The sequence below is a fragment of the Eleutherodactylus coqui genome, chromosome 4 (genome assembly GCF_035609145.1).
Source record: "Eleutherodactylus coqui strain aEleCoq1 chromosome 4, aEleCoq1.hap1, whole genome shotgun sequence".
Taxonomy (NCBI): Eukaryota; Metazoa; Chordata; class Amphibia; order Anura; family Eleutherodactylidae; genus Eleutherodactylus; species Eleutherodactylus coqui.
Window position 1 is genome coordinate 49,580,557 of NC_089840.1, and position 127,873 is coordinate 49,708,429.

Genomic DNA, 127,873 nt, shown 5'->3' on the forward strand with positions numbered 1-127,873 from the left:
TGAGAGAAAAATCGCTCATTTGCATAAACACAATGAAATTAATGTGCTATTTTCATGCACCATTTCCAGCCATATCACTATCAGATGAAACTAACACATGAAAATCACTTATATGAATGCACCCTATGGCCAAATGCACAGGGGCGGATTTGAATTGTGGAATCTGGAGCAGGCAACCGCCTCCGGATTCCACAGCAAATGCTGCCCATAACATGCAATGCAAAAGTGATTTTTCATGAACACGAGTGGAAAATAATTGAGGTTTCTGCTCGCGAATGAAAAATCGCATTTTTCCTGAGGTGTCCGCATGGACGGCTTCCATTGAAGTCAATGGAAGCCGTTTGACCGACGTCCTTTCTGCAATTAACATTACGGATGGGCCGCGGATTTCACGGGATAAGCAGGAGTTTAAAAAAAAAATCTGTAATGCGCATGTCTGACAGAAAGCCGTGTGGACCATCCGCAGTACAGAAGAAGATGAAGTAGAGCAGGTACGCATGGACGCCGCTGCTGCCAGTGCAGGATTAAGCATGCGGAACTCAGCTCTGCCATGTGTATGTGACCTTAAATCTCTGTGTGTTAATCCCTTAGTGACCGCCCATATGTGTTTTTATGTCCTGGCTGTCTGAGCTTTAATCCCCATGGTCATAAAAACATGCTAGCCCTGAGAATTAAAGCCTGGGGTCTGTGAGCATGACAACTCCCTGCTGTCGGCTGCCAGAGGTAGCCAAGAGCTTGGAGCTGTCATGGGGGGCTGCAATATGCAACCCCTGATCATGCGATTGCCGTTATTCAATGGATAATGGCAATCGCATAAAAATAAATAAAAAGTTAAATAAAGTTAAGGTTTCAGCTCCCCTCACAGATCAGAGTCATGAGGGGAGCTGCAACTACTCACCTCTGTCCTCCGCATCGTCCCGTGGCATTCTGGTCCTTCAGGACCTGATGCCGTCTTCTGCGTATCTGCGACAGATGTAAGATGTCAGGCGTATGCGCAGAAGGCCTGGGAGCCCAGTAGATATAAAATCTCCCTGCTCCCAGCTAGCATGAGTAGCTGAGAGCAGGGAGATGTACCTAAGGCCCCCGGATTTATCCGCGGACCTTACCCTGGCTCCTGCACATGTGTCTGTTGCCAAAATGGCAGATGCATGCTTAAAAACAGAGGATTGCTGGGGTAATTTAAAATCTCCCTGCTTCTGGCTACCAAATTTAACTGAGAGCCTGTAGATATCACTGGGGTCCGCGATACGCGGTCTCTGGTCACGTGATCGCCGTTATCCAATGAATCATGTAAAAGTTAAAAAAAGTTAAAGTTTCACCTCCTGTCACGGATCCGATCCATGAGAGGGGTGAAATTACTTAACTAAGGCCTCTGGCGATGTACCCCGACGGGATCCTTAAGATCAGAGTCATGAGGGGAGCTGCAACTACTCACCTCTGTCCTCCGCATCGTCCCGTGGCATTCTGGTCCTTCAGGACCTGATGCCGTCTTCTGCGTATCTGCGACAGATGTAAGATGTCAGGCGTATGCGCAGAAGGCCTGGGAGCCCAGTAGATATAAAATCTCCCTGCTCCCAGCTAGCATGAGTAGCTGAGAGCAGGGAGATGTACCTAAGGCCCCCGGATTTATCCGCGGACCTTACCCTGGCTCCTGCACATGTGTCTGTTGCCAAAATGGCAGATGCATGCTTAAAAACAGAGGATTGCTGGGGTAATTTAAAATCTCCCTGCTTCTGGCTACCAAATTTAACTGAGAGCCTGTAGATATCACTGGGGTCCGCGATACGCGGTCTCTGGTCACGTGATCGCCGTTATCCAATGAATCATGTAAAAGTTAAAAAAAGTTAAAGTTTCACCTCCTGTCACGGATCCGATCCATGAGAGGGGTGAAATTACTTAACTAAGGCCTCTGGCGATGTACCCCGACGGGATCCTTAACCAATGACCTTTCCCCAGCTTCAGCGCATGCGCCGTCTGTAAAATGGCCGATGCAAGCGCAGAAGCTGGGGAGGGCCCGGGAAATTTAAAATCTCCTTTCTCGTTGCTAATAAAGGTAGCCGAGAGCCTGGAGCAGTGACCAAAGGCTACGGTGAGCAGTCCCCGATCGCTTAAAAGTTTTTTAAAAAGTTGAAGTTTAATGCTCCTTTCATGTTTGGGCCCCATTGTGCATAAGGATATCAGATTAGGGCCACAATGAGTATGTCTCTGAACACAGGACAAACAGGGGGATCTATTTGCTTCATTTATACGTGTGCTGTACAAAAAAAACTGTTTTTAAAATGACACAATTGGCAAAAAAGTGAAAATTGTAATTTTTTTCTTTTCCTTTTCCGAGATTCATTCAAAAACTGTGGGGTCAAAATACGCAGTACACCCATAGATGAATTCGTTAAGGGGTCTAGTTTTCAAAATGGGGTTAGTTGTGGGGGTTCTTCATTGTTTTGGCTGCTCAACGGCTCTACAGGTGGGCAATGGGGCCTACATCACCTTCAAGCTAAATTTCTGTTCTGAACGCCATTGGGTGCTGTTTTCGGTTTGGGCTCCATTGTGCATACAGACAGAAGATTAGGGACAAACAGGGGTATCCATGTTGGAGTGCAAATCCTCATTTTCACGTGCACTATAGAAAAAGAAACTGTCTTTAAAATTACATATTTGCAAATATTTTATTTTTTCTCCTCTAAATTGCAGTGACTCTTGAAAAGAAACCGGTGGGTCAAAATATTCCCAACACCCCTTAGTGAATACATTAAGATGTGTATTTGTTAAAATAGGGTCATTTATAGGGGTCACTATCATCCACCTAAGACACCTATGAGCCTTTGCAATCTTGGCTTGACATAGGAAAAGAAAGTGTTCCTCAAAATGTTAATAATTGATGTTTTTGATCATGTATATGTCTCCTAAAAAAAGTTTTTCCAGTGTGCTTCCAGAATAAAGTAAACAGATGGAAATATATATATTATCAAAAATGTGTACAGTATGTTTGCAGATATTTAACAGATTGCAGTTGAAAATGTGAAAAAATGCATTTTTTTTTACAAAATGTTCCCAATTTTGGTGCAAATTCTATCAGTCTATTTTTACCACCTAAATGAAGTACAATATCTGCCGAATAAACAATGACAGAATCACTTGGATATGCAAAACCTTTATGGAGTTATTCTATGTTAAAGTGACAGATTTCCAAAATTTGGCCTGGTCAACAAGACGCAAACAGGCTGGTCACTAAGGGGTTAAATTGTGAGATGTTAGTTATGCGGAAAGTTGGCAGTCTAGTGGAGCTGCTGTGCTTCCGCCAACAGCTCCGCGAGGGAGACTCAAGCATTCCTAAGCGACGTTCATATCAAGTGCTCACCATTTTGACTGTGAGACATGTCCCCAAAACATGGAAGACCAAGCTGTGGATGGCGAACAGTTCAAGCCAAATCCTTGGTTTGACATTTACAACCATTTTCCCAAACATTTTATGTTCATCGCCTCAATCTAGTTTAATAAAATGTTGTACAAACCTTTATTAATTTTCTAAAGAAAACATAGAAAATCACTAGAATTCATGACCGAAGTATAAGTATAACGCCTTACCTTGCTAGATATTGATTTGCTGTTGGATACTTTGTTGCCTGCCGAATGAGCGTTCATATATGGTCAGACGTGTTTGATACTTTAAATATATGCAAATATGAATAAGATGTTCTTATATGGTGCACAAAAAGGAGGTGCAAATCTACTTTTTCAGCCATTACCATAATCTGTAAGAACATGCTCCATAACTTCACAGTACAGACACTAAGTCAGGGTGGTTTCACATCTGCATGCGGGATTCCGTTTTCCTGCTCCATTCAGACGGTTACGTCTGTGGATGGAACTGAACAGCGCCGGACAGATCCCATTGTCTATAATCAGGTCCGCCCAGCTGCCCTAGCTATTGGGTGGAAGAAAAAGCATTGCATGCAGAGCTTTTTCTTGTGGTATTTTGAGCCAAATCTGTGATGGAATCAGCCGGTGGTTCCAATGCAGATGTGAAACCAGCCTTACTGCTTTTGTATTAAATCATACTTCTCTTAGCTGACCAAATGTTCTCTGTGGGGTCCAAAAAAAGTCATTATATTGGTTTTAATAGAGGACATGTTAAGATTCTGTGATTTTTGAGTCCCCCAATGGAACCTCCAATGCATATGTGAAAGCAGTCTATTCATTAGAAGCAAGACCAATTCTAGTACAAGACAGCTTGTTACCTTTTGCTGCAGCAGACTGGCCTTGAGTGCTATAATAAATTTATTATCAATCGTTACAGCTAAATCCTCCTCTAGTAAGGCTGCTTTCACATCTGCATCAGCGGTTCCGTTTTCCTGCTCCAGCATGGGAGCAGGAAAGGGGAATCCATTAGCTGAATGCATCGGTCTTACGATGAAACCAAACTGTAATAATGGAGTCCGTTTGGCTTTCGCTTAGCTGTCGGCATCTTACCAGATGCAAGAGTGTTGCATGTAGCTGAATGGAGATTGCAGCGCAGATGTGAAAGCCACCTAACCATTCAAGACATGAATGGTATATATATATATATATATATATATATATATATACACACACAAAATGTATAATGTGACACTAATCTGATTTGAACCCAGGGCCCCAGTGCTGCACTAGAGCTAAACACAGAGCCACCACACCATGCAAAGTAACTTCAAGGTGATGGAAGCTACATCCCAATCATCTCAGTCTAAACCTGTTTCTTAACCATGGTCCAGTTTTCATCCTGCTTGGCACAGCAGTAAACCAATTTAGGAAAGGACTTTGGCCAGAATGTTGACCTTCCCTACATCAAGCTTCCCTGAAGTCGGAAGCAAGGGATCCTCCGGAACAACAAAACACTGATCTAAACCCTGTTCATTGGCCACAACTACAGAGTTGTTCTGACTTTCCCACAAGCCTCTGATCATTGACAATGGCACACACTGGACATAGGGCTACATTTACCTAAGAGAAGAGTTCTATATGCCAGCCTCAGACCTGTGCTTGCTGAGTAAGATACAACAAATGTATTAAGAGTCGCACATCTCAATAAACGTGGTGCATCTGTGGCCAGTCCATGTGCCAGAAATACGAGCTACTGTAAATTTGCACTATTATGTATGCCAGTTTCTGGCATAAAATATAGTAAATTCGTCAGGTTGCTGGTATCTATGCCAAGACACCCCACTTAAAGGGGTTGTCTCGCGAAATCAAGTGGGGTTATACACTTCTGTATGGCCATATTAATGCACTTTGTAATATACATCGTGCATTAATTATGAGCCATACAGAAGTTAATCACTTACCTGCTCCGTTGCTAGTGTCCTCGTCTCCATGGTTCCGTCTAAATTCGCTGGCAGCTTGCTTTTTTAGACGCGCTTGCGCAGTCCGGTCTTCTGCTCTGAGCACGAGCCGCTTCAGTGTGCTCGCCGCTACAGCTCTTCTGCGCATGCGCAGACGAGCTGTATCTTCTCTGGAGCGCGCTGGAGCGGCCATTCTGCTACCATCCTCTCTTAGGGCGCCCACCCACTGGCGTTTTTTTTTCCCTGCGAAATTCGCAGCATTTTTTTTCTGCAGGGGTCTATGGGACTTGTAATGTTAAAATCGCGATCGCGCAAAATCGCAATTTACCGCGATTCGAGGTAAATTGCGATTTTGCGCGATCGCGATTTTAACATTACAAGTCCCATAGACCCCAGGAGAAAAAAAATGCTGCGAATTTCGCAGGGAAAAAAAAACGCCAGTGGGTGGGCGCCCTTAGAGAAAGGTGCAGAGCCGCCCAGCCGTGCCGAGAAGCCGCCCAGCCGCCCAGGTAAGTGATGGGTGATGGACTGACGGGGGTGACGCGTGACTGACTGCTGCTGTGGCCCCGGAGCCTACCGCTGTGGCCCCGGAGCCTACCGCTGGGGAGCCGGAGCCTACCGCTGGGGAGCCGGAGCCTACCGCTGGGCCCCAGGGGCTAGCGCGGGGGAGACGGGGGCCTAGCGCGGGGGAGACGGGGGCCTAGCGCGGGGGAGACGGGGGCCTAGCGCGGGGGAGACGGGGGCCTAGCGCGGGGGAGACGGGGGCCTAGCGCCGGTTACCTGCTGCCTGGCGGTGGGTGACTGCTCGGCCGCGTTCAATCCCGGGGTCCGGTCGGCGGCTGCGGGGCGTCTGGTTGTCAGGGAGACACAGCTGGTAGCGTCTCGGGAGCGCGCACGTCGGGCTACAGCAAGTGACGGGAAAAGAGCCGGCGGCCATCTTGGGGAAACTTTTTATAAGTTGCTGAAACGCTGGAACTGTAAGTACAAACCAGCTAGAAAAGTCATTTACAGGGGGGCTTAGTAATGTATGCTTAATTAGGGGGACTGGGCAAAAAAAAAATTTCACTGCTTCCTCGAGACAACCCCTTTAACTGCGCCATAAGGATGCCGCCAACCCAACTTACTTTTTTCTGGTTCATGAGTTTCCTACCATACCACTTAAAGGAACAGCACAAATATAAAAACATACTATTGATAATAATGCAAGGCAAAAGAATAAGGGGTACACCACAATACACAACGACAGTCCAAACCTGTAAGACCAATCTTCTTCCTGCAAATGTAAGACCTGTTCTTCTTTGGTTTGGGGATTTCTGGAGTTTTCACTCATTTTGAGAAGTACTGGGCTGATAGTGAAGGACTTGGCTAAATCACAACTGATTCTGAGAATTCTGATTTTAGAGAACTTGCATTACCTTCTCTTGAAATGCTTTAATATCGTTTGCTGAGTTACAGGTAAAGCAGCCACATTTTTGGAATCATCAGAAAGTTTGCCAACATCATTGTCACAGTTGTTTAATGCAGTTTTTACTTTCCGTATGGCTGCAAATTCAGTGATAGGACTAGCTAAACCTCTGGCTGCAACCATCAGGCTGATTCTGCCGCTGTTGGGTCTCTGAAAATGCTCATTATTACATACAGAACAAACTCTTTTTCTTCTAGGATTTCCATAAAATCCACATCTTGTGTTGCACAGAATCTAGATCCTGGTATCTAATTTGTCTTTTGAGCCATTTTAGGCTTGAAGCAACAGCTGGGCAGGAAGATCTGATAAATGGCTGAATAAATAATGAAACCATGCCATATAAAACATCAGAATAACCATCAAGCTTAACTATAATGTCTTAAACCTCAGCCCCATAAGTCATGTCAGTAGCATTCACATGGCCCTCCTACAGTCACAGCCTTCTTAACAATATGTTTTGGGGCCAAATTAAACCCAACAAAAGCAATTTTGGAAAAATGAACCATATGGGGCCTAGAAAAAACCCTCTAGGTCTACATCGTGAAAAGAAAAGCCCCAGTGGAGGACATAAACTTCATCAAATGTCTGTTCGACCTGCTTCTAATACTCTCAATGAACAAGAACTCAGCAGACGACCATATTAGCCTTGGTACTATTTCAGAAAATCAAGTAACCGGACTTGTAAAAATACTTCTAATCTCCCTTTTGATTTTTCACAATATATTAAGGGTGGCCAGTGTTGCAGTGCTTCTGGGATCTGTTCCTTCCTAGTAATCTGGTTCAGGTCTTGTATTTGGTTCTCTTCATCTTCTGGATCTGGTAGGGGTTGGTTTTAGGCAAGACTTGCTTAGTCTCACTTGTGGATAATTTAGGGGGACTATTTAACCTGGCCTTGCGCTTAGCTCATTGCTGTTTAATTCAGTCTCCCTCTGACTCTGGTGGAGGTTAGAGGTTGGCGCTGGATCTCCTGTTTTCCTGATTCTTCACTAAGCTAAGTACTAAAGTTACTATTGTTGATATCTTGTTCTCGTGGTTTCTCTCCTCTCCCTCGTAGGGTCTGCTAGAGGCCCAGGTATGTGGTCAGGTTCACCCTTGTTCGGGCAGGTTATCTGCGAATAGGCAAGTCCCTTTCCTGGATAAAGGGTTTATAGGGACAGTGTTTCTCTGGTGTCTATTTTCTTTACTGTTTACCACTATTTTGTGTGCACTAGTGGTCTGTTTGTTCACAGCCTGTAAGTCTTTCAGGTTTTCAGATCCAGCGTGTCCTGATTGGACATGACAGCCACTTCTCAATATAATTTACCCTAGTGTGTAGAATTAACACGTCAAGATGAAGCCATCAACACCTCCTACACCCACCTCCATCTCCAACCTAAAATCCCCCACCAAAATATTGTAACTGTGCTCAAATTAAAGGTCAAGTTCTCCATATTGGTTCGAGCAGCTGCCATTTTCCGAGGCCAGAATACATAACAGTGCCTGATAATCCAAACAGAAAGGATCAGGGAACCTAAAACAAGATTAATTATCAGTTAAATCAGGCCTACCGTATATGTTAAATCTCCCGGACTCCACTCTACCAAACCTTTTGATAACCACTTCACACAAACCCAATCAGGAAGCTTCCGTGCCGATTCGAAATGATCAAAACAATTACTTAAGATGAGATGAATTCAAAATAAATAAAGCATTTCTGTAAGACGTTATTAAATGGATATATAGATAATGCAGGATTGTGGAAAACCATCCTCATGCAGTAACAACAAATCCCGATCAAAAGGACTCTACCCCAAGTACAATCAAGATTAGAAAGAGGCAGAACTCAGAAGAGACCAACGCATTCGCTCTGATCACCTGACCTTACCCATCCTGTCAGTCATAGACCATCTTACACAAAAATAACAGAAATCTAATTTGCACCTGAAAACTGGCGAATTTTCATTAGTAAATTTGCCCCAATGGATCAATTACGTCCAAAACGTCCCGTTACGATCTATAGTTGGGGATAATCATTTATATATAATGGTTTAGTCACATAAAAGGGAGGTTTCTCACTTGTGGTTAATTCACATTTCTGTAATATTTAGATTAGAACGCTCTTATCTCTCTGATCTGCTGATAACCTATTGGGAAAGAGATGTCACACAAGTCAGTTCCTCATTTTTGCCTTTGCCTTGTCTTTTTCGTAAACCACTATTAAAATAGATGAAACACCAGTCCATTTGCACTATTAGGGCATATGGGGGGAACTTGAATCCCCCAATGTATTACAAGGATAAACATTCCCCTGTTGTTGCAGAAGGAGTTGCTGGGAGGTGGCTCCAATCTGAAAGGGGTTGTCTGTTATGAGACAACCACTTATAGGCTATGTAGATCTTTGGGGTGGAGGTGAGGGCAATTGTTTTCACTTAAAGGCCTCCTGCACACGGGCGGAAATTCTGCAGCGGGATTTCCTGCAGAATTTCTGCCCGTACCCGCCTGCATAGGATTGCATTAGATAACGCAATACTAGGCCGACGGCCGTGATTTGTCCGCGTGAAATCACATGCGGAAAGCAAATCACGGCATGTTCTATTTCTTTGCGGGTCTCGCAGAGGCCTGCACAGAAATGTCAGTGGTGACGGGCCGGCTCCTCTCTGCGCATGCGCTGGCTGGGCGGCAGCCGGCACACAGCGCAGAGAGGAGACACCCGGAGCAGGTAAGCCGCAGGGCTGTGCAGGGGCACAGGTCTGCATCCCGCAGCGAGAATGCTCGCAGCGGGATCTGACCTGGCAGTCTGCAGGCGGCCAAATGCATGTATTTTGGGTTAACAATCATTTTCGCAATAGGGTTTAATTAAAAACATTGTACTGTTTGACTTCTGCAACTTCTACACATCACTGTACATGGACACTGCAGTGTAAGCCTCAATAGGAGTAAGTGAGGCTGGACTAACACCTTGGTTTCCCTTTGCTCTCTGCTCTCCTAAATATTCTTATCAGCTAATTTATGACTACTAAAAAGTTTATCTTATCTAAAATGTATCTTAGTTGTGATAAATTAGCTGATACAAAGTGCAGGAGAAGATAAAGAAGGGCTGAAAAGCAAGCTGTCAGTCCAGCCTCACTGACGGATCTCATTGAATCTTAGACTGCAGTGTCTATATGCTGTGATGTATACAAGCTGCAGAAGACAACGGTGCAATACTTTTCATTAAAGCCTACTGCAAAAGGGATTGTCAGCCCAAAATACATGCATTTAAGTGAAAAAAATTGACCCCCAAAGGGTATCTATAGCCTATTGTTAGATTCAAAGTTGTCAGAAATAGGTCATATTGAAATTGGGCTAATGTCATAGGTGACAACCCCAGGGGAGTCTGTACTATGAGCATTTGTTTTATAAATGATGCATAATTTGGAGTTGGTAGAAATGTGTATGTTTTTTATATATTAAATGTTGTGGTTTACAAAAGGATAGAGAAGAATTTAGGTGCAATTAATGAGAATGAATTTAATTAAAGCACTCAATGCCAGATAGTTGCATCTAAAGCTAAAGGCCCATTCAGACAATGATTATCGGTCAAAAGATCTCGCTCAAGCGACTTTTGAGCGATAATCGTTGTGTCATTTACAGCGCAAGATGAGCGATCACCTTGCGCTACCAGAGGAGGATGCAGAAGACCCACAGCGGAAGATAGCGTGAAACCGCTTCACCGCCTACCGCCGCCCGTCATATGACGCGGCCGCCCCGTCATGTGACGCTGTGGACGTGTCATGTGACGTGGCTGGCGTGTCACATGACACTGCGGCGCGTCACGCGGGATCCGCAGGTAAGTATTGGGGTCTCTGGGGGGGGGGCGGAATTCCGCGGCGGAGCCCGTCACAGCCGTGTGCAGCCGGCTTAACGTTTCAAACCCATGTTGATATAGTAGAGAACGGCTTATGCAGCTGCGGAATATGTTGGCGCTATACAAATAAAGATTATTATTATTATATTAGCTCTAGTACTCAGTAGTTATTAGTTATAGCAGAGATTTACCTTTGACTTGGCGAAGATAGCTGTATATAAATGTGTAAAATACAACGGTCATAGACAGCCGCAGCGCTATAGAGGCGTATGTCATCCATGTTTTACTTGTGTCTCGAGTTACATGTTCTGATGGGAAGATAAGAAGATAGAGTTGGAATTAGAACTGGATGTATTTTATTATCTGGTTAGTATAAAGAAGCAGAGTATCAATGTAAATCATTGAGAAGTAGAGATCCAACTTGAACCTCTGATGAAACAGGAAGGGTACTTTAGACTACCTTACACTACCAATAGACAATGTAGCAATGCAGGGGTCACTCCTCATAACTGTGCCTCAATGAGCAGATACAACAGTAGCCAGGGATCTCTGGTGGCCACTGTGGCTTCAGGAACCCACCCAACCTCCCTACCAAGGCGGGTCCTTCTGACTGGGTTGTTAACATCACAACAGAACTGGTGGTTTAGTGGGTGCGAAGCTACTTTTTGTTCACTGCCCCACTGTTCACCTTGTAGACGGCAGGCCTTGCGGTCCACCAGCTGTCCTCTTCCAATGTACTGCAGGCCAGCCCTACAGGTCTACTATTCACTATCTATATGGATAGTACATTGCTCATCTCTGGGTCCCCACCTCTAGAGCAAAGCGGGGGTTCCTTGATGCCCATTTCGTCATTTACTGCAAATGAGGTGATAAGGTGGCCAGGCATTCAAGGAGTCTAAGTCTAAGGCTTACCTACACACAAGTGAGCGTGATATCGGGTCGTGAAACACACACCAATATCGCACTTGTGAACTTGCGATTTGCCCACAAATGCAATGTTTGAGGAAAAAACACCTCGCAATGTATTTGTAAAGTTTCCATCCTGTCGCGCGAGTTAAACTTGAATCGCACTTGCATGCACATTGCACCCCATGCGAGACATTAAAGGTCCCATTGAAATCAAGAGTGGTGCATTCTGAGGAACGTGAAAAGTTAGAGCATGCCACGATTTTTCTCGCACTGCACAAATCTCGCACAATTTTCTCGCTGGCGTGAAACCGGCCTAAGGAAGTCACTGGCTCAGGTAACTCTTAGAGATTTCAGTGCATGAGTATTCCAGAGTTTCTTCCATTGTTTTTAATGAGGAAACCTCGCATTGCACCGCATGCACCTGGCATGTAGTGCGATGCTGCTGCCAGCCCCATCGGAAACAATGGGCGATGCAAGGGCACACCCAAAGATAGAACATGATTAGGTTGGAAAAAATTGCTCATGCTCATATCTCACTCATTTTTCTCGGCCTTAGTGGTCAGTGTGAGAGCTGCAGGATTAGGTTTTTTCTTAAAAATATATATATTGACATCAAAAATTAAGAAAAAAATACCAAAAATGAAGAAAAAATATGTTTAGTATAAAAACTTGATTTGTACAATAGGTCATTCCGTTCGAAAGTAGCAAAAATCCCAAACGACATAAATTTGGTATTGCCGTAATCATGCTGACCTGTAGAATAAAGTTAACCTTACTTTAACCACTCTGCAAATGCCATAAAAACAAAACTCTAAAAAACAATGCTGAAATTACAACTATTTCCATCCCATCTTTCTTAAAAATGTTTTTAAAAAGTGTCTCCATACATTTTTTTTAATATATGGTAAATTAAATGGTAGCACTAAAAAGTACAAGTTATTGCAGAAACAGCAAACCCTTCTATGGCCATGTCAACAGAAAAATAAAAACAATTAGGCAAGGATGAAAAAACAAAATATGGCTGCTAAGGGTTAAAGCTGCAGAGTCATTATTGCAATCCAGTGACCTCTAGTGGTGAAAATAAAGAAGTGACTTTTCAGACCCGCCAGTAAGCAGCGTTCTCCAGAGGAACTGCAGTGCGCTTTGCATTACTCTGCAGTGTAGAAATCACATCGGCATTTAATTGCAGCAGTTTATAGCTGGATGCCATATAATGTTGGCTGAGGATCTGCTGATGGCCACGAGTACTGCAACCTACAACCAGTCTTGTATTCATATGACGTACGCCCTAACGACCTGAAAATCTCACTACCCTTCAGAATAAACCAGGCTGCCCCTATCTATATCTTACCATGTGCACCAATTACGTTGACTTTAATGAGATTCCCAGTTATCCGCTGTTCTCCATATTCTGCTGAGCATCTATAGTAACCGCTGTTGTTTCTATGTGCAGGCACCAACTGCAGAACATGAACGTTGTCTTCCCACTCGGAGAAAACTCCCCGTACAGACGTCAAAGCCTCACAGACAGCTTCCTCTTGTACCCTACACCAGGTCACGTTGGGTAATTCATTGGAGCAGGACTGGACTGGACATCTTAATATTACAGCCTGGCCTTCTGTGGTACTGGTCTGCGTGTTCGGTGGAACATTTAGAGATGGCACACAGGAAGATCCGCTTCCTAAAAAAATGTACATATACACGTATAAAAATGTGGCTACACTTTCATTGTTAAATATGATTACACCTTTGAGAGTCCAGTTATGTGTATCACCATCAACTGGAGTAATCAGAGCCAAGGAGAGTTGGCCGAACCTATGCCATTTAGTTTCACCAGTAGTCCCTTAACCTTAAAGGGAAGCTGTCATGTACTTTATGCTATTCTCACTGTGGACAGCACACAATGGTGACAGACATGCAGATTTCAGCAGTCTGTCACTTATGGGGTAATGTGCATGTTTTTAAGAACTTACTGTGTGCTTCTGCAGCTCCCAGCAAAAGATGAGTCCACTTAATTTATGAGGATCTATTAGCCATACCCATCCACCCTGACAGCCTTCTAGCTATAAAGGCCTATTTACACCAGCTGATTGTTTAAAAAAAAACAAAAAAAAAAACGCTAATCGGCGATCGTTTTAGCAATAATTGGTGCGTCTAAATGTCCACCCACCGTGCGCTTTTCGGGCACTGCTAGCTAATCATTAAATTCAGTCCAATCTAAAAATCGTAGGTCAGCCTTATCAGCAGTTCTCTATGGGGAGTGCTGATAGCACTGTTTCCCCGCAGAAGAACAAAGGATCTGAGCGCAGATAAGAGCCCTTGCACAATTAACTGTTTTCAGCTAAGGCTTAATTTGCACACTTAATTGCTCTTAGGTAGCTGAGTAGCTGCTTAGTAGTTTACGCAAAATGATCACTCAAAGCTGTCACTCAAACTATCGTTTGAGCGATCATTGGGCTATCATCTGCTGGTGTAAATGGACCATAACACTGTATGCTTAGAAAACTGCAATCAGGGTAATTCGGTGGGGCTAGTAGATGCTCATGAATAATTTGAAATCATCTTCTGCTGGGAGCTGCGGAAACATACAGAAACACACTGTAAGTTCTTAAAAAGCACTGGACATTACTGCATAAGGGAAAAACACATGGTGTATGCGCAATGACGCTTGCTGCTACAGAGCGTAGTTGCGCATGAACCAGGATTTTTACATTTTTTTCAGGCCATTCAAACTGATGCCATAGAGCGCAAGTTTGAAAAAAAACAGCAGGAAGATGGATCCTGCCCTACCTTTCCCACAGGTAGTATGAATTACGTGCGAGAAAGATAGGGCATGCACTAATAACGGGCGAGAATACCGCTAATGAAAACAAAACCATTGAAATCACAGCTGCATAACAGGACTAAGACACACTCTTCTGAAGAAGCCCTAAGAGACACGCTGCTGGAATCAGTCCTTCTGTGACCGCTTTCTGCTGCCCTCATCATCTATGTACTTACGATTTTCACGTGTGTGAAAAGATGACAAATGCTTCCAATAGATTTCAGTGATAAAAATCGCATTGCACTCTCACGCAAATCTTATGGCATGCGAGTAAAATGCGATTTTTAAAAAGATCCCATAGTAAATAATGGGCAATTCTTTACGAGGAATCGCCCAAAAATACGACATGCAGTGATTTTTCAATCTTGCAGCATCGCTGTGAACAAGAAAAAATGCTCCTATGAATAAACACACTGAAATCAATGCGTTATTAACAAGCGCACGTTCTGTCCATATCGCTATCAGATGGAACTCGCATGTGTAAGTCTACCCTGTGAATGCACACTGAATAGCATTTCCAGTAGTCCCCACCAATCTAACAATATCATGGCTTATCTACATAAAATAGGTGATTCCCTGGAATAACCCTTTAAAATCAGCCAAATTAGACATCATTAACCCTTGGACTTACGGTTTATATGACTGGTAGTAAAGGGCAGCGCCAAAAGTGCAAGAAGCCCAAAGGATTCCAACCACATGACTGGAAGGTGGCTGTCCACGATCGTTCTGTGGAGCTGATGCCAGCTCTTGCAGTTTTGTGCATCACATTGACCACAAGTTTTGTTTTTTACTGTTGTGGGTCTATGAAAATAGAATAAGCTTCTGCTTTCTCCTAGACGTGGCCTCTGGTCTATCTATAGAGGTGCTCTATGATCCAATTCCTGTTTGTACAAATAGTAACATAATATGTAAGGCCGAAAAAAGACATATGTCCATGTTCAGCCTATTACCCCCCAATGTTGATCCAGAGGAAGGCAAAAAATCCCAATGAAGTAGAAGGCAATTTCCCTATTTAAGGGGAAAAATTCCTTCTCGGCTCCAATCTGGCAATCGGAATAATCCGTGGATCACCCACCCTTCTGAAGTTATTAATGATCATAACATATAATATTGTATCCTTCAAGAAAGACATTCAGGCCCATCTTGAACTCTTTTATCAAGTTCTGTCCCTGGACAGAGAGTTCCATAGTCTCACTACTCTTACAGTAAAGAATCCCCTTTTATGTTGGTGAAGAAACCTTCTTTCCTTTAGATGTAGAGGGTGCCCCCTTGTTACAGTCACTGTCCTGGGTATATATAGATGATGGAAGAGATCTCTGTATTGTCCCTGATATATTTATGTAGAGCACCATACAAGCCTCACAGTATCATGCCTACAAATTATATTTGTAAATGGGAAAGGTATAAGTAAAGCATGTAAATTAAAACTACATTTATCAGATTCTTAGAAGATCCAGTGACTCTATAATAAAGTCTGCAAAGCTATCTGCGTAACAGTGCGCTCCACAGTACCCCATAATAATGAAATGTGGCAAGGGGGCTTACTCGCCTGCGAATCGCCGACCTCTCAGTTCAGAAATGGACACCACACGTGTAGAGAATGGCTCAGGAGACTGGATTTCTTTAACATCTGGCACCTGCCAGCATTTATTCACAGCAGACAGCATGTGTACAATGTACAATACAGTCTCAGGTTCACAAACCACATGGCCCCCGTCATGAACCCTGCCCAAGGCATCTGGATGGTGTCCTCCTCCATCAGACTGGCGTGACTGTTCCCTAAACAGGTCCACACAGGACCTCGGGTTAGAAGCCCTTCAACTTTACTGAGTTATCACTTCCCCTGAGTGTGGGAGAAACTAATCCTTTTTTCGACCTCCTGCCACACTCAGGGTGTTAACCCTCTGGTTTCTGCAGCAATAGGAACTGGAGAGGATCAAAGGTAAGGCAATATACATATATAAGCGTTAACATGACAAATCGTGAGAGAAACTAGTTATACACCTTCACCTTATCTTGGTCAATCCTTTCACTGATGCTTCTGTGTGGAGGTCATATTATGCAGTTCTGGTATTCCCACATTCAAAAAATTATAATTTTTTTTTCTGGTGACCTATTTGCATGAGTGCTTGTTTTTTTGCAAGACAAGTTGTATACTTGAATGGTACATTTGACATACCATATAATGTATTGGAAAACTTTTAATCCCTTAGGCCTCATGTCCACGGGGAAAATCAGGCCCGCTACGGATTCTCCATGTAGAATCCATAGCGGGTCCCTCCTGCCCCGCGGACATGAGCGCTGAAAATAAGAATAAACTCACCTCTCGCACGCTCCGGATCTTACCTTCGCCGCGGCTTCATCTTCTCTCCGTCGCGGCCATATCTTCTTTCTTCGGCCCGGCGGATGTGCATGGCACGTCGGTTGCGTGCCGCGCGCATGCGCCGGCCCAAAGAAAAAAGATTCGGCCGCGACGAAGAGAAGATGAAGCCGCAGCGAAGGGAAGATCCGGAGCAGGTGAGTATATTCTTATTTTAGGTCTCCCGCGGATCCGGACGGCTTCCATAGACTTCGATAGAAGCCTGCGAGAGCCGTCCCCGCAGGAGACCCGCACAAAAATGGAGCATGGTCCAGATTTTTTCATGCTCCATTTTTTTTAAAATCACTTTTATTGACCATCCGCGAGTATTTATCTACCCGCGGGTGGTCAATGCATCCCTATGGGGTGCGGATCCGCAGGCGGGAGAAGAGTTAAAATCCGCTTGCGGATTTTAATTCTTCTTTTGCCCGTGGACATGAGGTCTAAATGCTAAAGTACGTGAGTTTGTGTCCTGGCAGGTTGGTGCTTAATGCAATGGGATGTAAACTTACATCCTGTGAATGGCACAGAATCAGAAGTGAGCCCACGCTGTCCTGCAGCGAGAGTCGGCTGTGATTGATAGCCAGGCCTCCTGCTGCAACAGTGGGGATCGATAAGAACAGCAATCCCCGCTATTAACTCCCTACATGCCACAATCAATGTAGATCCTAATGCCTTTCATTGTGGGGGATTAATAATGTGATATTTTAATAAAAAGGAACTTTATGGATGCAGCAATACCAATATTTACACTTTTAAAAATGTGTAATAATTAAAAAAGTTTTTTACTTACGATTGTTATGAAAATTTGGTGTGATGTTACACTCATACCCCCATGTCCCTCTTTTCCTTCTGTACCCCCATCAAATCTATAAATAAAGAATTTATACCAAAAAAAAGTTCTTTACTATTCTTTTTTCGTCCTCATAGGAGACTTGGTCTTGAATTTGTGACCCTTTATACAGTATAATACAACACTATAGTATTGCACTCTACTGCATTTTAGAAGGCTTCCTAGTAAAGACAGGTCACAGGAAAGTCTTAATAAGTAAGCTATCATGACAGCCCTTGGGGCCTTCAGAAGGCCCTATGCTATCATGACACCCAGATGGCATTCCTGTGATCTTATCTCAGTGGGGTTATTCGGGACACTTAAATCCCAATTGATCAGAACATTTACATGCTTCACAAGAATTGACAACAGCATTTAATGGGCTAACAGTCGCAATCCAAATTATCTCCAATCGTGGCTTTTGTGGTTGGCTGTCAAACACAGTCGATACCCATCATGTATGGAGCAGGCTCAGCTCCCAAGCCTTTTCCATACACAGCATATGCTGTGGACATCTATATACGTCCTAATTGCACAGGGCATATGCAGTTAGAACATATATAGCCATATATATGCAATCCTCATAAAACCAATTCATTACAATATCGTAATGTTATGCTAGTCAAACCCGGAATTCTGTAATTCACATGACAGCCACTAGGTGGCCACAATAGACACACTAAACATAGCAATCTTTTGACAGAGTATCATGAAATCATGTTGTTTTGAGAATTGTTGGGCCGAAATGACACTTGGAGTTTGGCCGCCGTGTGTTTGAAATTTCGACCCCTCTCCAATGGTTGCCAAGTCGACTGAACACACATAAATACATACAAGCAGTCTTGGTGATGAGTACCTCTACACAGTGATCCCAGACTTCAGGACGCCTGTGCGCGTGACAACTGCAGACGCGTACATCCACCCAGCGGTCCCAGACATCAGGATGCTTGGGCGTGAACAATTGAAGGACAGAAACAGTACTTCTGCATGGGGCCTTGAGAAAGTCTTACTCACTAGATACTCACTCTCTCTTGGAGGGCTCAATCCATCTTCATCACAGAAACAAGCACTCCGTGAAACCTCTCCTCCTCCTCCATGCTTCGCTACATGAGGGCTGAAGGTGCCCCCACGTAGCTGGATCTCCTGAGTACAACTCCAGAAGACATGGACTCCTTTCCTGCTCTCAAGCACTCACATTTATACCTTCACTCACACCACGTGACAGGACAGAAATTGTTACATTTACAGACAGTCAGCTCACAATTTGTAGACATTAACCCATCACAGGCTGCAGCCGTGCAATAGACATAACAGAATGACTAGAGAGTTTTGCACAGCGCACCAACATAAGACATGACATGTATGACATTATGGAGGGGGCCAGGAAAGCATGTACTGGGCCACTATAGGAGGCGCATACTGAACAATCGCACACCTCCCTACAAAGTTGTTGGCTGGTACCTGTTTACACCAGATGGTAATTATAATTAATCAACCAGCGACTATTTTAGGTGAGGTGAAACAAAGCGACTAGTAAACAAATTCTTGCTGATTACTGGCCGTGTTTACATGGAACAATTATTGCTTACATTCACTCTATCGAGTGACTATTCAAACGATTGTTGTCCCATGTAAAGCCACCCTAGAAATACTACGAGCAGACAAGACAGGGTGCTTGATTAGGACAGTTGAGCGCCCTTACATGCTAAGGAAACAAAAAAAGCTTTTTGCAAGTTTATGGGGATAGTGATTAAATGTGAACTACTTTACTTTAGGCAATTGTGAACATAGCTGAACATAACAGAGGGGTCATGGGTTGTCCTGTTTTATTAAAGAGCTGTATGGTTTATTTGCAGGGGACTGAAAGTATCATTAAACTTTTTAAAAACTTTTGACAGGTCTTAGTGATAGGCCCCCTGCACGCGGCTGAAAATTCCACGGCAGGATTCCCCGCAGAATTTCTGCCCGCGCCCACCAGCATAGGATTGCATTAGATAACGCAATCCTAGGCAGACAGCCGTGATTTAGCGGCGTGAAAACAAAACGCAGCATTTTCTATTTCTGTGCCAGTCTCGCAGAGGCCGGCACAGAAATGTAAGTGGTGACGGGCCGGCTCCTCTCTGCACATGCCCCGGCTGGGGGGCAGCCGGCACACAGCGCAGAGAGGAGAAGCCAGGAGCGGGTAAGCTGCAGGGCTGTGCAGGTGCACGGGTCCGCATCCCGTTGCGAGAATTCTCACAGTAGGATCCGACCCAGCCGTCTGTAGGTGTGGTCCGGGTGATGAGGTCCTCACCGATCACTAAAACTGAGGGTCAGAAGCGCTCATCTGAGTGCTGTGCCCCATTTCTGCTCTCCTTGGAGCGCTTTGCAGGCTCAATGGAAAGTCTATGAATCAACAAACAGCTTGCTGATCACAGCCAATGAAGTACAGCACTCCAGACCGCATATATCTATATTAAACTCAAGTTCGGCACTATGGAGCAATTCCAGCAACCTCATTGGTTCTGATTTACAATTCCAGCAACCTCATTGGTTGTTTGGCTTGTCTGATTCAACCTCATTGGTTGTTTGGGTTCCCTGATTCAACCTGATTGGTTGTTAGTGCCAAACTTGAGTGTAATATAGATATATCCCTCCAGACCACTACCGATTAAAAGTTCTGACATGTCACTGTTAAAGTTTTTTGAAAGTTTTGTTACCCTTTAATCTAAGAACACTGAATGAGATAAATAGTGCAAACAATACAAGAATGAAAGGATGGTTATGATAATACAGAATAGACTTTCAGATAGTGCTAATCAGGTACATTGGCTTTATATCCTCATTTTACCCCAAACGGTAAGATAAAATGAACATAACAGCGTATCTTGTACACACAAAAAAAATTATCGTTTTTACTGTCTCTTTGTTTCACTTAGGTCTCCTTCACATGAGCATATGCGAATTTCATGGGACTCAGCGCAACGTATTTGCACTGTGAACGAGTGTTTTTTGTGCACTTATCGCATATTTTACTGTACTTTTTGTGCTCACAGGGCATGTTCATTTGCGCGCGGTAGACCACCGTGCACAGATTTGAATGGTTATTTAGCCAAATGAGTTCCAGATGTGTTCTTAATTTGATGTAATTGCACATAGACATCTATGGGGCCCTTTTGCAAATGCGCTCAAAAGTAGAGCATGCTTCGTTTATTTCCTCACATGCAAAATGCACATGCGAAAAAAGATGATGAGAATGAACCCATTGAAATCAATCGCGAATTAAAATTTAGCGCGCACAAATCCGCCTGTGTGATGGAGCGCTAAATATGTCAGAGATCAAGCTGGGAAAATGTAAAGATTTAGTAGGATTCATACTTGTTAAAAAGTGGTATTTGAGTCGAACTTTGCTAAAAGTTCGGTTCAGCAAGAATCCAAACCTTTCGCAGTTTGTTTTGACTGAACATGATAAAACAAGAGAAATGAAAAAGAAGGAATAAGAAGGAGAAGAATCTTTTTCTTTCTTCTTCCTTCTTTTTCTCTTTCCCTTCTATTCTTCTTTCTTCTTTTTCTTCATAAACTTTGCCTTAAAAACATCTCAGAAGTACTAGGTGACCTAAGAGTGTTATACAGGGCCTTTATGGCTCTATGGTGGAGCCTCAGGTGGAGCAGACGTAGGACTGGAGAGTAGTCAGATGGAAAGCCAGGAATCAGTAATGGGTAATCATGGCATGCAGTACAAGGGATGAGCCGGGTAATGTAGTCAGGAGAGAAATCCAGGAGTTAGCAAAGGGTAATCTTGTAGCAATGGCAGGCAGAAGCCGAGCTTGATCAAATACTCTAGAGCAGAATAATCTTGCACCGAGGGAGTGGCAGGGCCCAGCTTTTATAGGAAGTCCAATCAAGACGGAGGCAGGGTCACGACCAGGAGTCAGGAACTAGGTTAACAGGAACATAGAACCAAGGCTAGGGTTTACAGAGGACTTTGTCCAAAGGCTTCAATAGTTCAGTGGAGAAAGCTACTGACTGGTGTGCAGGAGGTCCTGGGTTTGAGCCCTGACAACAACAGTTTTAAAAGTATTGGGAAAGTTCCTGTTTGGTTCAAACTAATTCGGACTGAATCAAACTTTATGCGAAATTCGAGGAACTGGCCAAACTGAAAGCTTAAAAAGTTCGCTCATCACTAGTAAGTAGGCAGGCGGTGCACTATAATAATGCCAACCGTAATGCATCCTAAAGAAGTTTTCCAGGATTACACAATTGATGAACTATCCTCAGGACAGCTCATCAATAGTTGATCGGTGGGGTCTGCCATTTCGAAACCCCATGGATCAGCTGATTAAAATGACAGAGGTGGTTGGGTAAGTGACACTGTCATTTTAGTCGATACCATGCACAGTGCCATTCATTGTACAATTTTTGTGACTGTAATCACAGCCCAAGCCATTCACTTGAATGGGATGCAGCTGCTCTCAAACCATGTGACTGATGTATGTGAGATCGCAGGTCTGAGAAGAGGTTGTGGTGCTCACAGGTGGCCTTTTCAATCAGCTCATCAGTAGGGATCCTGAATGGTGGACCAGACCCAACCAATCAACTATAGATGACTTATCCTGAGGTTAGGTTATCAATGATATAGTCCCGGAAAACCCCTTTTAAATGGGAGAATCATAGTGCCTCATACGAGTATATATCACAGTGCAGTATAGACATGTAAACATGCCAATCATAATGCCCCATAAAGGCCCTATAAAAGTACCAGCCAAACAGTGTACATAATATCACATCTCTTAAAAGCACAGTCATAATGCCCCATAACAGTGCCAGTCCTAATGCACTGTAGCATTGCCAGCCATAATGCCCAATAAAAAGACCAGCCACAGTGCAGAGCACTATAACAATGCCACCACAGTACCCCATGATAGTTCCCATAAAGGCTAGACACAGAGCCCTATAAAAGAACTTGCCACCATACCCCTTTAACTGGATCAGCTCCCATAAATATCCAATCACAGTGGCCCCAAACAGTACCATCCTCAGCTCCCTAATAATAGTGCATTTGCAATGCCCCATAGCAGTGCCAATTACCATGTGTTGTACCAATGCCAATCATATTGCCACATAAAAAAGCCAGCCACAGGGCCCTATAAAAGTACCAGCCTAAGTACCTTAATACAGTGGCAGCATGCCCCCATAGCATCATAATGTTCCCATAAAGGTACAGTCACAATGCCTTAAAAACGTGATAGCCACAGACTCCCACATACTAGCAAACACATAACTTAAAGCTCTGGGGGCTCAAAGAGAGGTTGCCAACCATATAGTCCATTGGGCAGATACAAGGTGTTGGGTGCGACTGCAACATCTAGACTCAATGCTTTCTTATTACTGCATGGGTTGGTAGATGTACCATTTAGGACTGCAGGAAGACTGGGTAGAACCCTCCATGGAAGCCACTGATTGCAGTCCTGTGGCAGACATGTATCATGTTTATTGCCATTCAGCAATTTTTGCACTCTAAGAGACTATCTGTTAGCACTGCTTTCCGAGTTATAATCTTGATACTTGAGTATAGTCAGGTGCAAAGTCTGAAAGTACATTGTGTTCTGCTTTATCTTAATTAAAAACATAAACCACTACTTATCCTCTGTTGCTCAAGGTCTGAAATTCTCTTCTACCAATATAACCGGGAGTAACAAACTCCCATGTACATTTATAATACACTGCAACCCACAAGCGTCACAATAGACTACTAAATGGTGGAGCAACTCCTTGTGATGGTGTCCCAATTTGGGCAAACATATACCTATTTCCAGCAAAATAGAACTTAAATATATAGTGGCTGCTATATGTTCAGGTAGATATTGGCCTAACTAGACCCAGTTGCCTATGTGGAGAATGTGTCTAGCAGTGGAAAATCATATATTGAAGCTCCAGGGTAGAGAAAGCCACTGGACCTTCAGGGATTACAGATCAGGTCATCGCATTGTCTTGGAATTACAAAAAGCCATTGGACCACCAGGTACTAAATGGAATTTACCGCTAACCAGCAGAATTAGACTACAAGATTACAAATCAGGTCATTGAATTGTCAGGGGCTACAAAAGCCAATAGACCACCAGTGATTATAAGGTTCATTGGATCATGAGAGATAACATAACAACAGCTTTGACAGATTTTGCAAAAACTATTCTACTAATAAGATTACAGAGTTACTGGCTGTCCACGGGCGATAGTTCATAGCGTGATCCGCGGTGATAAATAGCACGCTGATCGTGCTTGAAATGCTTTCCATAGGAGGACTATGGAAAGCGCAGTCCGATGTACACGAGTGGGAAATCCATCGCGATTTTCCGCTCGCATCTAAAAATCGTGGCGTGCTGCAATTATCCACGATGAACCTATCATAATGATCTCATAGTGACTTTAAATGATCTCCTATAGCAGAACTCCGCTCGCGAGAATCCACCCCGTCTGTGGACAGGCGGCCTTACACAGGACCTCCAAGGAATACAGATTAGGTCAGGGATTACAAAAAACATTTGACCATTAGAGGTTACATGATCAAGACACTGGGCAAGCATTCATTGTAACGTTAATTGAACCACCAAAGATTACAAAGGTTACTGGACCACCAAGTAAAAAACAGAAGCTGTAACACTGACCACCAGGGCTCATGCTCTGTGTGCTATACACCAGTGACTGTACAGATCATAATGGAGGCATAGCCTATGCCTAGATCTTCTGCCCTCAACCCCTTGTCCCAGAATAGAGTTTTGTCCCTGTATATTACCTGGCACCCTCCTTTATTCTCGTTCAGCTGTGGATTGGCTGTGTCCTGGTCCTATACCTTCAGTATCAGTGTATCATTGTTCTGTACTCCAGTGCCATTGTGCCATTGTTCTGCATCCAAGTGTCAGTGTGTAATTAATCTGTACCCCAAATGTCACTACTTTATTGTCCTGTACCCCAAATATCAATGTGTCATCATTCTGTCCCCCATGTGCCAGTGTGTCATTGTCTTGTTCCATAGGTGCTAATGTGTCATTGTTCTGTATCTCAGGTGTCAGTACGTCATTGTCCTGTCCCTCAAGTGTTAGTGTGTCATTGTCCTGTCCCCCAAGTATCAGTTCGTCAGTACATTAGACCAGTGTTTCCTAGCCTTCAGTCCTGATGACCCCCAACAGGTCATGATTGAGGATATCCTATATAAAGAACACCTGCGGCAATGTCTGAGCCACTGACAATAATGACCTATGCAGTACTATGGAATTCCTTAAAACCTCACCTGCTGGGATTCATGAGGACTGGGGTTTGGGAAACATTGCTCCAGACAATAATAGTATATATTTTTTTATTATTGATAGGGTCCAAGCATTCGTGTGACTTTCATGGTACAATACAGTTTGCTGTAGCTCTTGTTTCCTAACTGTGCCAATACACATGGTTCCTCTGTAGCTGAATACATTGGGCCGGCTGCACACGGGCATATTTGCATTGCGGAATCTTGAGCGGGCGTCCACCTCCGGATTCCGCTGCAAATACCACCTATTAACATGCTATTGAAAAACGCCTTTTCCTGCATACAAACAGAAATCAATTGCGATTTTCCGCTCGTGGAGGAAAAATCGCAGCATGTTTGATTTTTAAGTAGATTCCATGCGGACAGCTTCCATTGAAGTCAATTAAAGATGTCCAACCCGTGGCCTTTACACAATTGACATTGCGAAAAGGTCGCGGATTCCGCATCATTGCTAGGTGATGATGCGGGAAAAGCAGGAGTTTAAAAATAAGAAATCTGTACTGTGCATGTCCGACGGCGAGCCGTGCGGACCATCAGCAGTACAGAAAAGAAAAAGAAACGACGGGTACATGCGGATTCCGGCCGGGCACAGGGTCGGATTCCACTGCGGGCTCCCATATGCGGAATGCGACCCAGTTGTGTGCAGCCGGTCTTACAGATCTGACTTGGACTATAAAGATACTTGCAAACACTTTCAACCACTTTGTATTTAACTGCCTCTTGGGGCAATTGGGGCATCGGCAACTTCACTCATCTCCAGGGCTGGTGGCAGAAGAAGACAAACCTGGAAGATGCCAGGACTCATTGGACTTGGCAGGACCCATAGCTAATAAATACACTTGCTTTATATTTGTCCCACCAGGGTGGGTTTTACTGGGGTCATATAGATCTAGAGCCAGCCTTGCTCTGCTCTTTCTCATTTTTATGTTTAATATGTTCTCTATATCTATTTTTTATATATATGTTTTATATTTTTAGCCTATTCCTTTACTATACAGAGCTGAGAGTAAAAGTCCTCATGAAAGATAACATTTCCTGGTTATCCACTAATGCAGAGTTAAATAGATCATCTTTTAATTCAACCTTTGACCAACCAAAGTCCAGCTGATTTGTGCCAACTCAAGGTAAGACTTCATCCTCGTCGAGAGGACAGCGAGCCGACCTCCCCAGCCACATCTACCAGGTAAGGCTCCCCGTGTACAGAATGTATATAGATCTTGTTGTTTACTGCCTGGAACTATTTTTGTGGAGCTTTCTAATGAAGGACGACCTTCAGAGAACAGCAGGCGTGAAGGAGAAACATGAGCAGCTCTGCATGTAAAATGTAACAGCTATGGAAACATCTCTCTCCTAATTGCAGCAGATTGTTTTCATTTGATATGAGTTTGGGAACTTTTTGGAATTGCAGGCTCCTCTCTGTTTGGGACAATGGGACTTTTTGTGATCTTCAAGTCCTTACTTAAAGGTGAACTTTAAAAAAAAAAAATTTGACTGGACTTATAGGGGAGTTTCCACTTTATTTACTGCATATCTAACTGCAACAATCTCCAGAGTAGGGTTCATCCTGACCCCTTCAAGTCCAATAAGCCAACTGCGTCCAGGGGCAGTCTGAATGGAAGGTTGGCTATGGCCCTCATCATGAACTTTGATAGGAGCTACACAGTATTTTTCCATCCATTCACCACCTGGATGTGGCGGCTATCTCACAAGGTGGGATGGAGATTAGGAGAACTCCATTCTGGAAATATGTGTGGGTCCTAGATGTGGGACCTGCTCTTATCAGACATTTATGGAGTATTCTATGGACATGCGATGTCTAAGGCTTTGTTCACATCTGTGTTGGAGCCTCTAAGCATAGGTTCAGAACAAAATCCATGACAAAATGGACATTGAGTTACTTAAAAGATGAAGATTGCCCTAAGGGCCCATTCACATAGGCATATACAAGTTGCATCTGAGATTCTTAAATGCAACTTGCATAAGACAGCACTTATGGAAGTTGACCGATACATGCGGTCAATGGACATTGAATGTCCACTACTGGTCCATGATACAGACCACAATAGGACATGTTGAGATTTTTTTCACACAGGCCATCAGTCTGTGTGAAAAAAACACCTGTGCATATTGGCTAATTGTCTATGAGTCCGTGTGCTGTCCATGAAATGCATGAACAGCACACAAATGAGAAATACACCTGTGTTAATAGACCTTAAGACTTATATTTGCCTATGTTTTGCATGCCCCAATGTATATCATGAAGCCTATACAATAAATATGTTGCTTCTTCTGCCACAGACATGGCCATGAACGCCAAGCCCCGTGATTGCCATTTAACCAAACAAGATGGAAAAGGCTATGGATTTTTCTTACGCATTGAGAAGGATGAACTCGGTCACCTCATCCGGTCGGTGGAGTCTGGAAGCTCTGCAGATAAAGCTGGGTTAAAGGATGGAGACCGAGTCCTCAAGGTCAATGGGGAATTTGTAGATGACGTAGAACATCCTAAGGTAGTGAAGACTTTTCTTGCCTTGCCATGGGACTTACACATAGGACATTACAGATGAACTTCTTTCTAGTGGTGTAGCTATGTCTGATAGCCCTGGTTGTTATGGAGATATTGCCTATTGACTATAGTCTGTTCAGTGGGGTTGTCAACAGCATGTCTCTACAAACCAATCTGTTTGAGATTACTCAAGTCTTCAGTTCATGGCAGAACTTTTTAAAGCAGTGTTTCCCAAGCTTTTGGGGCTCGCAACACTCCCTATCAAAAAGTTTTTCTCTCATGGAACCCCAGTAAAAAAAAATCCCTCTCTCCCCCCCGCCCCCATCCTTCCTACAGCACCTCTAGGAGCTTCTCAAAGCACACCAGGGTGTCCCAATGCCCCCGACTGGGAATCACTGGGGTTGTGTCGTTACAAAAAAAACCTGCTGGGCATGGGATAAAACTGAAAATGATAGCACCTGCCTCTGTCTTCGCCCCCCCCCCCCCCTCTACCACCACCACCAGGGAAGCAACTGAGTGGCTCCCGTGGCCCTGTCCCTGGCACTTGGCATGGACGTCCGCTTGAAGTCAGGTGACCACTGTGACCAATCAGAGGCCACAGCATCATTGTCTCGAATTCCTGACATCACGGTGCCTAGGATGTAAGCACTGATGCCAGCAGGTTGGATGGTGACGCTATGGCCCCTGATTGGTGCTATGGAAATCTAAAGGAGTTGCTGTTTTGGCTACATACAGAAGTATCCCAAACCTTTCAGTGGAGAGATTCACATGGCCACCTTTACTATATGGAGCTGCAATAGGTAGTCAGGTAGATACCTCTCAGCCTTCTTTTTTGCAAGCTAAACATTCCCAGATCCTTTAACCATTCCTCATAGGATATGATTTGCAGACCGCTCACCATCTTGGTAACTCTTTTCTTAACTTGCTCCAGTTTGTCTATGTCTTTTTTAAAGTGGGGTGCCCAGAACTGGACACAGTATTCCAGATGAGGTCTGACTAAAGAAGAGTAGAGGGGATAATGACCTCACCTGATCTAGACTCTATGCTTCTCTTAATACATCCCAGGATTGTCTTTGCCTTTTTGGCTGCTGCATCACATTGTTGACTAATGTTCAGTCGATGATCTATTAGTATACCCAAGTCTTTTTCACATGTGCTGCTGCTTAGCCCAATCCCTCCCATTCTGTATGTGCTTTTTTCATTTTTCTTGCCCAGATGTAGGACTTTGTATTCCTCCCTGTTCATTACTATTCTGTTAATTGCCGCCCACTGTTCAAGCTCGTCCAGATCTTTTTGAATTCTCTCTCACTCTTCTCTAATATTAGCTATCGCTGCTAACTTTGTGTCTTCAGCAAATTTGATCAGTTTCTCCTAGGCAAAACTGATCAAATTTGCAGAAGACGCAAACTTCTATCTACACCTATAGGATACAGCAATATACTTCTAATGCATGTAATTAAGATAAGGTGCACAGTTGCATTAAAAAAAATCTTTGTTATGTTTGCAAAAAGCAGTGTTTTTCATATGTGCAACTACTTTGACTTTAATGAAGGAGTCTCATCTCTAAAATAGATCCGAATAGTTCTTAAATTGAGTTTGTTCACAGTCCATGTCTGTGTGACCCAGTGTGTGTGTTGACACATAGAATAAAATGGGTCCATATGCTCTTCATATTAACGGACTACACCCAGATGAAAAAAATGCTAGTGTGTCGAAGGCCTAACAGCTTAGTTGGTGCTACTTTCATTAACCCCTTTCTGCCTTGTGCTAGACAGTAACAGTACTGGCGGATGGTCCTTAACATGAAATGCTGTAAATATACAGTACGTATCAACTGTATCAGAGCTGGCTCAGATCCTGGCAGATTAACCGCTTAGATGCCAAAGCAATAGCAAGTGCAGCATCTCAGCAGTTAGCCAGAGCAATGGGGCTTCCTCTGTCACTGACATTGGTACTCTTGTGACATAATCACGGGGTGCCAATTAGTTTGCATGGCAGTCAGGAGCCTAATGAAGGCTCTCAGTATACCATCTTCATACTCCAATTAATATGTGTTTTTTTTGTTTATTCTGACTCCCAAAAAATGGAATAAAAAGTAAACAAAAAGTCACATTTACCCTAAGATGGTACCAATAAAACCTACAAATCATCCTAAAAAAGCTAACCATCGTACAGTTACATTGACTGGAAAAGAAAAATATTATGGGTCTTGACATCATAAAAATGTAAGAAAAAAGGTTTTCCATGGTAATAATGATAAACAATGAAGTAAACTATATCAATTTAGTATCACCATAGACATAGTGAATTACAAGATAACGTTAAAGGGCCACTCCAGTGAAAACACATTTTTCCATCCGTGCCCCCCTCATCTGATTGGCTGTCACACTCTGGAGGTCTCCTCTGTGTATTGTAGCCACTTACATGCAGTGTACCCCCTACCTGATACTTATCAGGCACCACCAGGTTTTTCTTTCACTTTTAAATCAATCCCATGATGCATCAGCACTGCATTAGGTAGGGCTGTACCATCTGTGCCTGCTGGGGCCAGTTTAATTATCATCATGTTCTATACTCATATAAATAAGCTACAGACCATAAGAATGCAGTCAGGAGGTGGAGCTGTGATCTCCTCTACTATAACTGATAGGAGCTGCGTGATCATTATCAATAACTGTGATATGATCATCTATATCCCCTCTAGGCAGTTTAGGTGGTAGGATTCGTGGAGCAGCATAACACAGACTGAGAAACTGACTAGTTTCAGACAACATAACCCCAAGTGAATCTGAGCAGGTCATAATCACATGACCATCTGAGGAAAGAGAGGCGGGAGTTTTAGACAGAAAAGAATAACTAAGCAAGGTAGTCCTAGCTCACTTACATGTACTGGGGAAATAGCTACATAATGAATAAAAATAAAATCACTGGAGTGGGTATTTAACATACTTATACTTAATGGTGAATGCTGTAAAAACAAGACCCAAAAAGCAATGGTGAAATAGCTATTTTTTTCCCCTCCATCCTAAAAATGTAAGTTATTTATATACACCAAAACGGTACCAATAAAAATACAATTCATCCTGAAACTATGAGTCCTGGCTTTCAGAATGCGGAAATAAATTTTTTTTTAAATTTGGTACGTCCTTAAAGGGGTTGCCCAAATTGTCAGTGTGCTCTTTTTTTAAATTAATTTTCCCCATATCTAAGCATAATAAAAAGAGCCTATGCCCACCTATCCTGCTCCACTCTGTGCCGGGTCTATGTTTAAGGCTGCAGTTAGACAGGACGTCACAGGCAGCTGCAGCCAATCACAGACTCGGTGCTCGAATGTGGAAGTCTGTGATTGACTGCAGCAACTTGTGACGTCCAGTAAGCACAGACTGGGCATAGAGTATGGAGGTGCGGCCCTGGGCATGTGGGAAGCAGGACAGTAAGTTTAGAATCTTTTATTATGTTTAGTAATGAGGAAAATGAATCAAAAATTAAATACCTCGGACAACCCCTTTAACCGCCTTACCAATGTCTGCCGTATAGGTAGGTGCATGTCAGGTATTAGTGCATAGGGCAGGCTATATACACAGCTGGTGTCCTGCCACAATAGCCAGCCTTTGACCCATTTAGATGCTGTTGTCAATACTGACAACATCATTTAAATAGCCTGACAGCAGGGGAGCGCTCCCTCCATCTCTCCAATGGCCTACTGCTATAAAATTGCAGGGTGTAGAGATGAGCGAACCTACTCGTTTCGAGTAATTACTCGATTGAGCACCGCGATTTTCGAGTACTTCAGTACTCGGGTGCAAAGATTCGGGGGGCGCGGGGAGGCGTGACGGAGCGGGGGGTAGCAGCGGGGAACAGGGGGGAGCCCTCTCTCTCTCCTTCTCCCCTCCACTCCCCGCTGCAACCCCCCACTCACCCACGGCGCCCCCCGAATCTTTTCGCCCGAGTACGGAAGTACTCGAAAATCGCGGCGCTCGGCCGAAAAAGGGGCGTGGCCGAGTAGGCTCGCTCATCTCTAGCAGGGTGTCATTCAGTTACCCTGGTAGCCTTGGGCCTTATGAAGGTCCCCAGACCTGTCATGGATTTCCTTCTGTTAAAGGGGCTTTCCGGGCTTAGCATCCCTGCCGATCAGCCCATCCTCTGTCCCACTGTCATCCACATCAGTGGTCAGAGAAAGAAATGTAATAGTAGACTTCATTCCCATAGAAATCAATGGGAGTGATGCCTTCTATAACAGTTTTGGCTCCTCATTGCAGTCAGAGCCAGAAGTATAATAGAAGGCTGGATGATCAGCTGATCCTGAGAGGCGGGCCCTTGACAATCAACTATTGATGATCTATCCTAAGGATAGGTCATCAATAGTAAATGCCTGAAACACCATTCAAGCTCTGCAAGGGTGCGTTCACATGAACGCACCCAAACCGTATCAGTAAAATATGAACACAGTTTTGTCGGCGTTTGGCCGACACAATCTTCAGACTACCTAATCCCCAAAGTACATTGGTAGTGTTAGACTACTAATGCACTTTACTTACGGTCTCTCATGTGATCAGTGCTAGCCAATCAGAGAGCAGTGCATAGTGTACATTAAGTAGTTAGAAAATTGCTGCAGCCATAAATAGGGCCTGAAATTGGCATATTAGTGGCAGAAAAGAGCAATTGCAGGTAATATATCCTTCTCTCCTCCTGTCCCGGGACAGACTTTTATCCTGAAACTGGAGGGACACTTTAAGATTGGTGTGAATTACCAGCCCCGTAAAGACTCATTTCAAAAGCATCTTAGGCATTGATCAACACATGACATCCAGTGGTATTGCCGGTACTTTTCTTCCTTCGCTTTGTAATTTTTCTAAATTATATTCTCCAATCACATCCAAAGCTGCACTAAAAATTCTGCTTACTGCATGTCGGAATCTGTCAGCTCCCTGTTGACAAGCACATAGCTTTAGCTGAGCTGCTATAATGCACTGCTGCAAGGCATCGTGAGAGATGTTGTTTTTTTCTGGCCTACAGCACTACATCTTCAACAATGCTGCGGGGATTGTTGAGATTTAGCCAACAGCTGGATTTGGAATGAAGCTTCGGATGTGACTAGAGAATAAGTTGCCCGTTCTAGCTATATTCTATAACAACATGATGGCGCATTTGATGGCTTCATGGATGTGGGCTTGACCATTCACAGGTTGTGCAAATGATTCAGGCCAGTGGGATGGCTGTGACTCTGACGGTTCTGGATGAAGCTTCTTATTTACATTCCAAGAAACCTCAAGTGGAAACATCTGGGAATAAGACACCTTCAGAAGAAGCGAAGTCATCAAAGCCAAGACTCTGCTATTTGGTTAAAGACAAAGATTCTTTTGGATTCTCCTTAAGGACTTTTAAAGGTAAAAAAAAAGTCACAAAGTGGCCATCATACATTAACTGCTTAAGGACATGACCTGGTTTGGTATTTAAAGGGATTGTTCCACTGCTAGCTATTTTGCTGCAGGAAGTAGACAGCTCCATACATTGTGTAGGGGCCCAGGTTGGTACTGCAAGCTGAGACCCATTTACTTCAGTTAGATTCAGCCTGCAATACCAACCCGGGCCATTTTGCAATGAGCAGAGCTGTCTGCTTCCTGCAGCAAAATAGAGAGAAGTGGAACAATCCCTTTAAGGATGCAACAATTTTGGGGAATTTTTATCTCCTCTCTTCAAGTCATAACTCATTTACTTTTCTGTCAACATAGTGGTATGAGGGCTTGTTCATTGTGTGCCGAGCTGCAGTCCTTATTGGTACCATTTTACCATATAATTTTTTATTATTATTTTTTTTTGGGGGGGGGGGGGGGCGGGGCATGGTGAAAGAATATATCAAGTCTGCCACTGATTTTTTTTTAACGCCATTCAGTATCTGGTATAAATGGCATGATGATATTTTTCTACGAGTCGGTCCAATTACGACAATACCAAAATTATGTATTTTTTTTAGGATTTCCTATTTTGCAGAATTAAACTCCTTTTTGGAATTTTTTTTTGCATTACTGCATTCAAAGACCCAGAACTTTATAACCTTTTCATGGACGGAGCTCTGTAAGGCCTCTCTCACACAGCGTTTCTACTAGGGCAAAGCTGCTTCGTGCAGCATTCAGCGTGAGCACTTGCCTGGGCTGTTACTGCTCTTTTAGCGCAGCAACAACGCAGGCAGAGCAAGCCAATGACGTCACCACTTATATAGAACTCTGCGTTCAAAAATGTTGTACACAGCGTTCTATCGCGTTTTGGTCAGCATTGAAAATGCTCCCCATTGATTTCAGCAGGCGACGCATCGGGTTTAAAAACGCTTAAACGCCCCAAAATAGAATAGACAGCACTGCAAAAATGTAGCGTTAGGGATGCTACATTCGAACGCTAGTCTGAGAAGCCCCATTGAAATCAATAGAGGCGTTATACAGATAACGCCACGCTTAACACTGTGAAAGGTGGGCTGTATGAGAGCGGCCTTTCATGATGAATTGTGGTTTTTGTTAAAACCATTTGGGGGTACATGTGACTTTGTTGATCTTTCATTCGGATTTTGGGAGGCAAAATGAAGAAAAGATGACTTTTGGCTCCATTTTTATTTTTCGAAAGTCCTTGCAATGCAAGATAAAAATTGTATTCAATTTATTGTATGGGGTAATTAAAATATTTTTAACTTGATTGTTTCTTTTTAGTTTTTTTATGGCACTGTAGGGAATCTGTATCTGTGATCCTATGATCACTCAGATAATACACCGCACTACCTTTGTACTGCAGTGTATGATCTCTTATCTTTGCAATTACAAGCTATGGAGGCCACTGTTAAACATCTGTTGCGATGACAACCAACTGCCCTTATGCAATTGGATGGTCGAGGGCTGATGACATTACAGAGCTCCCTCCCTCCCTCTATTAACCTCCGACATGCTGTGATTTATGTTGATCATGCTATGTAAGGGGTTAGCGTAGGCATCGGAGTTCTCTCCAATTTCCCATTGTAGTGGGACCCTGACTGTCAGATTACAGCCAGCTTCCATTGCAGATAATGCGGGCTCAGCTCCTGAGCCCACGCACCTGCATGCCATATATGAATGGCATTTCCCACAAACCACTTTCGTCATGTGCTGCTGCTAGTACTTGCTAGATCATCACAGGTGTAATTTACAGCACGTGATCGAGGCCTGAAAATGGTCACAAGAAATGGCTGCTATTCAACCTTTACAGGGACCAAGATTTCTCACATACAAGGAGATCAGGTCATCCAGATTGGACAGTCCCTTTCCATTACACTACTCCTCCGACAATAAGCTAGTCCCCGAAGGACCCGCTATTGGGGCCATATGGGTTTCCAACCTCTGAATGTAAATTTCGAATGTTTCCATTCACTGTCAGCAAGCAGAGATCTTGAAAATAATCAGTCGTTATGTCCTCTGTTCGCAAGTTCACAGCTTCCAGTACTGTTTCAGAACTGCCAGTCAGTTGGGCATGAACAGGGTGAGTATGAGAATGTTGAGAGTAGATGAGTATGGATGAAGCATAGATGAGTATGAGAATGTTGCCATTCACTGATAGCAAGCAGAAATCTTGAAAATGGTGAGAAACTGAAACCATATCAAGTCCTGTTCCCAACAACATCGGATATTCAGTTTGGAACCTGAATTCCATTAAAATACAGGACAAAATAGCCCACGTGCCACGTTACTTCGTACCATCAAATCCTATAAGATATCGGATACATGGATGGAGACCAAATGGACCCCATTATAGTCAATGGGGTCTGTTCCGCACTATTCGATTCCGTAATATGATGGTTCCGTTCGGCCAGCGGGTTCCGTTTTTCTGTTCCCATAACAGAGCAGAAAAGCAGAACCCTGTAGTGCTGATGTGAAGGATCCCTTAGAAAGTTGTAGAACTTTAGTCACCTAATTAAACTTTACTTCTGATGTGATACTTTCTCTCGCCCATTAGGCACTAAAGGATTTTACCTGGACACGCTGACTGCTGCCGGCGCAGCGGCTAAGGCCGGTGTGAAGGAAGGTGACCGCATTATTGAAATAAATGGCCAGAACATTGAACATTACAAATATGATGGTCTTGTCAAGCTGGTAAGATCATATCCAGGTGTAGCTATAGGGTTACAGAGGTAGCAGTAACACCCAGGCCCTGCTGTCAGAGGGGCCCAATATGCCCATATGCCACAGCACAAGACACCACTATTATAAATGCCACGTGATGGTTAGGGGGCTGGATACAGTTTTTTACATCAGGGTCCTGTACCTTTAATTACGCCTCTTTGTGTAACCTCCCGTGGGTCTCTTCTGGGTACTCCCTCTTACATACGGTAGGCATTGTATTGCCATCAGCCACGATGAGGATGATTATGTCCACATTTACCATTAACATGTATTGTATGGCCAACTGATAGATCTATGGAAACGAGGTACATAAGTGATGTCAAGAAGTTTTGTTGACGCTTATCTCAAGTCAGGGACTAATTTTTTTTTCTACAATTTTATGTATATAAGGCTTAAAGTGAAAATCCGGGACCAGCGAGTATATTACCAACATATTGTTTTCTGCCATCCCTCCGATTCTGGGTTCTCTTTTCAGCTTTCCGATATGTCCGGCACAGTCTCCAGACTACCTAATCCTCACAGCTAATTGGTAGTGTTAGACGTCCAATGCACTGTACCTGCTCCCTGATTGGCCAGAGCTGCTCACGTGATCTGAACTGGCTAATCAGAGAACAGTGTACAGTGTGGCTTAGATAGAAAGTTGTGTCAGCCATCTTGGATACCTGAAAGCAGGGTCCAGAACCAGCAGGTTAGAGGAGAGATAGAGAAGAACAGCTGCAGGTCATATACACATCCCCTCATGTCCTGGGACAGAATATTGGTCCAAAACCAGAGGGTCACTTTAAAAAGAATGTCCAGGCTTTTTCTATTGATAACCTATTCCCAGGAAAGGTCATCAATAGCTGATCATTGGCTGGGTCCACTGCTCAAGATTCACGCTAATCAGTTGATCACTGGGCTCACTGTCATGTAGACCGTGCTGGAAGCAGATAGCATTGTCTATAGTCCAGTGGCCCGGTTTGGTACTGCAGGCACAACTTCCACTGAATTGAATGCAACACAAGCCCGGACTCCTGTAATGTTGACAGTGCGATCTGCTTCTAGTACTGTCTGCCTTGACAGTATTGATTGTGGGCATTGCGGGCCGCAGACCAACCAGCCGATCAACTTTTGATGACCTATCCTGAGGATAGGTCAACCATAGTAAAAGTCCCGGAGAATCCCTTTAATCATATTAGAAAAAATCGTGGTGTAAAATAAGTCACATACTTTTGCACAGGCTGAATTTGCGCAAAAAAGTGCAATTTTTTTGCCTTTTTTTACCGCCATCACCATTTTCCTAAAAAGTGTACAGTACTCTCATATTGTTAAGTCTCACTCAGACAAGTGTATTTAACCTGTGTAATATCCAGTAGGCAGCAAATATTAATGACACATGCATATTTTATGCACCACAATATGATAATGGTGCGTATTACACACCAAAATAGGATATATTGTGTTTTTTTCCAATGTATGTAATATGCGGGTTTGCGTGGCCCAATGTAAATCAATGGGCTTTTAACACTGAGTATTACATGTGCAAAAAATTACTAAAGGCTAAATACGCTCGTCTGAGTGAACCCTTATACGGGGCTTTACAGCTCTTCGACAGTGCTATTCACTAGTGTTGAATCCTGCACTGAACAGGGGGTTGGACCCGATGACTCTGGAGGTCCTTTCCAACTCTATCATTCTAGGATTCTATGAACAAGTAGACTCCTGTTTCGGGTAGAACCCTGCTGAATACTCTGTTCGAGTTTGTGCCAAACAGAACTTTTAGCAAAGTTCAACGCGAAACAGGAGTCTACTGCTTCGATTCGCTCAACACTAGTGTGGCATGTAGTAAAAAACTGGGAACCGAGAACCTACAAAAACCCTGGAAGAACCTACAGATATTGGCAGGGTTGGGTTTGATCTCATGGCTTCGGTGCAGGTGAGCAGTTATGTACAATATCTTTCTTGATTCTTGCAGGTGAAAGAGTCCGGAGATTCTGTCATGTTCCTGTTGGTCGATAAAGAAACCGACAAATATTTCCAGCAACAGATGAAAAAGATCACAGTAGACGAGGCAATGCCGCCCCTGCTGCTGCCCAACCCACCCAGGATCGTGGACCTGCACAAGGGAGCCGATGGCTACGGCTTTTATCTAAGGCAGGAGAAAAATAATAAAGGTAACGAAAAAACAAACTGGGGTCACATGGAAAAAAGCACAAGCAAAATTTCCCTTTCGGCCCAGTCATCTTTCCAAATTTGTCATCAAGCGGGTGGGGGCATTTGCCATGGGCACTTTTCTCAAGTACACCATTAAAAAAAATGAGATGAAAAATGTCAGCTGGAGTTGGGTTACACTGGTATAAGGCCTAGACTAGTGGTTTTGTAGTCTCATGGTTAACAAGACTTTCCTGTATTGGGTTTATCTGCAGTCCTGTGTAAAATGACATATAATCCACCAATAAACTACAATGAGCCATCTTTATCTTGACTGCCACACAGGGCACTTCATTGTGGAGATTGAACAGAACAGTCCAGCATATGAAGTTGGCCTCAAGGATTATGACCGAATAGTTGCAGTAAATGGAGAATCCGTGGAGAACTTCCAACATGAACAGGTGGTGGAAGCTGTCTGTAAAGGGGGAAACAAGACCACCCTACTGCTCTCAAACAAAGTGACAGATGAAATCTATGCCAAGGTAAGTGCCCGGTATGAAGAAGGTCAATGCTGTACCAGGAGGCATATATCTCTATTACTCCCCATATGCACACCATTCGCAACTTGATTGGTCGTTTGGATTTACACATTCACGGTGATTGGTTATTTGGTTTGCCTGATTCACTGTGATTGGTTGTTTAGGTGTAGAAGTGGGAAGTAAAAGGCTAATATGCTACCAGGAGATGTAGAATGTATGTTTTTACTGGGACTATAAAGAGTATTATAAGTCTTATATGATCAGCATGCTATACCTGGTGCCTATCATCATGGGTAATGCACTGAATTTGTGGTTTCAGGCTGGCATTTCTCCTTTTGCATATTTGAAAACATCAATGGCTCCAACACCAATAAAAACCGAAACTCCAAAACCAACAGAAATAACAACTACCAAGCAATCTACTGCGCCGACTCAACCTGTAGATACAACTCCAAAACCAACAGAACCACCACCTGCCAAACCATCTTCTGCACCGGCACCAAATCAACCTGCAGTCACATCTTCTCCTGACCCGAAACATAAACCTAAACTATGCCGACTGACAAAGGGCAGTTCAGGTTTTGGCTTTAACCTGAATGCTATCAAAGATGTCCCGGGACAGTATATTAAGCAGGTAAGTCAATTGCAGACAATGCTTGTGCAAGGGTAGGACTGTTGATACCATAGACCATTACCAGTAGTGGCAATGCAAAGCTAAGGCTATGGGATGGTGTTGAGCATCAGTGTTGATAAGGATAACAGGGTCAAAGGGAACTTTTTCTTCTTTCAGCTTGGTCAATGGATACAGTATTTTTACAGAATTAGTGGCCATTTGGTTTTTGACAGCGCCCCTCTAACTCCAGTTTCATGACAGATGAACAATTTGGTTATCCTGTAGCATATCTGTCCCCCAATCTAGGAAAGCTGTATGCAGTTATGTTACCAAGGTTCTCAGGACAATTGTCAATTTTGGAATGCCCAGACGGGCAACACTATCTGCACTTCTGGCTGTATAGGCTTAACTATAACTCTGGATTAATAGAAAACCATGGCTGCATTGTTCCAGAAACAGTGACACTCTTGCCCATTTATGTTTAGTGTTGCAGTTCTAGTCCCATTCACTTGGTCAATGAAGCGTTGAGCACTTGGACTTTTCCAATTTCAGAAAGGGCGTTATTACATAATTAGGTTAGGTAGTATTTGATTGAATTCTAGATGGATATCCCGTATATTCCAAATGTTACTAACCTATCTAGGTCTTATTTAAAGGTTATTAAGGGTGGCCCTGCAGATGTAGGTGGAATAAAAGATGACGACTTTTTGGTGGAAGTCAATGGTGTCAACGTGGAGAAGGAAACTTATGAAGACGTTGTGATGATGATCAAAGCAGCAGGAGAGAATGTTACATTACTGGTGGTTTCACAAGATGGTTATGAGCACTTTAAGGCGCAAAAAATCCCAATTACATCATCTATGGCTGACCCGCTACCGGAAGCAAACAGTCTTCCTTCCTCAAGCTCCAACCAGAAAACTCCACCTAGCAAAGCAAGATCAGCTCCAGAACCAGTTGAAATGGTGAGTTCAAAAAATGAACATAGTAGCTGAAGAGAAGTCGTAAATCCATCCAGTTCTGCCTAATATCATGTAACCTTGAGGAAGGCAAAGAAAACCCCATGAAGTAGAAACAAATCTTCCTCATCTAAAGGTACTTTTACATGGGACGACCGGTCAGTCGCAAGATGCTTTTACACAGGAAAGATTATCGCTAGGGAATGGAGGTGGAGCGGGCTGAGGATCGTTTCGGCCTGCCTGCTTCTATTCACACTAAGCAGGGAGTTGTTCATAAGTGAACGATTGCCTGTTTACACGGGGTAATTCATCTTTTGATGGACCATTGGCCCATCCCCTGTAATATAGTAACCATACCTGGTACTAATTTTACGCTCGTGAAAGCCATCCAGGCCCCTACTGAACAATTTTTGTCAATTCACTATCAAGACTTCACGTCTCATTGCTCTTACAGTAAAGAATCTAGGATGGTGGAGAAACTTTCTTTCTTGTACACCATTGCCCAAAACTCTACACCACATTGTGTGTGTGATCTAACCAACAATTTGTAAAGTGGAAGAACAATGCTGTCATTGTATGCACCTATTTATCTTTTGATGCACCCCATGGTCTTACTTGCCTTGGCAGCAACTGCCTGACACTGGTTTCTCCAGTTAAGTCCTTTTCCATGTCAGTTTTCCCATTTATTAAAGCCACCCTCTGCTCCAGGACAAACCGAAATGGCCACACTGCTTCTATCTACCAGATAAAAGCACACTATACATCAGGAGTGCATGGGTAGTTTAAGACACTAGCCCCTGCTACGATTTGCCATTGCTGCTCACATGAACACTGTAGGCCAGAGGCGTAACTTGAAGCTCCCGGGCCCCAATGCAAAACTTGTAACAGGGCCCCCAACTATAATGCTTTACTCATAGTACTGGGCTCCCTATATGGAGAAGAGAGGCCTTATGGGCCCCCTAAAGCTCCTGGGCCCGGGTGCAACCGCATCCCCTGCATCCTCTATAGTTACGCCCCTGCTGTAGGCCTATCAGAGCAGTGTCTAGAGTCTTAGACTATGCATACATTTCCAATGGACAGTATGCATCTGGTAGTCTGAGTATTAGTGCAGCCATGTTGGTCTGTCTTATACCAAAGGGTCGATGTACATACTTTTGGCAGGGGTGCATTAAAGGGGTTGTCCCGAGGCAGCAAGTGGGTCTATACACTTCTGCATGGCCATAATAATGCACTTTGTAATGTACATTGTGCATTAATTTTGAGCCATACAGAAGTTATAAAAAGTTTTATACTTACCTGCTCCGTTGCTGGCGTCCTCGTCTCCATGGTGCCGACTAATTTTCGCCCTCCGATGGCCAAATTAGCCGCGCTTGCGCAGTCCGGGTCTTCTCCTCTTCTCTATGGGGCTCCGTGTAGCTCCGTGTAGCTCCGCCCCGTCACGTGCCGATTCCAGCCAATCAGGAGGCTGGAATCGGCAATGGACCGCACAGAAGCCCTGCGGTCCATGAAGACAGAGGATCCCGGCGGCCATCTTCAGCAGGTGAGTATGAAGACGCCGGACCGCCGGGATTCAGGTAAGCGCTGTGCGGGTGGGTTTTTTAACCCCTGCATCGGGGTTGTCTCGCGCCGAACGGGGGGGGGGTTTAAAAAAAAAAAAAACCCGTTTCGGCGCGGGACATCTCCTTTAAGTGAGCACTGCTCACGGGTCCTATTCTAATTAATAAGACCCATGCACGATACTTGCCAGGCATTGGTTGCATTGGCAATTTCCTGCCCAGCATGCGGTGGCATTTCTCCATGCCTGATGTTAGAAGAAATCCCTACATATTGAGCATCCTCTATTGGCAGCTGTAGGCTGGCAGACATTTCTCAAGTTACTTATTGCTGAGTGAAGGGAAGCAGAACATATATCACAACTGTATTATTTATTTAAGGACTATTCCCATCTCAGTCAATAATGGATGCGATGGGGCAACTGCAGTAGTAGGGAGTTACAGCCAAGCGGGCCATCTTACACTGTTTCCATAAAAGCAGTAAATGCAATTAAAATGAAATAGTGTAGTGTAGTGAGTTAAACTGGAAAATGTCACTAAGGGTACATTTAAACGTAGCGGAAACCCTGTGGAATCTCCGCAGCAAAAAATTCCAAAGTGGATTTTGCAGGATTTCCACTTACAATACCTTGTCAAAATCCACACCATGTACGGAGTTGGACCAGGAATGAGCAAATCCACAGCTAATTTTAGCAGCTACAGCGCTCTCTCTTACCTCTTAATACATTACGCCTGATCACGTCACCGGACAGCCTCAAGCGAGCGCCAAGCCATTGGTCAGGTGATGCCATTTGCAAATCACCTAATCAGTGCTCACTAGACGCTTCCAGATTGATTCCATGTGATGGAGCGCAATGTATTGGGAGAGGGAGCGCTGAAGCTGCTAAGATCAGCTACTGATATGCAGCTGATTGGTCAGAATCACTGATGTTGTGGTTTTTGACACAGTATTTTATGTGGAATGCTGCAGAAATTCCACAGCAGTTCCGCTACGTGTGAACGTACCCATATGGTACGTGACGTCTGCCTCTAAATTCCATTTTTTTAATGCTTTTTTTGCGAGGATCTTCATACAGAATTCGCCCTGTCAATGGACAAAATCTGCATGTGGAATTTCAACACGGAAAATCTTATTTCTGTCCTCTGACACAGCGCTTGGGTGAGCTCTGCACCCCTACCGGTCTAGCCATCAACGGGACTCCTACTGATCAATACTTTTGACACATCTGGCTTGTCAAAAGTTAGCTGAAAGTTCAGTTAGTCTTTAAAGATTAATCTATGTTTTGGAGGGTATAATACGAATTGCTCTGATTTTTGGCAGGTCTTATGTCCTATATTAATACATTTTACTGTACTGATGTTATTTTGCAGGAAACTAAAACTTCAGAGGAGGAGCCTCCTAATAATGACGATGACACCGCTCTGTAGACACCAAGACCAGAAGAGGTCTCACCTTGGTCAAACATGACATACACTGGAAAACCTGGCTGATCTTCTAATGATACAGACTAAAGCTATCATACCCAGAATACAATCCAATGTTCTGCCCAGGGATGGGGAGGAGGGGGGGCAAGGAATCCTTGGTTATATTACAATTCCATCATCTCAAGTTGATTATTTATGGTCGTTTGGTAATAATTAACCTCTATGGAGCATTGTAGCAGTAAAATATTTAACTTTTATGACTTGTTTTGCATCTTCAAGGCGCAGATGGTAGAGATCACTTGAGTTGGTGACGCATGAGTTGGTCTTGCGTCTTGGTGATGGAGTCACATCCTATAAGACATAGCTATTGGTGGCGAAACCATGATAAAACTTCTGTCCTAGGTGAAAGTTAATAAAGAAAAGTGTACTGGTGACTGTTTGCATATTTGTGTCCTAAGGCTTAAAACTTGAATTTGGTCAGAAGGATATGTTATAAAGTTGACTTCACTCAAAAGGTCCTGTGTCACATTCCAGGAAGTGGAGATATGAGGGAGACGTTTTCTTGGGTCATCATAGCGGTCACTGTGCCATCTCAGACATGGAAGGAACACTGGAGCTACCATAACTTCCATTTCTCCTGGCTCTGGGAGAAGAGCAAGGGGTCAAAGGTGGGCAATGGAAAGGGTTGACGCTCTTATAAATTAGGCAACAGAAGACACCTTAGAGGTGAGCTTATTAATATTTTTTTACATGAGCAGGGAGAGGTAGCAATTACTTGTGGGCCATGGTATGTGAGAGAGGGAAAAAGTCCCTCTGCCCCATAAGTACATATCAGTATTATAAGGGACACATGATCAGTGGAGGCCCCGTTATAGAAGTTATGAAGGCATCAGGGTCCAGAAGCCTCAAATTTACTCCCATGCGTTTAACTATATACATAGTTAATTATTCCATGACCTGTACAATACACTGAAAAAGGCGGTTCTATAGTCAGTAAAAGAAAGGGTTCTTTACAGTAAGAGCAGGCAAACTCTAGAATGGTTACTTTCTTTGCACCTCTATTTGTTAGCTCAATATGTAGAGAATAGAATCTATTGATTTAAATGAGTTCGTTGAAATACACCTATTTGGCGTGCACATTTCGGTCGCGTAAAAAAAAAAAAAAGCAGCATGTTCTATTTTCCTATGCATCTGCGCAGGTAGAGGGAACATTTGGAACTCATGAATCTAATTGCCCATTTCAATGGCTGAGAGCATCACTGTTTTTTTTTTTTGTGTGCACAAATACGCATAATTTGCATGTGCTAAAAGGAGTAAAAAATAAACAAAAACTGCGGTTGTACGTGCAAATACGCATATGCTTGTGTGAAGCTGGCCTTAAAGTATATATGACATGTCATGGAGGTATAAAACCTTTGAAAGAAGATAGCAGTAGAGGCACAAGCATGTAGAACTAGCAGGGTTGAGTTCGTTTTCCCATAACAGCTCAAGTAAATGTACTGCATTTTGATAAAGGCTGTGGACACTATTGGGGACATTATTTTTTTTTTTTACTTACATGCATATGGATTGGACTGACAATTATTTTTTGCATTAGGGTTTAAGTGAAAAATTTTCACTGCTTGTCTTCTACAGCTTCTGCATCTCACTGTATACAGCAAACTGCAGACTGCATTTCATAATTTAAACCAAACTACAGAAAGCAAATCCCATAGTGAGCTTGTCTGGTGGCTCTGTGTCCAGTCCTTCTCTCTCCTCTCTGGAATGATCTTCTAAACTTTAACGAATCAGCTTAGAAGATCATTCTGGAGGGGAGAGAGAAAATTTGGAGACCGAGTCATCAGATGAGCTTACTGACACATTTGCTAATGGCAGGTGAAGGCACAAATGGCGCAAGACTTCCTATTATACAATTTCAGGCAAATGCGTTTTGTCCGACTTCTCTTTCACTGATTATTGCTCAGCAGATAGAACACGTTTTGGGTTGAACCACTTCCTCAGTCACAGTGTTGTGTGCCTGTCAGGACTTGAACTCTGGTACTGCAAGCACTGGCCCTTCTTATCGAGATATCCAGCCAGTGAACACTTTCCCTGCATAACTCTCAGCCTTGTTCTCTGATCCCAGTCATCTAGCTCCTGCTTCCTGGTCCTGACCCCGCCACTTGCCTTCATCGCATTTCCTATAAAATCCTGGCCCTGCCACTCCCTGATTGCGAGATTATTCTGCTTCACAGCACCGTTTAGTCAAGCTCCACATTGCCTGCTCCTCCGCTATTACTGCAAAGACTATCCAATAACAACTCCTGGCTTCCTCCTGACTACTCTCCAGTCCCACTCTGCTACTACACCCGTGGCTCCTATCCAGTGCCGGTAAGATGCCAGAAAATAATCACACCCTAAAATGGCGTCCTTAGTAGCCAAGCTCAGGAAAAGGTTGCTGCTATGCAACAAAAGATCGAGGAGTTAGAGGCAACTCTTGTAAATGTGCAGTTTAGGGTCAGACGTTCGCATGCCATTGCCACCAAATTTTGCTGGAGTGCATCGGCAATACCAAGGTTTCCTAAATCAATGCTGGATATATTTCCAGATGCAGCCCACCATGTTTACCAGTGACAGGAAAAAGGTGTTTTTCATCATTAACCTCCTCACTGATGAGGATCTCGAATGGGCCTCGCCGTACATAGAGACCAACAGTAACCTACTTGATAGTTTCAATGCCTTCACCACTGCTATGGGTCAAATTTTTGATGATCCAAACCGCTGTGCCATGGCTAAAGGGAGGTTACATAACCTGACAGGGGCGACGTTCCGTTGCAGTGTATACGGCAGAATTTTGTCGCTGGGTGAATGATACCGCATGTAATCTAGCTGCACAACAGAGACAATTTTGTCAGGGATTATCAGAGTGGGTCAAGGATGAACTTGCCAGAGTGGAGACTCCCGGATTGACCAGAGACTTTCCGAGCAGCGAAGTGAGAGACTGCGGGGCACTAACACCCCTTATTCCTTCAGCCAATCCACACTGAGTCCTCCGTCGAGGACTGAAGCCACACCAGAACCAATGCAGATCGAAGTCATCCGCAAACCCTTTTCCACCCCTGAAAAGGAAAGACACTGTGCCATCTGTGACTTTATTGTGGAAACTTGGGACATTACACTTTAAACTGTACAAACAAGTTCCAAAGGACTCTCGCCCTAGCCAACGTCAAGGCCATAACCAATCTAGCCATCACGGAACAAGGGGATGTCACCAAACCTACCTTTTCAACGGTAATTCAAGAAGGTGCAAATAGCCTTCCCCCATTCCACCATTTTGTTCTCCTAATAGAGATCTTGACGGGTAATCAGATAACACAGTGTTCAGCTATGCTGGATTCAGGAGCAGGAGGAAACTTTATGGATTTAAAATTTGATCTTGACAAATACATTGCTACCAGACATTGCCTATACTAATTGATATGGAAACCGTGGATGGGTCACCCTTGTCCTCTGGACCTGTCACACAGAGTGTCGAATTGGAGCTCCGCATGAAACCTGACCATCAAGAGACAATCAGCTTCCAGCTCATCTTGTCCTCTAAATTTCCAGTGATTCTTGGGATCCCCTGGTTCTCTGCCCACAATCCCTCAATCAAGGATCATTACTTTCCCTTCAGAATTCTGTAAAGAGAATTACCCGATAGCACCATCCGTCCCTAAACCAGTGCAAGTGCGGATGGTAAACAGGACTTTGATAAGATACCAGTTCAATACCAGAGGTTCAAGGATGTCTGCAGCAAGAAGAAAGCTGACCAGCTGCCATCTCATCGGCCATATGATTGTCCTATTCAGCTGCTCCCTGGATCTTCTATTCCATTTGGGCATATCTACAACCTTACAGAACCACAGTTAGGGTCCCTTCGGGAACATTTGGATGAAAAGCTAAACAAGGGCTTCATCCGGCCCTCCTCCTTCCCTGCGGGAGCACCCATTTTCTTTGTTAGAAAGAAAGACTACTTTTCGGACTACCGGAAACGAAACAAGATTACTGTTAAGAATTGCTACCCTCTCCCGCTAATTCTAGAACTGCTGGAAAGACTTCAGGCAGCCAAGGGCTTTACTAAACTGAACTTCAGAGGAGCGTATAATCTGGTACTGATCTGACCCAGAGATGAATAGACTGCTTTTAGAACAAGATCTGAACACTTCGAATCTCTAGTACTGCCATTCAGGCTCTGCAATGCTCCCGCTACCATCCAGCACTTCATCAATGACGTATATCGAGACCTGTTGGACCAGTTCGTAGTGGAATATCTCGACGACATCCTCAGCTTTATTAATAACTTGGAGGCACATCGCTAGCATGTTCGGGTGGCCCTGCAGGAGACTCAAAAGAATACTTTCTACATTAAACTAGAGAAGTGTGAGTTTGAACAGACCCAAATACAATTCCTGGGATACATTATCTCCCCAGATGGCTTAAGTATGGTCCCCAGCAAGATTAAAGCCATCCTGAACTAGCCCATTCCAGGAAATGAGAAGGAAGTACAGCGCCTGATTGGCTTTGCGAACTTTTACAGAAAATTTATTAAGGACTTCTTAACGGTCACCTCGCTCATGAAGAAAGCACACAGGTCCTCGAAGGAACAAGTCGCTTTGGATAAACTAAAGACTCTGGTGAATCAGTACTGGTGCTGAGGTAAGAAAAGACCAGAAGTGCCTGCTGTTGAGGTGAATGCCTCCGACTCTGCAATAGAAGCTGCCCTGTCACAACGAGTCGGACATAAGATGAAACTACTCCCTTGTGCATTTCTGTCCTATACCTTATCAACTGCTGAAAAAAACTATGATGTTGGGAACAAGGAACTTCTGGTCATCAAGGTGGCTTTCACCAAATGGAGCCCATCATCTAGTAATGGTTCTTACTGACCATAAAAATTTTGAATTTCTCTGCACTACGAAGAGGTTATCTGCGAGACAAGCACAATGGGCTCTGTTCTTCTCCATGTTTGATTTCATTGCAGACACACTGTCCAGGATATTTTAGGAGCCTGAAGAGAGGGCAAATACAGACCACACAATTCTGTCCTCCAAAAAATTTTTGGGCATCCTACACTCTGAAGACCTTCTAAGAAAGCTTAAGCGAGGATATGAAAAAGACTCATTCCTGAGGTGTATTTCTAAAGATGTAAAGCTTTTTTTCACAGAGCGGCTTTGCAGGAAAGAAAACAAACTATATGTTCCAGAGGCTGGTCGATTTAAAGGGGTTGTCCCGCGCCGAAACGGGTTTTTTTTTTTTTTTTTCAATCCCCCCCCCCGTTCGCCGCGAGACAACCCCGATGCAGGGGTTAAAAAAGAACACCAGAGAGCGCTTACCTGAATCCCCGCGCTCCGGTGACTTCTTACTTACCTGATGAAGATGGCCGCGGGGATCTTCTCACTCGGTGGACCGCAGGGCTTCTGTGCGGTCCATTGCCGATTCCAGCCTCCTGATTGGCTGGAATCGGCACGTGACGGGGCGGAGCTACACGGAGCCGGCATCCAGCACGAGCAGCCCCATTGAAAAAAGAAGAAGACCCGGACTGCGCAAGCGCGGCTAATTTGGCCATTAGACGGTGAAAATTAGTCGGCTCCATGGAAACGAGGATGCTAGCAGCGGAGCAGGTAAGTGAAAAACTTTTTATAACTTCTGTATGGCTCATAATTAATGCACAATGTACATTACAAAGTGCATTAATATGGCCATACAGAAGTGTATAGACCCACTTGCTGCCGCGGGACAACCCCTTTAAAGTTGTTAAACTAGTCCATTATTCAAAGTTTGCCGGTCACCTTGGGGTCACAAATACTGCAGAACTTTTACTTTGTTCCTTCTGGTGGCCCGACTGCAGGAGAGATGTGAAGCAGTATATCACCTCTTAAGAAGTATGTGCTCAGAACAAGATGCCACAAGCTCACCCTCTGGGTTTTCTACTGCCCCTTCCAGTCCCATGCAGACCAAGGGGATCTATATCCATGGATTTTATAGTGGATTTGTTCCCCTTAAAAGGGATGACTTTTTTCCTTGTGTTCGTGGATCGACTTACGAAGATGGCTCCCTTCATCCCCATAGAAAAGATTTCCACTGCGGAGTTCATGATGCTGGAAGTTTTCCAATTACATGGTATTCCGGATGATGTGGTCTCTGACAGAGGGGTCCAGTTCACCTCAAAGTTCTGGAGACACTTCTGCACGGCCCTGGGAACCACTGTAAATCTTTCTTCTGCCTTTCATCCCCAGGTCAAATGGCCAGACTGAGAGGATGAACCAGACCCTGGAGCACTATCTTCACTGCTTCAGTTCTCATCTTCAGGACGACTGGGTGGACTACCTACCAACATCAGAGTTCACCTGCAATAACCCCAAGCACAGTTCAACCGCTCAGAGCCCGTTCTACACCAATTATAGTACCCATCCAGTCTTCATTCCTGGCCTTCAGATTAACACTCCTGTCCCAACTATCAATCACAGACTGACGGAATTAGTGGAAACTCAGAAAAGGTTAAAGGAAATCTTACAGGAAGTCCAGGATGTCTATAAGAAAACGCCAAGCAGCCCCTATGTTCCAGGTTGGAGAGAAGGTTGGAGAAAGAATCTTAAGGCGAACATACCCTTCTCCCACACTTAGGAAAAGATTCATCAGCCCTTTCTCAATCTCAGCGAGGGTCAGCTAGGTGGCATTTCACTTGAAACTCCCAGGCAGCCTGAGGATTCACCGTCTTCCATGTGTCACTACGGAAACCGTTCAAAGACAATACATTTGCTGGAAGAAGTCAGCCACTTCCTCCACTAGTAAATCCAAGGGGAGGAGGAATATATAGTCGACAAAATCTCAAGTTTGCAGAGGTAAATTGCAATATCTGGTGCAATGGAAGGGGTATGGACCAGAGAAAAATTCACAAGAGCCAGACCAGAATGTGCATGCCCAAGACTCACAAGGAAGTTACACAAGAGGTAACCCGGTAAGCCAGACCCTGGGACGTCCAGAGGCCATCCTGTAAGAGGGAGGCTACTTCTTATTGAGCTATCCAGCCTGTGAACACTTTCCCTGCATAACTCTCAGCCTTGTTCTCTGATCCCAGTCATCTAGATCCTGCCTCCTGGTCCTGACCCCGCCTCTTGCCTTCATTGCATTTCCTATAAAATGCCTGGCTCTGCCACACCCTCAGTGTGTGATTATTCTGCTTCACAGCACTGTTTAGTCAAGCTCCACATTACCTGCTCCTCTGCTATTACTGCAAAAACTACCCAATAACTACTCCTGCCTTCCATCTGACTACGCTTTTTGCCTCATCCTTTGTACTGCAAACGTGAATACCCAATAAGGACTCCTGGCTTCCTCCTGACTACGCTTCCCGCCTCATCCGTTGTAGTGTAAACGTGATCACCCGATAACGATTCCAGCTTCCTCCAGTCTTGCTCAGCTACTGCACTAGTGACTCCTATCCAATGCTTCTTTAGAAGTAGTGACAGTCAACTACTGACACACGTCCGCCCCCCCCCCCCCCCCCCGAGATAACAAGTATGGCCCCCCAGCCAAACCGTGTAAAGCGTTCTACCCCGAAACGCAATCTGTCTGGTGAACAATAATCAATAAAAGAGAAGTTGGACTAAAAGCCCATTTGCCTGAAATTGTATAATGGGAAGTCTTGCACCACTACCAGATTTTTGCTTCCACCTGCCTATAATTTACACATAAGCCCTACGTAGATGCGGCATACGTTCTGATTCTTCCGCAATCGCTCCATCATTTGTACTCATTTTGGCCAATAACGCCATATACACCCAATTCCAGGGTGGCTCAAAAAAAACGTAGTGCACACGGTTTTCAGCCCAAACTACATGCATTTAAGTAAAAATGCTATAAAGGTGTCCATAGCTTTTAATGGATTATTCTAAATGTAAATTCAGTAAGTTGTATTTAGCCCTTATCGCTGAGCCCGCTCCATACACAGCTGGTGTAAGCTGTCTTTGACAGCTGACAACTGGCTGCAACAGACACGATCAGCGTTCACAGCCATCGTGGCTGTTAACCATATACATGCTGCTCTCAATTTTGACAGTGGTATTCAAGTGTCCCATTGGGAGTTCAGGGAATGACATCATGATGTGCCTTCTGGGCGTCATGGACACCCATGGCTGCCATGTTTTTGTGCCCATTAAGATAGGCCTGTAGCCTGCAGAAAAACCATATACGGCAACACTGAGGTATTCTAGTATATTGTATAGTAGCAAGTTCAAGTCCTCTATGGGGTCAGTAGAGAAAAAAACCTTTCTGGCAGTGGCTTATTCTCCTCTCCACATTGGGTTGAGAAAAGATGACTTCCCCCATGTAGCAGAGACATGTCATCACAGCCTTGTAGTGTATAATAATGAAGACGTGTATATAAAAAACAAAATATTTAATAAAATAGTGAGGGAAAAAAACAAGAATAATTTTTAAGTAACCCAGCATCTGATGGAGGAGGTAGCCATAAGATCATACTTTTCGTGCATGGATCTGAAGGACACATCACATAAAATTTCTCTAAGCCATTTATAATTTCTAATCTTTTCAAGGAAAGCTGGGTGCCAAGTAATATGGCTGCCATTACAGCTCTAATAAGTGTTGTCACTCAGCTTTCCCATGCTCCTGAATAACTAATCAATTTTGTCATGCTGTAATATATCCCAGCATCCTATGGGGCTTGCTTAGGATGATGGGAAAGCAAGTGGTTGTATCGCTTGCACCCAGCTTTCCAATGTGCATCAGTCTTCACTGTAGCTCTGGAATTCAATTCAGGAAGCTCAAGTTGACCACAGCTTTTAGTAGACATCTGCAGTGCAATTGAATTTCAATAATAATTATTTTCCTCGGAGATACAATGATTGAAGTGATTATTGTCCGTAAGTAAAAAAAAAAAAAAGAAAATCTGGTTGTGGCATGGAAGCCCCTCATCATTTGTCTCCAGTCGAGAGCTTCAGCAAGGTTCTTTCCTGTAGTCCATTAAGTCAAACCTTCCCAATCGTCCAGTAGGTTTATCCTGCCAGGAGATGCCACCATCCGCCTCTCCAAGTGGCTCACTCCATGATTACAAGGCCATGTGTTTCTCCGGGGCTTGCTTGTGTGCCAGGTAGAGGAAGAGGATGCTGGACAGGGCACTGACCAAAAAGATAACATCGAACCAACGGTGGTAAAAGTTGAACTGCAGTTCTCCCAGAACCTCGGTGATGATGGTGCGGTACTCCAGAGGCATGCTCATCCGGATCAGGAGCACCGAGGAGACGAAGTACATTCCCTAGAAAAATAGTAACATGGTACATTAGGCCAAAAAAAGATATATGTCCATCCAGTTCAGCCTATAACACCTCCCCACCCCCAGCCCCAATATGTAATTTTTGCTTTGTCTTTTTTTTCCTGCTATTGTAGCATACTCCTACCTAATCCTTACTTGTATAATTATATTCAGTGCTCCTCAGTCATTCCAGAAGAAGGCTGTATCCCCGAAACGCGCTATGTTGAAGAACCGGATATAATACTCATTGAAATATTTGTGCGAGTTGCGCCAATCAGGTCCACAATTTTTTCTTCCTCCTCCCAGTCTACATGCTATGCTCTATGTAGATGGTTGGCATTAGTGGACAGGTAGCACCTCGCTCTATGTCTTATAAGGAATATTAACCCTATAAGCTAAAGGAGCTCCACCCCTACCCCTTCCTGTCTTGGATCTCAGCCATGTGGCTGAGTATGGTACTGCGCACATTGCCTTGCAGAGCGCCATAAGGTAGCGCCTGTCACACCGATTGCAACAGATGTATCTGTGCAGCAGTTTTGGAGAAACTTGCATTTTAGTAGTAGCAGCCAGACACAGAACTAGTGCTGTATATTCATGAGCTGCAGGCCAGCCAACCCACCCCGCCCTCCAGCCAGTGATTGGCAGCTCTCTCTCTATTCACAGTATTACGTAGACAGCTGTCCATCATTGGCTGGCGGATGGGGTGGGTGTAGCTAGCCTGCAGCTCATGAATATCCAGGACTACTTTAAGTATTCCTCTATGCATTTGCTGCTACTGATAAAATATAAGTTACTCCAAAAGTACTGTACGGATCCACACAGCAGACATATCACTGCAATCAGTGTGACAGTCACTACCTTATACTATTCTCAGACAGGGGTGCAAAACATGCTGACAGTCGCTTTAACAAATAGGTTTTCAGTGATCGGAGGAAGGGTGGGGGAGTGTTGAATTACAAAAAACTTTATTAGGAGAAATAAAACCAACACAGTTTGTAATGAAAAATGTGAACGGTTTTCTTAGAAAAACAGATCAAACCGTATAGCACACAAAAATTTTAAAAACGTAAACGTATGCTTAAAATCCATGCGTTTTTACACTTTTTTTTTAATGTATGTTTCTTGCATACGTGAAAAGGTCATGAAAGTGCCAGACTGGACGGGCACTAACTAACTTTGCTGACTATACAGACAAAGTACATGACGGAGGAGCTGAGTGATGGAGCTGGAGTATATATCAGCAGCATTGTGGTAATCCCCAACAATCCAGCTGTACAGTATTGGTATTCCTTTATAGACCGCTATATTATCTGAATCCATCAATGTAAGCTGAATCTCCACCTAGTAATGCACTTTAATTTTCTGGTTCATCATTCTGTGCTGATTGTTACAATATGGAGTGGTTCATGGAAATGTAGCCCGCCTCCACTAATATTGTGACAGGAAGAACAGGAAGTTTCATTGATTTACCCAAATGTTACAATGCTGGAAATGGAACATGTTGGCTGATACTGCCTGCAGCTCTTTAACGGTGATGCTGCAGAGAGGGTTCGTAAGGTTTTCCTTGAGTTCATCCAAAGTATGCGGATTATTGGCGTATACTTTCTGCTTTAAATTTCTCCACAGTTAAAATCTATGGAACAGGGTGGCCATAACCCTTCTCAGTTTGCTCTGCTGTAATCCGTGCAAGAACCCGTGCAAGAGAGTCGTAGGAGGTGTGGCATGCTGTCCCATCTTGTTGGAAACAGCAGTGCATTCTTTCTTCTGGTGTTAGTTGGTCGTAAAACTGTTCAACCGTCCCTAAATAAACTGCAGTATTCACAGCTGATTTGAAGAAAATTGAGCCAACTATTTGTGTTCCTGACACTATGCACCAATTCTCAGGTCATGCATTGGTGTTTCAGAGTCAGGTGGAGATTTTCAGTAGACAAGTACCTCATATTCTGTGAATTTACATGACCTAATCAACTAAATTACGCTTCGCCCGTCATAAAGTAGAGCAATGGGTCCAAAAGTCCTCTAGCAATCAACGTCAACAGCCATGTACAGTAATTTAGCCTTGTTGAGCGCTTTCAGTCCCTGCACACATTATTCGGTATGGTTTCAGGGTCACAGATTTCAGAACTTGCCAAAACCTCATTCGTGATACACCAACTTGGTGGGACAGTCTCAGAGTTGATTTTCTAAGGTTATTTGCAATCAGCTTCTGAATTCATGGATGACTTCACATGTCCGGGCTGATGGAGGCCTCGGCTTCTTCACATTTGCGACATGGTTTTGTACTGGGACTTATCGGTAAAGGCTTCTTGTGTTTCCTTAATTGATCCACTTTGTACATAGCCTTCTAGAATAACTATTCGCAGGTCCGGGAAGGACACTATGAGAAGGGTTTACAAAAGCTGTCTGAAAAAAATATCTGTCTTTGTTGCCCATAACAGCCAATCCCAGCACAGCTTTAATTTCTTATGGTACAGCCTCCTCCAAAGACTGCTAGGATTAGAGGTGGGCTACTTTTCCATGGCCCTCTCTGTACTTTTATAATGGTTCCCCTGCAAAGGGAACCTGTCACATAAACTAAGTTATGGTGCTCATAAGGCAGGTTTCCCAGGAGCCTCCTCTGTATTTTTTTATAGTTTCGTCTCTTGGTGCCCATGCCGTCACCGCCAAAAATTGGTGCACAGACCGTGCAGTGGATTCAAAGCTGCAGGATGTGCATAAGTACTTCCATTGATCTTTATGAGAATGCACAGGCAAAGCCTGGTGCTTTGAGAGTTCACTGCTTGGTCCATGTGCCGACTTCCGAATGGCAGCATGGGCAGCGGTAGGCAGGTGAATATAAAAAATACCTCTCTGGGCTCTGAGATAAAATAGGTGATAAAAGATTGGTGGGGCTGTCACTACTGAGACCCCCACTGATTTCGAGAATGGGGGGGCCCCATCTCCTCCAAACTATGGACTTACTGCACACTGCACACCGCACGCACGCACGCACACGCGCACACGCACACACAGTGACATTGAGCATGAATGGAGCAGCGGACCAGCACGTGTGGTGCCATTCCATTCATCTTCAATGGCACTGCTGAAGATAGCAGAGTTTAACCATTTTAATCAGCCTCGTTGAATGGAGCAGAGCCGCACGCGTGGAGCCGCTGCCACATTCAATCTGTATGTCACTCTGAGGGGTGCAGTGAGGAGGAGAGGGGGACTCAGGAACCGGATTCTTGGTATCAGTGGGGTTCTCAGACATTACCTATGGATATGTGATGAAATTTTATTTTGGGAATATCTCTTTAAAATGTACTTGGTACCAAGTAGTAACAGAATTATGGGTGGAAATGCTGTGAAAGTTTCTGCAGGTTGCTATATGAAGGTACCGACTAACAGCAGTCTACTCACCATGATCTGTGCTAAGAGAAGAACAATCACGTTGGAGGATTTGCTGCTGGAGATGGCATAAAAGAACTAGAAAGAAAAATACGCCACATGAATTGAATCATCCTATTTACTGACATTAAAATACACAAAAACCTGCGCTAATTGTTTGGTTGGAAATGACCGACGCGCCTTGTACACTGAACGAGTCGGAACGAGAATCAATCGTTTGGTGATGACGTCACCAGACCGTTCACTCATGCAGCTTATTTTGAATCGTTCACTCCTCACTCAGTGTTTCACATTCCCCATGTGAAGAGTTTAACCACAATGACAAACGAACGAGCCAACGATGATTTTTATGCTGGCTGAAACTGAACAACGAATGAGAAGCGAACAATTTTCGCCATTGTTGGCTGCGTTTAGACTGAGCAATTATTGTTCGCTTCCACTCATTTGAGTGATAATTGTTCCGCCTAAACGCACCTTGACTCTACCATCTAGCCACATGAGGCGAGAGAGAGTCAAGAGTAGGCTTTATCAAGCGTCAGCACATCCTCCAATTCTGGCAGTACCCTGGGTTTCCAGCGTCCTGGAGTGTCTCTTGTTGGGGTTAGGGTGCTTCGACACGGAACGATTATCGTTTAAAAAAAATTGTTCAAACAAGCAAAAGTGAACGATAATCGTTTGGTCTAAACGCAGCCAAAAACCTATCAACATAATCGTTTATTTTTCTCTCATCGTCCATTTTACGTAGGCATAAAAATTATTGCTGACTCGTTCGCTTATCGTTCCGCTTAAATTCCGTTTGTTCAGTCCTTCATGTGAAAGACTGAACGAGTCAACGATGTATCTGCCAAATTAAAACAGGCCGCCCGAGCGAACTGACGTCATTCGCTCATTCAAAAGATAATCTTACAGATTCTGCCTTCTATCCTAACTACATGACCCCCTTCAGTGGGTTGCAGATATACCAGCTTGATATGTGACACTTGTATGCGAACAGTGCTGTCCACATGACAGTCCACCAAAGCGGTTTACCTTTGTCAGGGTGATGAGCAGTCCTCTGATGGAAGTGACGATGATGATGCCCACTAGGATGAAGGAGATGTGCTGGGACCAGAACTTGACCTGAACGGAGAAGAAAGACAGAAGTGGTGATTTTCTGCTGCATCCGTCTGGATACGATTTTGTGAAGGAACTTTAAGATCCTAATTAAAAGACGTTTTCTGCTTTTTTTTTTTAAATAAAGTTTATTGAAACGACAGCTGTATGTGCTTAAACCTGCAGTATAGCATAACGGAGATCTGAAGAGTTACTAGCGGACCTATACTGTCATGTAATGCTGCATTGGGGCTCCCGGTGTGGCGAGGCAAAGAAAAAACAAATTCTATGTAAAATGCTTTGCTTGTTCAAAAGTAATAAAAAATGATATGTCTAGTATTAAGGTAAACATAACAGCTCAAAAGAAGAACATTAAAATGGTATTTAACCCTTAGAATGAACTACATAAAAATGGAAAAATGAAAAAGGATGAAAAAATGTATGTTTATTTCTCCTCACCAACAGGAAATAGAAATCTCTCTGCGCTACAGGCATCCCAAATAGTTCCAAGCAAAAATGACAAAAGGTTATGGCTGTCAGAATGGGGACAGATGGAGAAAAAATGAAGAAAACAACAAACTGCCACATCCTGAATGTGAAAATAGGTCGGTCATTAATTGGTTAAAGAGACTGGCGGCTACTCTAAGCCCTATAAGCTAACGGACCTGAAATAGCTCATACATTCAGTCCAGAGATGGAAGCTTTATACACACATTATCAAAGAGCTTGGATACAAGATTTGATACGGGGGCCTGGAGGCTGTAGTACCCTGTTGTACCACCTCTAGCTTGGATACAGGATGTGATACAGGTTTTTATGGTATCCTGCGGCATTTTGGTCCATATTAGCTGTAACTGAACGTCCAGATCCTGCAAAACCATAGGCTGTCGAAATTGGTGTCCTAGATGGTTCCATACATGTTCTATTGGTGATAAAGCTAGTGACCGGGCAGCCACATTAGTATGACAATGTTATGGAGACATTCCTGTGACCCCCTTGTGCGTGCGGCTGAGCATTATCCTGCTGGAAGATGCCTCTTGGAAGCCGCCATGAGAGGAACACATGTGGCTGCAGGATGTCCCGAACATATCGCTGAGCTGTCATTGTCCCTCCTACCACTACTAGGGGTGACCGACTGTTGTATGCGAAGGCCCCCTAGACCATCACACCAGCAGGGGGCAGTGTGCCGCTCCACAGCAAAGGAGGGATTGAGGCGCTCACCCCGTGGTCTCCAGACATGGACATTGTCAGTGCCCAAACTTCAGTACATGTAATGGGCACCGTGAGACCAAATGTCCTTTAGCCAAGAGCCTGGAATTGGTTTCCACAGAAACAGGGGCGTAATGATGGTGCCACCTGTCTCTGGATGGCAGAAAATGAAACAATTGGAGCTGCTTATGCTTGTTGGACAATCAAAAAAATCCTCTTTACTAGTAATCTGTCGAGGGAGTTATCATGCATCCACTGGTTGCAACACCTAGCAGTCTGGTAAGAACAGCCCAAGTGGTAGCAATTCGTCAATACGACCATCTCACATTCCAATAATGCGCCCCTCTCAAACTCTGTCAACTGGGCGAAAGCTCTTGGATTGCATCATAGAGGCGTCTAGTGGTGAACAAGCTCTACACAAGCAGAAACAGAGGTCCACTGCACACAAGGAGCCTCTGAGAGCCCTTTTATAGGCCAATGGTGACGAGACCGTTCATCTAATTGCGCAACTCTCATTTGCATATCTACCTGAGATGTAACTGAATGACAGGTTTTGCAGCAAAAAAACCAACTCCTTCTAGATGCTTGTTTTTTTTTTTCTTTTTGACAAAGAGCATACGTACCTTCCCTGCCGTCAGCTGTCAAACCCGCTACTGAATGCATTGAGCAAACTACACAGGTGGGCGCAAAGACGTCCTCTCATGCACAAGACCAAGTAGTCTGCTGGAAGCAGTCAGTGACAGGTTTGACAGCTGATAATGAGGGGACAGCAGGGAAGTTAAGTATAAAGACGCATTTACACACAAAGATGATCGCTTAAAAGATGGCTTTAGAGCAACCATTTTGCATAATCAGCTAATTGGCACTAATGCCTATTAGTACTATGTGAGCCTCCGGGAGCTGTAGTCAGAGAACAGACCATCCATCCCGCTGTTCTCTGAATAAATTTCCTTAGTTCTACCACGGGTCTGACAGCTGAGACAATGAAATCAGCGCTCTCCGGGCAGAACACAGCGTGCGGTGCTTCTTATCAGCTCTTCTGCTAACCGATGGATTTCATGCCAAACTGAAATTCATCGTTTGGCAGAAAAGTGAAAGATGGGCACATTTACACACAATTATCGCTCAAAAGATGGCTTTGGAGCGAATTTTGAGCGATAATCGTTGTCTAAATGGGCCTTGAAACCTACATCCCTGGCCTCAGCGGGTCAGCTACTTCCAGTCCAAAGGTTTAGCTTATAATAAGGCTCAAAGTAGCAGACAGATCTGAATAAACAGATTTCTCTATAGCAGCTTGTATAGACTTAGTTCATCCTTACATCAAACTGTATGCCCAGGTAATTCACGGTGATCTCAATCCCTCTAGTGACCGGGTCCGTCTTTCCAACTCTATCAAAGACAATGTTGATTGTGGCCTGGAAATAAATATAAGGGGGAAACGAATTACATCTATTCTGCAGATGATTTATAGAAGGTTCAGTAATCATGTCAAAGTCTCAGAGCCGAGAGCCTCTGAGCTAAGACCACTTACAGGGATATCATGTGTACAGGGGTGTTTGGGAGGAGGGGGCAATACATGCACCCAGTGCACTGACCTCATCAATACGAGAGTACAATAATATAAATCAGGAAAGCGCTCCTCCGGTGTGGATAAAATAAAATAAGTGAAAAAAGTGAATATGTACTCACCCGGTGTCAAGTGGAGTCTAACATATGAACTCCAACACCTCCATATCCACGAAAACCTGTAGTATAAAGGTGTGCTGGTTCCTGAATTCCTGGTGTGTCCTTATATCCTGACGGGCTTTGGCAGAAGAGCAAGCAGGATCTCTGTGTCTCACCATAAGGTGGGACCCACTGCTGAAGATTTTCAAAGTGTACAAAAGGAAAAAATGATCCCGCGCTCCTAGGGCAATTTCAATCCAGGAAAAAGGATAGTGCCACAAGCTGAACAACCTAATCTTTTAATAAAACGTGCAACGCGTTTCGTCAAATAACAGACTTTCTGAAGCACAAGCGAAAGTCTGTGCTTGAGAAAGTCTGCTATTTGACGAAACGCGTTGCACGTTTTATTAACCCTTTCCAATCCACTGTCTGACCTCTGAAGACATTATGATTTAAGGCTGTACAGCTCCGATGTTGGTAGACATCCGTCGGGGTTCTCTTACTGTATATTGCCAGCCTCTCTGCTGTCGGAGCCTATCCAACGAGTTACCTCATGCAGTACTGGCTTTAGCCAGCAGATAGCGCCATTGTTAACGGCAGAAAAAGAGTAAGCCCCCTAGGAAAACCAGGATACAATTTGGATTGGAAAGGGTTAAAAGACTAGGTTGTTTAGCTTGTGGCACTATCCTTTTTCCTGGATTGAAATTGCCCTAGGAGCGCGGGATCATTTTTTCCCTTTTGTACACTTTGAAAATCTTACCAATAAGAGGATAGTTACTTGCAACTTAGGACCTTTTGGGTTTAACCTCTCAATGCCTGGTGCAGGGCTGAGGGCCTGTTGAGTTTAACCTCTCAATGCCTGGTGCAGGGCTGAGGGCCTGTTGGGTTTCTTGAACCTCTTAATGCCACAGGACGTAAGCTTACATCCTGTAGATAATCCACAGAAGTGAGCCTGCGCCATCCTGTAGTGGGAGCTGGCTGTGACTGACAGCCGGCCTCCTGCTGCAACAGTGGGGGATCGGTGAGAGCACTGATCCCTGCTGTTAACCTCTCACGTGCCGTGATTAATGTAGATTAATATGATCGCTATTGTAAGCCATAAAGCACTGCAGTATAGAAGTACCATCATAGCTTTTCTGGTTCAAGTCCTCTACAGGGGACATAAAAAAATGTAAAAAGACAAAAAAGCACATTAAAAAGAGTAATAAATAAAACCCTATTTTGCACTCTTTATATAAAAATTTTTTTTAAAAAAAAACAAAACACATATTTGGTATCATTGTATCTGTAACGACCTGCTGTGCAATATATTGAATGCATTATTTAACCTGCATGGCAAAAACTAAAAAACGCAAACTAAAAGATGGAACCAAAATGCTTATTTTGTTCATTTTGTCTCCCCAAAAAAGCTCAGTTTCAGAAGATTGCGCACGCACTCCCATAGAGATGAATGGGTAATTCACACGCACAGCCTACCGGATAGAGTCATACTGGCTGTGCATGGGCTGATTTTGTCATAGACACAGCTAGCTGGACTCCCATCACCTAAACTAGAAGCACCATAGCTTAAGGTTTACGGTGCTTATAGTTAATGTCAAACTCCCTTTAATTTCTATAAGGGTCCTGAGAAGCTGACAGAAGCCATAGATCAATTTAGTTTTACACACTACTAAGTTGGCGCTATACAAATAAAGATTATTAATATTTTATACACTAAAGTACAATTTTTCTTACCATAAAAATTTTCCACACGCAGTAAATGGAGAAAAAGTAGCCCAAGAAATTGAAGTATTTTCCCTGGAAGGTCTTGGAGTATTCGATGCGCTCCTGCAGTGGGGGGAGAACAGACATGAATACAGAGAATACTGAAGGGGATACTGTTTATTCAACCAAACATAGCAGCACATATATTGCTGACCGTCTTCTCCAATCACATCCCAAGCTGCACTCAAATTCCTTATAAACTACTAGGAATGTTAATGCAGCGCTGGGTGTTATTGAAGTGCAAGACTGACCTAAACCAACACCAGTATAAGTAACCCAAATCACTAACAGTACATCTCTGGACACGTCCTTGGGGTGCTTTTGCACTGGTAGATTTCCTGTCCAAACAAGGACCAATCGACAATGTTACTAGTTGATCGGCGCTTGTTTAAAGAGCCTTTTACAAGAACTGATGCAAACTGTATGGGTACAAATGATCATTGACGCAATCGTTCAGGCCCCATACTGTTTGCACATTCTCAGCAGCACATTCCCGTTTACATGGCAAGATGTGCTGCCGACAATATATTGGTCCATATAAAAGATGCGATCAGCTGACAATTGAGGATCGCCCTCTGTAGGCAATCTTACCCTAGTGGCATGAAGGTCTGCGGTCTCCAGAAACAGCTGACGACTCAGTTCTTCCAGAGCATCCACCTCCTGCTGGATCTGAGACAGGTCTGATAGGAGTGAAGGAAAGTGACAGCAGATCCGCCCCACTCTCATAGCAAAAACCTAAAAATCACTGTATCTATTGCTTCACATATACTTATGCATTTCATGTTCTTGTTTCTGTAGCATCTTAACTCACTTAGTATCTCACATTAATAGAATTGTCAAAATATTCACACTTAAAATACATTGCACTTTCTCCATCATTCTGCACTCAATACTCCATAATAAAGTGAAAACAGGTTAAAAATCTATTGTATATTTAAAAAAAAAACAAAAAACAAACAAACAAACAAAAAAAAAAAAGCAGAATGGAAAAACTAAAATTTTGCATTGATATAAGTATTCACACCCTTTTTTATGGCACTTGAAATTCAGCTCCGGGGGCCTCCTACTTCTCTTGATCATCTTTGAGATCTTTCTACATATTGATTGGAGTCACCTGCAGTAAATTCAGTTGATTTGACAGATTTTTAAAAGACACACTCCAGGTCTTTATAAAGTCTCACAGCTCACAATGCATATCAGAGCCAACACTAAGCCATGAGGAGGAGAGAACTGCCTGCAGAGCTCAGACACAGGATTGTGTGGAGGGACAGATCTGGTGGAGGCTAAACAATATCTGCTGCACTGGAAGTTCCCAAAAGCACAGCAGCCTCAGTCATTCTTTAATGTAAGAAGTTTGGAACACCCAGGACTCTTCCTAGAGCTTGCCAACCCGACAAACCAAGTAATCGAGTGAGAAGAGCCTTAGTAAGAAAGGTGACCGAGAACCCAATGGTCACTCTGGCTGAGCGCCAAAGATTCTATGTGCAGATGGGAGAAACTTCCAGAAGGTCAACTATCACTGCAGCCTCCACCAATCTGGACTTTATGGCAGAGTGATCAGAAAGAAGCCTCAACAGTAAAAGACTCATGGAGCTCTACCTGGAGATTGCCAAAAACTACCTAAAGGGTTCTCAGACTGTGAGGAATAGGATTCTCTGGTCTGATGAAACCAAGATAGAACTTTTTGGCCTCAATTCTAGAGATGCGCGAGCACGCTCGGTAAGAGCAGGGGGGGGGGGGGGGGGGAGTGTGTGTAGCAGAGAGGAAGGGGGGGGGGGAGATCTCTCACTCTCCCCCCCCCCCCCCCAGCACGCTCGCTCATCTCTACTCAATTCTAATAGTCAAGTCTGGAGGAAACCGGTCACTGCTCATCTCCTGTCCTATACCATCCCTACAGTGAAGCCTGGCGGTGGCATCATAATGGGGGGGGAAGAATCCAGGTGTGCAAACCTTGTGGCATCAGACCCAAGATCGTTGCCAAAGGTGCTTCAACTGAGTACAGGGAGTGAATACTCATGTCAATGCAAAATGGTAATTTTTCATAAAAAAAAAAATTACAAAAGATTTTTACCATTCTGTTGTCAGTTATTACGGGGTATTGAGTGCAGAATGTTGGGGTGAGACCTGAGTTTCTTTTAATTTGCACAAGACCACAACATAACAAAATGTAAAAAAGGTAAAATGTTCTCAAGGCTCTCCGAATGCAGTGTATACAGCTTCACCTATTAACGGCAACACCTCGGTAATCATGTAGGATCAGGAACTCCCTAACACATGATTACTTGGGTTGCTCCCACTCTTAAATAAAGTGATTTGAGTAGTAGATATATGTGAAGGAATTGCCAAACCTACAATTCCATAATACTGTGTATTAAAAGGGCTGTCAGGGGAAACAAAAGTTATTTTAATGTTGCTCAAGCCAAAAGTAATTACACTTACTAATATACTGTCATTATTATGTGTTGATATCAACAGCAGTCAAAACTCCCGCTACTTCTATCTCTGCATTTGCTCTGACACAGGAAAGTGCTTCTTCCAGATTTCCTGCCTCAGTGACTTACATGAAAGAGATCAGCTGTCAGACTTATTGCAAAAGCTACGCCAGACTGTCTCTGAATTTTCCATGACAGAGAAGGGGGCGGACTTAGCTACGGAGTTCCATCCTGTATTATATTCCAGAGCTGCACTCACTATTCTGCTGGTGGGGTCACTGTGTACATACATTACATTACATTACTTATCCTGTACTGATCCTACTGAGTTCCATCCTGTATTATACTCCAGAGCTGCACTCACTATTCTGCTGGTGGAGTCACTGTGTATATACATCACATTACTTATCCTGTACTGACCCTGAGTTACATCTTGTATTATACTGCAGAGCTGCACTCACTATTCTGCTGGTGGAGTCACTGTGCATACATTACATTACTTATCCTGTACTGATCCTGAGTTACATACTGTATTATACTACAGAGCTGCACTCACTATTCTTCTGCTGGAGTCACTGTATACATACATTACTTATCCTGTACTGATCCTGAGTTACATCCTGTATTATACTCCAGAGCTGCACTCACTATTCTGCTGGTGGGGTCACTGTGTACATACATTACATTACTTACCCTGTACTGATCCTGAGTTACATCCTGTATTATACGCCAGAGCTGCACTCACTATTCTGCTGGTGGGGTCACTTTGTACATACATTACATTACTTATCCTGTATTGTTACTGAGTTAAATCCTGTATTATACTCCAGAGCTGCACTCACTATTCTGCTGGTGGAGTCACTGTGTACATATATTACATTACTTACCCTGTACTGATCCTGAGTTACATCCTGTATTATACTCCAGAGCTGCACTCACTATTCTTCTGGTGGAGTCACTGTGTACATACATTACTTATCCTGTACTGATCCTGAGTTAAATCTTGTATTATATTCCAGAGCTGCACTCACTATTCTGCTGGTGGAGTCACTGTGTACATACATTACTTATCCTGTACTGATCCTGAGTTACATACTGTATTATACTACAGAGCTGCACTCACTATTCTTCTGCTGGAGTCACTGTATACATACATTACTTATCCTGTACTGATCCTGAGTTACATCCTGTATTATACTCCAGAGCTGCACTCACTATTCTTCTGGTGGAGTCACTGTGTACATACATTACTTATCCTGTACTGATCCTGAGTTAAATCTTGTATTATATTCCAGAGCTGCACTCACTATTCTGCTGGTGGAGTCACTGTGTACATACATTACTTATCCTGTACTGATCCTGAGTTACATACTGTATTATACTACAGAGCTGCACTCACTATTCTTCTGCTGGAGTCACTGTATACATACATTACTTATCCTGTACTGATCCTGAGTTACATCCTGTATTATACTCCAGAGCTGCACTCACTATTCTGCTGGTGGAGTCACTGTGTATATACATCACATTACTTATCCTGTACTGACCCTGAGTTACATCCTGCATTATACTCCAGAGCTGCACTCACTATTCTGCTGGTGGGGTCACTTTGTACATACATTACATTACTTATCCTGTACTGTTACTGAGTTAAATCCTGTATTATACTCCAGAGCTGCACTCACTATTCTGCTGGTGGAGTCACTGTGTACATATATTACATTACTTACCCTGTACTGATCCTGAGTTACATCCTGTATTATACTCCAGAGCTGCACTCACTATTCTTCTGGTGGAGTCACTGTGTATATACACATCACATTACTTATCCTGTACTGATCCTGAGTTACATCCTGTATTATACTCCAGAGCTGCACTCACTATTCTTCTGGTGGAGTCACTGTGTACATACATTACTTATCCTGTACTGATCCTGAGTTAAATCTTGTATTATATTCCAGAGCTGCACTCACTATTCTACTGGTGGAGTCACTGTGTATATACACAGTGACTGTACCAGCAGAATAGTGAGTGCAGTTTTGTAGTATAATACAGGACGATACTCAGGATCAGTACAGGATAAGTAATGTATGTACACTGTGACTCTGCCAGCAGAATAGTGAGTGCAGCTCTGCAGTTTAATACCGGATGTAAGGCAGGATAAGTAATGTAACGTATGTACATAGTATATGATATTTCTACATTATATTAGCTACATATTAGTTGTGACAGTGTTCTCAGAGATTACAAAAGATACTTTCACTGCCGGGAGCAGATGACGTCACGCTCTTGATCATTCCCCAGAATCCAGTTGGCCGGTTGTGCACTTCTCCTCGCTGGAACATATTCCTCCGCACCATGGCTATCCTGCAGGCAATCACCAGCAATCGTTAGGAGAGGAGTAATTATATACTATATAATCCTGCGGCTCCATCATCTAATAATGGAACATTCCCACTTGGAGGGGCACCGATTCAAATAACAACTATATGTCTGGGAATTGCTATTTAAGCAGTTATTGAATACATACCTGCAGGTTTGACAAGGGAGACTGAACAGAATAACCAATATTCTTACTGAGCTAAATGGGTAACGACAATTGCCCTAAGAATTGCGCAGTTTCCATCTATATGGTGTGAACACAATTTTGTAAAATCCGGGTAACTACAATGTAACATCTGGCGCCGCGTCATTTTACCAAACCACAGAAAAATAGAAAAGTGTCGTCTTCCATCATCAAAACCGTTTAAGGCCTGAATGCACTGCTGTCATGGCTTCCGTTCTTGATGATGTATCCTACTGACTAATTAGGAGGTCTGTCAGGTTTCCGTTGGACAGAAAGGGCCAGCGCCAGCAATATTGTGCTCACCCAGAAGTGAATCTCAAGGCTACTTGGGGGGAGAACTATCAAAACTGGGGCAAAATAAAAGTAGAGCAGCTGCCCTGACCAATCAGATCACTGCTTTCACTTTCCAAAAGGTCTTCGGAAACATCAACGCTGGAATCTGATTGGTCGCTGTGGGCAACTTCTTCATTTTTTGTGTGCCAGATTTGATAAATCTACCGCAGAGCACGAAGCAAAAAAAATGAAATGCTTTGCTTGCCCCCACACATAGTGATAGGCAATGGGATTAAAGGGGTTTTCCAGGATTTAACCATTGATGATCTACCCTCAGCTCTATCCGCATTGCAGCGACCGCAGTCAGTAATGCAGGCGCAGCTCCCACTGAACTAAATGCAATACCAACATGGGCAGCTGCAATAGGGACATAGTTGTCAATTTAGGGCCATGCCTTTTTAGCTTTCTTGGCTGTATATGTTTTTCAGTCGCTCTAGGTGACAAGTAGTAAGGCCACCGCTACAACTTTTACAGTGCTCGTCACCCGGACCAACTGAAGCTCGGCTGAAATATGCCAAATTGTTCACTGATAGTCATATCACTGCATAGTGAGGCAGGGGACAGGGAAAAAGTGGCGATGGCAGCTGTACTGGTCATCACCCAACTTTCTAAGGAACAGATAGGACTAAAAAAAAGGCCGATAGTATTAGGACAGGTCATCCCGTGAGAAAAGGGAACTAAGAATTAGCACTGCTGCCATAATAACAATGTGAGTGTACATTAGGGAGCAGATACACAGAAGGAAGTAGATGACGGGGACTAGTATTAATGATGTTAGCTGTAGATTAGGAAATCATTAATTCCACTAGTTTATGGCATTCAGGACAACAGAGGGGAATAAATACTATTATTAATGACAAAATTGGCTGGAAGCCATAATCATTTTAGAATTATCTTAACCCCTTCCCCCGACTCCACAATCCCTGGAATGACTACAATAGAAGGGCAGGATGATGTCACAGCTCTTATAGGTCACAGAACGAAACTTGCATGCTACATTTTCCTGCGGTTCCCGCACGGACGCCTTTCAATAAAGTCAATGGAAACCGTCCAATCAGCGGCCCATCCGTAATTGACATTGTGGATATGTCACAGATTACGCGGGAAAAGCAGGAGTTTAAAAACAAAAATCTGTACTGCGCATGTCCGACGGCGAGCCGTGCCGACCATCTGCAGTAGAGATTCCAGATTCAGAAAGCAGGTACGTGCTACCGCCAGAGCCGGATTCTGTATGCGGACTCTGGCTCTGCCACGTGCATACGGGCTTAGAGCGGTTTTCCCACTAATGGCACTTATCCCCTACCCTCAGGATAGGTCATCAATAGCTGATCGGCAAGGGGCTACCGCTTAGGATCCATACCAAACAGCTGTTTGAAGGTGCTGTGGCACTTGCGTGAGCAACACGGCCACTTCTCAGGCATGTGAGGCCATGTTCATCATTCAACTGAATGAGACTGAGCTGCAATACCAGGCACAGCCTCTATACAATGTACAGCACTGTGCCTGGTATGGACAGAAGCAGTCGCTGTGCTCACCCAAGCGTTTGGCAAGCATCCTAAGTGGTGGAACTTAACCGACCAACTATTGTTGACCTATTCTAAGGACAGACCATCAATAGTAAAAGTCCAGGAAAAGCCCTTTAAAAAAGGTTTTCCCACTAAGGCATTTATCCCCTATTCTTTGATACCCAGTAACCCTGAGAATGATGCACCCCAAATGCCCCATGTAAATGAAGTGGTGATGCACATTCGTAACCACGTCTCCATTCACTTCTATAGAATGAAGGGAGATTGCCCACATACGGCATTCGGGTTGCGCCATTCTCGGGATTAGATTGCTTAGAGATCACTGGGTATTAATGAGCTGTGCTGTCCACGGTATTCCCATCGCTCACGTCAGGGAATGAAAATAATGTAATATGTTCCATCAAACATAGTAAGGCCGCCTGTCCACGGGCGTAGCATTTTCGGGCAGCGGATTTCCACCACCAGAGAACGCTTATGTCACCACGATGAACCCATCATTTATGATCGGAAAATAGCGACCAAATCACGGCATGCCGCAATTTATACGCGTGCGGAAAATCACAGCGATTATCCACTTGTGTACATCGGGCTGCGCTTCCCATACTAATCCTATGGAAAGCGTTCATTGCGTTACCCGCCGCAGATAAGGCAAGGATATATCACCAGTGGACTGGGGGCCTAAGCCTGCTTGCTGGCAGTTTCCTGGTATCAACATCACATGCAGTAAAAACAAACTGAGTAAGGAATTAAATATAACATGTGATATATGTTAAAGGGCCAGAAGCCGGTACACAAGGTGCCTGTAAGGACAGCGATCAGATATCTGCAAACAGACTAATCTGCGGAGATTGTGGACAAGGTTTTACAACAGAAAACATTCAGATTGCAGAAAACGGATATTGATTTTTAGTAAGTGGGTGGAGCGTGCGCCGCTATCACACATATGTAGATAATCCTTGTAAATGGCTGCAAAAGGACAAAAAAATCGTCGACTTAGTTCTAAAGGAAGCCATTAAAAACCTTCTCCCAGTTCCCAGCGGAGCCGTGTCTTAGGTGCATTCAGCTAAAACGGCCTTATACACTGCATACAGTGCAGAGCGGACAGAAGAGGATGCAGGTGACCCCGCGGCACGGAGATAGCGGTATCTGAAGTATCAAAGTCTTCCCAAGGCTGGCCGATAGACATTCACAGAGACTCCGCACACAACTGCACACATCAGCACTTCAGGCTAATGGGACAAAAAGGCCACAAACTACAGACTTCCCTCTAAGGCCGACTGCACAGAAACGGGAGCCCGCAGCGGAATACGACCCTCTGCTCGGCCGGCATCCGTGCGTACCTGTAAGATCTCTACTGCGGCTGGACCGTACGGCTCGCCGTCAGACATGCGCAGTAGTTTTTTTTTGTTTTTTTTTAAATCCCAGCTTTTCCCGCGCAAGAATGAAACATGCTGTGATTTTTCCATCGCTTGTGTGCAGGAAGAAATGCTTTTCTATAGGATGGTATAAACGGTATCTGCTGCGGATCCGGAGTACAGACGCCGACCGCGGATTTCGCAATGCAAACCTGTTTGTGTGCAGGAGGCCTAAGAGAAAAAAGTAGTGAGCAGTATTGTAACAGTTATATTCTTGTACATAGGGGGCAGTATTATAGTAGTAATATTCTTGTACATAGGGGGCAGTATTATAGTAGTTATATTCTTGTACATAGCAGCAGTATTATAGTAGTTATATTCTTGTACATAGGGGGCAGTATTATAGTAGTTATATTCTTGTACATAGGGGGCGGTATTATAGTAGTTATATTCTTGTACATAGGGGGCGGTACTATAGTAGTTATATTCTTGTACATAGGGGGCGGTATTATAGTAGTTATATTCTTGTACATAGGGGGCAGTACTATAGTAGTTATATTCTTGTACATAGGGGGCAGTATTATAGTAGTTATATTCTTGTACATAGGAGGCAGTATTATAGTAGTTATATTCTTGTACATAGGGGGCAGTATTATAGTAGTTATATTCTTGTACATAGGGGGCAGTATTATAGTAGTTATATTCTTGTACATAGGGGACAGTATTATAGTAGTTATATTCTTGTACATAGGGGGCAGTATTATAGTAGTTATATTCTTGTACATAGGGGGCAGTATTATAGTAGTTATATTCTTGTACATAGGGGGCAGTATTATAGTAGTTATATTCTTGTACATAGGGGGCAGTATTATAGTAGTTATATTCTTGTACATAGGGGGCAGTATTATAGTAGTTATATTCTTGTACATAGGAGCAGTATTATAGTAGTTATATTCTTGTACATAGGGGCAGTATTATAGTAGTTATATTCTTGTACATAGGGGCAGTATTATAGTAGTTCTAATCTTGTACATAGGGGCAGTATTATAGTAGTTCTATTCTTGTACATAGGGGGCAGTATAATAGTAGTGATATTCTTGTACATAGGTGGCAGTATTATAGTAGTTATATTCTTGTACATAGGTGGCAGTATTATAGTAGTTATATTCTTGTACATAGGTGGCAGTATTATAGTAGTTATATTCTTGTACATAGGGGGCAGTATTATAGTAGTTATATTCTTGTACATGGGGGGCAGTATTATAGTAGTTATATTCTTATACATACAGAGCAGTATTATAGTAGTTATATTCTTATACATACGGAGCAGTATTATAGTAGTTATATTCTTGTACATAGGGGGCAGTATTATAGTAGTTATATTCTTGTACATAGGGGCAGTATTATAGTAGTTATATGCTTGTACATAGGGGGCAGTATTATAGTAGTTATATGCTTGTACATAGGGGGCAGTATTATAGTAGTTATATTCTTGTACATAGGAGGCAGTATTATAGTAGTTATATCCTTGTACATAGTGGGCAGTATTATAGTAGTTCTATTCTTTTACATAGGGGGCAGTACTATAGTAGTTATATTCATGTACATAGAGGGCAGTATTATAGTAGTTATATTCTTGTACATAGAGGGCAGTATTATAGTAGTTATATTCCTGTAGATAGGGGGCAGTATTATAGTAGTTATATTCCTGTAGATAGGGGGCAGTATTATAGTAGTTATATTCTTGTACATAGAGGGCAGTATTATAGTAGTTATATCCTTGTACATAGGGGGCAGTATTATAGTAGTTATATTCTTATACATAGGGGGCAGTATTATAGTAGTTATATTCTTGTACATAGGAGCAGTATTATAGTAGTTATATTCTTGTACATAGGGGGCAGTACTATAGTAGTTATATTCTTGTACATAGGGGGCAGTATTATAGTAGTTATATTCTTGTACATAGGGGGCAGTATTATAGTAGTTATATTCTTGTACATAGGGGGCAGTACTATAGTAGTTATATTCTTGTGCATAGGGGCAGTATTATAGTAGTTATATTCTTGTACATAGGGGGCAGTATTATAGTAGTTATATTCTTGTACATAGGGGCAGTATTATAGTAGTTATATTCTTGTACATAGGGGCAGTATTATAGTAGTTATATTCTTGTGCATAGGGGCAGTATTATAGTAGTTATATTCTTGTACATAGGGGCAGTATTATAGTAGTTATATTCTTGTACATAGGGGCAGTATTATAGTAGTTATATCCTTGTACATAGTGGGCAGTATTATAGTAGTTCTATTCTTGTACATAGGGGGCAGTATAATAGTAGTTATATTCTTGTACATAGGGGGCAGTATTATAGTAGTTCTATTCTTGTACACAGGGGGCAGTATTATAGTAGTTATATTCTTGTACATAGGGGGCAGTATTATAGTAGTTATATTCTTGTACATAGGGGGCAGTATTATAGTAGTTATATTCTTGTACATAGGGGCATATTATAGTAGTTATATTCTTGTACATAGGGGCATATTATAGTAGTTATATTCTTGTACATAGGGGCATATTATAGTAGTTATATTCTTATACATAGGGGCATATTATAGTAGTTATATTCTTGTACATAGGGGGCAGTACTATAGTAGTTATATTCTTGTACATAGGGGCAGTATTATAGTAGTTATATTCTTGTACATAGGGGGCAGTATTATAGTAGTTATATTCTTGTACATAGGGGGCAGTATTATAGTAGTTATATTCTTGTACATAGGGGCAGTATTATAGTAGTTATATCCTTGTACATAGTGGGCAGTATTATAGTAGTTCTATTCTTGTACATAGGGGGCAGTATAATAGTAGTTATATTCTTGTACATAGGGGGCAGTATTATAGTAGTGATATTCTTGTACATAGGGGGCAGTATTATAGTAGTTATATCCTTGTACATAGTGGGCAGTATTATAGTAGTTCTATTCTTGTACATAGGGGGCAGTATAATAGTAGTTATATTCTTATACATACAGAGCAGTATTATAGTAGTTATATTCTTGTACATAGGGGGCAGTATTATAGTAGTTATATTCTTGTACATAGGGGGCAGTACTATAGTAGTTATATTCTTGTGCATAGGGGCAGTATTATAGTAGTTATATTCTTGTACATAGGGGGCAGTATTATAGTAGTTATATTCTTGTACATAGGGGCAGTATTATAGTAGTTATATTCTTGTGCATAGGGGCAGTATTATAGTAGTTATATTCTTGTACATAGGGGCAGTATTATAGTAGTTATATTCTTGTACATAGGAGCAGTATTATAGTAGGTATATTCTTGCACATAGGGAGCAGTATTATAGTAATTATATTCTTGTACACAGGGGGCAGTATTATAGTAGTTATATTCTTGTACATAGGGGGCAGTATTATAGTAGTTATATTCTTGTACATAGGGGGCAGTATTATAGTAGTTATATTCTTGAACATAGGGGCATATTATAGTAGTTATATTCTTGTACATAGGGGCATATTATAGTAGTTATATTCTTGTACATTGGGGCATATTATAGTAGTTATATTCTTGTACATAGGGGGCAGTACTATAGTAGTTATATTCTTGTACATAGGGGCAGTATAATAGTAGTTATATTCTTGTACATAGGGGCAGTATTATAGTAGTTATATCCTTGTACATAGTGGGCAGTATTATAGTAGTTCTATTCTTGTACATAGGGGGCAGTATAATAGTAGTGATATTCTTGTACATAGGGGGCAGTATTATAGTAGTTATATTCTTGTACATAGGGGGCAGTATTATAGTAGGTATATTCTTATACATACAGAGCAGTATTATAGTAGTTATATTCTTGTACATAGGGGGCAGTATTATAGTAGTTATATTCTTGTACATAGGGGGCAGTACTATAGTAGTTATATTCTTGTACATAGGGGGCAGTACTATAGTAGTTATATTCATGTACATAGAGGGCAGTATTATAGTAGTTATATTCATGTACATAGAGGGCAGTATTATAGTAGTTATATTCTTGTACATAGAGGGCAGTATTATAGTAGTTATATTCCTGTAGATAGGGGGCAGTATTATAGTAGTTATATTCTTGTACATAGAGGGCAGTATTATAGTAGTTATATCCTTGTACATAGGGGGCAGTATTATAGTAGTTATATTCTTGTACATAGGAGGCAGTATTATAGTAGTTATATCCTTGTACATAGGAGGCAGTATTATAGTAGTTATATCCTTGTACATAGGAGCAGTATTATAGTAGTTATATTCTTGTACATAGGAGGCAGTATTATAGTAGTTATATTCTTGTGCATAGGGGGCAGTATTATAGTAGTTATATTCTTGTACATAGGAGCAGTATTATAGTAGTTATATTCTTGTACATAGGGGGCATATTATAGTAGTTATATTCTTGTACATAGGGGCATATTATAGTAGTTATATTCTTGTACATAGGGGCATATTATAGTAGTTATATTCTTGTACATAGGGGGCAGTACTATAGTAGTTATATTCTTGTACATAGGGAGGCAGTATTATAGTAGTTATATTCTTGTACATAGGAGGCAGTATTATAGTAGTTATATTCTTGTACATAGGGGGCAGTACTATAGTAGTTATATTCTTGTACATAGGGGGCAGTATTATAGTAGTTATATTCTTGTACATAGGAGGCAGTATTATAGTAGTTATATTCTTGTACATAGGGGGCAGTATTATAGTAGTTATATTCTTGTACATAGGGGGCAGTATTATAGTAGTGATATTCTTGTACATAGGGGGCAGTATTATAGTAGTTATATTCTTGTACATAGGACAGTATTATAGTAGTTATATTCTTGTACATAGGATACAGTATTATAGTAGTTATATTCTTGTACATAGGAGGCCGTATTATAGTAGTTATATTCTTGTACATATGGGTAGTATTATAGTGGTTATATTCTTGTACACAGGGGGAAGAATTATAGTAGTTATATTCTTGTACATAGGTGGCAGTATTATGGTAGTTATATTCTTGTACATAGGGGGCAGTATTATAGTAGTTATATTCTTGTACATAGGTGGCAGTATTATGGTAGGTATAGGTCTATGGTAAACACCATTATAATACTTGATGCATTGTTAGGCAAGCCAATGCATGAATGGACTTCGAAAACACAACCACTTTGGTAAAGCTCAAAGCATTTCCAACTACTTCCTCTTCCTTGCAGGTTATGCAATGAACATTAGTCAGTAGGTCTTAAAAGAAACAGAGAAGAAAGCGGTCTTCAAAATTCTGGTCTTGACAATTTAATTTAAGAATTATTAGTAATGTTATTGTTGATAGTAATTGAAAATCTTGTTCAATAAAGGCTGGAAAGTCCTATATATGAGCAGCATCCAGGGGTATTCTTTAAAAATTCAACTTTATTGTTCAATAAAGGCTGATACCTGTCCTTAAAATATTACAAGTAAGGATGATAGAGCATTCAAAACGATGCTTGACCCTTTATACAGATCTGTAGAGCAATGATTTGGAATTGAAACCCAAGCCAGACTCCATACACAGGCAGCTGTTTCTGGGTTTTTGCCCCTCATCAGTGGGCAGTAGGTTCCTGGATTGGCTAGTGAGAGGCCGGTGACGTGGGTTGGGAGGGGTAATATCTCTCCTTAGGGACCAGAGGAGCATGATGGCCCTATAAGTCTTGTCACTCACCTTCATGGTGCTTTCCTTACAGAGAGATGCTACCCCACTGGACTAAAATATTGGATCAATGAAGAGAATACATTTGTCTACAGTAATAGATAAAGGATTATAACACAGGATCTTTTCCCCCTCTAGTGGACATATCTCAGTATTACCTCTTTTTCTTACTGACAATCATATCCATGGTTTGTAGTAATCGTCTCTCTAGCGCCTGGATATCCGCTTCTGTCACATTCCTGGAAAACCCAGTAATACATTAGTATTATACATTTAAGTTTTAAAAGGAAAATTTACTATAAAAGAACATCCACTCACCTTAAAAAGTAGGACATATATGTGTAGGGACAGTTTACGGCACCAAATCCAGACAGTAAGGCCATTAGGGTCACCCCGATAACACCCACTCTGCTGATCAGCTGCTCTATGGAAAGTATTCCTGCACGAAAAGAGATACTTCCATGAAAAGACCTACGAGACCAGCGGTGTACACAGGGCTGCATACACTGCGCTCCAAACACCCTCTTCCTCCAGGAATCCCCTGCCCTCCCCAAAGGAACCGATAACAGTTGTAGAAAATAAAAAAGAAGAAGTTAAGACACAGACTGAACTTACCATGCTTTGGGCTCAATATAGGAAAAGGATCTCCCAACTTCCAAAAGAAATACATAAAGGTGATCCAGATCACACAGGCGAAGAGCAGCCTCTGCCGATGCACTGGACGGAGACAAGAAGCATTAATAAACCCTTAGGCCTCCCTCACACAGGCGTTTGCAGTAAACACAGCGTTTTTCAACGCTGCATTTACTGAGAGTCCAGCAGCGCTGGTATGCGTTATGACAGCGTTTTTAGGGAGCTGAAAAAACCCCCCAAAAAAACAAATACTCACCTAGTAGGTGTCGTCCGCCATCCCTGCAGGCTTCCAGGCACTTGTCTGTGCCTGCAGAGCATCTCTTGCTGGTAATGTGGTTTGAAGACCACGCTTCCAGCAAGAGATTGCTGTGATTGGCTGAGCCGCGAACTATTCATTCATTGAATGACTGTGATTGGTGTATCCAGCGCTGGCTGTGATTGGCGCGTAATTAGCCAATCAGAGCAATCTCTTATGGAGCCGGGGTCTTCCAACCCTGTCACTAGCAAAAGATCCCCTGACAAGTGCCCGAAGCCCCGAAAAATAGCACAGAGGACCAGACAGCGTCAGCATTGGTGAGTAGACGTTTTGGCGGTACCGAGTTGTGCCGAGCTTTCAGCAGTGCTGCTAACGCTGCCCATTCATTTCATTGGGCGACGCAGGGCTGAAAGCGGCCAAAGAAGGAAACGCATAACTGTTGAAGACACTGCGTTTTGACGCTTGTGCAAGCAGCCCTATTGAAATGAATGGGAGCATTCTACAGCGTTTAGTGCTTCGCTGAAAAGCCAGCGCTAAACGCTTTAAAAAAAACGTATGTGTGAGGCAGGCCTTAATCAGATTTTCCGGAACTTGATTGATGATCTGTCTTCAGGATAGGTCATCAATAGCTGATTATTGGGGGTCCGCTACCTGGGATCCCCAATGATTAGCTGATATCAGGTCAGCTGTCTGTGGGGATGGAGCCAGAAGCGGACAGCTCTGTCCGTACTGCAATAGCCCAGGCTGGTAATGGAAGCTATCCTTACAATTACCAATCTGATTTGATCATCGGGAATCAGGAATGGCAGACCCCCAAAGGACAGGTCATCAAATAGTAAAGTCCTGGAAAACCACTATGAAGCAGTTGTAACGTAAAATAATGTTATACCCTAACAACAGTATGGGGGATAACTATCTTACTGGTAGTGGCCCAACCTCGAGATGCCTATGGTCAGGTGAAAGGGTGTCCTGCAGGTAGCTGAGTGACGAAGCAGCGGCCAAGCGCTCATGCTGCCGATCATTCGCTTTAATGGGATTGCAGGAGATAGAGTGCAAGAACTCGGGTATCTCTGGCAATGCCATTGAAATGAATGGAGTGGAGGTGCATACGCTCAACTGTCACTCAATTCAGTTAGAGACCATCTAGATCCCAGTTTTCGTAACTTTTGGGGTCACAGCAGTTGGAGCCACACTGATCAAATAGTTGGCCCTATCCTGCGACAACCCCTTTAAAGACCACCCAATGCACTAATGTATTTTGGCCATGCTGCAGTAGACGGGGAAGGGGGTGCCTGTCTTGTCCTCATACTCACACAGTCTAATGTTGCTCACCACGAAGTATCCAATATAAAATGGGACCAGAAAGACGAGGACCAGCAGGATGACACACAAGTTTAGCTTCCAGTGGAAATAACGAGAGCTGCAACACAACAGGACAAATAGCATTACTTCAGGAATTAATGGGTTCTCTCATTTCAGGAAATAACACAACAAATGGCGGATACACTTTGTGCTTCACCAGTTACAAGAGCTCTGCTGGCAGTCAGTGAATGGAAAGCTTTATTGTTTTCATTGAGAGGATGGAACACTCAGCCCTGGTCATATGATGGACTTGTGGAAAACTATGATGTAACGAGCCATGCACACGGTCAGCCTATGTGTATTAACAATTGAGGTTTCCATTCAATGCCAGCAAGCGGATTGGGAGCAATTGATTAAAAAATATTAGAATATTGCAAAACTTTTCATAATAAAATAAACCTAGAAATCAATAATGCTGGAGAGAAACCTCCCAAAGTGCTCGGCAGTCTGCAGGAGTTTATGGAGCTCCTCAAACAATCCTACAGAAATCCTTAAGGCTGCCCTCACACATGCGCTCAGAAAACGCCACTCAAAATCGCTGCATTTTACTGTTATTTCGAGTGGCATTTTTGAATGCATTGTAGCGCGCTTGAAGGCGCTTTTTAACGCACCCCATTATTGTGATGGGTGCTGAGGTGCATTAAAAAGCGCTAAAAATGCACGAAAATAGAGCAAAACGCGCTTTAAAAATCGCTAGAAATGCCATGCCTGAGCACAGGTTTGTGAAGCCCCATTGACATTAATGGGAGCATTGTACCACGGCTATCGTGGCGTTTGGAACGCTGCGCTAATCGCGGTAAAAAGCAATGAGTGTGAGAGCGGCCCAAAACACACAGGTCAATTGCTAATTTTCTCCTGAGCCCTTTCAATATCTGGCAGGTGGCTAAGGGGGTGGAGCTTCGCTGAAGGGAGGTGCTTATCCTGCCCAAATTTCTATTACAGAGCAGTGGGGGAGGCTCCTACTACAGACAACTGCTGTAAGGCCCATTTACACGCAAAGACTATTTCAAATGCTTGAAAGATTGACGTTTTAGCGATTGTTTTGCATAAAGTGCTAATCGACACTAATGCCCATTAACACTTTATTAGTTTCGTTTGAGTGTAAATGAGCCTCCTGGAGCTGTCTGCAGTGCCCCGCGGGTCTGAGCTCTCCAATCAGCTCCATTGTATTTGCAGGGACTGCTGAAAGCATACAATGTAATCTTCAGTTCCTGTGGAGAACACAGCCTGCGGTCTGAACTATGGATTTTAAACTCATCTAAAAATCATCGTTTACACAAAAAGTGCACGATGGTAGCGTTAACACGCAACAATTATCGCTCATTTGCGATCGTTGGAACGAATAATCAGCGATAATTGTTGCGTGTAAATGGGCCCTTGCAGCCAGAAATAGATTTGATCTTAATGTCACTCTCACACAGGCGCTCACTGTGTGGCGTTTTCTGCTTTTTCAGCTATGAACATGCGTTTTTGACTGCGTTGAAATCGCTCTCCATTCATAACAATGGGCGATGCATTGAGTTTAAAAACACTGAAAACCCCAGAAATAGAACAGACAGCACGTTAAAAACGCTGTGTTTAAACGCTCGTCTGAGAAGGCCCATTGAAATCAATGGAGGCGTTTTGTAGCGTTAAGCACGGCACATAAAACGCTAAAAAAAAAAAGGCGGTGTCTGAGGCCCCTCTCACACATGCCGCTTTTTACTGCCATTAGTGCGACGTCCCAAGTGCTGCGCTGCCACGGTACAACCCCGCCATTGATTTCAACGAGGCCTCGCAGACGCGCTCAAACACTAAGTTTCTAACACCGCCATTTCTGAGTGCAGCCTGTTCTATTTTTGCATGTTTTAGCGCACCTCACCCCCCACCACAATGATGGGGTGCATTAAAAAGTGCGGTCAAACGCTGAGACGTGCGGTCAAAGACGCCGCTCAAAATCACAGCAAAAATGCCACGTTTTCTGAACACGTGTGAGAGCAGCCGAAGGGAATGTAGCAATTATATTTTTTTTTACTAATAAAAAACAGACGGTGAAACATTCTATTTTCAATCTATTTTTATATTCTAAATCGTAGATTTTCTTCTTCTTCTATTGTCTGAATACGACCGTGGGGGCGGCCATGTTACCTGAGCATTTACAGATGCTTTACAGCAGACATCATGAGACATTCACACAAGGGACAGGAAGGAACACATTGACTTCAATGGAAGACTGTTCTAGGCATGTTCTGTGACCTGTGCAGAGGTCACTGAGCAGGGATGGGAAGGAGGTGAGCTGTGCCCATCACCTACAGTACATGGTGGACCTTGTGTTATCTATATAGAGGTGCTGCCTTTCATTGTAATGTTGCCTGTGATAATAAGGAGATGGTTGCTGAAAAGTTTTTTCTCTATTGAAGAGCAAGTGTAGGATTGTAATTAGGCTAAGGCCCCCTGCACACGGGCGGAAATTCTGCAGCGGGATTTCTGTCAGAATTTCCGCCCGTGGCCGCTGCCATAGGATTGCATTAGTAAACGCAATCCTTGGCAGATGGCCGCGATTTGTCCGCGTGAAATCACATGCGGAAAACAAATCACGGCATGCTCTATTTCTGCGCAAGTCTCGCAGAGGCCTGCACAGAAATGTCAGTAGTGCCCGGCCTGCACCGCCCTGCGCATGCGCCGATCATAGAGCCGAAGCCGCGGGAGCAGGTGAGACACGCACTGGTTCCTGTAAGGGCGCAGGTCGGGTCCCGCTGCGAGAATTCTCTCAGCGGGATCCGACCCGGCCGTCTGCAGGCGGCCTGAAGCTTCATTTACACAGGACAATTATCGCTCAAAATTCATCCAAACGATTGCTTTTGAGAGATAGCCATTGCGTGTAAATGCGCGTCTATCGTGCATTTTTCATCCACTGTTCGTTCATCACTGACTTCAAGTCAGCATAAAATCCATAGTCCCCAATAGCAGGGAACGCACGCTGAGTTCTCAGCGGGGAGCGCTGATAGCATTCAATTCAAGGTGGAGCCAGCTGCAGAACAGAGGAAATATATTTAGAGAACAGACCACCTGCTATACTCTAAATACATGCAAATGAAGTTAATAAGCTACTAATTAATGGCAATTAGTGCCCAAAAGTAGCTATGCAAAATGATCTCAAAACTATCTTTTGAACAAATTTTGAGTGATCATCTTTGCGTGGCGATGGGGCTTTAGTGGTCAGCGGGAAAGATGCAGGAGATTAGGAGTTTTTTTTAAGATTGTGACCTCAGGGTCTTAGTAAGCAAAGTATAAGATGGCAGAAGCAGAAACCACACAGGGAGCAGGAACAGGACGGGGAGATAAAACACTGAACGCCTTTCACTGACCTGCTATTGAGTAAGCCCAGGATCTCGAAAATGATGAGTTCAAACATGGTGCAAGAGAAGGCGAAGGTCACGGAGAAGACGACCTGGACGACATACTGCCGCACCTGCAAGAACAAAGTCCCAGAGTCATGGCACGAGGACATCCAGAGCCGTGTGATCACTGCCATCTACAGAGACACAAGCCATAACCTCCTGGAAGCAAGAAGGGATATTAGACTCTCCCACTAGTCACTCTCTATGACAGGGGTATTCCAATCCGAGATTAGCATGGTGTACCCACAGGATATGCCATGAATGTCTCATACATACAGCTCCTACCTGTGGGGCACGTACCCACCTCTAGTTCTGCCCCCGGTCCACCTGAATGTGGAGGCTGGGAGTATGGAAATAGCAAAGCGGGCTGCGCTACCTTGTTTCTATAACTCCCATAGAAGTCGATGGGAATTATGGAGACAGCACAGCTCCGGAGATCTGGAAGCACCATAACTCACTGTGCTGCGCAGTTTCTATGAGGCCGGTTTCACATGGGCGATAAAACTCGCGATTTTCCAGTGATGCAAGAGCGCGTGAAATCGCTGGAATATGCAGCCCAAGTTTTTCAATCTCTTCCTTCACATGTGCGATGTTTTCCATCGTGCAATATGGAGTGGAAAATTAATCGCGGCATCCTCTTTCACGTTTCCCTATGGAGCCTCCGTTTCATTGCAATGCACGAACTTGCGATGTCGCGTGATGCATTTTTAACATTAGCAACTCCTATTGCCTTTCGCGCAAGAAAATCGTGGCGGCGATGCGGGGTTATCACCGACGCTCAATCATCACCTGAGCAGATATGGGATATTGCTGTGATTTTCTTACAGCACTATCGCACTCGCCCGTGTGAAACTGGCCTAACTCCCATTGACTTCTACAGAAGTTACAGAAACCAGGTAGTGCCGCCCACTTGGCTATTTTCGTAAGTCCTGATCCCCCCAAGCCACCGCATTTAGCAGGGCCAGGAGCGGTGGGTCCCGGTGGTGGGACTGGCATTTATCAGATTTTTATGCCATGTTGAACGTCTCAGGTGGGGGGTATCCCATTGAAGTCTATGGCGCGAGTTTTGTGTGTTGCGAGACACAGAAATATGAAAGGAGCAAGGTAAAACAAACAAAAAAACACAGCATGTCCTACTTTTTCGCTTCCCTTGGAACGCACCGCCCATTGTTTTCAAAGGCGCAGTCAAACACATAGAATTCCGTGCGATGTGCATGCGACTGTGATGTTACCCATTGAAGTCAATGGGAAACACTTCCAATCCTCCGATGCTCATGAAACAAGCGCCAGGGGGCAACTGCAATGAAGCAATCCAAGGCGTTGCTGCATGAAAAACGCATCCGCGGGTAAAACTCCAAGCGCGACACCAAGCCGGGGGTCTCAGTCTAATATCGCGCTCGCCCATGTGAATGTAGCCTTAGAGTAGGATGGCAAGGACGTTGTTATTAGTGTCTTCCCAGCATGGCAGACATCCATGCCTCACTAACCAAGGGAGGACAACGTCTCCATTTGTCTCGGATATCCCTGCTATGTTTGGGAGGACTTACCTCACACGACTTACCTCATAATCTTTAAAGAGCTGCCGCATGAAAAACAGCCATCCGAAGCCGAAGAACAGCAGCTGAGAGACAAGACGGAGCAGTAAGATACCCTCACCACACGTATATATAACGGATCGACAGCAGCAGATATCACCGCCAGTATCCGCACCTCACCTGAGATATGACCATGAGGACGGAGTCAATGAGGAAGCTCATGGCGGCTAGAGATGTGTCCACTCGCACACTGCGCAGCGGCCTGAATATCGAGGGGGGAGGCCGGCGCTCGGCACAGCCTTCACATACCGGAGCCTCTTCTCTGGCGTTACTGCGGAAATAACCGGAGACATTTATGTACGGCTGAGAGTGCAGACGTCCGAGGAGAGGTGCCACTCAACGCCAGCGAGGAGAGGTGCCACTCAACGCCAGCGAGGAGAGGTGCCACTCAACGCCAGCGAGGAGAGGTGCCACTCAACGCCAGCGAGGAGAGGTGCCACTCAACGCCAGCGAGGAGAGGTGCCACTCAACGCCAGCGAGGAGAGGTGCCACTCAACGCCAGCGAGGAGACGGAGGGTGGTTGCTTCTCCCAGGAAGTCCATGACCTGGAAAACTGGCTATTTCAGCGGTGTTCAAAGACCACCAGTCTCAGAGCGCCCCGTTGGTGGCCGGCACCACCAGTCTCAGCGTGCCCCCGCGGCGGCCGGCACCACCAGTCTCAGCGTGCCCCCGCGGCGGCCGGCACCACCAGTCTCAGCGTGCCCCGCGGCGGCCGGCACCACCACTCTCAGCGTGCCCCCGCGGCGGCCGGCACCACCACTCTCAGCGTGCCCCCGCGGCGGCCGGCACCACCACTCTCAGCGTGCCCCCGCGGCGGCCGGCACCACCACTCTCAGCGTGCCCCCGCGGCGGCCGGCACCACCAGTCTCAGCGTGCCCCCGCGGCGGCCGGCACCACCAGTCTCAGCGTACCCCGTCAGCCAGAACTACAAGTCTCAGCGTTCCTTGTCAGTCGGTGCTACAAGTCTCAGCGTTCCTTGTCAGTCGGTGCTACAAGTCTCAACATTCTCTTCCGACAAGTACTACAAGTCTCAGCATATCCCGCCTGCGGCACCCTGTGCAATAAAGCGATCCCCCAGCATCACCCCCGGTGACACGTACTGCAGTCTGCTCGGCGCTCCGGTCCGTCATGTTTTTCCTGCCACACACTCAGCTGTCGCACATTTTCCTCGTTCACATCAGCCAGCTCACTATCACCGGTCAGACAAAAACACAGTCCCCATTATCCCAGGCCGGCGGCCATGTTTTAGGAGACTTTACAACATTAAAAGTAAACCGAATCATCTAATCAAATATGGCGCCTAAGAGGGAGACGGGATTTGATGGGACAGTTAGCTCTCTAGTGTTCGTGCACTCTGCTAGCGGATTGGTCTGTAGTACGGATACATCGCCCTACTTATGTGGTGGGGCGGGGCAAAGTCTATAAAGTAACCAATCAAATGGGACAAATGAATTAGTCATTATGATTTGTTAAAAGCTTCTTCCACATCGAGGCTTGGAATACAACCGCGTGTAGCGCTAGTCTTGCTGCTGGTTTGAACAACTTTATTAACACTGGAAAGCAGTGACAATATGACCTAGATGCAGTAGTTTGGAACACGCTGCTGAAAGGTAATTAGGGAGGCTTGTATGTGACTCCCGTCCGTGGGGATAGTGCTGCATGGTGTACAGGAAGAGACTACAAGTGGCAGATGGGTCACATGATGCGCTGTTACCCTGGAGATGGTACTTGCTGGAGGATCGGAGTAACCTACAAACGTAGTCGGTTTCCCTTAGCAACTAACTTTAATTTATGTTAATGCACATTATGAAATGAGAGCAGTGATCTGGTTGGTTGTTATAGGCAACTGCTCTAGTTTTGCAATGTTTGTATCCGTCACTGTCTCCATGGAGACGATTTGATAAGAGTAAGGGCCGGTCCACAAGGGCGTACGCGCATTTCGGCCACGTTTTCCGCAACTGGAAATTGCTTGCTTCTGCGTATCTTTTTTTATACGTTTATGTGACCGAACCCATTGAAATGAATGGATTCTGTGCACTGCGCTCACAGGGGTGCGTTTGCGATGCGTATCACGTGCGCCGTTTTTATACGCATAATCTATACTGAATAGAACCCGTTGATTTCAATGTGTTCATTCACGTGTCAAGTATTTTGCGCAAACATCTCAGTAGCATGAAAAAATGCGCGGCACGTCCTCTACATCACCCATTGCAATGATGGAATGCGTCAAAAATGCCGTTCTAAAACTCGAGTGTGAGAATGGTCTAATATGGTAGACGTCTGGTAATTCACCACTGTTGCCGGATTAAAGGAATTTGACATCGTTTGCTCCAATACGACTTGTTTTCTTCCGGTAAGTTGTTACAAGTGTGCCCTCGCTGTCTCTCTGCTTCGTCTCTTCCCGGGATAGTGGATTGGCAGTCCGCACGGCCGCCATGACGCTCTCACACGGGTTGTCATTCAGCTTTTCTAGAGCTGTGAATGGCAGATCCTTCATACGATGGATGCCACCTGTGCCAACTCCATTGATTTGCGCGGTCCGTTGTAATAGCGCGACTACAGATGCCTTATTCTTTTCGCCGAATTTGAAGGAACCAATGACCGCTCCTCCAACACAAGTGTGAGCTAAGAGGTCCTCCTACATTGTGAACTGTGATCGCTGATATAACAAGTCGCTCGCTGCTCGCTTAATGGCTCTTAAAGGGGTATGCCGGGTGTAATATGATATATATATATATATATATATATATATATTTTTATTTTTTTTTTTTTTAACTGGAGCCCAATGTGTTACTACAATAATAGTAGCAGGCCCCGTTGTCGCCTCCGGCATTCCGCCGCTGCAGCCGCGTGGTCCTCTCTGTCTAGGATCCTTGAACGCTACAGCCAATCAGAGGCCGCAGTGGTCAGGGGTTGTTCTCCTGGTATCATGGCTCCCAGCATCTGAGTGGTGATGCCAGGAGAATGGCTTGTGACTGCTGCTGCTGTCAGGTGATAGCCATACCTAAACAAAGATCGGGAGGGCCGCAGCGCTGGGTCGCGGGGAGCGGACGCGTGAGTATCCCTGATTTCATTGTTTTAAGAGATTTGGATGCGGGTAAAAAGAAATTCTATCCACCCGGACGACCCCTTTAATACGATACTTCGCTCCCCCATGCACTTTCATTGCTGACTACCGTGGGAGATACGCCGTCGGCAACGATGATATTTGCAGTCGCAAAAGAAATGCGATCAGCCGACCATCCCGCATCTGCCTGTTTATCAGTTGATTGCTGCTGTAATCCGGAATGAGCGTTCCTACAAGCGCTTGTTCGGCCATTTATCAACCCGTGTTAAAGGGCCTTAAAAGACTTTAAAAAGAAAGTCATCGATAACTTAATAGTCAGTCGTAGTCCAACTGGTGGAACCCCCAGCAAGAACCTGGATCTAGAGCGTACCGCAAACCAGGCAGCGGCGGTTGCACATGCTCGCTGCCGCTCCATTCATTTCAATGGGGCCGCGGAATTCAAGTACTTGACCATCTCCTAGTGATCCTGAATGGAGTGGCAGTGGCCATGACTGTGGGATGCTCCGGACTCCAGTCCTTGGGATCGGTGGCGGTCCCAGTTGTCAGCCCCCCACACCGATCAGCATGTTATCCTCTGGATAGGGAATATTTTTGTTTTCATGAGATTAACCCCTTTGCTGTATTTTATCCTATCTGTCAGCTATTTTGAGTCGCTTTCACATAGTCCCTCAGAGTACTCTCCGCTTTCTCTGTCAGCTCTCCCTGGAAGCCAATCACAGCGCGAGAACCCGCCCTCTCCTAGTGCAGACATTGTGTGTGAATACTGAACCCGTGAACACGGTCATAGTTGACTTCTCTTCTTCTAAAGATAAGACGAGACCTCTAGCGAACAGACGGTTTTAGTGCCCGCCACGAGACGCACGTGCTGAACCCTTCTTGTTTTGTTTCAGATGGTGTAAAATGAAGACTATATTCGGCACCAGACGCCTACTCCGCGTATTTTCTCCACTATGGTGGCGGCATAGGAATACTGCAAACTTAGCTTCTCTCCAGGATGTGATGAAGCTGCCGGAGAAGAAACGTCGCAGCGTCGTCTCCCCTCTGGAGGACCTGGAGAAACTACTAAGCCTCGACGTTGACAGGACGAACTTCAGAGTCTTTGATCCCACAATTGAGGAAATTGTGGAGGCTGAAAAATACTTCAGGTCGGCTGGAAAACACGTGATCGATTATCTCACGTCGGCCGTCAGGATGGATCACGTGCCGGAGCTGCAGCAGCCAGAGGTTGGTCAAACAAATAGTGCACATTGCTCCATAACTCACATGTCAGTCAATGTGTGAGCGGGTCTAGAAGTGCAACCGCGTATTCTTCCAGACCTATCAGATCTCAGGGTGTCTGAGCTACTCTCACAGATCACAGGCTGAATGATAATATAGTATGTTAGGACAAAAAGGACGTGTCCATCCAGTCCTGCCTATTACACCCCAGTGTTGATCCAGAGGAAGGCCAAAAAAAGAATGAGTTAGAAGCTAATTTTACCCATTTAAAGGAAAAATTCCTTTCTGACTCCAATCTGGCAATTGTAATAATCCCCGGATCACCGACCCTAATGAAGTAATTAGTAACTATAACAAGTAATATTGTAACAATGAAGAAAGGCGTCTTGTACTGTTTTATGGAGTTCCCCCATCACCACGTCCTCAGGCAGAGAGTTCCATAGTCTCACTGCTCTTACAGTAAAGAACCCCCTTCTATGTTGGTATAGAAACCTTCTTTCCTCTAGATGTAGAGCAGTGTTCCCCAACTCCAGTCCTCGGGGACTGCCAACAGGTCATGTTTTTAGGATTTCCTCAGTTAACTAAAACCCCCAAGTCCTTTTCCATGTCCGTTTTCCCTTTTAGCATGTAAAGGTGACATATATTTCTCTGCCCATGTGCAGAACCTTACATTTATCAGTGTTAAACATCATTTGCCACTTTTTGTGCCCCCCAACTCATCCCGATCCATTTACAACCACATTCTGTCCTCTCTTGTGTTAATATCTTTACATAGTTTTGTGTCATCTGTAACTATTGATATCTTACTGTGCAATCCATCATAATCAATATAATCCCTGGGAGTTCCTTAGACAGAGAAGCAGAGCCCCACACTAGGTGGAAATGGCCATGTCCCCTATACCAAGGGAATTAGGCCTGATGTCCACGGGATAATTAATATTTAAAATCCGCATTGTTTTTCCCGCACGCGGATCCGCGCCCCATAGGGATGCATTGGACACCTGCAGGTAGTTAAATACCTGCGGATGCCATTTGTCCCTTCAAGTGCGGATCCGCGTGCGGGAAAAAAAACGCGACATGCTCCATTTTTATGCGGGTCTCCCGCGGGGACGGCTCTCGCAGGCTTCTATTAAAGCCTATGGAAGCCGGCCGGATCCGCGGAACACTCGTACCTGAATTAAAACTTACCTGTCCGGACGCTGTGGATCTTCCCTCCTTCGCGGCCGGATCTTCTTTCTTCGGCCCGGCGCATGCCCACAGGAAAGGAGGGACGCGCTGCGGGATTCTGCATGGAGAATCTGCGGCAGGCCTGATTTTCCCCGTGGACATGAGGCCTTACAGTTCTGTGGGAGGAAGGCCCTGGCATGGCTCTGCTATATTCTGCAGTGTCTGTGAAAATAGGTAGAGCTCACAGCCTGGAACAAACGCCTTTAGAAACACCAGTTATAGACTGAGGGACAGATTTACTAATATTGTCTAATATATTCAGCAAGTTTAAAGGAGACAGTTTAATGGGCTTGTACCAAGATTGACTTTTATCACCTATCTACAGCATAGATGCTAGTAGTCTGATCAGTGGGGGTCTCACCGCTGAGACCCCCCCCCCCCCCCGATCCTGAGAACGGGGTCCGTTAAATGGCTGTACAAACGCTGTTATCTCAGTCACATTGAGAATGAATGGAGAGGCGCCGCTCATGTGCGACCATATGACCGGCAAGCTCATGACCATGCTTTCATGAAGCCACACCCCTTTGTCAGACGAGCGGTGAAGTGTCTAAAAACACATGATAAATGCGGTGCAAAGTATGTTCGACCGGTTTATGGCACAATTTGTGCCAGAAGACTGTTTCCAATATTAAATCTCCCCCACAACTTATTCTAACCGATACTTGGCCACCTCTCCATTCAAGTTCCTCCTGACTGCGAGGAGGTGTGTGTGTGTTTGGGGTGGGGGGTGGGGACGATGAGGAGGAGAAGGGAACACAAGAACCCCTTCACTGGTTCAGTTGGGGTCCCAACAGTAAGACACCCACCAATCAGACTTTATCACCTATCCTGTGAATCTTTAATTCGGCTAGAATCCGAAATGTCTGGCCATGGCCTAAGCTAGCCCTTCATGATGAAATATCAGGAGCCCTGCAAGGTTATTATAAAATCCATGTCATTTCTAAGAACATTGATCCTAAAATTGCATTATATTAAAGGGGTTGTCCCACGCCGAAACGAGTTTTTTTTTTTTTTTTTCAATAGCCCCCCCGTTCGGCGCGAGACAAACCCGATGCAGGGATTTAAAAAAAAAAACGGGTAGTACTTACCCGAATCCCCGCGGTCCGGCGTCTTCATACTTACCTTGTGAAGATGGCCGCCGGGATCTTCACCCTCGGTGGACCGTAGGTCTTCTGTGCGGTCCATTGCCGATTCCAGCCTCCTGATTGGCTGGAATCGGCACACGTGACGGGGCGGAGCTACGAGGAGCCGCTCTCTGGCACGAGCGGCCCCATTCAGAAGACAGAAGACAGGACTGCGCAAGCGCGTCTAATCGGGAGATTAGACGCTGAAAATTAGACGGCACCATGGCGACGGGGACGCTAGCAACGGAACAGGTAAGTGAATAACTTCTGTATGGCTCATAATTAATGCACAATGTACATTACAAAGTGCATTAATATGGCCATACAGAAGTGTATACCCCCACTTGCTTTCGCGGGACAACCCCTTTAAGTAATTTGCATAACATGCCATTTCCCACAACAAACTTTAAAGCAGTTAGAAATGTACCGCTTGAGTTTCCCGGTCTTTGTATATCTGTGCTATGAGAACCCCCGGCCGTCAATCACATGTCTGTGTCTCTGCAGGTCTGCTTCATAGGGAGAAGTAATGTGGGGAAATCCTCTCTGATCAAGGCCCTTTTTGCTCTGTGTCCAGGAGTTGAAGTGAGAGTCTCCAAAAATCCAGTAAGTCTGTGTATCCAAAAGACAGCCATGAGAATGTGCGCACAGTATGGGATGTTCAAGCGGTCCGCTCATGTCGCTCTTTCAGACCATTCAGTCATAGTGTCCATTCTTCCATGGGGGATGCAATAAGGATGAAGTGGTGCACACATTGTCGAGTCACTTGGTGATATAGACAAATTTTGGTTCCAGAACCGACCGTATTCCTCAACAGACGGATCTGTTGGTCTAGAAAACCCAACTTCATATACTTTATTGGTGGGATCTGAGTTAAAGGGGTTTTATGAGCAAAACAAGTGATCCCTTATCTGAAGGATAGGGGGTAACTTGCTTTTGTGGTTAAACCCCTTTAATAGAGGGGGTCCCACCTATACAGGACTCTATTAGCTAGAGTGAAAAGTGGCTACACAAATCCCTCCACCCTCTGGAGGATCCAGCACTTCAATGCTGTGAGAGAAGCCATAATGTCCTCTCATACGCCATCTTGCCTTTGTTCTATCAGAACGTTTCTTTTTGACTTTTCTCTCTCTGCTAAAACATATATGCCGGTGGCTTGGTTGAAGTATGGAGCAATCAGAGAAATTCAAGGTCATTTCGTATGAAGAGCCCAATTAGCTCAGGTCTAGATCAAAAGTATACCAGAAGGGGAAATAGGAGGAAAGAACAAAGAATTAAAAGTCTTAATCACGACCCTAGAAGTAGTAAATTCAAGACTAACCAGCTAACATGCAGGCTGGGTGTAACCTGGGAGAAAGTTCTGCCTATAGATTGATGTCACTGCCTCTGCTGAGTTTTAACCCCTTAATGCTATAGGATGCACAGTTACATCCTGCAGCGTCGGGGTATATATGAAAGGAGATCGCGAGGTGATTTCCCTTCATACAACGTGGGTGCCGGCTGTTTCTTACAGCCGGCAACCACTCTGATAAGCCACACGGCTCATCGGAGCTGTTAATCCTTTAAATGCCGCTGTCCATTCTGATAGCGGCATTTAAATACCCCGGACGATTTTTAGGGGTCCTGTACAGCCCCCCACGATGAGATCACAGGGAGCCGTGCAGGTGTCATGGCAAAATGCCTTTCAAGCCATGCCCGAGAGGTGGCTTGATAGAATGCCTGCCTGATCGCTGCATGACATAATGCTCTGGGGACTTAAAAAAAAAAAAAAGTAAAGATAAGATTAAAAAGTTTTACTAATTATTAAAGAAAAACCTTTTGCCAGATTTATAATAAAAGAATCTAAATAATAAAACAAAAATACATATTTGGTATCGCTGCTTCCATAAAAGTCTGATCTATCAAAGTAACACCGTATTTACCGCGCATGGTGAACGTCACCCTATCTCCAAGAAAAAATGCAATAAAAAGCGATCAAAAAGTCACATATATTCCAAAATGGAGATTGGTGGGGGCTTCACCGCTGAGACCCCCACTGATCCTGGGAACAGGGATCCAATTCCCCATCTGCTCGTCCCTGTGGGGATGCTTCTTCCGCCTGGTCGAGCACGTGCACTTGGTGCTCCATTCACTTCAGTGGGGCTGATGGAAATCTCCAAGCTCTTGCCACTCGGCTGTCTCCGCAGTCCTGATGAAAATGAATGGAGGGGCAGCGGCGTTGTGGGACCAGCACTCCATTCATTCTCCTCTTCACTGCAGGGGTTGCAATGAGGGGGACGTGTGTTCAGGTGGGGTTTCACAACTGAGATGATCCTTTGTATAGGGGATAGCTTGTAATTCTGGAGAACCTCTTTAACCTAAAGCCAGTAATTGTCTGTACGCACGAGGCTGACCTGCTGGCGGTCTCACACCATCGAATGCCCAATGTTCTTTAGCAGAAAAATTACATTCTTCTACATTCTTTTTGTCTAAGATTCTTCCCTCTATTTCTTTCTTTTAGGGCCACACAAAAAAATTGAACTTTTTCAAAGTGGGTAAAGCCTTCACGCTGGTGGACATGCCGGGCTACGGGTATAGAGCTCCAGAGGACTTTGTGGAAATGGTTGAAGAGTACATACAGGAGAGACACAAGTATGTTGTCTGTAGCCACGGATGCCCGCTGCCTCAGGGTACGGGCACATCTGCATGTGGGCTGTTATGCGTTTTTCACCGTGCGGTTTACTCGCTGTATTGCAATGAAAACCCGCAGCATTTCTGTAACAAATTATGTAAAATCCACGCCATTACTAGAATACGCAAAAGATATTTTACATAGTGAACGAATGGGGTTTGTTTGAATTCCACAGCAAATCTCCAATGTGTGAACATACCCTTAGGCTGGATTCACATGAGCGTATGTGCATTTGCGCTGTGTTTTTGTGCATTAGGCATTTCGTATTTGCACATGCAAGTGTGCGCACCCAAAAAAAGCCTGCAGCCATGGTCCCATACATTGAAATGCTTAATTAGTTCCATATGTTGTATTTCCATGCACAGGAACAGAGAATATGCTGCATGTTTTTTTGTGCTACGGAATAAGCATTTGTGAACGAACCCAATGAAATCAATGGGCTCTATTCATTGCCTACTGCGGGCACAAATACAGTCGTGTGGCTCCGGCCTTAAACTCCTCCTCAGATCTGAATTCAGCGAAGGACAAAACTGTTAATTTATTTTTGCATTTTGTAGCCTAAAAAGGACATTTTTGTTGGTGGACGGGACAATCGGGATTCAGAAAGCAGATTTAATCGCAGTGGAGATGTGTGAAGAATTTGGAATTCCTTACGTTGTAAGTCTGAATTCTATCCCAACCAAAACTTATAACATATCTTCAGATAATTCACTATTCCATAACATCAGACATTTACTGTATATGGCCCAATGTCCACGTGTGGAATTTTAATCATTAAATCCGCACCTCTAGCCATAGGGATGCATTAGCATCTGCTGGGCAATTTAAAGCATGTCCTGTCATTGTGGCTGTGCCGCAGGTCCGCGGGACAGAACATTAAAAAAAAAAAAGCACTGCGTATGCATCCACCACATCGCCAGCACACCCGGACGCATCCGCCGTGCTGAAGAAAGAAGATCCGGCCAGCGCAGAAATCTATCGATTTGATATATATGGATGACCTACACCATAGGTCAGGTACCCAACTGTCCTAGACTGCTCGCTACCTAGGAAAGATGACCGAATTGATTTTATTAGTCCCCATTCACACCGAGTAATTTCACAAGGATTCACTGGTGAAATTCATGCAGTTTGGCATTTTATTGAGTGCCATGGGAAGCTACACCATAAGTGATACAAGGCGGATTCTGAAATCCACATCAGGAGGAAAAAAAAATTGACATGTCCGTCCTTGACATGGTAACTAGGTAGAGACTGTGTCGGGTGTCCCATTGACTATATGGAAATCTGTGGCAGAAATTTAAAGCTTACCCTCAAATTATTGCTGTGGATTTAAGTGTCAGATCCACGTTGGAAAAATTTGGCGTGGATCTGACACTTTATTCTCATGATAGGTCATAAATAGTTAATTGCTGGTTCCCGCCTTTTGAGATCACTGGTGATGAGCTGATCGCCCGGCCCTCTGTCAGCAGGGGTGACAACGGAAGTGCTGTAGTTGGCATCATTCCCATTGAAATTAATGGGAGCTGAAGAGACTATTATACTTCTGCGTGCAGTCTGTGTCAGAAGTTAGAGTTCCGGAGTGTAATAGTTGGCTTCAGTTCCCATTGATTTCAGTGGGAATGAGGCTAGCTATGGCACTTCCAGTGCCATTCCCTATATTGACATCCAGCCGTGCTGCACTGACAGCAGCCAGGGCAATCAGCTTGTTGGTGGGAACCCGGCAATTAAGTGTTTGTGTGGGAAACCCCTTTAATGACTCGGTGAAGGAGATCTAAGGCCTCAGGTCCACGGGCGGGAACCTGCAGCGGAATATCACCCTGCCGGCAGCCGAGGACACTACTTACCTGTCTGGATCCTCTGCGTGGCAGTCTTCTATCTTCTGCGGTTGTGGGTGGAAGCGCCATCCGGCATGCCGTCGCAAGTGCGTAGTGATTTATTTATTTTTTTTAAATCTGCTATCCCACGGGAAGCCATCCGTGTGGGAACCGCAGCAAAATGGAGCATGCTGCGATTTGTTTTCCGTAGCAAGAGGTCCACGAAACAAATCTGCATGCTTAAAGGGGTTCTCTCATTAAAGAAAAAAATTATATACTTACCAGATCTTCACCTCACCTATCTTCTCCTGACTCCTGCAGTCTGGGGAAGGAAGGGGGGGGGGGGTCACCTCACCTCCAGCTGGCTGATTCTTCTCCTTCCTCTGAGGTTTCATACATTTCACAGGCAGTCTTCTTCCTGACAGCCAATGTACGTTACGTCACAGACTAGCAGGGGGAGTGCCGATCTACTTCAGAGACTGCTCATGCATGCTGTCTTTGCAGTGGATCAGAATTCCTTCCTAGGCAGTGAACACTACAGCACAGGGACGTGACCTTCACTGACTCTGCCGAAAGGAATGTGAGGAATGCAGCCTTCATAACAAGCCGGCAGGCATGCGGTGAGGTGACCCTGGGGCACTGCAGAAGCTCAGCCAGGAGAAGATGTGGTAAGGAGACTGACAGGGAAGAGATTGGCAGAGTATAGAATTATTATTTATTTTTTTTTTTATGAAAAAATCCCTTTAAATTCAGCTGCGTCCGCCCATGTTTGTCTATGGGCGGCTTGAACTGCGGACCGTCCACAATTCAATTCCGCCCATGGACATTGGGCCTAAGATAGAGGCCACACGTGACAGAATGCTTCTTCTGCAAATCTGCAGCAAAACCAACAGGTTTACATGCAGACTGTTCTGTAGATTCATTGTCTATTTCACCCCATAAGGGTGGCTTCACATGAGCGTGTGTGTAAATAGGCTATCGCTGAATGAATGACAGGCGAGAGCTGCCTATGATTAGCTGAGTGCCTCAGCCAATCAGAATCAGCTCTTTCAGCAGGCGGGGGCTTTAATTTCTCGCTTGCTCAAAGAACTTCAGTGCAGAGCCAGGGACAGCGCATACAGATGTTTTTTTTTTAAATCTTTTTTTACACTAGTTTGCCGTGTTTTTCAGGGAAGGGTTTATATTTAAAGCCCTTCCGTGAAAAACAATTAAGGGGTGCTGGCAGCTGAATCCTCTAGCGCAGCTATCATCTGTGACAGCTGCGCTAGGGAATTCTTTATTTGTGCCGCATCTGTCACATATGTGACAGGTGGAGCAGGAAATTCCTTATTCCCCGCGGGGATGAAGAAAATATCTGACGCAGGTGGCAGATGTGTTCTTCATCCCCGCGGGGAGGGGGAGGGGGGGGGGTGTCACGGCAGCAGTGGACAGGTGTGTGTGTGTGTGTGTGTGTGTTTGTTTGTTTGTTTGTTTGTTTGTTTTAACACTAAAAGGGATGGTTTTCAGGGAAGAGCTTATACTTAAACCTCTTCCCTTAAAATCACTTCATGGGTTCTGGCAGCAGCCACAGCTCCATTGAAGGCAATACGTGCATTCCCTATGGTGCACACATGTCCTATCTTTATTGTAAAACACTGACATGTGAACACACCATAGGGAATGCAGTGGTTGCAATAGATGGATGTTTTTGTGCATGTGTATGCACGCACATAAACACGCTCGTGTGAAGGCACCCTAACATTCAAGGGATGAAATCCACAGTGAAGATTAACATTTCCACTTAGATTTTTTTCCATGTGGTTGCTGTTTTCAAAAACCCCACCACATTTATTATTTGCATTACAGAATCCGCAGCAGCTACGTCACATCTGAACTTGGAACTTCAGCAATCAGCCATGATACTAACGATTGTTATTGTAGCAGGAATGATTTCCCCTAGAAAAACTGCGAGAAACTAGTTAATTAATTTATTCCGTTTATTTCATCCTATCGCTGCTTTTCTCACCCGGTGGGAGGGTAAGCTGCATGAACAGATTCTCATCTCTCCTGGGCTAATACTCTGTCCCTTTCAAACAAGGTTTGAGAAAGTAGAGGATTTATTTTCTCTCCAAAGGGCTATTAAAGCTCTGATTGGGATAAGCAGAGCACAGAATCTGTAACAAGCAATTAATTTATACTGCATCAAGATTGGATAAAGCAATAAAAGTGACAATGGAGCAAAGAGGAGTCTGAAAAGGTCTCTAAAGCGAAAGGGTAAAATAAAATGAATGCATTCCTTCACTTTGAGTCCTGCTTTAGCGATCTTTCCCAGCCTTCGGAAGGCTCTTCTGCTTGTTTCTAACCCTGGAAAAGCTGTAATGTAAGCATTGTCAGATTCTTATTACTCACAGGCTACCTCTTTGACACAAGGTTTTTTCTGAAGGCTTAATAAAGCTCGAACTAGGTTAAGCTTGGACATAGGAGGATGGAGTGGACTTGTATTCCAGGAGAAGAGCTGTAGGGAAAGACAACGATTGTTATAGATAGAATGAGAAGGGGTCATTATTTTGTTGAACTTTTCCTTGTTTTGCCTTTAATACAGAATATCTTTAATAGACTATGTTTGGTTTCTGCAGATCGTCATGACAAAGATCGACAGATGCCGGCCCGCAGTCTTGCTCACAGAGTTTATGCAGATTCATGACTTCATCAAGTCTCAGACGTCGGGCTGCTTTCCCCAGCCTTTCTTAGTCAGGTAACGGGACCACATAAATATTCCAGAGGAAGCTTTAGGCCGTCTTCTCACATGGAAAATCACTGCAAGCCTGCCGCAAGGAAGTACCTGTAGCAATTTCGCAAGAATTCTACGGTCACCAAATCCGCTCCTGAATGGTGTGCATTTGGCCATGCCTTCACTTGTAGGATAGCTACGGATTCAACCCATATACTTCAAGGGTGCGATTCCACAGCATAAGTAGACATACTAGGGATTCATTGCGGTAAATATCTGCACCACGTGAAGGAGATTTTTTTAAAACCCCTCCTCCATGTACTGCAGACATTCTATAGCATTTCTACCTCGTGAGAAGGCGGCCTTAGGGGTGCGGCATTTGCACATCTGTGCAGAATGAGGTGTATGTATGAACATTGCCTTAAGCTTTATCCTTTTCTCTTGCAGCTCTCTGCATTTCTCAGGGATTCACCTTCTCAGATGTTTCATCGCCCATATAACAGGAAATCTTCCAAAAGTCAGTTAACTAGCCATTATTATCCCAAGTGCTGGTTTCCCTCGATGACCTTGTTAAAGGGAACATGTGGTTTGCACGGTTGTGTGACCAAAACCGGATCCCACAAAAGACTAATAAAAGCTTTCCTACATACTTTGAGAGCCATAACTCAATAAGCTGAGCTAGCCATAGAGTGTAATCCCAGCCCAACTGAGAATCCTGTTGTGACTTCATGCTACCCAACTGAATACACTATATGGAGTGCCAAGATCTTTGATTAGTGGGAACTAGAGATGAGCGAGCATACTCGCTAAGGACAATTACTCAATCGAGCATTGTCCTTAACGAGTACCTGCCCGCTTGAAAGAAAAGATTTGGCTGCCGGCGGGGAAGAGCGGGGAGGAACGGAGGGGAGATCTCTCTCTCCCCCCTGCTCACTGCCGCAACTCACCTCTCACCCGCAGCGGCAGACGAACCTTTTCTTCCGAGCGGGCAGGTACTCGTTAAGGACAATGCTCGATCGAGTAATTGTCCTTAGCGAGTATGCTCGCTCATCTCTAGTGGGAACCGAATATAGTTACAATCAAAGTTCAACCCCCACTGCAAACTAGGTGTATGTGCCAAATAAGCTTTCAGTTGGTTGCACAACAATAATTTAGGGTGGTTTCACACCTGCATTGAGGATTCCGTTTTCCTGCTTCATTCGGGTGCAGGAAAGGGGAATCGCCATGGATGGAACCAAACAGCACTGGGCAGACCACTGCAGGTAGCGCTTTTTCTTCTCCTATGTCCAGCAGGGTTTATGATGGAACCTCTGGTTGAAGGTTCCGACACAGATGTGAAACCACCTTTAAATAGTCAATCTATAGAAACTTAAATCAATTGAAAATAGGAAGTCCAATACATATACCAGATATTACACCAATGAAAGACAACACGCTGGACATAATAGCAGAAGGGAACATACTTTACTATAAAAAAAAATATAAGAGAAATAAAAACAGACAGGCACAATAATACATGATTAACGCTGTAAAAAAAAATCTATGACAGAATTGATGCATTTTCTCTCCCTGCTATCATAAAAAAAGCTAATAAAAGTTTTTTTCCTTGCAACATCACTGAGGGAGAACATCGCTCATGTGTATGACTCCATTAAAGAGGACGTTCATATTCACACGTGTTGTGCATCTCATAACGCACAATTTTTTGTTTGTTTGATATTTCTCTTTCTGCGATTTCAAGCATACCTCAAAAGTCCACCAAGGCTTGGCTGCAGAAGTAGTCCTGGAAGATTCTTAAGTGGCCAACATAGGCATCTCACTTGAACCCAATAGATCTTCCTTGTTGGGATTAGAAGGTGGTTGCAGTTTACAAGCCTAAGAAAGTTTGTAAACTGGAGGTCATTGCCCATGGAGGACTAGGCTAAGATTCCTCAGGAATGTGTTCAACTTTAGAAAGTCCTAATGTCCTAATTTTTATAAGAAAAAAAAAAGTGAAAACATGAGAAAAATCACAAGTGGCGCAGGCTAAGTCAACTGGCCGTTTAATGGACATAATAGCTGACACTCCCCTTTGGCGTAATCCTGGGCTCCGGGAAGTACTCCGATTGCAGGACGCCCAGGTTTGGGAACAATATGGCATCCGGACCCTGCCAGACCTCTATCCACAGAACACTCTGTCCTCATTTGAGCAGCTACAGAATAAATATGATCTGCCCCGCTCCAACTTCTATAGATTTCTCCAGGTCAGACAGGTGTTACAGGCGCAGTTCCTGCCACCCAGACCGGCTATTTCACATTACCCCTTAATAGGCATCCTTTGCTTCCAGGGCCTCATACCGACACAATACTCTCACCTTATCTCAATACGAGCCTCTCTGTTCCACCGAGCCCAGAGATCTGTCTATTTGGAATATTAGATGAAGAAAGCTGGCAACACCATAAAAAAAAAATTCTTAGGAAATCATTGTTCCTTGCTAGAAAAACGATGCGGTGGATGGATCGTAAGAACCCCTCACTTACTATGTGGAGAAAGCTGGTCAATTGGGTGGTGCCATATAATTCTATAGTCTACAAGGGACGTAAGTGTCCTGGGAAATTTGATAAAGTGTGGGGTCTGTGGTGTGATTCCCCCCTCACATTATATTCACCACAATTAATGTCTTCATCTATTCTGGAGCTCAGACATACCCCCTAGTGGTTACGCGTTCTGGAGCGGGACCTGTGACCTCTGGGATTTGGCTTGTGTGTGTATCAGGCTTTAACCCCTTCATGATGCGGCCCTTTTTTTTCCATTTTCATTTTTTCATCCCCCCCCCCTTAAAAAAAATCATAACTCCTTTATTTATCCATCGACGTCGCTGCATGAGGGCTTGTTTTTTGCAGGACGAGTTGTATTTTTCAATGGTGTTATTTAATGTACCATATAATGTACTGAAAAACTTAAAAAATTCTAAGTGGCGTAAAGTGAGAAAAAAAACAATATTCCGCCATCTTTCAGTGCGTCTTGTTTCTATGGCGCACAAACTGCAACAAAAACGACATACTGTATATACTCGAGTATAAGCCTAGTTTTTCAGCACATTTTTTGTGCTGAAAAGCCCCCTTCGGCTTATACTCGAGTCAGGGAAGGGTTAAAAAAAACAAAAAACCTTCATATACTCACCTCCCCGCCGGCGTCTGTGTCCCTGGAGATGGTGCGGCAAGCTGCTTGAATTATGCCCGCTGTCCTCTCTGTCATCCCCCACCGTCAGAGCTGTGTAAGTAAGCGCTGTTATTGGATTGAGCGCCAGCCAATCACAGCCGGTGCTCGATCATTCACAGCCAATCAGTGAAGCTGCTTTAGAATTCTCCCTGCTTGGCTTTCAAATTCCCCGACGTCAGCGCTGTGTACGCAAGTGCTGTGATTGGATTGAGCAACGGCTGCGATCGGTTGGCGCTCGATCCAATCACAGCGCTGCCAGAGAGGAGGGTGGGGGATGACAGTGAGGAGAATTCAATCAGCTTTCTGCACAGATACAGACATTGGCTGGGAGGTGAGTATGGAGGTTTATTTTTTTTTTTCACCCAGTATATATTACAATATAGCTTGGCTTATACTCGAGTCAATAAGTTTTCCCAGTTTTTTGTGGTAAATCTTATTGTCTCGGCTTATACGGGGGTTGGCTAATACGCGAGTATATACGGTAACTTTATTCTATGGGTCAGTATTATTGCTATGATACCAACTTGTAGAGTTTTTTTTTTTTTACTATACTATTTTTTTTCAAAAACATTTAACTTTTTTCCATTATTTTCTGCGGTCATCTTGTGCGGACAATAAGTTTTATTTATCCACTGACATGTCAGCATGGCTCATTTTTTGCGGGATATCCTGTAGTTTCCGTTAGTACCAATTTGGAATATGTACAACTTTTTGATCGCTTTTTATTGTGTTTTTTCTGGGAGACAAGGTGACTAAAAAGTGCATTTCTGGCGTTTTATTTTTTCTTTTCGGGCGACGTGCACCATGCGGGGTAAATAATGCGCTACTTTGATAGATCGGACTTTTACGGACGTGGGGATACCCAATATGTTTTTTATTTTTAGACTTTTTAATTATAGATATGGAAAAAGGGGGGGGGGGGGTGACTTTTTTTTTTTTTTACACAATTAAAAAAAAAAAAACCTATTGCTCTTTTTACTTTCAAGTCCCCCTGCCATACTTTGATCGCTCCTGCAGTACAAAATTTTAAATTGCAGATGATTTTTTTTTTTAATGACGGCTTAAAACGCAAAACAAAAACCAGCACTAAACAAGTGAACGTGTAGTGCATGACTGCCTGCGTTTACATGTAATTATCACTACTTTTGGCTGTTTGAATGAATGCTGAATTATTGCATGGAAGTGGGCCTTAACCTGCAGATGGTCTCTTCCGTTGCATCTGTTAACATGAATGTGTGTACTGAAGTGAAGGGCTTTTGTCCTGGAGAGAGGATTGGGCAGAGCACACAGACCTGCATCCCCCCCTCCTCCAACTTATAGAAAACTATTAGTTTTCTGGTGACTGAACTACAAGTAGAAGGGGGACCACTTGGACTGAAACTTGCCCCAGCACTAGACTGCAGCTCTGATCAAGGTAGTGCCACTGTACTTGGCCCTGAAGGATTACCTTGATGAGGACAACGTCCACTAGGACATGTCAACTGAATTAACTGACGTTATTCAGTTGTAAGCAACTGGCTCCCAATCCTTATGTTAAGCCTTCCATAGTGGATGTGAGGTTTGCTTTCCAGGATCATTTACAAATCAGCTGTTCATTGGGCCTATGTACCAAGCTAATTTCTGCAGGAAGCAAAGAGCTCTGTTCTCAAAGCAGTGGTCAGGCTTGGTATTACAGGGCATTCACATCAATAGGCACTTTGCCTGCAATATCAAAACTGGCCACTGCAGAGGGGAATGCTTCCTGCAAGAATCAGCTCAGTGCGCAGACACCGTGACCAACTGATCAATGGTGATCCTGGAAAGCAGTCCACCCACATCTCTTGATGGAACAACCGTTGTCTAGACAACCACTGACATCACTGCTAGGTTGTTCTCGCTCATGAGTGTTTAGACAGGCAGATCACTGGCTTCTTGCTCTGTACTTCACATTATGTGAAGCACTGAGCATTTACACCCAGTGAGCCAGCAATGATTTTCACACTTGTTGAAAGTCAGCGACCAGTGAACTTCAAATGAATTGTGCATGATGGCTGGGCATTTAGACGTGACGGTAATCATGCAAGTTACTTTGAACAACCTTTGCATAATAGTCCTGTGTATATGGCCCTTAAAGGGGTTGTCCCGCGCCGAAACTGGTTTTTTTCTTCAATAGCCCCCCCCCGTTCGGCGCGAGACAAACCCGATGCAGGCATAAAAAACCAAACCGTCCAGTATTTACCCGAATCCCCGCACTCCGTTGACTTCTGACTTACCTTGTGAAGATGGCCGCCGGGATCTTCACCCTCGGTGGACCGCAGGGCTTCTGTGCGGTCCATTGCCGATTCCAGCCTCCTGATTGGCTGGAATCGGCACACGTGACGGGGCGGAGCTACGAGGAGCCGCTCTCCGGCACGAGCGGCCCCATTCAGAAGGGAGAAGACCGGACTGCGCAAGCGCGTCTAATCGGGCGATTAGACGCTGAAGATTAGACGGCACCATGGAGACGGGGACGCTAGCAACGGAACAGGTAAGTGAATAACTTCTGTATGGCTCATAATTAATGCACAATGTACATTACAAAGTGCATTAATATGGCCATACAGAAGTGTATACCCCCACTTGCTTTCACGGGACAACCCCTTTAAGGCTAGGCTAGCAACAGTTTACAGCTGCTTTGGGTTTGACAGCCACTACAGGTGAGCATTATCAATTTTCTCCATCTTTTACAGAGAGACAGAATTACCAGTGGCCAAGCCATGGCCACAACATAATATATGAAAGTTATTATACTTGAGGCAGTTTCAAATGACAAAGCCACAGAAGAATTTGAGTGTATGAGTTAACAACTTTTGACACTCAGGGCTAAATTCAAGAGAATTCATGCATTACTGGGAAGTATGAGAACTCTACAGCATAGGTAACACTGCTGGCATGGTGACCTAACACTAATTCAAGGACCATAAAACCTTTGCATCTTTATCAGTGGACTATTTAAGTAGGTCTGTCTTTATTTCTCTACCCATCCTGATGTAGTATCCTTTTAAGTGCAAATTAATCACATTCATGTCTGTGCCTTGTCATAACACACACACACACACACACACACACACACACTGGTCTTTCACACGGGTGTAGGCATTTAATGCATGCCATAAACCATGTGAACAGGTGCGCAACTCTGCTGTTTGTGCGCGGGTCCAGCGCATATGTTGAGCCCAGATTGCCGTCGGGCAGGCGGAGACAGTTTAGCTCTGCCAAGCCGCCTTCTTCCTTTCCGCCCCCTCTTGGTAAGGGGAGGCAGAAAGGGGCAAGAGCTAGTGTGCTAAGCTACTGCCCACTTTCTGCCCCTTGTTGGCAGCCATCAATGGGAGGTGATGGGGTGGGAACTTAGCAATAGCTCCTGCCCTCTCCCATGGCAAACAGCCAGCAAGGGGGGTGGAGGAGGAGAGAAGGGGGAGGGAGTTTTAGCAGTCATGCGGCTAAACTCCCTCCCACCTTCCTTCTCTGGCAGCTGTCATTGGCACCCATAGGAGTCTGTGCAGCTGCCGACTTATTCCAGTCAAGAAAGATAGTTCCAGGACTATCTTTCCTGCCTAGCCTAAAAGCGCACAAAAGAGCCACAACAGTTTGAGTCTGCTCACCTCATCAAGCCAATCCATTTCTGGCAACATGCCTCTAATCATGACCCCCAGGATCCCTTTTCTTTTGAAAGATTCTAGACTGCATGTCTGAATTATGACCTATGTTGCCCCATGCAGCACACTCAAAATAAGGCTCCTTAACACAAGTTTCATGTAAGCTTTATTGAAGATTAAGATTTACGGCTTAAATCAAAGTACCCAAAATAATTCCTTTCAACATGAACAGGATGTCAAAATGGTAGAGATTAAAAATATAAAACCACCAGCAGAGTGAAGGTTTACAATGAGATGTCCATTAAAATTATGAGTCTACAAACCACCACATAAGCTTAGGTTTCCGATTCATCCAAAATTGCCATCTCGTATTCTGGGGGTTGAGGCTCTTCACCTTCTTCATATTCCTCCTCCCTCTGGCCTTCTGGTAGATGTAGTGCAATGAGTATTACATAGCCAAGTGCTCCAACAACTGCTCCAATCATGGGACAGACTACTGGTACCCACCACCAGTGGTCACCAGCCCTAAAAACAAGTCGATGTTACAAGTTGCCTGGGAAGTAAAGAGGGTATCAAGGGAGCTTAAATACCTACATTAACCTGCCATGTCAGAACCTCCAGTTATGACCTAGTTATCAGAACTGGGTCAAATGGTATGGGCTCTGTCTGTCGTGTTATCAAGGGGCTGGCTGTTTATTAAAATGTATAAATCAAGGCTGCCCTATTGTATAAGCCAGGGGTAGTGAACCTATGGCACACATGCCAGAGGCAGCACCCAGAGCCCTCCCTGCTGGCGTGCGCTGATGGCCACCTTAGTGAATACTGGCAGGGGCTGCGGCTCCCTTGCCGGTATTCACTCAGCAGCGCCGATCCCAGCGCACACTGACAGAGTGCAGCCAGAATCCTCCTCCCTCCCTCCCTTCCATGGTTCCATGAGAGCAAGGGAGGTGGCATCTGGTAGCACACAAACGTCAGTGTGCACATGGGATCAGCACTACTAGCAGCGCTGAGCAAAGGCGCTTCCATGAGGGGGTAAGTATATGAGACTATTACCACTGGGGGTGGCTGTAGGAGGTCACTATTATCGTTGGGGGCTCCAAAAAGCAGTCAAAATCTGCACGGTCTATTTTGAAGCAGTCCTGTCTTTATAATGACGGAGGTAAGAAAATTTACATACTATATGTGATAAGCCCCACCCCCTGAAGTGTTGGCACTTTGTGATAAAGTGGGTTTTGGGTTGCAGTATCGGCACGACTGTCTCTAAAAGGTTCGCCATCACTGGTATAAGCCATAACTAAGGTGGCATAGATCGTTATGATGAGCCAGCCCCCTTGATATCACGACAGAAAGAGGGGGGGGGGGTTCTTTCACAAGTCCCATTGTCAGAACTGGGCTGGAAGCAGGTTCTCACACATGATGGGTCTGTGTGCAAGTGATTAGGCTCCGTGGAACCCCCTTTCACAAAAACCTTGCTAAATGACTAATTATAAGATATTAAAGCCTAAACTTATGGTGGATTTTAATGCAAAGTTTTATAGATGGGAGGAGGGGAAAGGGTGGGTAAGCCCTTCCACACAGGACTAACTGCTGGTTGTAAGGGTATGACAAGCTTGCTGACAGTTTCCAACAACTTCTATACTGCAAGAGGACAGTTTCCCCCAACACAGACACAGCTAGCAGAGATTATGGAAGATTGCAGCGCCAAAGTCTACTTAAAGGGATTGTCAGCTGGAACACCCTGTTCAAACAGCAGGCATCAGGTTATAGATCAGGAGGAGCAGAGGTGCTGGATATAGCTTTATGGGGAAAGATTCAGTATAATTTGTATTCTATTCATTGAAACCTCTGCAGACTCAGCTGAGCAGTCCAATGGGCGGTTCTATCAGTGATTGTCCATTACCTTTTAACTGTACATACAGGAGTAGTTGGCTTGCATGTTTCATCTGAACAGTTTTTTTAAATTTAAATACAAAAAATGATACATTGTATATAAATTGACAAGCTGGTGTAAGACCCTTGGCAATAGTCACATCCATATGAAGCTAGCAGTGAACATATCAGAATGGTGGAAGGTTACCTGAAGACTTCTAAGCCCCAGCCTGCTAGAGCCGTGAAGATCCGAGGTGCCAGGTCTCGGGCTGGATTAATGGGATAGCCACAGTTGAAACCCATAGAAAGACCGACTAGTAGAACTACAATTCCAACAACAAGTGGCTGAAGACCTTGGGGGACTGGGTTATTGTCTTGATCATTGATGGCTAGAATGCAGATTATCAAGGTAGCAGTGGCAATGACCTAAGGCAGAACATACAGAAGGGGTCATGAAACTGCCAAAAGACATGTTTGAGGCAGCTTGCACCAACTACAGCAGGGCAACAGTCACACCCAGCTTTTGGATGGGGCCTAATGAAAGCCAGCCAGCACCACAGACAAGAGGGCATCTCAACTTTTTGCCCCTCCCTGCACAGAGCATGCCCACAGCCTTCTCCCATAGAGGTCAGTTTTAGGGGCAGTCAGAGCCAAATTTCACTGCGGGAACCCACATGCAGCATCTGGCTTGCCCGTGTGCAGCCGGCCTAACAGTCATGTTAGGATTGGAAGACCAAAAGGGTCACCATTTTAGACTTTGAATTTAGGTTTTGTAGGCCTCTTTTGTGCAGAACTTGTCACCTTAAGTGCCTTTTTGAATCCAAGTGCCAACTCATTTTAGCTTTAAGAGCCAGTAAACTGTATTGTAGTGGTCATACACCTCATTTGTCAGTGTACCGTTGACAAGTCATAATGACACCAAGTTTATAGAACTTGTATTATATTTTGCACAACAAACACTAGTACAAGAATACTTTGTGGGTCGCCACATTCAAGGCTCAGAGCATTTATGTTTCAGCCAGAGTTGTCCCACAAACTGGTCTGATAAGTTTTTATTGGTACCATTGAGCTATATACTTGTATTCCTGTTTAGGTGGAAGAGATGATCAGAAGAGATTTTATTTAGCATTTTTAGAAGTTTTTTGCAATGGAATTCTGTGTTTGTAGTGTAATATTTTATAGTACAGATTGTTACGATATGGTGATAACAGCTGTTTAAGGTTGGTTCTCCCTTTTCAATATTTAAAGCCCTATGTAAGGGCTGTAAACTGTATTTTATATATTGCTTGGGGGGGGGGGGGGGGGGCACAAAACATAAGCCTTCAAGGGGTCTCAACTTCCATTTGTTGTTTAGTATTGCTGGCAGTGCAAATCATGAGGCTGAGAAGCAGCAAGCATCTTCTTAATCCCCCTTAAGGGCCAAGTGCAGTAAGTATACAGCTCTTGGTCCTGGGCTTTAATCCTCACAGATAGCAAAGATATGGCACAGGATTACCGTCTCTACTCCTGAAATCCAATAGAAGCAGGTTGGGTCCTCAGCTGAGAGCCTGGAGGAGAAGGGAGAAGCCTTTAACCTCTTCCACCTTCTCCTTTCCCAGATACAAAGCGCTCACTGAGTTCAATGGGTTTCTTCGCATATGCAATGTTTTGTAGGCTGCTACACTGCAAGAATACAAGATTGCAGCATGCTGAATATTGTCACGATTTGCGATGTTTTGTAGCCCGTTTCCCTATGCATCCTTCCTTTGGGTTGCATCGCATGAAGTTGCGGTTTTCGTGTGATGCAACTTTTACAGTAGGAAGTCCTTCTAGGTCCCTAAAATAAGCCCTAGATTTAAAAATACATACTTAACATGTGCTGTCCGCTCCACTGCACTTTTCCTGAAGCTCTGGCACACTCACCTGCAGTCTTCGGCTGCCGCTTCCTGTTCAGGGGGTCCATAAATCCTGCCTGTAGGAAGTGTTGGCTCTAATTTGGCTGAACTGCAGCGCTCGAGAACCAGCGCCAGCTCTTCCAGGAGGCAGGATTTATGAACCCCCTGACCAAGAAGCAGCAGCTGAAGAACTGTGGCAGAGCAGACAGTGCCTGATAGGTAATGTATATTTTTTTTAATGCAGCTAGGGCTTATTTTCAGGGTAGGGCCCATATTTCAAGTCCCCTGAAAATCCCAGGAAAAGCACTACAAATCCTGGGAACACAGCTGTGATATTACTGCAATTTTCTCACAGCAATATTGCTGTTGCCTGTGTGAAAGAGACCTTTAAGCTGCGGCTACAAAGCAACCAGTGTCCACGTATAGCCCTAGTCTTATCTTGCAAAGGTTTGGGAATTGAATACACATACAGTTTATATTTCATGTATTCCAACCTGATGGCCTTACCTGATCTGAAAGTCCATTAAGTGCACCCAGATGTTCTGATGGATAGGAGGCAAATATCCCAGCAGTTGCCTGTGGTCCATACACTGTCCAGTTACCTCCACTGTATGCATAAAGGGCATCTAGATTGCAACAATGAAAGACAAACCACGAGATACAGCAGATGAATGCAGGGAACAGCCCAACGAGGCAAAGTATTATAGGATATGGGGTCAGTTTGGAGCTAAGCACAAGTTTTGCCTTGTGGCTGCATGTTAATCTGGTTGAATTAGAAGGGAACAAGCAACAATCTTGTCAAAAGATTCTTCCAAAAATAAGTCTGTCGGAGATTCCTTGAAGAAGTCAGCTGAAATTAAGTCATTGCTTGGTTTCTTACCAAAATACAGAAGATACACGAACGCCGCACCAAATAGAGCACCAATGAACTGTGCCAAGCAGTAGACTAACAGGAGCCTCCAAGTGATCTTCTTGTAGAAAAACATGGCCAAGGACACCGCTGGATTGAGGTGAGCGCCTGAAAAAAAGCTGGGAGTTAGAGACTAAACAGCAACCAGAAGTTAGAGGACCTTCACATGTAGAAACCAGAAGTTAGAGGACCTTCACATGTAGAAAGGCAGTCTTTGTTGTTCCACCAATTATTGAAATACTATAGTGTTTTCAGCTCTGGAGTATAATCCAAGATGTAACTGAGGTTTACTACAGAACTCAGGCACAACTTGTATGGGACAGCACCCAAGCACCCTGCCCATGTGCAGAACACTGCTAGTTTGTATTCCTACAGACCAGAACATGCTGTGATCCCCTCCACATTAGCATAAACATGCAGATAGAAAGTGCTTAGTAGACTATGATGGGCCCCAGTGTTTAGCGACAATATTTGTAGACCATTGGTTGGTTTTCATTTTGAACTGCTCACCTGAGACTCCAGCGCAGACATAGGAACCAGCAGTGACTGCAAAACCAAATGCGATGTTGACACTCAGAAACTGAGCTTTGGCAAAACCACTCAACTCCATCTGAGCTACAGAACCACAGCCACATAGCTGGAGGGGAGAGAAAAACACGTCAGGTTTTGGAAGGCAATGTATTTATTTCAACTGCACGCACACCCATGTTGTCACAGAATGCTGCAGAACAGGCCAGGGGTGAGCGCAAGACTCGTTACTCCTTACAAGGACGGACACACTTACGGTAATCCGCTTGTAACAGCCATTGGCTTTGTTGTCATAAAAGTAAAAGATTCTAAAAGTAAGAATTCAGGCTGAATTGGAGATCAGGGATTTCAGCTGGAATACCTGTAGCACACTAGATTCTGAATCTGCAGGTGGTCATTTTACACTACAGACTAAGGTGACCAGATATCCGTATTTAAGCAGGAGTTGAGAGCAGAAGGGAGAAGGTGCTGCTGCAGGTGCGCACACACTTCCGCCCACCGGCAGATCGTTGGTGCTGTAAAGGCCAGGAGGAGGTTAAGTATATGGGTCACTGGGCTGGTATAGGGGAGCACTAATACTATGGGGGAAGGGGGGGGGGGGGTCACTACTATTGCTGGTACTTGTATAGGGGAGTGATACTACTGGGGGTCAATATTATTGATGGGGTTGGTATAGTGGGACACTTACTATTGAGGCAATGCTGCAGATGGCAGCGTACCTCAAGCTGACTCAGTATATTTACACATGGCAAAAATGATGCAGAATGTCCGCAGCGCAAGTTTCACATCTAAAAGGAAGTAAAAAAAAAAAATCTAGAAAGGCAGTGTATTTGAACTGCATTTACAGCTATGCTGTCACAGAATGCTGTAGTACAAACCAGGAGCGAGGGCAAGACAGATTACACTTTAAGACGGACTCACTTACAGTTATCCGCTTGTAACAGCCATTGGCTTTGTTGTCATAAGAGTAAACGATTCTAAAAGTAAGAATTCAGGCTGAACAGCAGAGAAGGGATTTCTGCAGGAATACGTGTAGATCGCTGTGGATTCTGGATCTGCAGCCGGTCACTTTACGCTGCAGACTGACAGCAGATGTCACCCTTTGTAGTGAATTCCGCAGCATAAGTACATATATGTTGTGGATTTAGAATCCGCTGCATTTTTAAACAACCATGCAGATTATAAAAGTGAAGATGGTTAAGGGGGTCCAGACAGCACAGATTTGCTGTGAAATTTCCACTAGCATCAGAGTAGATGATTTTCAAAAGCTCATCCACAAGCTGCAGAAATAATCTGCACAGAGCCCGTGCGGAAATTGACATGCGGTGCAGAGTTAAAAATTGCATCATATGAATTTTATTGCAGTTCTCACTGTGAAATTCACCTCCCACTTCAAAATCTGCTCCAAATGGTGCAGGTTTTCCACTGCTGTTTGGAAGAGAGTGGCCACCACTGGCGTAACTATAGGGGATGCGGTTACACCCAGGCCCAGGAGCCTTAGGGGCCCATAAGGCCTCTTCCAAATAGAGGGAGCGCAATATTATGGATAAAGCATTATAGTGGGCACCCTATTGCAGGTTTTGCATTGGGGCCCAGGAGCTTCAGGTTACGCCTCTGATGGCCACCGATGCAAATCAGCCCCCATGTGGGATCAGCATAAGGGTTCAGTCGCCCAGGCTATACTTGCTGCAGTGGAAAATCTTCCTCCTTTGCACTTAATCTTTATGCACACAAGCAAGGATCTCACGCGAGCTGTACGTTTCAGGGCACGTCAATACGAACTCCATTTATTTCAAAGGAGTGCAGATCTTCTCATCAGCAGCGCCACATGTGAATGCACCATAAAGGGTGCAGTCAGTCCCACATAACTACCACTTGCAGCAGAGACTCCGCCCAGCCGCCAATGGAAGGGCACTCTTGCTGATGAAGTTAGCAAGATAGTACGGCTATTAGCAGCCGTCGAGCTACACAGGACATACCCCAAGTCTGCAGCAGGTCAAGTTCTGCTGTGTATTTTCACCAGTTTGCAGCTCCACAAGTGATGATGGAATCCACAGCAAGTCTGCGCAAAAATCCACAGCAGGTAAATATATTTGCAGCAAAGTCTTCAGCCCCTGAGTGGGCATAAGGCCAGGTTCCCACACCACACCCCAAACCCTTCCCACCCATAGCGACCAACGGTCACAGGAATTTGCAGTGAAAGGGCAGTATTGCCAGTAGAACCATGCAGCCATTGACCCCCAAGTAGGCAGTGCAGGACCCCAGACTTAAAGGGGTTAATTATAACATCTGACAACTCTTTACTTACAACTAATATGAGAGTCCCCAAAGATTCCGCCATCGCAACACGCAGATAGCGATTGTCAGTTTTAAACCTTTGTAGGTTAGGTAAGCGCCTGATCTCATCCGCCATGTTTCCTACCACCACCGGCTCCTGCACATCTGATGCCCTAATCTGCTCAGCGGCACTTTATATCCTTCTTCATTCTGCTGAGAGCATGTGATCCGCCCACCTTAACTCTGACCCCACCTAAATGCACCTGATGGGTGGCTCTGTTAACCCCGTATATGCTAGACAGGATAAGGTCAGGGCTCCGCGATGACATATCATTTGTAAATAATCGCACATTAGAACATTTACGCAATGTGGGACTCACACGGTTATATCCGCGCAGCGTATTGCATGCGCAAACAAGCAGGGCATCACTGCATGGAAAAAAAAATCTGAGCAGCTGAAATATGCAGGTGCATGCCCATTTCGGCTGCACAAACACACGGAACAAATGCGCATGCGCCTACGTGAATCCCGTGACTTAAAGGGGTTGTCCCGCGATAGCAAGTGGGGTTAAGCACTTCTGTATGGCCATATTAATATACATCGTGCATTAAATATTGGCCATACAGAAGTTATTCACTTACCCCCTCCGGTGCTGGCGTCCCCGTCTCCATGGCGCCGACCAAAGCCGCCTTCTCCCTGGATTAGACGCGCTTGTGCTGAAGGGGCCGCTCCGGCGTGCTCGCGCCGCACAGGTCTTCTGCTCATGCGCAGACCAGCTCTCTGGCGTGCACAACTTCTGTATAACTTCTGTATGGCCAATATTTAATGCACGATGTACATTACAAAGTGCATTAATATGGCCATACAGAAGTGTATAACCCCACTTGCTATCGCGGGACAACCCCTTTAAGTCTGTGGAGGCAACTGATATCATATACATGCAATATCATCCATCTGCCATTTCAGAGTTGCAGGAAATCATGACTGTTTTTTCCCCATGGGTTCACCAACAACACTCTTCATATTAGTTGTAGGTTGTGCAATCTCATACAACATTACGAGTGATCTGTCCCCACGGAACCCCGACCTAATACAGCCTACATCATCTTCAGGCCGCCTTCACATGGGCCAGAAATGCTGTGGAATTTCCACTTCTGGAATCGCTGCACAAGATCCACATCATTTACAGTACGAAGCCATGTGAGGGTTTTATATAATCTCCGGTTCCTGTCGTCACTTTAAGGCTGGGTTCACACAGGGCAGATTTGCTGCGGTTTCGCCGTGCAGAATTTCACCGCGGCAAATCCGCCCGCGGCCGCTAATCTCAGGATTAGCCAGCCATGTGGACGAGATTTCTCAGAAATCTCGTCCACATGGGACGGCCAATCCGCTGCGGTAAGTCCGGCTGGAACCGCGGCGGCCGCAGCCGCGGTTTCAGAATATGCAGCATGTCCATTCTTTTTTTCATTCCGCTGCGGCCGCGCTCTCCTATATGGGAGCGCCGGCCGCAGCAAAAGAGCGAGCGCCCGGGCCGCTTCAAAGCCACCGCGGCTTTTTCCGCGGCGGTTCTCCCGGCGGAAATCTTGCGGTTTTTGCTGCGGCCAAACCGCGAGATTTCCGGCGGGATTCCGTCCCGTGTGAACCCAGGCTAAGGCTTTATTCGCACAAGCGTATATCGGACGCCAATTTCACAGTCGGACGATATACGCTACCATCTGATGCATTGGATTCCAATGCATCAGATCACACAGACGTGTTCCCACGGCGTAAAAGTGCCTGGCTGGCCAATTTATCAGCGCGCGCTTTTACGCCAGGCAGGAAAGATAGTCCTGGAACTATCTTCCTGGCTGGAATACGTTGGCCATTGTCATAGTGTCATAGACTCCTATGGGAGCCAATGACAGCTGCCGGAGAAGGGAGGTGGAAGGGAGTTCAGCAGCGTCATTGCTAAACTCCCTCCTCGTTCTTTCGGCTCCTTGCCGGCTGTTTGCAATGGGAGGGGATGGGGGCGGAGCCAGTTGCTAAGCTGTCTCCCATTAATAGCGGCTGACAAGAGGCAGAGAGGGGGCAGAAGCACAGCACACTAGCTCCCGCTCCCTTCCGCCCCCTTCCCTTGTAGAAAGCCATCGAGAAGGAGAGAAGGGGGAGACAGCTTAACAGAGCTAAACCGTCTCCCCCTGCCCAACGGCATTGCAGGCTCGGCGTATATGTGTCGGGTCCGTGCCATCTGAACGGGCGCACAAACATTAGATTTGTGCGCCAGTTCACGCTTTTTTACGCCACCAGCAGGCGAACGTAAAGACGCATACGCCCGTGTGAATAAACCCTTAAACCTATTACACCCAGTCCCCCCCAGACTCCCAGTTCCCTCACATTTAAGTCCCATAATGTAGAATTTGACATGTTCTCTTTAACCCTTTCCAATCCTGTATCAAATCTCGTGCGACATTGACATTTCCCTGTACAGCTCTGCTGTCAGACGAGGTCCGACACGTTTCTAACGCTATACAAAAGAGAGATGCAATGTTGGATCTCTCCCCTGCATAGTGCAATATGCATATATAATATACGTATGTATATTATATATAGTGTAGTATACATACCAACTTTTAATATAAAAAAAAATTGCTAATAAAATCATCATGACACTTCATTTTTTTGTGTTTCCATTGAGTAAGGCTACCTACACACAGGAAAATGCGATATCGGACCATGAAACTCAGGCTGATATTGTGCTTGTGAACGTGCATCACATCGGTGAAGTTCCAATCCTCTTAAACGAGTTTCACGTGCAATAGAGGATATGAAGCGTTTCCCATTGATTTCAATTGGAAACCTCGCATCGCACTTGCATGCACATCATATGGCATGCAAAGTGTTAACGTTCCCATTGAAAGCAACGGGCAATGCATTCTGAGGAATGTGAAAAGTTAGAACATGCCACGATTGTTTCCCGCACGGCGATGCGGTACATGAAAGAAATCGTTAATGTATATGACTCCATTCAAAAGAATGGGGTTTATATTCAAGCAAGAGTTGTAAATCTCACAATGTGCAAACTCACATGATTTTCTCGAGTGTGTGAAAGCGGCCTAATTCCAAGTAATACACAATGTGCTTTGCCACCAAAAATAAATAAAAGCTGGCGAGGGTGCCAAAAAGACCAGGATTGTCGAATGGCATGTTGCCTTCCTGGCGCTTGAGTTCAACGCGTGGATCGGGTTCACAAACTACTGGGAGGGGCTGGTGAGGATCCAGCAGTCATGGTGCACATTGGCACCAATAACTAAGTTTGAGGTCAGTCGAGGACCCTTAAAAGTGATTTCAGGGATCTAGGATTTAAGCTTAGGGCAAGAACCTCCAAGGTAGTTTTCTTGGAAATACTACCTGTACCACAAGCCACACCAGATAGGCAGCGGGAGAATAGGGAGGTAAACAAGTGGCTGCAGAGTTGGTGTAAGAGGGAAGGGTTTGGGTTCCTGGAGAACTGGGCTGACTCTGCTACAGGCTCTACCATAGGGATTGGCTACAGCTCAATAGGGAGGGGGCAGCTGTGCTGGGGCAGAAGATGGCTAAAAGGTTGGAGGAGTGTTTAAACTAGGGACTGGGGGGGGCAACAAGAGAGATGGGGGAAAGATAGTGTAGGCAGAGTTCTTGAATTAAGGAAGGGAAATGGGGATCAAGTGGGGGGAGGGGTTAGTACAGATAGAACTGACAGGGCACCTAATACGACCATAAGTAGCATAATGAATACAAATAACCACAACCATGTAAACTGCATGGCAATGAATACAAGAAATGTGATCAGTAAAGTGGGTGAGTTTGAAGCGAGAATGTCTGAAGAAAACTACCATATAGTAGGCATAACGGAAACATGGCTTGATGAAGAATGCGACTAGGTGGTGAATTTACAGGGTTACAACCTCTTCATACGAGACTGTGGAAAGGGGGAGGAGTATGTCTTTATGTTAAATCATACTTAATGCTATGACTACGAGAAGATTTAGGTGTAGGGGATGAACATGTGGAATCTCTATGGGTAGAAGTACAGAGAGGAAAGACTAAATAAAATCCTGATAGGATTTTTTTATAGGCCACCAAAAAAAAAACAGAAGAAACTGCAAACCAATTATTAAGACAAATAGAAGAGGCGTCAAACCAAAATGAAGTAATTATTATGGGGGACTTTATCCGGATATATGGGAAACCTGCAAATCTCACAAGGGCGATAAGTTCTTGAGAACAATTAAAGATAACTACCTTACCCAGCTTGTGCGGGAGCCAACTACAGGGAGGCCATTCTGCACTTATTAACCAACAAGCTAGACAGAATCATGGGGGTGCAGGTTGAGGGACACTTAGGAAATAGTGACCACAATATAATAATAATAATCTTTATTTCTATAGCGCCAACTTATTCCGCAGCGCTTAATATAATATAATTAATATTAATATAATTAATTTCCAGCTGTCATTCAATAGGAATTATTCCTCCCTTATCAGGGAGCGACAAAAAAACTAAACTGTAGTAAAGCAAAATTTTATCAGCTGAGAATTACTCTCGGCAACATAAAATGGGACAATGTCCGCAAAATAACTGTACAGGCAACAAATGGGAGAAGCTCAAAAACATTCTAAATATCTCATGTGGGCAGTTCATACCCTTCAAAAATAAAAGAACTACGAATAAAAGTAAAAAAAATAAAGCATTTAAGTTACTTAAACAAGAAGACAGTGAAGAAGCACTAAAACATACAGGGAAAAAAACTAAATTAGTAAGGAAAAGATAAAAGCTGCTAAGGAGGAGGCAGAAAGAATGGCTGCCAAAGACAACAAAAATAACTCCAAACTATTTTTCAGTTATATAAACGGTAAAAAGTTTGGCACTGAAAGAACTGGCCCTGTAACAAATAATGTAGGAGAAACCTTAAAAGATGATGGGGGAAGGCAAATCTATTAAACTATTGGAATGCCTGGTTTACTCCCGCCTTGTAAGCTGTCTATCAGAGAACTCTCTCCTCGACCCCCTACAGTCTAGCTTCCAACCTCTACACTCGACAGAAACTGCCCTTCCAAGTGTATCAAACGACCTCCTGACAGCAAAATCGAGGGGTGATTACTCCCTATTGATCCTCCTCGACCTCTCAGCAGCTTTTGTCACTGTTGACCACCAACTCCTCCTCAGTATGTTTCGCTCCATTGGCCTAAAGGACACTGCTGTCTCCTGATTTTCCTCCTACCTATCTGACCGCTCATTCAGCGTCTCCTTTGCTGGCTCTACCTCCCCTCCTCTTCCCCTTGCTGTTGAGGTCCCCCAGGGCTCAGTCCTCGGCCCCCTCCTTTTCTCCATCTACACAGCCCCTATTGGACAAACCATCAGGAGATTTGGCCTCCAATACCATGTCTATGCTGACGACACCCAGCTGTACACCTCTTCCCGTGAGATCTCTGCACCTTTCCTCCAAAACATCACCGACCGTCTGTCTGCTGTCTCTAACACTATGTCCTCTCTCTTGGCTTATGCCCACTGTTTTTTTTTTGCCTTCCTCTGGATTAAAAATGGGGGTGCAGTGGACATATGTCACATAGCAATTCTCACAGATTAAGGGAGATGGGACAACGTGGTCCATTTTGTTCTGACAATTTGACTGTAAGAAATCCATTACCTCTGAGCACGAAACGTAAAGAGGGCTATACCCAGGGACAAGGCAAGAAAAAAACTGAAAAATTTTGGAGGTAATCAATTTGTCTGACATCTTCCTCTCTGCTGCCCAATGTGCTGTGTTGCAAAGGGGTTTGACCTTTTCTCCTAATAATAATTTTGACTTTTTAGACGTTTGAAGGACCTACCGTATATTTGTTCTTAAGCAAGCTGGTCTTCCCGGATGCTTCTTATCAGAGAGTTATCACCACTGGGATTGGATGATGCTTTGAAATGTAGGACTTCAGTAGATCTTGAAAGCCTTTTAAGTGAAGAGACTGACGTTTTATCAGGCAGTTTTCTGGATTTTATTGCACTTAGGTCAACCACATTCCCCCCCTTATCTGTGGTCTGTTTGACCACAGGGGGAGATTTTTACCAAATTAATGACAGATAAGTTTCGTACGATCCAAGGTGGTAACCGTGTTGACAGTCGGACTAGAGTTGAATGTATGGCCCTGACAGAATTGAGAGATCTTCAGAATGTTGTCAGTAAACCAGCCAACAAGAGGGAAAATGTGGTTATTTGGCCTATCAACCTGTATGAAAAGGAGGCTTTTAGAAAATTGAGGTATAGGAAAATGTATGAAAAATTGCCTTTTAATCCTTTGGTGTCTTATGCAGCTGAACTTTTACGTTTGCTGGATACGGCACTGGAAGAAGGTATCATACCAAAGAAAATCTATCGTGGTCTGCTCTTCAGATTTCCTCAGATTCCTACTTTGTATTTGTTATTAAAGATACATAAAAATGAAGTTGAACCCCCATTCATATATATGTAATTTATTGTTTACTTGGCAAGGGCGGGAGGATGAGTTAATGAGGTTTATGTCTTACTTGAACCATAATGTTTTGAGCATTAAATTGACATATTAATATACTAGATCATATATAAAATTCTTAGATATTGTGATGGAGAAAGACTTTGTTCATTTTGATTTGGCGCAGTCTGATATTTTTCATATGCAAAGCTCGGCTAAATCATTACTACATGCTTCTTCTTTTCACACTCCCTCCTCAATTAGGGCTGTCCCAGTTGGTTAATTCCTGAAGACGAGGCGGATTTGTTCCTCAAAGGCCAAGTTTGAACAGCAGTCAACCGATCTTAGAGATGTTATTTCAACAAGGGGTATACACGGACTAAAATAACCCCTAGATCAGAATTATCACAATCTAATGTAAATCAAAAGAAGTCAGATGGCCATATTAGGTTTATTTCAACTGTTAATAGCCAGTGGGGAGCAATGCAAATATTGACTAAATATTGGCCAATATTGAAGCATTGTCCAATGTACTTTCTGATAGACCACTAATGACAGCAAGATGGAGTCATAATCTCAGTAGTATTCTCATCAAGAGCCATTATGTACCCAGATTGAAAAATATGTTCACCTCTAATCCACCTCATAGGGGATGTTTTCCATGTGGTAACTGCATTGCTTATAGAATTAAATTACATTCCAGCTCTTCTGAATCAGCTGATGGTAGTAGGAAATTTGAGACCTACATACTTCTCTGTGATTTGCAGTGCACTTTAAATCACTATTCAGCGGATCTTTGGTTTTATTTTAGTCTTCTTGTGTGATCTATGATATGTATGACGAAGCATCAACGCAAATGCAAAGTCACCAGAGCCAGGACTCCCCCGAACCAGAAGTCCAACAAAAAAATCCTCTGTGACAGCAATCAAGGTGCAAAAAGTGCAGTTCATTTGTATCTTGTAATCCAGAGCTGAACCTTCATCTTTCACAGAAAAGTTGGGAAGTGTAAGAGGGGAAGAGAAAAAATTTAAAAACAGAAAGATATCAAAGGAGTTAGGGGACAGCGCAAAGGATATCACTTCAAAAGACCCCGTCTCCAGATTCAATGTCTCTACTTTCTCCATCGCCCATTGTAGGAAGTCTTAACCTGTCCAGAGACCCCTTCAGGTCTTCCCTGAGGTACCACGTTGTATATTGTAAAGGCGTCACAAATAGAGATGAGCGAACACCAAAATGTTCGGGTGTTCGTTATTCGGAACGAACTTCCCGTGATGCTCGAGGGTTCGTTTCGAACAACGAACCCCATTGAAGTCAATGGGCGACCAGAACATTTTTGTATTTCGCCGATGCTCACTAAGGTTTTCATGTGTGAAAATCTGGGCAATTCAGGAAAGTGATGGGAATGACACAGCGACGGATAGGGCAGGCGAGGGGCTACGTGTTGGGCTGCATCTCAAGTTCACAGGTCCCACTATTAAGCCACAATACCGGCAAGAGTGGGCCCCCCCCCCTCCCAACAACTTTTACTTCTGAAAAGCCCTCATTAGCATGGCATACCTTTGCTAAGCACCACACTACCTCCAACAAAGCACAATCACTGCCTGCATGACACTCCACTGACACTTCTCCTGGGTTACATGCTGCCCAACCGCCCCCCCTCCCCCCCCACAGCGCACACCAAAGTGTCCCTGGGCAGCCTTCAGCTGCCCTCATGCCACACCACGCTCATGTCTATTTAGAATTGCGTCTGCCATGACGAGGGACCGCAGGCACACACTGCAGAGGTTGGCACGGCTAGGCAGCGACCCTCTTTAAAAGTGGCGGAGCGATAGCCCACAATGCTGTACAGAAGCAATGAGAAATAGAATCCTGTGCCACCGCCATCAGGAGCTGCACACGTGGGCATAGCAATGGGGAACCTATGTGCCACACACTATTCATTCTGTCAAGGTGTCTGCATGCCCCAGTCAGACCGGGCTTTTTAATTCATAGACACAGGCAGGTACAACTCCCTATTGTGAAGTCCCTGTCGACCCACAGCATGGGTGGCTCCCTGGAACCCACCGGCGGTACACAGAAATATCCCATTGCATTGCCCAACACAGCTGAGGTAGTAATGTCGTGCTTAATGCAGGTGGGCTTCGGCCCACACTGCATGCCCCAGTCTGACTGGGGTTCTTTATAAGTGTACAGATGTAGTAAAAACTCCGTGTGCACCTACAGCATGGGTGGGTGCCAGGAAGCCACCGGCGGTACATAGAAATATCCCATTGCATTGCCCAACACAGCTGAGGTAGTAATGTTGTGCTTAACCCTTTCCAATCCAATTTGTATATGGTTTTCCTAGGGGGCTTACTCTTTTTCTGCTGTTATACAACGGCGCTATATGCTGGCTAAAGCCAGTACTGCATGAGCTGACACGTAGGATAGGCTCCGACAGCAGAGAGGCTGGCAATATACAGTAAGAGAACCCCGACGGACGTCTACCAACAACGGAGCTGTACAGCCTTAAACCCTAATGTCTTCACAGGTCACACAGTGGACTGGAAAGGGTTAATGCAGGTGGGTTTCGGCCCACACTGCATGCCCCAGTCAGACTGGGGTTCTTTACAAGTGGACACATGTAGGTTAAACTCCCTGTGGACCCACTGCCTGGGTGGGTGCCAGGAAGCCACCGGCGGTACATAGAAATATCCCATTGCATTGCCCAACACAGCTGAGGTAGTAATGTCGTGCGTAATACAGGTGGGCTTCGGCCCACACTGCATGCCCCAGTCAGACGGGTTCTTTAGAAGTGTACAGATGTATTAAAAACTCAGTGTGCACCTACAGCATGGGTGGCTCCCTGGAACCCACCGGCGGTACACAAAAATATCCCATTGCATTGCCCAACACAGCTGAGGTAGTAATGTCGTGCTTAATGCAGGTGGGCTTCGGCCCACACTGCATGCCCCAGTCAGACTGGGGTTCTTTACAAGTGGACACATGTAGGTTAAACTCCCTGTGGACCCACTGCCTGGGTGGGTGCCAGGAAGCCACCGGCGGTACATAGAAATATCCCATTGCATTGCCCAACACAGCTGAGGTAGTAATGTCGTGCGTAATACAGGTGGGCTTCGGCCCACACTGCATGCCCCAGTCAGACGGGTTCTTTAGAAGTGTACAGATGTATTAAAAACTCAGTGTGCACCTACAGCATGGGTGGCTCCCTGGAACCCACCGGCGGTACACAAAAATATCCCATTGGATTGCCCAACACAGCTGAGGTAACGTCAGCTGTAATGCAGGTGGCCTAAAAATTAATTTGATTACACTGTAGGCGAGGGCCCACAAAAATTGCTGTATCAACAGTACTAATGTACATCCCAAAAATTGGCCATGGCCAGCCAAGAGGGCAGGTGAAACCCATTAATCGCTTTGGTTAATGTGGCTTAAGTGGTAACTAGGCCTGGAGGCAGCCCAGTGTAACGAAAAATTGGTTCAAGTTAAAGTTCCAATGCTTTTAAGCGCATTGAAACTTATAAAAATTGTTCTGAAAAATTATTTGAGTGAGCCTTGTGGCCCTAAGAAAAATTGCCCGTTCAGCGTGATTACGTGAGGTTTCAGGAGGAGGAGCAGGAGGAGGAGGAGGAGGAATATTAGACACAGATTGATGAAGCAGAAATGTCCCCGTTTTGGATGGTGAGAGAGAACGTAGCTTCCATCCGCGGGTGCAGCCTACGTATTGCTTACGTATCGCTGCTGTCCGCTGGTGGAGAACAGAAGTCTGGGGAAATCCAGCCTTTGTTCATCTTGATGAGTGTTAGCCTGTCGGCACTGTCGGTTGACAAGCGGCTACGCTTATCTGTGATGATTCCCCCAGCCGCACTAAACACCCTCTCCGACAACACGCTAGCCGCAGGACAAGCAAGCACCTCCAGGGCATACAGCGCTAGTTCAGGCCACATGTCCAGCTTCGACACCCAGTAGTTGTAGGGGGCAGAGGCGTCACCAAGGATGGTCGTGCGATCCGCTACGTACTCCCTCACCATCCTTTTACAGTGCTCCCGCCGACTCAGCCGTGACTGGGGAGCGGTGACACAGTCTTGGTGGGGAGCCATAAAGCTGGCCAGGCCCTTAAAGACTGTTGCACTGCCTGGGATGTACATGCTGCTCGATCTACGCACATCCCCTGCTACCTTGCCCTCGGTACTGCGCCTTCTGCCACTAGCGCTGTCGGCTGGGAATTTTACCATCAGCTTGTCCGCAAGGGTCCTGTGGTATAGCAACACTCTCGAACCCCTTTCCTCTTCGGGAATCAGAGTGGGCAGGTTCTCCTTATACCGTGGATCGAGCAGTGTGTACACCCAGTAATCCGTAGTGGCCAGAATGCGTGCAACGCGAGGGTCACGAGAAAGGCATCCTAACATGAAGTCAGCCATGTGTGCCAGGGTACCTGTACGCAACACATGGCTGTCTTCACTAGGAAGATCACTTTCAGGATCCTCCTCCTCCTCCTCCTCCTCCTCCTCCTCCTCAGGCCATACACGCTGAAAGGATGACAGGCAATCAGTCGGTGTACCGTCAGCAGCGGCCCAAGCTGTCTCTTCCCCCTCCTCCTCATCCTCCTCATGCTCCTCCTCCTCCTCCTGTACGCGCTGAGAAATAGACAGGAGGGTGCCCTGACTATCCAGCGGCATACTGTCTTCCCCCGCCCCCGTTTCCGAGCGCAAAGCAGCTGCCTTTATGGTTTGCAGGGAATTTCTCAAGATGCATAGCAGAGGAATGGTGACGCTAATGATTGTAGCATCGCCGCTCACCACCTGGGTAGACTCCTCAAAATTACCAAGGACATGGCAGATGTCTGCCAACCAGGCCCACTCTTCTGAAAGGAATTGAGGAGGCTGACTCCCACTGCGCCGCCCATGTTGGAGTTGGTATTCGACTATAGCTCTACGTTGTTCATAGAGCCTGGCCAACATGTGGAGCGTAGAGTTCCACCGTGTGGGCACGTCGCACAGCAGTCGGTGCACTGGCAGCTTAAAGTGATGTTGCAGGGTGCGCAGGGTGGCAGCGTCCGTGTGGGACTTGCGGAAATGTGCGCAGAGCCGGCGCGCCTTTACGAGCAGGTCTGACAAGCGTGGGTAGCTTTTCAGAAAGCGCTGAACCACCAAATTAAAGACGTGGGCCAGGCATGGCACGTGCGTGAGGCTGCCGAGCTGCAGAGCCGCCACCAGGTTACGGCCGTTGTCACACACGACCATGCCCGGTTGGAGGCTCAGCGGCGCAAGCCAGCGGTCGGTCTGCTGTGTCAGACCCTGCAGCAGTTCGTGGGCCGTGTGCCTCTTATCGCCTAAGCTGAGTAGTTTCAGCACGGCCTGCTGACGCTTGCCCACCGCTGTGCTGCCACACCGCGCGACACCGACTGCTGGCGACATGCTGCTGCTAACACATCTTGATTGCGAGACAGAGGAGGAGGAGGAGGAGGAGGAGGGTGCTTTAGTGGAGGAAGCATACACCTCCGCAGATACCACCACCGAGCTGGGGCCCGCAATTCTGGGGGTGGGTAGGACGTGAGCGGTCCCGGGCTCTGACTCTGTCCCAGCCTCCACTAAATTCACCCAATGTGCCGTCAGGGAGATGTAGTGGCCCTGCCCGCCTGTGCTTGTCCACGTGTCCGTAGTTAAGTGGACCGTGGCAGTAACCGCGTTGGTGAGGGCGCGCACAATGTTGCGGGAGACGTGGTCGTGCAGGGCTGGGACGGCACATCGGGAAAAGTAGTGGCGACTGGGAACTGAGTAGCGCGGGGCCGCCGCCTCCATGATACTTTTGAAGGACTCAGTTTCCACAACCCTATACGGCAGCATCTCAAGGCTGATGAATTTTGCTATGCGGACGGTTAACGTTTGAGCGTGCGGGTGCGTGGCGGCGTACTTGCGCTTGCGCTCGAACACTTGCGCAAGCGACGGCTGAACGGTGCGCTGAACTACACTGCTGGATGGGGCCGAGGACAGCGGAGATGAGGGTGTGGGTGCAGGCCATGAGGTGGTAGTGCCTGTGTCCTGAGAGGGGGGTTGCATCTCAGTGGCAGGTTGGGGCACAGGGGGAGAGGCAGGGGTGCAAACCGGAGGCAGTGAACGGCCTTCGTCCCACCTTGTGGGGTGCTTGGCCATCATATGTCTGCGCATGGTGGTGGTGGTGAGGCTGTTGGTGTTGGCTCCCCGGCTGAGCTTTGCGCAACAAAGGTTGCACACCACTGTTCGTCGGTCGTCAGGCGTCTCTGTGAAAAACTGCCAGACCTTAGAGCACCTCGGCCTCTGCAGGGTGGCATGGCGCGAGGGGGCGCTTTGGGAAACACTTGGTGGATTATTCGGTCTGGCCCTGCCTCTACCCCTGGCCCTGGCCACCGCACTGCCTCTTGCAACCTGCCCTGCTGATGCCCTTGACTCCCCCTCTGAAGACCTGTCCTCCTGAGTAAGCGTTGCACACCAGGTGGGGTCAGTCACCTCATCGTCCTGCTGCTCTTCCTCCGAATCCTCTGTGCGCTGCTCCCTTGGACTTACTGCCCTTACTACTACCTCACTGCAAGACAACTGTGTCTGATCGTCATCGTCCTCCTCACCCACAGAAAGTTGGCGGAAGTCCCCAGCCTCTTCCCTCGGACCCCGGGAACTTTCGAATGGTTGGGCATCAGTGACGATAAACTCCTCTGGTGGGAGAGGAACCGCTGCTGCCCAATCTAAGCAGGGGCCCGAGAACAGTTCCTGGGAGTGTTCCCGCTCCTGAGCAGGTGTCATTGTAGTGGAGTGAGGAGGCTGGGAGGAAGGAGGAGCAGCAGACAGAGGATTCGGATTTGCAGCAGTGGACGGCGCAGAACTGCGTGTTGACGATAGGTTGCTCGAAGCACTTTCTGCCATCCAGGACAGGACCTGCTCACACTGCTCATTTTCTAATAACCGTCTCCCGCGTGGACCCATTAATTGGGCGATGAATGTGGGGACGCCAGAAACGTGCCTCTCTCCTAATCGCGCAGCAGTCGGCTGCGACACACCGGGATCAGGAGCTCGGCCTGTGCCCACACCCTGACTTGGCCCTCCGCGTCCTCGGCCGCGTCCACGTCCTCTAGGCCTACCCCTACCCCTCAGCATGCTGTATTACCAGTGATTTGATTTCACAGGCAGGAAATAAATTGGCGCAAGACTGCAGGCCAAATATAATTTTTTCCCTTTTTGGAAAACGAAAGGCCCCACTGCCTCTAGTGAATGAATAATCTAAGTTTAATAACTGTGCTGTGTCCCTGCTAATGTGTCACAGAACGTGAGGGTAGCAGAGTTATTATAACTCTGGCAGAGCAGGTATTTTTTTTCCCAATTAAGGAAAGCAAATGGCGAAGCCAGCAGTAAAGCGTAGCTGGGTGCGTATGATTTAGCAATGTTTTTCACGCAGCTCACACGTGTCCACCGCCCGTAAGGACGGACAGAGGCTGGACAAATAGATTTGTTTCCACTTGTTTTTCCACCAAAAGGCAGCACTGCGTATATTCAATGAACATGAGAAGTTTAATAACTGTGCTGTGTCCCTGCTAATGTGTCACAGAACGTGAGGGTAGCAGAGTTATTATAACTCTGGCAGAGCAGGTATTTTTTTTCCCAATTAAGGAAAGCAAATGGCGAAGCCAGCAGTAAAGCGTAGCTGGGTGCGTATGATTTAGCAATGTTTTTCACGCAGCTCACACGTGTCCACCGCCCGTAAGGACGGACAGAGGCTGGACAAATAGATTTGTTTTCACTTGTTTTTCCACCAAAAGGCAGCACTGCGTATATTCTATGAATAATAACTGTGTTGTGGCCCTGCCTATACAATTCTTTCCCTGCAGTATCAATGGAGGGTGGAATGCTCTGCAGAGGCGATTTTGAGAAGCCCAAAAAAAATGCAGCACAGCTAACAGCAGCCTGGACAGTACTGCACACGGATAAATATGGCCCTAGAAAGGACCGTTGAGGTTCTTGAAGGCTACACTCACTCCTAACACTCTCCCTGCCTATGCAGCACTTCTGTCCCTAATGCCAGGTGCAACGCTCTGCAGAGCCGATTTTGAGAGAAAAAAAATGCCACTGCTAACAGCAGCCAACACACAGCTATCAGTGGCCCTAATAAGGACCTTTGGGAGGTCTTGAAGCCTACACTAACTACCAATTCTTTCCCTACAGCAGCTCCGGTATAAACAGCACTGTCCCTCATCTAACTCACCAGGCATCTGAGGCGAGCCGCGGGAGGGGCCGACTTTTATATTAGGCGAACACCTGATCTCGCCAGCCACTCACAGCAGGGGGGTGGTATAGGGCTTAAACGTTGCAGGGGGAAGTTGTAATGCCTTCCCTGTCTTTCAATTGGCCAGAAAAGCGCGCTAACGTCTCAGGGAAGGAAGTGAAAGTAACCAGAACACCGCATGGTGTTCGTTACGAATAACGAACATCCCGAACACCCTAATATTCGCACGAATATCAAGCTCGGACGAACGCGTTCGCTCATCTCTAGTCACAAACCTTTGAGTTCTAATTTCCTCCATTGCCCGAATTGTATCTTTTAGCCAGTGTAATAAAGTGCTCTTTTTGCTATATATTGCACTAGGTGTATAACTGGTGATATGTTTGTATTTTGGGAAACCAGAGCCTCTGCTGGAGTATAATAGAGCATCAGAGTCTGGATATTCATCTGGAGTTCCACCTTCCAATGTGTTTTGATATTCTGTAGAATACAGTCCCAATATTTTTGCAAGCAATCACAAAACCATAGCCCGCGTGCAAGATCTGTGGCTAGGGTTTTACACTTTGGGCAATGGGCAATATGTGACACATTCCAGGAAGGCACTAGTGGCCAGCGGGTTAAACCAATAGACTGCATTATCTTGGTTGGTTACCGGAATGTGATTGCTGACTGGTGTTTATTTGTTGTGAGGGTCTTTAGGGTTTCCATATAGTTCTATTATGCCTTAATAGAAAGTATTGTGGTATATTGTATGAAGGAGCAAATAATCCTTTGTTCATGTTCCCTGTGGGAACAAAAGGAAAAAGTTCAAATTCTAACCAAAAAAAACACAACCTATTACAAGTTCTTAAAAGCACCTTCTGTTTTTTTCAGTTCATTATATGAAGATGTACCATTAAGGAAAAAAAGGTTTTGAAAGCAGGAATGAGAAACAAAAATAATGACTTTGTACTCGAGGTTATATAGGCCATTATCGGATGGATTAGTTGAATACGTAGTGGCAGAAATTAAATTACTCACCTCTCCTTCAACTGTTTAATTGCAGGTATCACTGGAGCTACAGAGGAACACTGTCAGCAGAAGGAGATGAGACTGGAGAGATGAGTAATTAAAGGGGCCTAAATATTGGCGATTTGTATGGTGGCTGAATTGTGTAAAAGGTGGCTAGAGCTACCGATGGCTGGCTATACATCACTAAGCAAATGGCAATAGGTCCCCCATGTACAGAAGGTGCCTGTCAGATTGTTTTGAATCCAGAAAACCGTTGACAGTTGGTAAGCTTTTCAAATAAACCAAGTTTTCAATAGGTTGAGTATTTTGAAAGCAACTAAACCAAGTTTATACCAGAAACAAGTTCTACCTCCCCAGGTCTTCCATGTACAGCTACAGATGGTTATTTGGTTTAGTAGAATCAGTAGTGTCTAACCGGCAAATAGGCATATGTGCACTGAATGGAAGGTCTTATGACCTGGAGAGTTAGCCCTGGGGTATTTTGACCCAATCCTATGTCCCCCCTCCCTCACCCATTTGCTGCAGCACATGCAACCCCCTTCCAATTTTTTATAGTTTTCTTTGAGATTTTTGGTGACTGAACTCCAAATAGAATGTTACCACTGGAGCCAATGGGACTGTAACTTGCCCCAGCACCAGACTGCAGCTCTGATCAAAGTTGTTCCACTGTACTTGGACCTGAGGGATTGCCTTAAAAAAAAAAAACTTCCAATAGGTCTTGTCATCATCTTTGAACAATCCTGAAGGGGTTGTTCAGTTGTAAGCTACTGACCGCCTAGCCATGTGTTACACCATCCATAAGTCTAAGCAGAGGTGCAACTTGGAGCTTCTGGGTCCCAATGCAAAACATGTAACAAACCCCCCCCCCCCCCCCCACAGCTTCCCTGCTGGCATTCACTCAGCAGCGCTGCTATCTGCGCTGATCCCAGCGCACACTGTGACATCAGTGTGCAGCTGGGATCCTCCTCCCCCAATGTCTTCTACTTGGTTCTGCAAGAGCAGGGGGAGGTGGTGTCTGGCAGCACACTGATGTCAGTGTGCACCTGTGATCAGCGCTGCTGGAGGGCGTGCTGGGCCGAGGAGCGGTGCTTCCATGAGGAGTAAGGGGCAAGTATGTGGGTCTTGGGTGGGAATATGGGGCCGCTGTGGGGTGTCACTATTACTACTAGGGGCTGCTGTGGGGTGTCACTATTATCACTACTACTGCTAGGGGGAGGTTCACTATTATACTGGGGGCTGCTGGCGGAGGTCACCATTATATCGCTGGGGTATGTTTACATGTGGCAGAAATGGGCAGGGCTGTTTTAAACTAGCCAGTGTGCAGATTTTGACTGCTCTTTGGATGCAGAAATGCTAAATTTTCCACAGAAATTTCCCACTGAGGACACTCTGCAGCATTTCTGCATCCAAAAAGCAGTCAAAATCTGCACTGTCTATTTTGAAGCAGCCCTGTCCTTTTTAGAATGACGGGGGTAAAATAGTATGGTGTGATAAGCCCCGCCCCCTTACGTGTTGGCACTTTGTGACAAATAAGTGGCTTTTGGGTTGCAGTTTGGGCACTTGGTCTCTAAAAGGTTCACCATCACTGCTCTATGGTTATGCCCATGGATCTGAGGTCTGCTTTCCAAGGCACCTGACAATCAGCTGTTCACCAGGCCTGTGTGTAACAAGCTCATTTCTGCAGAAAGCTCTGTTCTCACTGCAGTGGCAATGGAGCTCTGCTTCCTGCAAAAGTGAGCTTAGTTCAGGAGAAAAAGCTGATCAGTGGGGAGGGGGTCCTGAAAAAGCACACACAGATCACCT

The 127,873-nt window shown here is 44.7% G+C and overlaps 5 protein-coding genes and 1 pseudogene across 5 annotated transcripts in view; 2 read left to right on the forward strand and 4 right to left on the reverse strand.

The window, feature by feature from the left end:
• The window catches only part of LOC136624601 (B- and T-lymphocyte attenuator-like), an 18,880-nt gene extending 3,809 nt beyond the window's left edge, over positions 1 to 15,071 (reverse strand). Inside the window, exons 1-4 of the mRNA XM_066598561.1 lie at positions 14,974 to 15,071; positions 12,870 to 13,199; positions 10,801 to 10,917; positions 3,586 to 3,623 (exon numbers count right to left, since the gene is read on the reverse strand). Coding sequence (XP_066454658.1) covers positions 3,586 to 3,623; positions 10,801 to 10,917; positions 12,870 to 13,199; positions 14,974 to 15,040 — 552 coding nt within the window. The 5' untranslated portion in view covers positions 15,041 to 15,071. The remainder of the gene's footprint in view (positions 1 to 3,585; positions 3,624 to 10,800; positions 10,918 to 12,869; positions 13,200 to 14,973) is intronic.
• On the reverse strand, positions 5,008 to 7,052 carry LOC136624965 (AN1-type zinc finger protein 5 pseudogene; annotated as a pseudogene).
• A 10,821-nt stretch (positions 15,072 to 25,892) lies between the features above and the next one.
• Positions 25,893 to 43,069, forward strand: PDZK1 (PDZ domain containing 1). Its single transcript, XM_066598562.1, has 9 exons — positions 25,893 to 25,998; positions 27,114 to 27,325; positions 32,507 to 32,708; positions 35,293 to 35,429; positions 37,414 to 37,612; positions 37,935 to 38,131; positions 38,448 to 38,762; positions 39,398 to 39,703; positions 42,622 to 43,069. Exons 2-9 carry the CDS (start codon positions 27,116 to 27,118, stop codon positions 42,676 to 42,678), a joined length of 1,623 nt encoding a protein of 540 aa, XP_066454659.1. The 5' UTR covers positions 25,893 to 25,998; positions 27,114 to 27,115; the 3' UTR covers positions 42,679 to 43,069.
• Positions 43,070 to 51,077: 8,008 nt separating this feature from the next.
• On the reverse strand, positions 51,078 to 83,432 carry LOC136625305 (Golgi pH regulator). Its single transcript, XM_066599397.1, has 15 exons — positions 83,345 to 83,432; positions 82,365 to 82,515; positions 82,211 to 82,270; positions 80,617 to 80,720; positions 77,221 to 77,327; positions 75,634 to 75,735; positions 75,337 to 75,457; positions 75,177 to 75,257; positions 65,774 to 65,883; positions 61,676 to 61,764; positions 61,055 to 61,147; positions 58,975 to 59,070; positions 56,384 to 56,473; positions 55,367 to 55,432; positions 51,078 to 51,970 (listed from the first exon to the last, which is right to left on the reverse strand). Exons 2-15 carry the CDS (start codon positions 82,404 to 82,406, stop codon positions 51,764 to 51,766), a joined length of 1,368 nt encoding a protein of 455 aa, XP_066455494.1. The 5' UTR covers positions 82,407 to 82,515; positions 83,345 to 83,432; the 3' UTR covers positions 51,078 to 51,763.
• Positions 83,433 to 83,761: 329 nt separating this feature from the next.
• GTPBP8 (GTP binding protein 8 (putative)) lies at positions 83,762 to 96,724 on the forward strand. The gene is made up of 7 exons (XM_066598563.1): positions 83,762 to 83,854; positions 86,202 to 86,535; positions 89,385 to 89,483; positions 91,378 to 91,508; positions 92,106 to 92,205; positions 95,981 to 96,099; positions 96,523 to 96,724. Exons 2-7 carry the CDS (start codon positions 86,212 to 86,214, stop codon positions 96,599 to 96,601), a joined length of 852 nt encoding a protein of 283 aa, XP_066454660.1. The 5' UTR covers positions 83,762 to 83,854; positions 86,202 to 86,211; the 3' UTR covers positions 96,602 to 96,724.
• Positions 96,725 to 103,226: 6,502 nt separating this feature from the next.
• Positions 103,227 to 110,485, reverse strand: LOC136626467 (aquaporin-3-like). The gene is made up of 6 exons (XM_066601529.1): positions 110,381 to 110,485; positions 108,055 to 108,181; positions 107,515 to 107,652; positions 107,142 to 107,260; positions 104,969 to 105,186; positions 103,227 to 103,416 (listed from the first exon to the last, which is right to left on the reverse strand). The coding sequence occupies exons 1-6, from the start codon at positions 110,483 to 110,485 to the stop codon at positions 103,227 to 103,229; spliced, it is 897 nt and encodes a 298-aa protein (XP_066457626.1).
• Positions 110,486 to 127,873: the final 17,388 nt, after the last annotated feature.

What these genes read in the sequence shown, in the direction of transcription:
- PDZK1 (XM_066598562.1), top strand. Translation starts at nt 27,116, where the DNA reads ATGGCCATGAACGCCAAGCCCCGTGATTGCCATTTAACCAAACAAGAT. An exon ending in CTCCTTAAGGACTTTTAAAG is followed by an intron (nt 32,709 to 35,292) that starts GTAAAAAAAAAG and finishes CTCGCCCATTAG; the next exon opens with GCACTAAAGGATTTTACCTG. An exon ending in CTCCAGAACCAGTTGAAATG is followed by an intron (nt 39,704 to 42,621) that starts GTGAGTTCAAAA and finishes GTTATTTTGCAG; the next exon opens with GAAACTAAAACTTCAGAGGA.
- LOC136626467 (XM_066601529.1), bottom strand. Translation starts at nt 110,485, where the DNA reads ATGGCGGATGAGATCAGGCGCTTACCTAACCTACAAAGGTTTAAAACT. An exon ending in TGTCTGCGCTGGAGTCTCAG is followed by an intron (nt 107,653 to 108,054) that starts GTGAGCAGTTCA and finishes GCTTTTTTTCAG; the next exon opens with GCGCTCACCTCAATCCAGCG. An exon ending in TTAATGGACTTTCAGATCAG is followed by an intron (nt 105,187 to 107,141) that starts GTAAGGCCATCA and finishes GTTCTGCCTTAG; the next exon opens with GTCATTGCCACTGCTACCTT.
- LOC136625305 (XM_066599397.1), bottom strand. Translation starts at nt 82,406, where the DNA reads ATGAGCTTCCTCATTGACTCCGTCCTCATGGTCATATCTCAG. An exon ending in CTGGGCTTACTCAATAGCAG is followed by an intron (nt 77,328 to 80,616) that starts GTCAGTGAAAGG and finishes GTTGTGTTGCAG; the next exon opens with CTCTCGTTATTTCCACTGGA. An exon ending in TGCTCATCACCCTGACAAAG is followed by an intron (nt 55,433 to 56,383) that starts GTAAACCGCTTT and finishes TTTTCTTTCTAG; the next exon opens with TTCTTTTATGCCATCTCCAG.
- GTPBP8 (XM_066598563.1), top strand. Translation starts at nt 86,212, where the DNA reads ATGAAGACTATATTCGGCACCAGACGCCTACTCCGCGTATTTTCTCCA. An exon ending in TGAGAGTCTCCAAAAATCCA is followed by an intron (nt 89,484 to 91,377) that starts GTAAGTCTGTGT and finishes TCTTTCTTTTAG; the next exon opens with GGCCACACAAAAAAATTGAA. An exon ending in CCCCAGCCTTTCTTAGTCAG is followed by an intron (nt 96,100 to 96,522) that starts GTAACGGGACCA and finishes TTTCTCTTGCAG; the next exon opens with CTCTCTGCATTTCTCAGGGA.